The sequence below is a fragment of the Falco peregrinus genome, chromosome 15 (genome assembly GCF_023634155.1).
Source record: "Falco peregrinus isolate bFalPer1 chromosome 15, bFalPer1.pri, whole genome shotgun sequence".
Lineage (NCBI taxonomy): Eukaryota > Metazoa > Chordata > Aves > Falconiformes > Falconidae > Falco > Falco peregrinus.
In genome coordinates this window covers 5,950,622-6,072,517 of record NC_073735.1, presented here as the reverse complement: position 1 = coordinate 6,072,517, position 121,896 = coordinate 5,950,622, and the positions used below count along the sequence as shown (strand labels likewise).

The 121,896-nt window shown below is 55.8% G+C and overlaps 9 protein-coding genes across 18 annotated transcripts; 5 read left to right on the top strand and 4 right to left on the bottom strand.

Moving 5' to 3' along the window:
* Window positions 1-3,802: 3,802 nt before the first annotated feature.
* TMEM218 (transmembrane protein 218) lies at window positions 3,803-6,925 on the top strand. 2 transcript variants are annotated; one of them, XR_008749904.1, is made up of 4 exons: window positions 3,803-3,942; window positions 4,026-4,128; window positions 6,366-6,589; window positions 6,784-6,925. XR_008749904.1 is itself a non-coding variant. In XM_055819387.1 (3 exons), exons 1-3 carry the CDS (start codon window positions 3,833-3,835, stop codon window positions 6,498-6,500), a joined length of 348 nt encoding a protein of 115 aa, XP_055675362.1. In that variant the 5' UTR covers window positions 3,803-3,832; the 3' UTR covers window positions 6,501-6,925. The 2 variants fall into 2 exon arrangements, 1 of the variants encoding a protein (XP_055675362.1); XM_055819387.1 differs by having other exon boundaries at window positions 6,366-6,925.
* Window positions 6,926-12,055: 5,130 nt separating this feature from the next.
* SLC37A2 (solute carrier family 37 member 2) lies at window positions 12,056-22,384 on the bottom strand. 5 transcript variants are annotated; one of them, XM_055819384.1, is made up of 20 exons: window positions 22,267-22,384; window positions 19,762-19,843; window positions 19,579-19,666; window positions 19,161-19,239; window positions 18,839-18,974; window positions 18,327-18,403; window positions 18,065-18,231; window positions 17,602-17,639; window positions 17,182-17,364; window positions 16,919-17,009; window positions 16,778-16,840; window positions 16,184-16,269; window positions 15,242-15,290; window positions 14,862-14,935; window positions 14,302-14,380; window positions 14,088-14,185; window positions 13,676-13,740; window positions 13,362-13,410; window positions 12,800-12,832; window positions 12,056-12,322 (listed from the first exon to the last, which is right to left on the bottom strand). In XM_055819384.1, the coding sequence occupies exons 1-18, from the start codon at window positions 22,323-22,325 to the stop codon at window positions 13,368-13,370; spliced, it is 1,557 nt and encodes a 518-aa protein (XP_055675359.1). In that variant the 5' UTR covers window positions 22,326-22,384; the 3' UTR covers window positions 12,056-12,322; window positions 12,800-12,832; window positions 13,362-13,367. The 5 variants fall into 5 exon arrangements, with proteins under 5 accessions (XP_055675359.1, XP_055675360.1, XP_055675361.1 ...); XM_055819385.1 differs by lacking the exon at window positions 12,800-12,832; XM_055819383.1 differs by lacking the exon at window positions 12,056-12,322 and having other exon boundaries at window positions 12,330-13,281.
* Window positions 22,385-23,821: 1,437 nt separating this feature from the next.
* On the bottom strand, window positions 23,822-39,767 carry CCDC15 (coiled-coil domain containing 15). 3 transcript variants are annotated; one of them, XM_055819389.1, is made up of 11 exons: window positions 39,713-39,767; window positions 38,890-39,084; window positions 36,628-36,777; window positions 35,572-35,754; window positions 34,591-34,695; window positions 30,663-30,827; window positions 29,365-29,485; window positions 27,491-27,596; window positions 25,068-25,247; window positions 24,854-25,002; window positions 23,822-24,229 (listed from the first exon to the last, which is right to left on the bottom strand). In XM_055819389.1, the coding sequence occupies exons 2-11, from the start codon at window positions 39,058-39,060 to the stop codon at window positions 23,886-23,888; spliced, it is 1,674 nt and encodes a 557-aa protein (XP_055675364.1). In that variant the 5' UTR covers window positions 39,061-39,084; window positions 39,713-39,767; the 3' UTR covers window positions 23,822-23,885. The 3 variants fall into 3 exon arrangements, with proteins under 3 accessions (XP_055675364.1, XP_055675365.1, XP_055675366.1); XM_055819390.1 differs by lacking the exon at window positions 39,713-39,767 and adding an exon at window positions 39,635-39,672; XM_055819391.1 differs by having other exon boundaries at window positions 23,933-24,176.
* A 1,375-nt stretch (window positions 39,768-41,142) lies between these two features.
* Window positions 41,143-45,995, top strand: HEPACAM (hepatic and glial cell adhesion molecule). Its single transcript, XM_005242923.3, is given in 8 exon segments — window positions 41,143-41,313; window positions 43,626-43,967; window positions 44,175-44,456; window positions 44,565-44,658; window positions 45,270-45,343; window positions 45,428-45,498; window positions 45,581-45,730; window positions 45,732-45,995. Coding segments are annotated over 8 exon segments (1,236 nt in total). The 5' UTR covers window positions 41,143-41,228; the 3' UTR covers window positions 45,870-45,995.
* A 1,963-nt stretch (window positions 45,996-47,958) lies between these two features.
* On the top strand, window positions 47,959-56,231 carry ROBO4 (roundabout guidance receptor 4). The gene is given in 19 exon segments (XM_055819405.1): window positions 47,959-48,037; window positions 48,166-48,173; window positions 48,175-48,211; window positions 48,327-48,605; window positions 48,683-48,821; window positions 48,896-49,023; window positions 49,781-49,893; window positions 50,008-50,227; window positions 50,323-50,444; window positions 50,809-50,980; window positions 51,061-51,211; window positions 51,298-51,428; window positions 51,983-52,159; window positions 52,242-52,536; window positions 52,630-53,865; window positions 53,980-54,129; window positions 54,210-54,526; window positions 54,644-54,778; window positions 54,873-56,231. Coding segments are annotated over 19 exon segments (4,020 nt in total). The 5' UTR covers window positions 47,959-47,973; the 3' UTR covers window positions 55,019-56,231.
* On the bottom strand, window positions 55,149-68,068 carry ROBO3 (roundabout guidance receptor 3). Its single transcript, XM_055819493.1, is given in 24 exon segments — window positions 55,149-56,499; window positions 56,582-56,689; window positions 56,770-56,896; window positions 57,878-57,932; window positions 58,094-58,422; window positions 58,424-58,800; window positions 58,880-58,983; window positions 59,062-59,188; window positions 59,274-59,459; window positions 59,579-59,750; window positions 59,886-59,998; window positions 60,076-60,295; window positions 60,377-60,491; window positions 60,842-61,018; window positions 61,105-61,439; window positions 61,857-62,068; window positions 62,166-62,337; window positions 62,927-63,051; window positions 63,128-63,264; window positions 63,812-63,950; window positions 64,029-64,149; window positions 64,237-64,394; window positions 65,168-65,494; window positions 67,921-68,068. Coding segments are annotated over 24 exon segments (4,299 nt in total). The 3' UTR covers window positions 55,149-56,284.
* An 8,578-nt stretch (window positions 68,069-76,646) lies between these two features.
* MSANTD2 (Myb/SANT DNA binding domain containing 2) lies at window positions 76,647-100,518 on the top strand. The gene is given in 5 exon segments (XM_055819534.1): window positions 76,647-77,190; window positions 89,732-89,990; window positions 91,818-91,878; window positions 99,007-99,235; window positions 99,237-100,518. Coding segments are annotated over 5 exon segments (1,680 nt in total). The 5' UTR covers window positions 76,647-76,683; the 3' UTR covers window positions 99,861-100,518.
* Window positions 100,519-101,129: 611 nt separating this feature from the next.
* On the top strand, window positions 101,130-112,846 carry ESAM (endothelial cell adhesion molecule). 2 transcript variants are annotated; one of them, XM_055819541.1, is made up of 7 exons: window positions 101,130-101,427; window positions 101,662-101,780; window positions 107,938-108,095; window positions 109,287-109,500; window positions 111,424-111,546; window positions 111,685-111,823; window positions 112,279-112,846. In XM_055819541.1, exons 1-7 carry the CDS (start codon window positions 101,219-101,221, stop codon window positions 112,628-112,630), a joined length of 1,314 nt encoding a protein of 437 aa, XP_055675516.1. In that variant the 5' UTR covers window positions 101,130-101,218; the 3' UTR covers window positions 112,631-112,846. The 2 variants fall into 2 exon arrangements, with proteins under 2 accessions (XP_055675516.1, XP_055675517.1); XM_055819542.1 differs by lacking the exons at window positions 101,130-101,427; window positions 101,662-101,780 and adding an exon at window positions 102,180-102,262.
* An 878-nt stretch (window positions 112,847-113,724) lies between these two features.
* NRGN (neurogranin) lies at window positions 113,725-118,786 on the bottom strand. 2 transcript variants are annotated; one of them, XM_055819547.1, is made up of 3 exons: window positions 118,611-118,786; window positions 116,251-116,460; window positions 113,725-113,920 (listed from the first exon to the last, which is right to left on the bottom strand). In XM_055819547.1, exons 1-2 carry the CDS (start codon window positions 118,623-118,625, stop codon window positions 116,251-116,253), a joined length of 225 nt encoding a protein of 74 aa, XP_055675522.1. In that variant the 5' UTR covers window positions 118,626-118,786; the 3' UTR covers window positions 113,725-113,920. The 2 variants fall into 2 exon arrangements, with proteins under 2 accessions (XP_055675522.1, XP_055675523.1); XM_055819548.1 differs by having other exon boundaries at window positions 116,251-116,457.
* Between the last annotated feature and the right edge of the window lie 3,110 nt (window positions 118,787-121,896).

Here is a 121,896-nt window from a genome sequence, read left to right as displayed (position 1 = left end):
CATCCCCAGCTTAAGCTCCATATCTATCGGGCGTGAAATTAGTTCCAGCAAGCTGCAAATTTGCCGCTAATAAAAATATTTAGCAATTCGCTAGTCTTTAAATCAGGAGCAGAATATTTTCTTGCTTGCATCAACGCCTGTTTCTTTTTAATTCTAATATTTGAGCGTCGGGGAGCTCCAGCCATAAAACTGCAAGTTTTACGACTGCGCGAAGAGTTTTAAATCAATTCCCTCAGCACTTTCAATTCCGTCGCCGAGAGTTTGATCATTTAATATCATTTGATATTAGACCATGTTGGTAATTTTGGCCACTGGGATGAGCCGGGCATGGTGAATTTTCAGTTTTTAACCAAAAAAAGGCTATCTTGACCCAAACCTTCCCCGTTTCCAAGGGCTGTTCCTTGAGTGGCTTCTTACAACAAAAGAGCTTTGATCCATGTGATCCTGCCTTGCAGCCCTTGAAGGAAGGTGACCGCTCTGCCCTCCTGGGCCAAGCATTTAATTAGCCTCGGCACTAATTGCATCTCTCTGCCAAGTCCATTTTGTCCAATTCCAACATCAGGATCTTTTTCATGCCTTTGCCAAGAAACACCGCAGTCCCCTGATCTTTTCCTTAGGAAAAACCACCTGCAGTGACAAAGCATCTTTCAAACTATTCCTTGGCGGAATAGCATCTCACATCCTTTGGAGACCACCTGCATTATCAGTATAATCTATCTAATCTAATCTAATCTAATATAATATAAATAAATAAATATAAATATAATATAAAACCTTTGCATTGGGTTTTGCTGGGCTGCGAGCATCCAACAGACCTTTTAGCACGGCTTGTTGCAATAGGACAAGGGGCAATGGTTTTAAACTGAAAGAGGGTAGATTTAGCCTAGATATAAATAAGAATTTTTTTACAAGAATGGTGAAACACTGGAACATGTTGCCCAGAGATGTGGTAGGACGCCCCATCCCTGGAAACAGCCCAGGTCAGATTGGATGGGGCTCTGAGCAACCTGATCTGCTGAAAGATGTCCCTGCAGGAGGGCTGGACTAGGGGACCTTTAAAGGTCCCTTCCAACCCAAACTATCCTAAGATTCTATAACAGCATCCCGACGACTCTGCTTCTCCTTATTTAAAGCATGGTAATGCTCGAGAGCCTTGCCAGTAAAGGTTTTATGGTACCTAGGTTATTGACATCAAATACATTGGACCTGGAATTAATCCTTACCACATTGTTTGTCACCGGTTTGATGTGTCCTGTCCCCAGCACAAGGGTTTGGATGCAGATGCCACGTGGTGCAAATCAAAATTCTTGGAGAAACCTGGCTCTGCAATACCAGCAGACATCCCCGCACCAGCTGTTATCCTGGAAAAAAACAGCACAAATATTAAGTTTCTTGCAGGGTCATGCAATCATGGCAAACAATGCAAGAATCCTCTGATTTCTACGCCTTTCCTACTTTTTTAAATTCACATTTTATATTCAGCATTGCTTTTTTTTCCCCCCCTTTCTGGTTTTTTTTTTACAGGTGCAATGCAACTCTGACACAAGCAGTAAATGATATCAAATCCTTGGAGGTAAAAGCTGGAAAGCAAACTCATTTTAGGACAGCAATAAATTATTCTTTGGCCATAAAAATCCAATCTTTGCATTCAACTGACCAGCTGCCAGAGCAGTCCCGTAAGGCAAATCCCCACCAAGGCATTCCTGATGCTGGGGGGAGGCTGAGATAAAGAAGAGGTTGTTTAGGACGATGTGTTTTATTGCAGATGAGTTGAAGACATTTCTAAGGAAGGTTGTGCTTGGAAATATCACCCCGATGAGGCTGGTTTTCCCAGGTCCCTTCTCCCAATTCCTTAGCTGCAGATTTACAGTTTACCTCCATTGTGCTCAAAGAAACCCATAGCCCTGCTGCAATACCCTATGTGCCGTATAAATAAATTTTACAGGGATATTTTGGGCTGCTGGGCATCATTTCAACTCCAAATCTTAGCGCTTGAGTTACCATCAGCCCAACTGTGATGGATACAACAGATAGGATTAAAACCAACAAGCAGCATGACTAAAACCTGGCCGCTGGATGTGGTTGTCGGGGCATAGGTCAGATTTATTCTTTGTCCTCTGGCCAAATATCTGGGATGCGTGATGGTCCAGCAGTGGGTTCAATAGCTGGATGATTCAAGCCCTCTGCTGCAACCTCTCAAACTTGCTTAATGTTGTCGTTGCTGGCATCAAGAAACCACCAGGCAGCACTGAGATGAAGGAGATAATAAATAGTGAAAAGACCCGGTCGATAACAGGAGAGGGTTAAAGATGCCACTGTAAAAGCTGCGGATAAAAGGGAGAAGGGGAAATTCACTAAAAGAAAGGCCTCGTTTGCTGGTGAACAAAAATCAGCGCTTTTAGATGGAAAGCCAAAGGGTGGAAGAAGAAGCGCAGAAAGAGAAGGGTCCCTGTGAAAATGAGGCTGTGAAGAAGAAATTTGGGGTTTGATAAATTACTGGGGTCGAAAAATGCAAAGAAGCAGGAAAACAGAGAAAAGCAAAGAGAGAGTCTCAAACAACAGGAGCAAATTTATAATTTCCGATTGCCAACAGGAATAGGAAGCATGGGCAGTAACAGAAGACAAGGGCTGGGAAAATGATGCCTAAGACGGACATTGCCAATGTGGGGTTTGCAGAGGGAAAAAAAACCAACCACCCTCTCTGGTGGGATTAACGGCATGAGACAGTGCGGGAAGGAGTTTGCTGTCAAACATACGTTTTTAATATGTTGGCAGCTGGTTCCTACTAGATGCCAAGTAAAGGCAGGTGTCGGAGACAGTTTGCGCTCTGCTTGCCGAACTGGTTGATGTCACGCTGGCAACTTTGATTTCATCGCAGGAAAAGGCAGGTCGATGCCGCGCAGCATAATTAATCACTAGTTTATTCCTCCCATTGAAAGAAATGACAGAAAGAAAACAGCAGCTAAGTGACATTTTATGCAGTGAAAGTATCATCAGACTTCAAGTCATTGAGAGGAAAAACTGAATATATCAACATTTTTTTTTTTTTTTCAGGTTAACTGGTAGATAAGCCCTGAGTACTGGCATCAAGTCACCCATCAAACCACACTGGCCAGTCTGATGGGCAAGGAAGAGGATTTGAAAATGGGTTTAAAATGGAAGCCCCTCTTGTCTTGGTATTCAAATACGCTCAGTGCATTGACAAACCTGCTCGACTTGGTGTGGCAGCCCCCCGACCCCCACCATGGCTGTCCCACAGCCACGTAAGACCCTGCCATGGCCAGCCGCGTCTGCGTGCCTGTGTTAACCAAAGGGACCTGATGTCGGCCCTAAATATTTTGGGAACATGGGCAGATACCTTTCCAGGGTTTTGGGGGCTCGAGCAAGGTGCTCCCTGCAGCAGGGTGGGCAGGATCTTGCTGGCAGCTAGGGCCGGTGGTACAGCCTATACAACGAGCAACGCTGGGTTAATTAAGCACCGATCCGTTTGCAGCGGGAGCAGGGATAAGGGAAATCCCCGTTGCACCGGGACCACCTGCCAGAACCGGGATGGTGGACTCAGCCACGGGAAGGGCTGCGGCTGGAGGAGCGTTCGTGGAGTTACCGGCCGTCAGGAGGGCCAAGGCCAGGGCCCACGTGTACAGATTCCTGTGGCGCGCCCCTGCCTCTCGCGGCGCGGGAAAAGCCCTGCCGCCGCCCCCGCGCCCTGCCCCCGCCCCCGCGCCCTGCCCCGCAGCCAATGGGAAGCGACGACCGGAGGCGGGCGGCGCTGATTGGCTTGGCCACGGAGGCGCGGCGCGGTTGCTAGGCGGAAGCGGCCGTGGCGGGCGGCATGGCGGGCATGGAGCTGGGCGTTGGGCCGGGGGTGCTGGTGCTGCAGCTGCTCTGGGGGCTGGTGCTGTTGCTCTGCCTGGCGCTTTCCCGGGCGGCCGGGCGGGCCCGGTGAGCAGCGGGAAAGGGGGTGTGGAAGGTGCAGACCAGGCCGGCTTTGGTGCTGAGGCCGCTCCGCTCGCCTCTCCCCGCAGGCTCGCCGTGGTGCTGGTGACGCTTGGAGCCGCCGTTCTCAGCGCCGCGCTACTGCTCTTCCCCCGGGAGGACAAGGGTCCGCCCGCAGCCGTCGCCGATGAGGTGAGCCCACGCCGCGGCTTTGCGTAGCCAAGCGGGCCCGGGGATAGCGGGGCATTACCTCAGGGATGGGCCTTTATGTCAGAGGCGGCCCCCATGGGCGCCCCCAGGCCCTGGGGATGGGCCTTTACCTCAGGGATGCCCCAAGGTCGCCCCCAGGCCCAGGGCATGGCCCTTTACCTCAGGGATGGCCCCCCATGGGCACCTCAAGGCCTTGGGGATGGGCCTTTACCTCAGGGGTGGCCCTAAGGGTGCCCCTGGGCCCTGGGGATGGGTCTTTTCCTCAGGGGTGGCCCCCATGGGCACCCCCAGGCCCAGGGGATGGGCCTTTACCTCAGGGTAGGCCTTGGGGGTGGGCCTTTACCTTAGGGTGGCCCCCAAGGGCACCCCCAAGCCCTGGGGATGGCACTTTACCTCAGGGTGGGCCCTGGGGATGGGTCTTTTCCTCAGGGGTGGCCCCCATGGGCACCCCCAGGCCCAGGGGATGGGCCTTTACCTCAGGGTAGGCCTTGGGGGTGGGCCTTTACCTTAGGGGTGGCCCCCAAGGGCACCCCCAAGCCCTGGGGATGGCACTTTACCTCAGGGTGGGCCCTGGGGATGGGTCTTTTCCTCCGGGTGGGCCCCAGCAGCTGCCCTAGGTCCCAGGGATGGGCCTTTGCCTCGGGGATGGGCCTGTGCTTCCTTTTGAGTCTCCTGCGGCTCCATCTCTGGTGCAGGCTCCTGTTGGTGCAGGCTGTGTCGCTCATGGAACAAGTATCTATTTATCTCTTTAACCAAATCCCTTATTTACATGCTGTTGTACATGACCCGTGGGTTTTAGCTCCCATTCTCCCAGGCCCAGGCCCAAGGGGCTCTGTGCAGGAATCCCACTCCTATTTTTTTCCCTCCCAGCTCAGCCCTGAGCTCCAGCAGCTGCTGCTCCCCCTTTGCCACCCCCTTGCGCAGTTTAGTCCACAGCTCTCCATCTTCCATCGCACCCCGGAGCGTGCCGATAGCCATGTGGCAGGGAGCTTTGATAATTTCCCCTCTAATTCTGCAGCCTTTCGCTTTGCCCCAGCTCTGTTTTCTATTTTGAAGCCTAGTAACTGCTCTTCAGCTCTCTTGTAGGTTACTACCGTGCTCAAGCGTGGAGCCATCTGCATTTTTAGACAGCGCCTTGTCTATGTTGACAGGCACAGGGATCTACCCCAGTTCTGGGTCACATCAGGCTGCCTGAGCTGCCATCTTGAGCTCTCCCACAGCTCGTTGGGCTTTGAATACACAAAGTTTTGTGGCGTTTTAGGTGCCATTTCCTCTGTTCTATTATTAATGCACATTAATTATTGCTTTTCTAGATCTTGATCTGTGTAAATCCTTACTAAAGATACTTGTAAGTTTTTTTCTTTTCTCTGCCTTGCATGGGACCTGCTCGTGTAAAGGTTAGAAGCAAGATGAAGGGCAGCTGAGCGCGTGTTTGTGCCCGGGAGGCCGATGGAATGGGAAAGCGCTTGGTGGGGTTTTTTTTTTTGGATCTTCAATTGGACTGGACCTGCCCTGACTATCAATAATACATGACTTGGGTTTTCTGCACTGAAACTCTGCTAATTGGCTAATTAAAAAGTGAAACGTGCAGAAGGAGCCAACGCTTTGCTCACAAGAGACTCTTTCTGCAGCAACACCAAGGCTGAGCGTGTGCTAATGCAATTTATAAAACTGAGCTGGGGGTGAGCCAGGCTTTGGGGTAGTCTCAGGAGCAGAGGATGATTTCGTAACCAACCTTCTTGCAGCTGGCTTCTCATTGTGTCTTGTCTTGCCACTGTATCCTCTTTTTAAAAATCTTTTTTTTCTTTTTCTCCCCATTTCCCCTCTAAAAGGGAAGAATCGTTTGCAGTTCCTTGCAGCACTGGTAGGTTCGTGACTGGGGAGTGCTGCTGCAGGATCTGACTGACATTTCTTCCCTGTGTTCAGTACTGTGCTGCTCCTTTCCTCCACAGTAGCTTTCCCGCGAGTGACTTTTTTCAGAGAAAAGAGATTCTTTCAATCATTTGTCACACACCCCACTTCCAACAGGGAGCTCCTATGTCAGGAATGAAAAGCAAGTGGAGAAATCTGGGGGAACCCCAAAGCTTTTCCTCCTGGGGTGATCTTCTCTGACAGTACTCTTTTCCAGGACATTGGCATGCTCCTTCCAGGCTCCCGGAGCAGACCAAGGTGGTAACATGTTTTGTGGTCTTTTGGGTTTTTTTTTCCATTCTCTGCAGATCGTGGACACCTTCTTTATTGGCCGCTTCGTCCTCCTGGCCGTGATGAGCCTGGTCCTACTTGGGTGCCTGTTCCTGCTCCTGATTTACCACCTCATGGAGCCAGTGCATGCCAAGCCACTCCACAGCAGCTAGCGACAGCTGGAGACAGCAATCCCTGAAAGAGGAAATCCCAATTTCATGGAAAATAAACCAGGAAGGGAGACCAGGAGACTGTTCTGGAGGTGAATGTATCGTTTTTTCTGAGCTCAGAAAGAACCAGCAAAGCAAGTGAAGTGTGTCACTTGCATCCAGTGCTGTGTGTTTCATCTTGAAAAGCAGAATTTGAACTGAGCATGAGCACTCGCCTGACTCTCCAGGGGGGTTCAAGCCTCTGTAGACTGCAAAGGTGTTTTAACCTCTCTCTTCTCTTTTACAGGAGAGTTGAAATCCATGCACTTTGTACTACACTTCAGTGTAATGAACTGAACCGAGATGGTTTGTTATCGTTATCCACAAGAGATGGTTTGTTACCATGCCTTTTTCACCTTATTTTAATAAAACTCTCTGAGAAACCCTGACTCAGGCTTCATTTATTCTCCAGGAATGTCACCTTTTGCCACCCTTTGGTGCCAGTGTCTCTGAAAACTGCCTTTTTGCTGTGGCAGATGTGGGGTTTTTTTAGGAAATTCAGCCTGTGGTTGTGGATTGTTGGAAACGATCCTTTTGACTGGAAACCCGATGCTTTGGAGTGAGGAAAGAACAACATGCAAAATAATGCCCAAACAGGCAAATTAAAATCTCCCTTCTGCAAGAATGCAGAGGAAAGCCAGGTCTCATCTCTCCCTGCGCTAAACAATCCTGCCAGCCCACAAAAACCCCTCCTGCTTTTCAAAGCTCAAGCGTCTCCAGTGTGTGTTGCCACCTCGAGTTGTCATCCTGGGTGGGGAGTTGAAGGCTTATGGTTTCTGCTACCCTAAAACATTGAAGTGTTGCTCACGCTAGTGCAGATGTTTGGAGTTTGTAATAGACTCCACTACCTTTCCTTTTGTGGGGGAAAAACGCTTTTTATGTTTTCCAGCAGCAGTGACGGGGTCAAATCCCATTTCTCTCCCAATTTTGGCATTGAAACTGGGGGGAACAGCCCTGCTGAAGTGTAGCAGGGAGACTGAGCCAAGCTGTTGGCTGTCAGATACCTCCGTCTCGAGCCTGTGCTGCAAATCAATCTGTTGATAGCAGCTTGTGCTGTACTTAACTAGCAATAATTACTGCTTTGGCTGTCTTAGCCATCCCTCAGTAGAGATGATTTCTTGCGTGAAGTCTCACAAGGCTTTTAGATTTCTTGCAGGAGAAAAGCATTTTGGTGGCCCGGAGTATCGTGTGACTGGTTTTGGAGCAGGGAAGGAGCCGTCACCATCTATGCTGTGCTGGGGAGAGGTTCCCACAGGTGCCTCGCAGTAGCTGGGTGAGGTGAGTTATGCTAGAGCTCGTGTTTTCCAACCCTGGAGGGATGGAGCTGCTCAGCATTTCACGGCTGAGTGGCCAGTGGGTATTGCTGTGAGGATAAAGCCGAGCGCGAGCCAGTGCCGCAGCCCTGAGTTGTGTTTGGAGGCAATATAGCCAAAAACCTGAGGGCAAGAAACACAGCTCTCATAGAGATATTTCCCCCCCACCCCCACCCGTTTTTAGAGATTCTTTTTCTTTTGGCTTTTTTTTTTTTTTTTTTTTTTTCATTTTGAACTGAAGATGGTGAATGGTAAATAAAAGAACCGGCCAGCTTCTCCCAGCCCTGTCCTGACAGTTGTCAGTCACAAAATATTAACATCAGGACATGCAAGATTAATAAGGCAGAGCGAGCGGGCTCGGAGATGACACTTCCCCTGCAGAAAATGCCCCAGGACACAGGAGCCCTAACTCAACCAGCTAAAAATGTGTAAGTACATTTCAAAAAAAGGGCAGAGGAGAGGTGTCTACTTCTGAGCTGGGTAAATGCTCAATCCCTTCCCATCCTGGAGCCTATGTCCAAGGGAGTTGAACTATCGTGTTAAGGAACACGCCGAGCATTTATGCAACACAAGCGCATCGGGTCTCTTGGTGATTTCGAAGTTATGCCTGAAACAAAATTCATATTTAATTCATCATCTTAATAACATTTATGAACACGAAGCTAGTCTCACAGCTCGCTCCGGCTCCATGGCTGCCGTGTCTTTATTCCCCGTGCTTGGTGTGCCGCGGTGGCAAACGGTGCCAGCCGGAGATGGCAGCGCCTTGCCAGGCTTCCAGTCCGACAAATGGGGAAACCGCAGCAAAAGCGGCTGGCGCACTAAAAAAAAAAAAAATCAACCCTAAAAGCAGGAATGTGAAGCTTTTTCCAGTTTCGCACCATAAATACACCCAAGATATTTGCTGTTTCTGTTGGCTTAATCTGGTTGTAACTGAAATGAGTCAAAAGGCTCGTGGTGCCGGGGATGTTTTGGGGAGAGCGGAACGCGATGCTGCAGGAGGAGGCCATTTCAGCGCTCTCCCAGAAACCCTGTTAATTGGGAAAAGAGCCCCCCCCCGGGACACTCTGAGCTCCATCCTCATCCCTCGCCACCCTCGGCAGCGGGGAACGACCGGCTGGATGAACTCAACATGAGCTCTCTCTGTGTATTTATTTATTCTGGGCAATCCTGCTCCTCCCCGTGCAGGGGCTTTCCAGACAGTTCCTGTTTATTTTTGGGAAAGGAAAGACCGCATCAATGAATCGGTATGAGCTGTAGCTGCTTTCCAACCAGCCCCAAATGGAGATTTTTTGCTGCCATCCCCCACCCAAACCTTCAGCTCCTGGAGGATAACCTTTCGCCAGCACATCCACCTCCATCTAGCACCCTGATTATTTTCTTTTGCAATTAATGTGCAGCAGGAGGGCGGGTTTGGCTTAAATCCCAATCTCTCAGTTGCTGGCAAAGGTGTTGGGAGCTCGGGAGGTGTTATAGCCAAGGAGCCCTGCTCCACCCTAGCTTTCTCCCAAAACTGCGAGCAAATGATCCTCCATTTCCTCTTGCAGGGTGGGAGCGCCGGGTGCTCCGTGTCCTGAGGTGCCAGCCCCATGCAGGCGAAAAATCCTGCTAAATCCCAGCGAGAGAAACCTGTCATGCCAGAAGGGATGTTTACACAAGATTCTGCCTGCATCAGGAGGAGGGCGGCCAAGCTGCTTTCAGGTCAGGTGGGAGAACAGCCCTTGTCCCTGCTAAATTCCCTGCCTGGCTCATTAGAAACGTGCAGGGATGCTCCCGCACTGGGATGCTGGTACCCAGCTCGCCAGAGGCTCGAGCGACCTGAGGGCAGCCGGTCCCTCCTGCCCGAGGCTGGGTGGCGAGCAGTGCCGGAGCAGGGATGGAGGGAGTGCAGGCGTCTGCAGGAGAAACTCCTCTCCTTGATTTAAGGTCCTTCAATGACTGCAATTCCTCACGCCTCATGCTGCGTTCTGCCGGCACTTAATTACCCTCACTGGTAAAAGCTGGCCTCTTATTTCCACCTTGACTTTGCTGACTTCAGCTTCCCTGCTGTTGAATCCCACTTTGCCTTTGGCTGCTAATTAAAAAGCCCTTCAGCGTTTGCCGGCTGCTCCTTGCATAGGTAATTACGGACCGTGACCCAGCCACCTCTTCACCTTCCCAGCAGCCCGGTGGACCGATAGCATTCCTCCAAAAAGACATGCGACCCCTCCCCAGGCCAGCTCCTGGCAAAGCTGGGCTGAAACGGTATCGCTGCAGTGGGGGCCGTGGTGTCACCTATAGATCTGTGTTCACCAAACGGCTCCTAATGAGCTCGTTTCAGGCACGACGTGGTTTTTTCCCCATCCGCAGGACAGCAGCGGCCACGCGTTCATGCTCTCCTGTGATGCTGTGGGGCGGGGGCTCGTGGCGGGGGGAAAAGCAGCAGCCCCCGCTCCTGCAGAGGAGGAACGAGACGAGGTGAGTCTTACAGACTTCTACCAAAAAAACTCAGCTCAGTTTAAACAGTCCTTTGGCTGGGGCAAACCCAGGGGATCCCCCCCCCCCCCGCTTTCCTGCCCACCCCTCAGTCTCAAAAATCTCGTGGAGATCTGGGGTTTTCTTTGGCATTTGGCTCTTTTTTTTTTTTTTTTTTTTTTTTTTTAAAGTTTGAAACTGCTGCGGGCTGTCTGCCCTTTCTCCTCGCTCCCAGCAGTGCAGCCAAGGCTGCTCAGACTTTCCAAACACGAGTGGGACACAGCCCAGACCTAAATTTGTCCCGGAAAAACTATGAGCAGCTTCAGCAGGAGGTGGTGGGGGGCGCAAGGAAGAAAAGGGGGAAAAAAAACCACCAAAGAGCCCCCAACCAACTTGCTTGTGCAACACCCCTGTGTGTGTGTCAGGGCTTGTGGGATCTTTTGCTTGGAAATGTGTTCTGCTGGCATCGTGGAGCCTTGTGCTGTCTGTCAGAGGCCCCGTGTGCCAGGAGCCGCGCAGCCTGCGGATGCAACGTCACAGACCCCATCCCGACACCTCTTCCTACGGCTCCATCGCCGTTTGCCCCAGGGAGGGCGTTATTTTCCTGGGAGAAAGGGTAACTGGGGATTTTGCTTTTCTCTGCCTGCCCCATCATTTTCCTGCTTTCTCCCCCAGGGACCTGCAGGCAACTGGCAAGTTTCCAAGCCCCATCGAGCATCCCTCCTGTCAGCGTGGAGGGGACTGAAGGCTGTCATCATCCAGCCACCAGCCACCTCCAACATGCAGCTGCCACTCTCCAGCTTCCCTGTCCCCTTGTCCCGCTCCATCGCCTTCCAGGGAGCTGATCCAACTGGCCAGCAAGTTTTTTTTTTGTTTTTTTTTTTTTTTTCTTTTTTTCCCCTTTGCTGATGAAATCAGCACTTAATAAAACCACATCAGGCCCAGATGTTTTCTCCTCGGGTTAAGATCCAAGGAGGTGAAGTCAATTAGAGTTCAGATTTATACTGGGCATAAACACAGCCCCTGGCCCCTGGTACTGCTCTCCCCGGGGCGGAGAGCCGGAGCCGGCCCGGGTGCAATCCCTGGATGGCGAGCAGGCTGGGAAACACACCCCGCAGCTCGTCAACGCCCCGTGCGCCCCAGCGCCTCGCACATCAAAGTCGGGGCCCCTGCCGTCAGCACACAGCTGGCTGCACAGCTGGCCCCAGCCTTAATCAAGTGATGCTGCCGGGGCCTCCGAGACCCAACTCTTCCCCGGGGAGCCTGCGTGGCTGACAGGCCAGCGGCGCCAGTTGAACCTCCTGGGGGCTCCTAATTACGCGGCATCTAACGAAGACCATCAGCTGGACCCGGAGCGGCCACAGTGTGTGAGCAGCTGGTTGCTGTGGGGGCTGATACACGGCTGCGGGTTCTCCTTTTGCAGCTAAATGGTATGAATTAGGAAATATAATAATTGGGAAGAATGCTGTTTGGGTTTGGTTTTTTGCAGCAGGATGAGACGAGGAGTAAAACCAGCCTAATTTGGGCTCAGTGGAAAGCCTGGGGATGCTCATTACTTAAAAGAATTGGTGCTTTGGTGGTGAGGCAGTGTTTTAAGTGCTTCGGCACCCTCCTCCTGACCAGTATTGTGAAATACCAAGTGCCAGGATGGGGCAGGCTCAGGAGCAAGAGGCTGCCCGTGGACAAAAGCAAGGAGAGGGGTGCGATCACCACCCCTGGCCGAGCCCCACCAGGAAGTGGCATGGAGTAGCAACACCGGTTTTGCATGTTTTTATTAATAAAATGGCCAAGGGCAAAGAATCAGCCCAGAAAACCGGTCAGTGGGGGCCCTTGGACTGCTCCTGGCCGCTGCCTCCCTCCGAAGCAAACCCACGCTGGCAGTGCGAGCCCGCGGGGCCGAGCCTGAGCCGTGCCTTGGCTCTGCCCAGGCGAACCCATTCCCGGCGTGCCCCGGCCCCTCTCCTCCCTCCGGGCCTCTCGGCTCGGGGCGGCTCGCGGGGGGCACCTCAAAACTCCTTAAACCTGCAAAGGAGAGAAGCGAGGGGCTGAGCGCGGCAGGCGGCGGTCAGAGGTGTCAGGGTGGGTGATGGTGCTGCGATGGGTGATGGTGCCGCAGCGCTGCCGGAGCGATGGAAAGGGAAGCGTCTCTGCTGGAAAAGCTCAGCCCCATCTGCACCACAAGCCCAGAGGGGAAGCAGGCGCCAAGAGGAGAACTGGCCACCAGTTTTGGTCTGGTCAAAGCTGAAATATCACCCAAGATACCCCCAGCCTTTGCGCCTCCTCTTTGCAAGCTGCTGAGGAGACAACGCATTCCCAAAGCTCCATTCCCCAAACCAGCTGCTTCCCCAGCACAAAACAGCCAGATTTTTGGTGTATACGGCGGCAGGATGGTGCCAACCCAGCCAGGACAGTCCTTGCCCCAACCAGCCCCGGCACAAGAGAGCGGAGCCCCACAGCCCTCCGCGGGCGGCTGGGGAAGGAGGTTTGGGCTGCACTTACCGCAGCGCAAGGCCCAGACTATTGTTCTTTCACCTGCAAACACAAGACATAAAGGACCAAACGTTCGCGGGAGGTCTGGCACCCCCACCACCGGGACTGCCTGTGGCCCCTCACCCCTCAGCGCTCGCAGGGGAGGGGACTTCGGTGCGATGTGAGTCAGGCCAGTGCTGATTTGGAGATTATTTATACCCTCACTGCAGTGATTTGGCCGTGGATTTGATTAGTGAGCCCAGACTCTGTGTTAATCAAGCTCATTAGCACAGGGGGCAAGTCAGCCTATAAATTTGGCCATTTTAGGTGCATTAATCAATGCCAATCGATTGGGTATCTGGGCTAGCATCTCGTGAGTCAGCTGAAGGCAAGGATGCGCCGCCCACCCGCCCGTCCACACTCTTCCTCGGCCATTGCAATTTCATCCTTTGATTCCCAAGCTTGATCTCAGCCTTTACATTTTCACTGGAGAGGCTGTGTCTAGGCTGAGCCTGCCAAGCGAAACTCGAAATCAGGGCGAATCAGGCTTGCATTTGCATTTAATCCTTGGGGCTCAAGCAGAGATACTCACACTGAGCTACTTCCCATCCAGCACTGACTCTGTGAGCTGCACGCTAGAGCTACAAAGATACAAGGATGGCGTCTTTAGCACCAAGGGAGTTTCTCGAGGCTCAGGTGGCTAAAATGCCCTGGGTGCTGCCCTGGCTCGAGGTGGAAATGTCTCCAGTGAGACGTCAGGCAGCCGGCCTCGCGACGCCTGACGTGATGCCCGTGCAGTGATGCAGCAGTGACAGCAAGGGATAACACATGTCTTTCCAGAGCAGCATCGATGCCGTGTTTTGGCACTGTGGGACCAGAGGCCACCCTGGGATGGTACGTACGTACCCTCTCTTCCTCACCATGTAGCCACACCACCCACGGACTTCTTTGACCACCACACGAGTGAGGAGCTGCAGAGGGAAAGAGGGGGGGGTATCCTTGTGGGGCTGACGGGTCTGCAGCCACCGGAGACTGCAAAGCCATCAGCCCCAGCGTGAGCATTTCCACCACCAGGAGGGAAATTTTAAGGCTTTTGCAAGGGAAGAGCGCGTGAGCTACAACCATGAACAGAGGAGGTCATTGGAAAAAGCCAAATGAATGGAGGCAAAGGTCTGGAGAGCATACGGGGCTTTGCAATATGCCCAGTACCTGGCTGTTCCCAGGGACCATCCCTGCCCTCCAGGGGCGAGCGGGCAGCTAAAAGGGAGCCCTTGAATATCCAGGGGAGCAAAACAAGTCCCAGCGAGGAGCAACCTACCAGGCAAGCCAAGACATCGGCTGCTATAAGCATGTAGAAGACGTTATTCCAGCCCGTGGGAGAGATGATTCCTGCGAGCAGCGGCCCCAGCGCAGCACCTGTGAGGGGACATGAGCCACATTAGGTGATGCCCTGTTTGGGGGGGGGAGAGGGGACCAGGACCCCCCCCAGCACAGGGGGAAATCAGCGCTCTGCATCCCCCAGGCATACATACCTATGGATCCTGTGCCATCAATGATGGCCGTGACAGTGGAAAGGGCTTTGGCATTGCCTTTGAGAGACTCGTGGGTTCCCTGCAGGGATGGAGGAGTAAAATATCAAAAAGAAAAACAACCTCGGGGGCCACAGCTGGCAAGTCCTAGTGTGAGGCCGTTCACACCCCGGGCGGCAATTCCCATGTATCAGACCCAGCTGTGGGCAAAAAGATCCGAACTCGGACGCTGCCCGCAGCCAAACCCCGGTAAAACCTGGATCGCCAACAGCGAGCAGCCATCCCAGGTTTCCCAGCAAATTTTCCCACTCTGTGCTCCGAGGGAGGTGCAGCAGGGCTGAAGTAGAGTCACACAGCCAAGGTAATGGGACAAAAGGCTGTGTTTAAAGGAGGGTGTGAACCGCAGCACGAGGTGTGAGAGCCCTGCCCTTCTCCGCTGGGCTCCAGAGGCATTGGGAAACAGCTAAAATGCAGAAATGGAAGCAAACATCCCTCTGGGAAGAAAGGGAGCCGCTTGTGGGTGTGCAAGAGCGGCGTGCCAGGGTCTGAGGTGTGCCTCTTACCAAATCTGCCGAAACTGCTGTCGTGATGAGAGCATAGGGTCCGTTCACCAGGGCACCGCAGACTATCAGCATCGCTGTGAGGAACATGCCAGCCGCCGAGATACCCAGGAAGAGATTAAATCTTTTAAGTGCAAGGAACAGCAGGACGTTGGGGCCATCATCCCCGGCCCCTGTGTGGCCATTGCTGTTCCACACATCCACCTCCCGTCCATCTCTGTTTTCCCCCAGACATCCCACCCCGCGGGCAGCAAAGACTCATCCAGCGCCACCCTCTCCCAGATCCTGGACCGGGAGCTCAGCTCCAGAGGAGAAATAAAGGCAAGTGAGTCCGCAGCGTGTCCCACCGCCCCTTCAGCGACAGGCGCTGGGGAGCTCCTTACCTATCGACGTGCCGATGCCGTTCTGGCCGATGTGGTTATACAGGAACAGCTGGAAAAGAGACACGAGATTAACCAGTCATGGTTATTCCAGCTGTTTTCCCAAGCGTTTTCCTTGCAGCAGCACCCTGGGGACAGGATGGAGAAGGTGGGGACTTGAATTATCACGGGCGCCAAGCTTGGCAGGCTCCTGCCGCTACGCAGCGTCGGGACAGGAGAGCCCCAGCCGGGATGGGGAGCTGAGCGTGCCCTTGGCTCTGCGTCCCGCCGTCTGCCTGCCAGATGAAATACCTGGCAGCCGGCGAACAGAGGTGCTGCCGCGATTTATGGCCCAGCGAGGCTCACACGCCTCCTCGCCGGCTGAAGGCAGACGGGAACTCGCCTGCCGGCACTGCAGGGGGACGGGGAGGTGACGCAGCCCCTCTGCTTTTCAGCATGCGCCAGCCTCTTCGGAGGGGAGAGGCTCACAAGCCAGCGCCAGCCAGGCTTGGATTACAGCTAATTAGCTGCCTTTTTGTGGCGGCAAAGCCAAACGAGCGCCTTGCAGGTGCTCGGGAAGGACGGCCCAGCCAAGCGCCGGTGGAGCATGAGGCCATCGGCACGGGGGCTTTTGGGATGCAAAGCAAAGGGACCAAGCTGGACCAGCTCAGTGGAACCCCCAAGGCTTTAAGACAGAGCAGGGCTATGGCAGGATGGAGGGGAAAAAAACCATAGTGGGGTTTCTTTTTAGCTGTCAAAGACTCTACAATCCCCTCCCAGCCCCCCGATCTGCACATCCACCCTGGGAACATCTGGGCACGTGGATCGATCCCCCAGCTCTCATCTCGGCCGAGCGCGTGACCAGCTTATCCCGGGTGCTTGGGAAGAAGAAGGCAGCCGTGACTCAAAGGAGCTGGAGGAGAGGAAACCCTCGTGACTGAGGTTTTTCCCTATGTGACAACGCACCATGGGAGCAGCGACGATGAGCATCACGCAGCACGTGGTGGCTCTGCCGCCGGTGTAGTCAGAGATGAGGCCAGCAAAGATCCCCCCTGCAAGAAGAAGTCGCAGGTGTCAGTCACGCCACCATGCAGCAGCAAAGCTTTGCCCTAGCTGAGCCCAAAATCCAATGGGAAGCTGCACCGTGGTGCTCTTTCATCCCCCAACTTTTGAGCAAAATGCCCCCAAGGCTAAATATAATAATATCAGAGTGAAGAGCTTTGATTTATCCCTACCACTTTCTCACTGCAGATGGTTTCCCTACACTTGCATGCAGCTCTGCTCTCCTCCACGCTTGTAAAATGTATTATTAATCTAAGAAAAAGGAGAGCCTGAGCAAGCGAGACCCGAGGAAAGGTGTTGTGATGGTCACGTGGATGGCAAAATAAAAGCAAGGGGGTTTTGCTGCCTACTGAGTGCTATGAATGCCGAGTAAACCTCACCATGGTGCTCCAGGGAAAAGGATTGTGCTACCTACCTGTGGAGGGGATTTTCAGTCAAGGCCAGGATTGTCCCCAAATCAATCCCGATCCACCCCCTCTGCCCAGGTATGTGACAAACCTAAAATGCCCCCAGCGTCGAAGAGGGTGGACAGGTCCCCAGCTTCCTTGGCACCAAAATGAGCTGCGAGGGAGAGAAGAGGGGTGAGGAGATGCTCCCCTGGGCAGGCTTGCTCCTGCCTCACCACCCCCAAAAACTCACCCACGTTCACGATGTAGAGGGGCAGCCAGTACAGGAAGGTGTAGCTCACCAGCTTGGCAAAGAGCAGGCAAAGGGAGAACTCCACCACACCCTGGGAGGAAAGGAGAAGACATCAGAGCCTCCTCCTCCTCCCAGCTTCCTCCAGAGGGTGGGTTTTCCCCCCAGTTTTCTGCCCTGTGGGCACCCCACTGATGGGGTGAGCTGCCCTGGTTTTGCTCTTTCCTCCATCCCCATCACGATGCCAGAGGCATCCTGCGACTCACGGGTATCCGGAGCGCCCCGAGGAAGCTGATGGCTTCGGGCTCCTCAGCTGGCTCCTTGGGGCTGTCGGAGCACTCCGCAGTGCTCTGGCCGGAGATGCTCAGTGGCCCCTCGTTGGACGTGACCGCTTCGGGATCCTTCGCATTGGTGGTCACTCCTCCAGCATCCTCCTCGTTGGAGGCCATCTAAAAGCAAGCCAAGATCAGGAGACGTGGCTCTCATTGCTGGAAGGAGCTGAAACATCCAGTTTGCTGCCAGAATGTGACCCGGGGGATGCTTACACCAGAATAGCAACGAGCATCCTCTGTGACAACTGAACATCGCTCTGATTTCTGATGTTATGACCTGATGCCCTGGTTGTTTCACTGTAAAGAGCGACCACCCCACCCAGGACAAGCTCACTGGAAATCGATTCAACTCACATGATGCAGAGGTGGACTGCAGCCAACGTCCTCGGGATCTGCAGGGAGAAAGGAGATCCCGTGAGAGCCTGGACCAGCCCTGGTCCACCTGCTCTCCCTCCAGCATCTGACACTGCAGAGGAGAAACGTGGGGCTGGGAACCCCCAGAGCTGGGCAGCATCTCCAGGTACTCGCTTCCCAGCAGTGAAAACCCCCAGTAAAATCCCAAAGGGCTTCCCAAATGTTTCTAAGAAAGACAGGCTGAGAGGAGCAACCAGCACAGGGGCTGAGCCTGCCTGGATGACCCCAAAGGATGCTGAGCATCCCCGTGGTGGTCATGGTCCACATCCCTGCTTGCCACAAGCTGGCAGTCAGTATTTGGGGTTGCCAAAGACACTTGGAGACGAGTAAGGTGAAAAATTGTGGCCCTGCTGATATCAGTGTGACACCAGTCACCTGCGGTGCCCCAGATGATGCCACTCACACTCCACCAGGAAGAAGAAGCAGACGATGCCCACGGCGGCGATGATGATGCCGGGCACGATGAAGGACAGGCCCCAGGCAGACGAAACCCAAACGCCAGCGATGAGTGACCCTAAGATGTTGCCGACGGATGTGTGGGAGTTCCAGATGCCCATGATCAAACCTCTCCTGGAGGGGACAGAGCCAGGGTCAGTATCGCCAGGGCGGCTGCCGGGGCTGGCAGGGACCAGGACCGGGGTGGGACATGCCGGAGAAACACTCACTTTCCTTTCCCAAACCAGTTTCCGACGCATGCCACGACGGAGGGCCAGCCCGTCGTCTGCACCAGCCCGTTGCAGACCTGGCAAGAGACAGGCAGCACCACGCGGTGCCGTCGGGCACCTGGCACGGCATGGACTCGATCCACACAGCCCCCCATGCCATTTTGGGCTCAAAAATAGCCACCCCCATCCCAAAACTGTCAAGAAAACACCCAGTTTGGGTTGGTTTTTTTTCCTGCTGGGGCAATCTGGAGCCATTCGGATCCTTCCCGTGGCTAAATTGGGAGCGGCTGGTGTTGCCAAACCACCTGCCCGCCCTGCTTATCGGGACAGGCACACTCGGTGGTTTCGGCACCCACGCCACGTGCAACCAGGTTTTGCAGGGAGTGGAAATGCCTTGCATTCCCCTGCTCGGGAACTGGGCCACTCTTGTCCCCAAAAGCCACCAAAAAACCCCCTGGATGAGGCCATAGTGGTAAAATCCAGAGCCAGAGCATCCTCCAGCGCGGACGCACCTGCACGAGGATGAAGTACCAGAGGACGTGGATGTCCCAGAAGTAGCCGAGACCAAAGAGTGCAGTGAAGAGCCCACTCAGCACCATCCCCCCCGACAGGTAGTAGCGCAGGGGGAGGCGCTCCCCGAAAATGCCACTGGGGAGAGAGGGAAGAGCGCAGCCAGGAGCTGTCACGGGTGATGCCACCAACGTGTGTTACCGCACTGAGCTAGTGCCTGAATCCCAAGTGGATCCCAGTGCCCAGCTCCTTTCCCATTAGCATTCCTGGTAAACTGGTGCATACTGGTGTGTGGAGGGAAAGGGTTGCAAAGGACTTGGGTACCTGATAAACATCCCGATGGCATAGGCCACCAGGAAGGCATTATCCAGCGCCCCAAAAAGCTCCTTGTAGTTGTCCCCATCTGGAAAAGAAATATGGGGGCCACGTCAGCCTGACCCCCGTCTTCGTCCCCTGTCCCCAAAACCCTCCTTCCCGGGGGGCGGCTCTCGGAGCATGGCCGGGTGCCATCGGCATTGGGACCCGCTCCCATCCCAGCCCCGGTTTCACCACCCGCTGCTGCCCTTTGGCCCGGGAGCACCGGGCAGAGGCGTGCCACTTAATTACCTCCGGCTGCCTAACGAGCAGCCGGCCCCCTGCCAAAATCTCTGGCCACGACCTGGCTAAGGGCATGGGGGGGAGCCCATCTCTGCTGCCATGGGGGTCAGTTTTGGGGTGATGGGGGGGGGGGGCTTAGCCTTACCGAAGGGTGCCCAGCTGCACCACGTGGTGCTGTTGGAGTCATTGCGGGGGTTCGGACCCAAGGCTGAGCAATTGGGGTGCAGCTGGCTCTGCGGGGGGAGGGAAGGGGTGAAAGCGGGATGCTCAAGGACCCCCCCGTGTCCTCTCTCCCCGCAGGTGTGGGGGGTGCGAGGCTGGAGCTAACCTTGACGATGCTGATGGGTTTTCGGGAGAGGTGGTAGCTGGTGTAGCAGAGGAAGGTCAGCACCAGCGTCAGTCCCCGATAGCTGCAGGATAAAGCCAGTAGAGAGGTCAGGGGTAGGGGGGCAAGGATGGGGACGGGGTGGGGGGGCCTGTCACCATCCCAGCCAGCAAAGCCCAGCCTGGCAGGGATGTCTCGGCTATCTCCAGCCTCAGCGATAGCTGTGCTCTTCTTTCCCCAACCCCAAAATTCATGCTTCTTGAAGAAAACTATCAGGTAAAGGCGGCGAGAGCCACCGCCGTGCCAGGTTGAAGCCACTCCGGATGCAGATGTGACTTTAGGATGCACACATGCAGCTCCGGTGCCATTTAACCTGTGGGGGGTCTGAGAAACACATGGGAAAAGGGGAAAAATGGGGTCGTTTCTGCTTGTTTCCCCAACAAAATATTCCCTCAGCACCAAACGGGGACTCTGCTGCCGGACCGGTGAGCTGAACCGGCTCAGGCAAGCCTGTAGGGAGGCGACCACGCACATTCCTCGCCAAAAATTGCTAAGGATGTGGCTTAAAAAGATCAGCTGAGCTTTGGGGAGAGTGCTCATCAGCATTTCCCCTTCCCCAAGCAGCTGTCCCAGCAAACCGGGGGGTGAGCAAGCACCTTCCCGGCGTCACAGTGGAAACAGGGCACCAGATCGCAGCTGATTCATCATCATTCCCATTGCTGATTATTAAGACAAACTGGGAAAAAAAAAACAACTGGGGGTGGGTGGGGTGGAAAAGGGTCTGGGCTCAGGGATGGGCATGCTGCTGCCAGGAAAGCTGATGGATAAAGCCTGGAGAATCCAAAATAAGATGCAGCGTCCTCCAGAGCGGGATGAACATCTCCAAGGGGTCTCATCCTGCATTTAGGGAGGGTTTTGCAGAGGGTTTTACGATAGTGCAGTGGATTTGAGTGGTCAGGGGCAGCTGCGGCACCGAGAAGTGTCACGGGTTACTGAAGTTTAGAAGAAAAAAAAAAACCATTGTGGGTTGGTTGGTTTTTTTTCAGTTTTAACCCAGCCTACCCCTCTTCTCCTCTTCACAGTTTCGATTTACTAAACAGCAGCAAGTACAGGCACCCTGCAAATCCAGGGCAGCTTCAAGACTGCACAGCAGCTGAAAAATTGCTGGTTCCCACTCCCAAAAAATAAACAAACCCCACCAAAATCACCGCTGCTGGCTGCAGGGCTGACCAGAGGGGAGCAGAGAGGCCACAGCGAGGAAGGGGAAGAGAAACTCCATGTGCGGTACCCGACTGGGCCGAATGCTTGGGGTTGGTTTTTTTTTTTTTACCCCATGTGTTCTGGCAGGGAAAATTACTGCTGATGGAAAAGCACGGGGGTTGTTTGGCAACAGGCTTTCAAAAAATAAATACATTAAATAAAATCAAACCAGCAGCGAGCTTGTCACCTCGCTGAAAAGGAGGGGAACCAGCGTTATCTCCGTGTTGGCCACATCCCACCGAAATTTGAAGGCAAGGGCCTGGCACATGCGGGAGGTACAGTTTGAGGCTCAGCGCGTGCTGCTGCCCATCTCGGGGTCCCCGCGCATCCCCCTGCCCAGCCCCGCAGTGGCTGCGTGGGGCTCGGTGCCCTCTGGCCCTGCGAGGGGGGCTCCAGCTCCGGGCCATGCCCAGCCCCCAGGATCGCTGCCCGTGCTGCACCGGGTCCCATCTCAGGGAGGACCCAGAGCCCAAGGGGCGATGCTTGTCCCCGGGCGAGTGGCCACTGGTCCAGGGCCAGTCCCCATTCTGGTGCTGGTCCCTGGGCAAGTGACCCCCCGCCCAGTGTTGGTTCCTTGGGGCAAGGGAACCCTGCTCCAGTGCTGGTCCCCACCCCAGTGCCAGTCCCTGGGTCCGGGGCACATCCCAGTGTCAGTCCCGGGGCAAGTGACCCCAGTGCTGAGCCAGTCCCCAGCCCGGTGCCTGTCCCTGGGTCTAGGGCACATCCTGGTGCTGGTCCCCGGGTGAATGACCCCAGTGCAGAGCCGGTCCCCACCCCAGGGCTGGTCCCCATCCCGCTGCTGGTCTAGTCCAGGGCTGGTTCCCGGGCAAGTGACCCCGGCGCACAGCCGGTCCCCATCCCCGTGCCGGTCCCCATCCCCGTGCCGGTCCCCGGGCGACTGACCCCGGGGCAGAGCTTGCCCCCATCCCTGTGCCGGTCCCCTGGTCCAGAGCCAGTTCCTATCCCGGTGCCCGTCCCCATCCCGGTGCCGCTGCCCGCACCCCGGTGCCTGCCCCCCATCGCCGGGTCCCGGTGCCCCCAGCCCGGTGCCTGTCCCCAAGCGCGGTGCCCCGGTACCCCAGGTCCGGTGCCCCGGTGCCCCCAGCCCGGTGCCCGTCCCCAGGCGCGGTGCCCCGGTACCCCAAGTCCGGTGCCCCCAGCCCGGTGCCGGCCCCCTCCCGGTGCCCCGGTACCCCCATCCCAGTGCCTGCCCCCATCCCGGTGCTCCGCCGCCCCCCTCCCGCTCACCGGCTGTCCCGGGGGAGGGCGCGGAGCAGGCGGACGCCGGGGGCGAGCGCTGCCCTCATGACGGGCGGCGGAGCTGCCGCTGCCCCCGCGGCTCCTTTTCACCGCCCCGCGGGGCCGCTGCTCCCCGCCCCGGCCCGGTCCCGCCCCGGCCCGGCCCTGCCCGCCTCCCCCGGCCCCGGGGGGCGACACCGGGGCGGCCCCCAGCCCCCGACCGCGGGGAGCGGCTCCCGATCCGCCTGGAAAGAGGGAAACATGAAGCCTGGGACACACACACACACAGGGGCCGCGGGGCTCTGGGATGTTCCCCAGATGCTGCTTTATCCAGCGGAAAATGCTGGGATTCATTTTTCCACTCACTTCCCCATCACCCCCCAAAAAGGCTGTGGTGCCCCGATTTCAGCTAAGTCCCCGTCCCCCCCTCCCCGACATGCTTTTGGGGTTATTCGTGGGGATTTGGGGAGCCACGCGCTCCTCTCCCGTGGGTTTTGCAGCAGGAGAACCCCCCAGCATCCAGGGATCGCATTTACACCCGGAGCAAGGGACCGACCGTGAGGCCAGGGAGCAGCAGTAGCTTTGTTTAACCATCACTGCTCCAACCTGAGCCCCAAACCAGCCCACGGCCCTTCGGGGGGTGCTCCAGCCCCTCCGGCGAGGTGGGAACAGGGGTCCCCACGCTGCAAGCAAGGGCTTGGGGACCAGCCAAGGGAACACTTGTCCTCAGCTACCCCGGCACAAATCCCTGCCCTGAAATCAGCTTTTAAAAAAATATAACGCAACCCGCAGTTGCAGCTTGAGCCCTTTGCTTCCCCAGCTCCACCACGTGGAAAAAACCTCAGGGGCCAGATCCTGCCCTTTACAAATGCACTCAGCACCCCTTATCAGGTCCGCAGCACCTTCCCCTGACGCAAACGGCAGTTAATAAATAGCACCAGCCACCACGGATAGGTGGGTGAATGATTCTCCAGTGGGAACAGAGGAGCATCCCCCGGCTCAGCACCTCCCCGCTACCTCTGGACCGGGGTCGTGGGTTTGCTTCGCACCCAGCGGGATGGTAACAGGGAAAAAGAAATCACCCGGCACGCTCGGCCACCCATTCTTCCTGCCGCAGTTAATATTGGAGAGGCAGCGGGAAAGGGGCCAGCAAGCAGTAAATATTAATGACAGGTTATGGTGCAACCTCCGTCCAGGAACACACTACCCCACCGCCGTCATTTTTGGTAGAAAATATCCTGCTCCAGCAAGCCCTGCTGAGGGGCTGCAGCAGCACAGCAAGGAGGAATGCTCTCCTGGAGATTAAATAGGGATTATTTTTTTTGTCCCCTTGGAAAAAGCCCTTTCTGGAACAAAATTGAGGCCGTGGGGGCATGGGTGGATGGTACTGGAGCAGAGGTCCTCACCCGGAAAAAAGCAGAGGAGCAATAAACACCTGGCTCTGGACCGTGACCCAAGAGGCAGGAACTGCAGGAGTGGGAAGGAAAAGGAAAAGCAGGAGTGTTTCTAACCATAAGAGATATTGACCCCAGGCGCCTTGTTTCTCATCATTTCACACTCCAAATGAGACAAACAACCCTTGAAAACAGTTTATTCTGCAGCTGAACGCCAAAATGCCAAGTGCCTGCCTATAAACCAGCAATCTGCTCCGGCACCAGCCGGGAGAGGTGCAGCCGGAGCAGAGGGACAGGCAGGAGCAGGCGGCACAGGGCACAGCCCTGCTCTCCACTTGCAGTGGTCACCGAAACACAGGGAGCGGGGGACATGATGGGGACACGACACACGCAGCTGCCCTCGTCACAGGTGCTTCCCCGAGCGAGCGTAGAGGGTGGCCAAGTCTCGGAGCGACAGCCTGGCCGAGGGCCGGCCGGCCGCCGGGTCGCAGGAGGCGATGACGGACTGCAGAGCGCGGCTGTAGGCTGAGGGACGGGACACAGGAGCAGCGTTAGGAGATGAGAGTTTCGCTTACAGCCTGAAACAGGGCTTGGCTTCAGCCTCTCACCATAAAGCAGAGAGAGAAGAACTGGTTTCTAAGATAAATCAACACGGCTCTAGTTTTCCGCATGCTTGTTCGTGTGCTCCCGAGTACAAGCGGTATGCAAGCCGAAGCAGGAAAGACAAGGATTTATTTTTTTTTATAAAGCCCCAATTTCTTTTTTTTTTTTTCCTCTCCCATAGAAGATGACTCCCGGTTACTCAGCCAGGCATTTTTCCAAGCTGTCCTCAAGATCACAGCAGTCTGTCACCCCACAAAGGCAATTTCCACCTTCGTGCATCCTCCCAGCAGAGGATTTGGTGTTTTAAGGCAATCAGGTTTTCTGTGCCCCCCTACCAACACACACACGTACTACAGCAGCGCTATTTAATGCACTCTGGAGGCTGGTGCTCTGCTGGGGATGCCACTGATGGGGAGAGCAACAGTTCAGCTTCAAAATGAGCAGCAAAGCCTCTGACTTGCCCTCTCCGGAGTACGTTCCTAAGAGCATCTCTACACAGCGGCCCAGGACCTTGGAAACATCTAGCCAGGTTTGATTTCTCCCTGTATAATCAGGGATCCAGGTCTAGGCGCTCCCCCTCCCGAAGCAGGAGCTCCTACCTTTGTGGTTTTTGTAGAAGACACAGTTGTTGGCGCAGGTATCCGGGTGGGAGTCCCAGAAATCAGACCCGCAGGAGCACAGCGGCGGCAAGTCAATGTTATATAGTTTTATCTTCTCCCTCATCTGGGCTCTTAGAGCTTCGATGTACCTGCAAGGGATAAAACATTCACCTTTGCCAGTAACACCCGGCTCTGCGCGGGGATCTGGCCATACCTCATGTACTCTTTTTTCCGCTGCTGGTTTTCCTTAAGCTTCTTCAGCCTCCTCTCCTCCAGTTTAAGCTGGGACAGGGTCTCACAGGCTCCCTCTCGGGGGGAGGGTTCGAGCTGCTCAGCCATCTCCTGCATCCTCTTCTCTTCCGCCCGGCGCTGGCGTTCCTTCTTGCTCTTAATCCTGTAGGCACACAGACGCTTAGAGAAGGAGCTTCCCCATCCCAGCCTCCATCCCCCGCCAGCCCCTGGTTGTAGGACTGGAGCAAGGGCATCTCTATGCCGCTGCTGCTGCTTTTGCCCAAACTACCCACGGCAGGCAAAAGTAACTCTGCATTAATTACAGCATTGACTTTTGAACAGCTTTAAACGTAAAATGGTCAAAAGTGCTTTCTGAGCCTCCTGTCTTTCCCCCATACGGAAATACCAGCCTATGAATGCTCTCCTGCCCTTAACCTCCTCCTGCCTGCATGTTTTCTCACCACCACGGACTTCTCCTTCCAGCTCCCTTCCCACAGCACATTCACACGTGCTCCTGTTAAGTGCCACCTGCAGTTCCCCAAAAGAGCTGCTCTTCTGCCCTTCCAAAACCAAGAGCTGCGTCTGGGCTCTTTAATATCTACCAGAAAGGACCAGAAGTTCAGCTTCGCCGTTTTTGATTTCTTCTGATCACGGGGCAGCTTTCATCCTACCATAAGCTGTTCTTGCAGCTTCCAGGATAAGGGAGAAGCCCAGGGCTGTAGAAGAGTGCAGAGTACAGCAGAGAAGCTCCAGGGATCCCACATCTAGTCCAAAATAGGCTTTAAGAGGCATTTTTTAACGAAATCTTCCTCTGTTCCCTCAGTCTCCCTTGCACCTACACGGCACTCCAGCCCTTTCAGTGGAATCTGGGTTGTGTAAGTTGCACCAAACGCAAAGCACATTCCCTTGACAAGCAGCAATTACAAAGCACGGAGACTTTAAACTGAAGCATCTGCCATTTTATTCCCTCTGATGAGTACCAAATGCAATAACATGTTACAGGCTGATCACTGCCAAAAGGCATTTAAAAAAAAATAAAATAAATCAAGGCTGGGTAGAAGCCAGGGGAAGAAAGCATAACCGAACGAGACATTTTGGATGTTACTCCATTTGGGGGGTCAAATCTTTACATCCAGAAGGAAAGTGCTGAAGCCAAGCTTCTCTAGTCAAGTTATAAACTCCAAAATGTTTTTTAAATGAAGTGGTAATAGAGCCTTAACTACAGCACCATAAATCTTCTGCTATAGAAACTAAGGCCAAGGCCAACTTAAGGCTTTACACTAAGTAATTACAAAACCAGCTCTTTTCTGCATACACTCCGAGCAGCTTGCAGCTCCTCTACAACTGGGGGGGGAGGGGGAAATAAGAAGATATCATGCTAACTAGGAAGTCCCTGATGTCTCACCAGCTCTAGCAGGGCAAGAAAAGGTCTCTGAAGCTCCCAAGTGCCAATTTAAACACCAGGAATGCGGCTGGAGGAGCATTTCTTCAGACTGGTCATTTGTCTCTGAAAAGCGATTGTGAAAATCCTGCCCTCGTGCCTGTCCTGCTCCCAACAAGGGCTGCCTGCTGCAGAGCCAGCATTAGAGACCAAGATGGTCAAGGCTACATTATTTTATTTCAGAGCAGCCAGAGGAAAAAAAAAAAAAAAATTAGAGCATCTTTCCTCTTTGGGTGTGAATCTGCAGAGCGCCTCCTTAACAAACCCCTTCCAAGGAAAAAGATGACTAAACCACTAAACCAAGTCCTGGAAATCTTATTTATTACACTATATGTTCATAGCCGTGAGGGTGAAGGTCCGATATTAAAACCCCCCGAGATAAGTCTGTTTAACAACAATGACATGACCTCATCCCGCGGTTTCTATACAGGGACTGCGGCACAGGGTCTGGGGATCGCCTCCCAGGAGTCACGGTTTGCGAGCTGTGACTCTCCCAGTCCGATGTTTCAGCTCCCAACTCCTATCCAAAGCTGCATGGGGCCTCAGAGAGCAGACAGAGAAGGGGCCAAGGACCTCTGAAGGACTCACCACAGCCCAAGGGTCTTGATCAGGAGGCTGGTTGAATGAACCCCACTCCAAGGTCAACAGATTGGGCACGAAAATAAAACCAAGAGGTAAGTCCGGCTTTACAACTGGCATTCCATATCGCAGAACTTCTTTCAACACACTCCCTGATTTTTAAACAGTTGTCAGGTGGCCTTTTTAATCCATTAAACCCATTAAAATGGGGGTTGGGTGGGGTTTTTTTCATACCAAGCTGGACAGTCTTCTCAAAGCATCTGCATTTGGGCTGCAGAAGTGCTTTCCGAAATACCATTGCCTGGTTCACACCAGACCTTTCCAGCCTTCAGAAGGGTCCTGCCTGCGATGAAGGAGGTGATACCAAAAGGTTGGCATGTACTCACCTGGCGATTCTCTTCTGCCTCTCTTTCTGCCTCTGCTGTTCCTTCACTTGCTCTCTCGCTCGATATTCATGAAGAGGCGCCTGTACCTCAGGTACTCGTTCTGACGCTGCAGGGAAGAAGAGGCACCTTTGAGAAGGTCGTCTGGGATCAGCAATCGAGTGGGATCAGCACTCGGCTCGATTTCTGGAGTGCATATCCATCAGAATAGAAACCTTGATTCTTCCCCAAGTGATCCTCAAACATCTCCTAGTGCACATGGCCACTGAACAGAGAAGCTGGAGAGACAGCAGTTAGCTAGGAGAGGAGGACCAAGAGCACCGAAAAGCATTGTAACTGGCATCCCTTGACTGAACCTTCCTGTGGATGGAAGCTCTGCCACCCCGACAAATCCCTAAACTCTCCCCTTCCTGGGGGTAAAGGAGCTGGTTCCCACTTCAACCCACTTCAGAGCACTACAAGCTACAGTCCAAGAATTCTGATCCACCTGGGGGCTGGCGGTCCCTCCGCAGTTCACTGGAAGCCTGTATCTCCAAAAAAAGTAAATGTACAGCACCGAGCTGGACCCACGACATGCAGGACAACCACAGAGGCAGCAAACTCACTGCTGAGACAAACCCAAGAGCCCTGCAGGGTACTGACCACATGAAGAGGTTTGATATCTGGGCTTTGGCTTAACCCCATGGATGCAGCAAGGAGAGGGAAACCTCCTGGCTAAAGCCCACACCAGAAGTCCTCCCACCTGCAGTTGGTACACAGCTAGCTTGAGTTCCGCGATGCCAGAAAGCCTGAGGGGTTTGGGGTTTTTTTCCTCATCAACATCAGAGGTTTTGGGCTGAGTTTGTCCAGCTCACCCAGCAGTGAGATCCCCATATAGCTGGAGATAAAGGAGCATAAGAGACCGCCAGGCTGAAAGTGGAGAAAGCTGGATGGAAAAAACCCCACGTGGAAGACAGTGCTGCAAAACCAGTTATCTCAGGGTGGATCAGAGCCAAGGAGATAAAAGGGGCAGAGGGAACCACTGGGGGAAGGAGCAGCCTGATGAGCCCCAGCTGCTGTCATGCCATCTAGAAACCACAACCCAATTTTGGATCAGCTTGTTGGAAAATGCATGTAAGGAACAACAAAAAAAAAAAAAAGGCAAAAAAAAAAGGCAGTTTGTTCAAAGCCTTTTTGAGTTTTATGCTTGCTGCAAGAAAGGTGACAAGAGGGAAGTGTTCCTCTTCACATCAGAACAAAGCAGCAAAATAAATCACTTCCTTTAGGCATCCAAGACAAACATCACCTTTCCATCACCTAGATTAGCAGGAACCAAAACTCTCCTGGACGCAGGCTGGGAAGGTCTCACTGTTAAATCAGATGCTCAGCCACCAGGCCTGCAGTCTGTGCTTGAATGCTGCCATCCTGATGCCTGTTAGGTGCTGATATGGTAGAAATCTTTATATTCCCAGTCTTATACCCACACCAGATAAAGTGGGTTTTGTTCTTTTTATTTTTTTCCCCCAAGCATTTTTGGCAGCTTCTCGCTCCCCATGCAACTACAGGAAAGCGACACCTTTGTTTTGCCAGGCAGAATGAATGAAGCCTGTTTCTCCCCTCAAACCCTTCAGCGTTATTCGGATCCCACATTTTGCAGGAGGAGCGCCTAACAGTTGCACTTACAGTCACAATGGACCTTAAAAAAAGAACCCGGTAGGGTCTGCCCCACGACCTGAGACACACCACCACCGCTGACGAACTTGCAAACCTAGCAGATGCTCGTACAGCAAGGCTGCCCTCGAGGCTTCTTATCCGAGCTAGCAGCATCCCCCAAGCTCAATACCCTTCAGTCCTGAAATGGAGATGAAACAAAGAGGACTTGGCCCCAGCGGACAAACCTGCTTCTTTGTTTCCTCTTGGTCTACACCAGTCCAGAGTACGAGGGGGAGCTTGGTACTGGGTGTGCAGCCTCTGGGGAGGCTCAGGCGAGCTCGAGTCCTTCACCGATCCATCACAGAACTAGAAGATAATGTAAGAGAGCAGCATCAGCATCTTCACAGTCAAGTGTTTCATCTTCCCTCAGCAAAAACACTCCTCGCTGGAGGAGAGTCCTCTATGTATGACCCCCTACATCCACCTGTGAGCTGCGCTTTTTTCAGGGTGTAGAGTGGCTATAGACAGGAGAGACACAATGCAACATCTCCATGCAGGAGCCTGAGCACCAAAGCTTTGTCAAAACAATTCTAAGAAGGTGCCCTTACAGGAGACTTCTGGTTTAGTTTAAACACGATTCACATCTGCCCTCCCCAGACTTCCATTACAAACTCCATGAAGTGCCAGGAAACCAACAATAATAAAAACAACAACAGCAGCTGGGGAATTCAACAGCCATCTCCCAAAACCTCAGCATCAACCTCAGCATCAATCTCCGCCTTCTTCCCTCCACTCAATATTTGTCAAGCCAGTATTTCTGTTCCTCGGCGAAGGACTGGGCACAGGCTGCTTATAGCCCATCAAGTATTTGCTAACTACTCCAGGTAATCAGGGTGAAACATTTCCACACCTCAGACTATTAACCAAAGTCTGCCTGAAGACAAAAGGGGGAATTGGATAAATACATTAGCTCAGGCCGCGCAAGCAGAGGGATTCACACTGCCTCTCAGGGAAGTGTTTCACCAGCCCGAGGCGCAGGAATTGTCACAGCCAGCTCCTTCCGCCGACGCAAAAGCTTTCCCCCCACCTCTCGCCTGGCTCTTTTGTAAGTGGTTTCCAGCTGATATGATGCCCCATCCACAGCTCTTCCACCCCTGCTGCTGTCTCCAAGCAGGGCAGCTGGACCAGAGGCAGCTGCAGGTCCTGCTGGCCGCAGCCTGGAGTTCAGTGACCATTACGATGCGATTGCACACGCTCAGTTTCAGATTTCTGCTGAGCCCTGGCCAACTGGCATCACGAGGCAGGCACAAGTAAAAAAAACCCTTTTGAAACCACAGCTGTAAGATGAAAGCAGTGAAACAGAAGCTGCCAGTCTCGCTTAGCTTTGCCGCTGCTCTCGAGTCTGTTTTGACGGCAGTAGGCTTAAGAGTTAACCAGGCCTGAGGGAGCAACTGCTCTACTACAACAGCAGGCTGAAATAAATACAAACCCCAACGATTCAAACCTCTTAAGACCAACTGGCCCAGCCCCACTGGAGTCGTACATTTTCAAATTGGATTTTGATGTAGAAGTCATCGTCTTGCTCAGCCTGGTGGGGGGCTGTCCCCTGGTCTTGCAGTTCAGCTGGAAGATCGTGATGTCCCGCCAGAAGCAGTTCCTCACCCTCATCTCCTGCGGGCACCGTGGCTGTCTTGCAAGGCTCCGATTTCTGGAGGAGAAAGAAGGAGATTTAAATAGTGTAAAAAAAAAAAAAAAAAAAAAGGTGTAAATAGGGAATTCAAATGGGGCTGCTTTGGTGCCCAGGGCAAATTCAACACCCTTGCACACGGGTAAGAAGCGGCTTTAACCCGAGGGCGCTTGTTCCTTGTTCTGGAGAGTGAGTTGAGATCTGGCAAGCAGCAGCACGATGTGTTCAAGCATCACCACAGGGCACGAGAGCCAGAAAATCTCCATTTAGCAGGGCAGCTCGTGATTACGTTCTCACCAACTGCAGAAACAGAGGGACAGACGTGCGTGGGGTGGAGGGAAGACAAGGAAAAGACCTCTCCAGGCGCTGTTTCGCAACTGCAAGGCGTTGGGGGATGGTGGGATCTCTGGAGTGACACTCGAGTACGTAGCGTACTCCTTCAGATGGTAAGTGGGCAGGCTCCCCAGTGGCAATTAACAATATTTTGAGAGGCAGCAGATTGTTTCCTACAAACTAAAAAATTAAAATGCCAGAAGCAAGCTTGGAGCCAGGATTTTTTTTTTTTTTTTTCCTGCCTTGCCGTCCCTTCAGCACGCTAGGAAAGGAAAAGCAGGACTGTTGACAAAGGCAGAGGATGGATCAACAGGAGAGCAGGTCACACCAGGGATCCCTTGAGATGGCTCTGCTGCAATACAGGAAGGATCGAGGATAGCCCAGAGTCAGCCTGAACATGAAGTTATCGGATAAGCACAGGAATGACTCTATCAACCCTGTTACAACAAACACAACGCAGAAAAGCTGCTTTGGTGAGGACAAGGGAATAGAGAGGAACAGTTACTGCTTTGTAAGGATGCTCTGAAGCCCTGAAGGTAGAAGGAAGCGAAACTGCGGAAAAAACCCACCACCTTTGGGGAATGATCAGCTAGGGAAAAGAATTTGGGTGCCGTCATGCTGGGGACCTACAGCAGTCTACCAAACCCTAAAGGCAAAGCAACTGAAGACTTGAACAGGATCATCTGAAACACCGGACAGATCATTTCCACGTGATTACCATCTAGGTCTCTCCTTAGCAAAGCAGGGAAGAGACTCTTTGGATGTTTTTGACCTGAAAAAAAATCTCTAGGAGAGAGGAAGAGCAATAATTTTGGGAACATGGACTGTTTTGATGGCAGTGAATGCAACTCTTTAGAGGGAAGAAGATGGAAAAAAAAAAAACACAAAACAAAAACAAACCACAAAACAGGACTGAAGGAGAAGCAACAGTTCCTTTAAAGAGAACAAATGCAAACTACCTGGCTAGAGTGGAAAGACAAGCAGCACAGTACGAGACAGCCCTGGCTAAGCCCCAAGCTCTTCTCAGACCCACGATCCATGCGAGCAGAAGGAAGCAGAGCATGGGTCAGATTACTGAAAGAATCACAGAGACAACACAAGCACGGGGGGGGGGGGGGGGGGGGGGGGGGACACACACAAAAAAACAAGACAAATGCCAGAAAGGCCAAAGCTCTAAGTAAAACAAGAGAGATCAAGATAACAAGTCAGGCTTTAGTAAGAGAGACTAAAGGACTTGCTACTCAAGAAGGACAGCTATCAGAGGACACCAAGAACAAGCGTTTTATGCTGCTGGGCATTGGTGTTCAGCCAAAGGCTTGCTCTGAGCTAGTAACAGCAGCAAGAAAAATCTTGGATTATTACTGGGAAGAAAAAGTCAGCTGAAGTTTTTAAGCAGGCAGGAAAAGGAAATACTAAAGAGATTTTAGCCTCCAGAATTTTACTGCCTGACTTCTGGAAAAACAAGAGGAAACCACCTTGCAAACTGCCTGTAAGCAGCTAGAAAACAAGATAAGCAGCAATCAGCATAAATTTGTCAAGTGCAAGTCGTGGCTAGCTGGTTTGATTTTCTCCTGCAATAGAAGACAGAGGCCTCAGGCAAAGCGCAGCAGACGACATCCCGATTTTAGCTTAGCTTGTGCCATGGCCTCATCCGACACTTGTATAAAGAAATATCTGTTAGATAAAACTACTATACAGGAGGTACAACACTGATTAAAAACATTACCTAGATTCAGTCTCAGGAGTTCATTGCACAAAACCAGAGTAAGAAGTACTCCGCTAATTTCATTATCAGCCTGGACAATGGAAGAAAGCAGCATCTTGATCACATTTAGCCACCCCACCAAGCCATTTGAAGTTGCAGAAGTGCTTGAGTTTGGGTTCAAACCAAAGGAATCAGCTGAAATAGGCAGCACAAGGAAATTCAGGGAGGATGAAAGCAAAGGGCAGGGCAGGGCGCTAGGGCAGCAATTGCCAGGCGGTTAAGTACACAGCATCCTTCTATACCTGAAGAGAAGGGAAGAAGTTGCCATCCTGCCTAGCTGTGAACGTGGCAAACCTTCGTACAGAGAGAAAATTTCTGATTAATATTAGAGCTGCTTTTTTTCCCCCCCCCTTCTACTATCTTGGAGTAATAAAACAGACTAAGGCAATAAATCAATATATTCCTCCCGGAATAAATTGCCAAGGGAAGCTGTTAAATCCTCCTCGCCAGAGATTTGAAGAGAGTGTAGATGAACTGTAGCTGCAGTAAGGTTCAGCTGGGAGGGTGGCCCCGGATCCCTCCCAGCCTTCTTCCTCGCTGCTGTGGATGACTCGCCACGGGACTCCCACGCATCAGGCTTGCTGTCTTCTGTAACCCTCTGGCTTGCACAGGCAGCAGCTGTATTATTCATGTGAGGCTTTAGTGCTGCTAATAGTGAAGTAATGACTCACTCCATCTTGCTGAGCAGTCCGAACGCATTGAGGACTTAAACAGAAGGTTACGTTTGGTGTCGGAAATAGTTAATGAGGTTTTCGAGCCCATAATTACAGTGTTTCTGCAACTCTTGTTCGCAAAGCTGACTTCCTTGAACAGAAATCCAACAGTAAGCAGAGGAAGAGCCAGACCAGCCCTTATATAAAAGTATTTTCTAGATAACAGCCAGCCAAGAACTACTTCAACCTTTGATGAACCCGAGAAAGGGATGGGAATGAAGAATTGCAAGACGGGCAGGAAACTGGCTCCGGAGGAGGCAATAAGACAAAATACCAGGCTGGGTTGCTGCTGGTGTTCTCCAGGGTGGACAAGTACATCAGTTTAAGAAAGGTCTTGGCGTAGAAAGCAAGATAATAGCTGCGACACAAAGCTGCTCTTGAGAACTGGAGTGACAAAAACAGGATGAAATTCAACAGAACAAAAGGTGAGGCACTTGGGCCTGACCTCCTTACACGGCTCCTATGCGCTGCTTCGAGGAAAGCAGATGCATGCCAACAATTCTCTACCAGAAGCCAGCCCTGGGTGAGGAAAACCCTCCAGATCTTTGCCACCCACACAAAACAAGGGACTGATGTAAGGGAAAGAGTTGTTGAGGTTTGTTGAAGAAAAAGGCACCTAAGGGGAGGGCTGATCATCACATTCCTCCTAGATACCCAGATCACAATCTCAGCCTTCAAAAAAATCTTGTTTGAATTCTTGTTTCCTAGTTTCTCTCTCCTTAGTCTTTGCAAACAGAGACATTTTCACCCACTTTATCCTGCTGCCTTCTCTGAAAGGCAGCAAGAACAGAGGGGCAGAACCCCTGGGCCACCAAAATCTGTGGGTGATCAGGTGGGTCACAAAAGCCCAGTTTGTTTCACTCCTGCTGGAGAAACTCACAGAACTATGCTTTGGATTTGCTGATTAGAACCAGATCTTCAACAGTCTGCAAGATCATTCCTTTCACCCTACCCCAGACACCCCACCACTCACCTCTCGCCTCCAGACACCACCGGGGAGTTCGGGAGGACCCGCTCCTTGGGGCATGGTTTTGCAGGATGCCAGCCTGTGTCGGACTTGCTTCACGGTTTTGCTAAGCTGCCGGCAAAGACAAAACAAAAGCAGCAGTCACTAGCTGCTCTCCGTGAGGGCAACACCAAGAAGTTTAGCTGCACAGAAGAGATCTCCTAATGTACCCTGCTTCAACCAAGCTGCTTTATCAAGGGAACGCAACTCAACACACAATTACCTTCACAAAGAGGTATAAGGTAACCTACAACCCAAAGTGCCTTTCAAAGCTGCCCCAACGCACTGAATTCCTGATTCAGTCGAGGTAGAGGGCTTGGGTACAGCTCATCAGTTCCCACAACACTTTGTTGAGATACCAGAAGTCCCAGATTTCCAATCCTCCTGCCTGGTGTCCAGCCAGAAGTGATTCTCCACCCCAAGGGAATTCAGCTGGAATAACTCCAGCTCCTAGGCAGCTGCACGTGCTTTATAAAATGCCAAACGCAGCATAAGCATCACTATTAAAAAAAGCAAAGCTTAAAACAGTCCTTACAGGCAGGTTTTTCCAAGATTTTGCAGTGCCATACTCCCGGTCTGCAGGAGACAAGCCGCAATGAGGTGGCACCACCTAGTGCCACCTCTTCGACACAACGTGCCTGCACAGCAACGAGTCCCTGCACACGGAGGGAAAATTCGCTCTGCCTACAGGCAGCGAGGCAAGTTCAACTGCAGCATCCCCCAAGACAACATCTACTACCCGTTTTGATGCTCTGATGAGTGCTGTGGAGGAGTACAACAATATTCAGTAAACCAGAGTGAAATTGTCAGCAATGTTCACTCAGTATTAAAAAAAATAAAAATATTTAGGGATGCATTGTAAAAGAAAAAATATTGCTTGTCCTCCACTTCAAATCACGAGCATCCAGAATGACAAAGGATGAAAAATGCACGAGGGGACCCACTCACCTTGGCAGCTTGCTGCTGGAAGGGCTCGCTTTGCACCCCTTGCCCCTGCGTTGGCATGGTGGGAGCACCAGGACCGCCGATGGCAGGCGTGGGGTGCCGCCGGAACAGGCACGTGTTCTTCCTGGGGATGGAGCGCAGCGCGGAGTCGGAGTACTGCATGGCAACACACCTCTCCCTCTCCGCCTGCCGGGACACAGACCTCACAGTTAAAAACCACGTGCAAATCTCTACCCATCATCTAGCATGGCACCACCAGTGCCACACAGGAGTCGCCAGTGCAGTTTGGTGGCATTTCTTGGGACAAACTTTTTTGCTCTCTGTGCTGAGAAGGGCACAAAGCCATCAGGCTCTCAGGAGCCAAAGGCATCCACGGGCTTTCAGTTTGGGCAGTGCTAGCAGTTACAGGAGGACATCCCCACTCATGTCTCCCAAGCCCTGGAAACAGCCCAAACACCCCAAGGTGGCCAAAACAGTTGACATTTCAGTGCGTTCCCTTCTTGCTCCACAGTCACCTTCTGGCGAGTCTCCCTGGCAGTTGTTTAAAAGCAGAGAGGTTTATATATATTCACAGGATAATCTAAAACAAGCCCACGGGGGAAACAGGAACGTGGAGGCAGCGTGCAGGTGTTGCTTGTGAACTATCTGACTGCCCTGGAAAAGTGACAGGAGAAATAAGCTGCTTCACTTCAAACAGAAGCAGGAGACTTCCACACCATTCACAGCTCTGGCCTGGCTATTTTTTAACTCCAATTCAGCACAGGGCACCAGGACTCTGTTCTGCTGCTGCCCAAGAGAGCCAGTGACCTTTCTGCAGGGAGGCAAAGGGCTTAAAGCACCTTCGGCATCAGAGCGAGCCAAGGTGTCACACTGACCTCGGCTGAGGGGACACCATTTGCGGCCATGGGGTCTGCCATGACCGTGAGATTCCTCATTTTTTTCTTATTAACACCTTGACTTGAGGTCTAGTGATTTTTTTTTTATTTTCCAATTTATGTTGGTTTCAGAGGAGTTTCTCCTCCAAGTCTCCTGGCAAGGCAGGGACAGAGATCTACTTACCGCTTCGTAGGACTTCTGCAGCTGCTGCTTTCTTCTCATCCTGACCTGCTGGTTCACCCGCTGCTTCACCTCCCCCTGGAAACGTCTCAGGCTGGCTGCCTTCTCCCGTTGCTGCTCCTTCAGCTCCTCCTCTACCTGAAATGCTGAAGCCTGCAAGAGGTGAAAGCAGATTTCCATGATTTTTGCTACATGGCAGCATTATAACAGCTTGTATTCCATCTTCCCTTCCCACACCTGTGTCTACAAGCCAGGCAAAGAGCACCCAGAGCAAACCTAACAATGTTTTGTTTCCAAATCTGTGCAATAACAGCTTGGACGACGTCTACTGAATTACTACAAGCTTGGATTGAATTTGGACGACGTCTACCGAATTACTCCGAGCTCGGATGGAATCTCGCTAGCCAGACACGGAGCGCGCACACCTCTTCCTTTAAGCCTCTGCAACGCACGCAGAAAGAAAAAAGAAGGCAGCCTCATACAGCAACTCCCAGCTCCTGCTCCCGTGAAAGGATGCTCAAATATTCAGTGCCTGGATCCAAAAGGAACAGACCAGCCTCTGATCCCATTAACAGTCTGCAAGGCTGGAGGAATGTCAAAGAAGCTGTTTACAGAGCACAGCATGGGAAGGGCTAACCCTTCCCAAATTATTTTTACCATCTAAAGTAAAAGATTAAAAGCAAAAAATCAGGCGGTTGGGTTTTTTGTGGGGTGTGTGGGGTGTGCTTTTTTTTTTTTTTTTTTAAAAGGTTCCCACTTAAAGCCATGCCGAGCTGTTCTACTGATACTACCACAGTTTAAAGAAAACCGGTATTGCTCTCTGGGCTGTCACTGCAGCACAGCCTAAAGCAAGAAAAATCAAGAGTCTGAAGAGATGGAGGAAAAAGGCGAGTCTGAAAAGCAACTTGGTAAACGCCAGGTTGGATGGTCCCTACATCCCGCTGACTGCCAGAAATGTTACCAGCAGCAAAGCAAGGTCAGCGCAGCCAAAGCAAGCAGGGAGACGGGGAGAGATCTGCCCCGTTAACGGTGACACCAAACAGCACCATTGACAGACATCCACTCCCTGCTGGCAACCTCATTAGTAATTCTGATACAGGAGGCATTAATATCTATATATTTTCTTAGTATGATCTGCTGGCATATAGAAGCATATCAAATAAACTCCGGTAACCCTCCGCACCTTCACCCACACCCAAAGGCACGTGAAAGCCCCCCCACTGGGGGAGGCCCCCGAAGCAGTCAGCAAGAGTTCAGCTCCCTTAGAAGTTTCACAGTGCCGAGATGGAAGTTATGCGGAATATGGCGATCATTCATTTCCATATATTGTCTCAACCTTTCAGGATTTAAATTACAATATAGAAATAAATCATCTCAGAAGGGCAGGAGCTTCTGTAACGTTTAGACATTAATTACAGGGGACTGAACTCATCATCCTATATTTAATGCACTTTTAGTCCTCTTATAATAACCCTCTAAGCAGAAATCCCCGAGATAAGCATCCATAAAGATTTTCTTAAGTGTTTCTAATGGGGTACAGCAGAGATTGGCTCCAGACCCTGAAACATTCAGCTTTTTTTTTTTTTTTTCCTAAATCAGCAACATGGAATAAAAATCTTGGTTGACTGACATCCTTTACGGATGAACAGGAAAGCAAAGAACAGCATTGATACAGCGGGGACGGGTCGGTTGGGTACGGCACGGACACCTCAAATGCAAAGCTACGGTGTGGAGCTCCAAACCTGGCACTGAGAAACCAAGAAGCAGCCAGGAACAGTGAGAAAAACTTACACAGCGGGGCACAAACCCGCTAAATTTCAGCTGTGCTACCTACGCCAGAAGGCAGCTTCTAGTGACATGTTGAAAATCTATAGGTCCAGCTAAAATTTACAAGCGCAGAGCACACATTACAACTAATTAAGCAACAAACAGCAGCTGATTAGAGCACTGGCTGGCTTTCCCACCCAACTGATGTTTACAACCGATGCATTTCTCCCCCTAAAAATGCAGTTTATCTGAGGGGGATCAACTTGGAGAGGTGCTGTGGGCTTGTGTCACTAGGACACCCGGCTATGTGGGGATCAGGGGGACTTCTGACCCTACTAAAAAGAATTCTTTTTAGAAGCAGTGTTCCTAGCACCCTCAAAGGGAGAGAAAGCTCATTTTTGGCTCAGATTGCCCCCATGGGGTTTACTGGCATAACTGGGGGGGCTGGAGACACCCATGAGCCCGGACAGTGCCCAGGACCCCCGCGGCAGCACTCACGAAGGCCAGGCTCTGCTCCGGCTGGGGGGCACTCTCCACCCAGACCCCCACGGGGGCCACACACTGGTTCCTCTCCGCCAGCACCTGCCAGCTCTGCCGTGGGGCTCTCGCCCGACGCCCCCCCAGCTGCTCCCCAGCCCCCCGGGGCCGATCCTTCGGGGGTGGCAACATCCCAGCACCGTGGTGGAGTCAGTCCTGGGGAAGGGGCAGAGGAGGTAAGCATGCCCCCCCAGGCACCCTGCCCTGCACCCATAGCCCCCCACCCTGCCCCAGGCCCCGTTTCCTGCCCTCCCTGCCCACCTCCCCTCAGCCACAGGGCACCCCCCCACTCCACTGCACCCCCTGGTTACCCAACCGCAGGGCAGCCCATGGTAACTCTGCAGCCCCCCCCCCACCACTGACTGGGGGCCCCCAATCCTTCGTGGACAAGTACCCCCAGCATCCCCCACCCCACTGCACCCTTATTTCCCCATCCCTACCAGCACCATAACCCCTCATCCCCCCTGTAACCCCCCTCTTCGGCTCCCCTCACCCCCCAGGCCCCCCCTACGCTCCCAAAGCCCTCCCCAAGGCCTCCCTCACCCCCCAGGCCCCCTCGAGGCCTCCTTCATCCCCCAGGCCCTCCCCGAGGCCTCCCTCACCCCCCAGCCCCCCCCTACACTCCCCTAAGGCTCCCCCCGAGGCCTCCCTCACCCCCCAGGCCTCCCCTGAGGCTCCACTCACCCCTCAGACACCCCCCCCTTACCCCTTGGGCATCCTAGAGCACCCCCTGAGCACCCCCAGCCCCTGAGGCCCCGCCAGCCCTCCCCCGCCTGGCACCCACCAACCGCCACTTCCGCCTCAACCGCCGCTTTGAATCCCCGCGCCACTTCCGCCCGCCCGGCCCCTCCCTGGCCCCACCCCCCCGTGGGCCCGCCTCCTGCTCTAGCCCCGCCCATCGCGCTGGCCCCGGCCTTAGCCCCGCCTTCTTGCCTTGGCCCCGCCCCCGCGCAGCCGCCCGTCCGACCCCCGCCCGCCAGGGTGCCAGAGACCAGGGTTCGCGTCCCGCTGCCGGAGAGTCAAGGAGGGGGGGGGGGGGAGAGTGACAGCCCTGTGTCCCCCTGCAGAGTATCCCTGAAACAACCCCCAGAGCATCCCTGAAGCCCCCCAAAATAGCCTTGTAGAGTCCACCACAGCGTCTCTGACCCCCCCCAAAATAGCCCTATAGTGTCCACCACAGCATCCCTAAACCCCCCTAAAATATCCACCACAGCATCCCTGAACCCCCCAAAATATCCCTATAGCGTCTACCACAGCACCCCTGAACCCCCCCAAAATATCCCTATAGCGTCCACCACAGCACCCCTGAACCCCCTAAAATACCTTCTCATAACATCTGCCCACAGTGTCCCCCCCAAAAGCCCCCCATAGCATCTCTCTCTATCATCACCCCAAAGCATCTCCCCCACCCCCCGTAGCACCCCCTTAATGCCCCCCAAACAGTCCCTCGAAGCTCCTCCGTACAGCCCCCCCCCAAACCTTACAGCAACCCCCCCACTGCCCTCCCAAACACCTCCCCACCGCGCCCCCCCCCATACCGTGTCCCCCCCAAGCCTCCCCCAGAGCATCTCCATCCCGGTGGGGCAGGATACTCGGATCAGCCCCTTTCCAGGTCTGGGGAGCCCCTTGGGGGGTGGGCGATGGCTCACTGGGGTGATGAGCTTGGCAGGTCTCAGAGGGGGGGGGGGTGGGGGTGGGGGGGAAGCGGCTCTGGGCATCCTGCCCTGCATCCCTGCTGCCCTATTCAGCGATGCCCAGGGAACCGGTGCTAATTGGCACCCGAGCTGGAACGAAGCCTGGTTGTGACCGCAGCTTCATTTTAAAGCCTGGGAAGAGAAAAAAAAAAGGGGGGGACATATTGGGGCAGGTATCCAGCTTTGAAAAATCCCCCTGCCCTCAAAAAAAAGAAAAAAAAAAAGAAAAAAACAACTTAAGGGGATGCTTAGAGCCCTAAATCCCATGGGATTGCCCGCAGAGGGGATGGCAAACTTTAGCTGGGCTCAATGGGGAGACAGCCCCGACCTCGAGCATCTCCCCAAGACCAGAAATGGGGGGGGGGGGGTGTGTGTAACGGGAGGAAAATTGCAAATCTGAGTGTTTTTTCCCCAAATAAATGCCAGTTCGAGGCCGCCGGGCAGGCGAAAGCTACCAGGACACAGGGCTCTATTGAGAAAGGAAAGAACAAAAAAAAGAAGGGGAAAAAAAAAAAAAATTAGCCGGGCGAGGTGCCAAGCTGGGAGCTCCGAGGGACGTGCCCGGAGTGGGGAAGCGGAGCGATTCGGGGGGCGAGCCTACCCGAAATGTGGGGAGCGCTGGCCGCCCCGCGGGGTCCCCCCGCTCCCCCCTGCTTGCTGCCGGTGACCTGGCTCCTGGCGCTGCACGCAGGTAGGGCCTTTGCGCGTTTTTCCATGGGTTTTCCCATTTTTCCATGGTTTTTTCGATCTATCCAGATGGAGGATGGCGGGTGGGTGGGCGATGGGGGTGGTGGTACTCGACGAAGGGGGGGGGGTTGGGGGGGGTTGCTGCACCACAGAGCATCCCCTCCACTTGGGAGAGGGAAAAAAGGGGGGAAAATTGGGAATAAAAACTGGGAAAACACTTTTCCGGAGCCAAGCAGGTCCTGCTGGGGGGTGGATCTGGCACCGCCTCCCCCCCCCCAGCATCTCCCCAGCTTTTCATCTTCCCCCAAAACCCCTTTTCCTCCTTTCCCAGCATCCCCAAAATTATTTTCTTACCCATCCTTCAGCTTTCCCCAAAAGGCCATTTTTTCACCCCATTTCTAGGTTTGATCCTCTTCGTCCCATTCTGCTTCAGCCCTGGTCGCCTCCATCATTTATCCCCTAATTACCCACATTTTGGGTCTCGGTGAGCCCCAAACTGCCCCATCACGGATTGGCCAATGCAAAAAAAATCCTCTGCAATATTTTTGCACCATTTTCCCAAAGTTTGGCCCTGAAGCCAGCCCCGGGGAGGCCCCATTTCCCCGGGATGAGCCGAGGATGCAAAGCCAAGCCAGCTGGTTTTGCACGCCACTGGTTTTGATTTATACCCTAAAAAAGCACCAGAGCTGCAGCCACAGCACCCCAAAAGCGCTGCTGTGCTTTTTCCAAAGAAATAGGGAATTATTCCACAAAATACTGAAGGGAATGAGGATTTTTGGAGCATTTTTTTTTCTATTTGTAGCAAAAAAAAGCTGGGAGGTCTCCATCCCTAAACCAGGAATGCTGTAGGAAATGGGAATATTTTCTGACTTCTTAATTAACTCCTGAATTTATTACCCGAAGTGGAACAAAAATGAGCCATTGGGTTAAAAAAGTCAAGAAAAGGTTAAAAAACAACGATATGGGGGTGCATGGACTGCAAGGATGCATTAAACGCCACATCCCTATCCCATGCTGGGGTTTTTCCTATGGGGCTTCCCTGAATTTTTCAGGCTGGGGCATGTTTTCAGGGCTGAGCTCTGCGCTGCCAGGGAGGACGGACGGACGGATGCTGCATACCAATAGGTCCCATGACTTTTCGGGCTTGTTTAAAGCCTTTCTTGCTCCCGCTTTGCCCTCCCCAGCTGGTTTTCCCACTCTCCCCCCGCTTCAATATGGGGTTTGTTCGCTGTCGCATGACGGCATCCGGAGGGGAGTCTGAGGATGGGACCCCCAAGCTGACAAATGGGGAGAAGAGGCTACGATATTTGGGGGACAGAGGCTGTTTTGGGGAGTCCTCCCCCCCCAGATTTTTTTTTTTCCATTTTTTCACTGCCTTTTTTGGCTGAAAACCTGTGATGAAGAGCAATGGACATGCACTGAACCCCGTGATGCAGAGGACGGGGCTTTAACTAAAACGGGGGCTGGGATGCAAAATTCCCCCTGCCTCTGCAATTTTGGGGGCAATGCATGCATCTTTGCAAAGCTTTGCAATGACCCAGGCACAGAAGGGGTCCCACCCCACCATGCAATTTTTGGGGGTGATGCATGCATCTTTGCAGAGTCACACCAGCCTGGCTTGCAGGAGCACTCCTGCCTCCCATTTAGTTTTTTTTGGGGTGATGCGTGCATTTTTGCACAGCATTGCATCAACCTAGCAACAGGAGGTCTCCCACCCCCCACGCATTTTTGGGAGTGATGGCATTTTGGGAGAGTGATGCATTTTTGCAGAGAGTTGGTTGCTTCCACCTGGATGCAGGAGTGCTCCCACCCTTCATGCACCTTTTGGGGGTCATGCATGCATCTTTGCAAAGGGTTGCATTGACCCACCTCCTATGCACAATGCACTTTTTGGGGTGATGCATGCATCTTCCAAAGGTTTGCATCAACCTGGGTGCAGGAGCACTCCCACCCACCCCTGATGCAATTTTCTGGAGAAATGCATTCATTTTTGCAAAGCATTGCATCAACCTGGGTAAAGAATCGCTCCCACCCCTATGCAGTTTTGAGGGCAGTGCCTGCATTTTTGCAAAGTGTTGCATTGACCTGGGGGCAGGAGGCCTCCCACCCCCATGCACTTTTCGGGGCCATACGTGCATCTTTGCAAAGAGTTGTGCAAACAGCCCGCTTGCACCATGGCTGGGCATCCCAGCACTGGTGATGTATTTTGAGGGTGCTCAGCACAGCTCCGGAAGGGGGTTCCCCATTTTTCTCCAGGCTCAGAGGATCAGGAAGCCTGCTTGGACTTGGCACCCCACTTTCTCTCCCCATCCCAAGGTCTGCTTGCAGGGGTGAACATCACCAGCCCCACACCGCTGGTCCGCGGCACGGCGGGCAAAGCAGCGCTGCTGTCGGTGCGCTACGCCAGTGCCAGCGCTGACAAGCCAGTGGTCAAGTGGCAGCTGAAGCGTGACAAACCTGTCACCGTCGTCCAGTCCATCGGCACCGAGATCATCGGCAACCTACGACCCGATTACCGTGACCGCATCCGGGTGCTGGAGAACGGCTCGTTGCTCATCAGTCCCTTGCAGTTGGCTGATGAAGGCGCTTACGAAGTGGAGGTGTCCATCACTGATGACACCTTCACTGGCGAGAAGACCATCAACCTCACTGTGGACAGTAAGTACAAGAAGGATGCCCAGTGGAGACTGGGTTCCCCATGGGTTGTCTTCCCCAACCTCTTTTTGGGAGGCCTTTCTCCAACTGGGAGGTGGTTCTGGGGGTTCAGCCACCTCATACAGCCAAGCTACGCCCCCCCTTCCCATCCCCTGAGCCCATCTGTCCCCCAAGACACAGTGTCACTGTGGTTCCCCTGCTTGCCCACAGTCCCCATCTCCAAGCCACAAGTGCTGGTGGCCTCCTCCACGGTGCTGGAGCTCAGTGAGTTCTTCACCCTCAACTGCTCACACGAGAATGGCACCAAGCCTACCTATACCTGGCTGAAGGATGGGCGGCCGCTGAGCAACGACTCCCGCCTGCTCCTCTCCCCCGACCAGAAGATCCTGACCATCACCCGTGTCCTCATGGCTGATGACGATGTCTACAGCTGCCTAGTGGAGAACCCCATCAGCCATGGCCGCAGCGTCCCCGTGAAGCTCACCGTCTACCGTAAGCCACCTGTTTCCCACTCCCACACCCCCAGGGGCTGGCCAGCCCTTGCAGATGCTCCTAGCTAAAATTCTGGGGGGATTGTGCCCCCTCATTCCTCTCTCCAAGGCCGGAGCTCCCTCTACATCATCCTCTCCACGGGCGGCATCTTCCTCCTCGTCACCCTGGTGACTGTTTGTGCCTGCTGGAAACCCTCCAAGAAGTACGGCTGGGGTAACGCGGGAGCCAAAGGGGGTTTGTCTTATCCTGTCCTGTCTTGCCCCATCCTGTCCCGTCCCATCTCATCTCTTCCCATCTTGTCTCATTGTGTCCCATCACACCCCATCACATCCTGTCCCTGTCTTGATCTATCCCATCCCATCTTATCTTGTCCCATCTTGCCTCATCTCGTTTAGTCTCATCTCATCCCATGCCATCCTGCCTTGACCCATCTGTCCCCTCCCATCCCATCTTGACCCATCTGAAACCAGGACATTGACCCATCCCATCCCATTGCACCCTGTCTTGGTCCAAACCATCCCATCCCATCCCATCCCATCCCATCCCATCCCATCCCATCCCATCCCATCCCATCCCATTGCACCCTGTCTTGACCCATCCATCCCATCCCATCCCATCCCATCCCACCCCATCCCATCCCAACCTGCCTTAGTCCATCCTTCCTGTCCAATCCCATCCCATCTCACCCCATCCCACTGCATCACATCTCTCCCTCATGGCAACACTGGGTCCCCTCCCCAGCCGAGCCGCAGGCAGTCCCCCCGCTGCCCCACCACGGTGCTGGTGCTGCCCCATCCCCTGTCCCTTCCCCAGGGAGAAGCGGCAAGCGGAGACACAACCAGCCTCAGAATATGCAGAGCAGGATGAGGAGCGCCTGAAACATGAGGGTGAGTGCCAGCCCTGCCGTGGCGGTGGCAGGTTGGGCATGCCAGCACTGCCGGCGTGGTAAGCCATGCCTTGCCTCCACGCAGCCGAGGGCATCACGCGGAGCAGTGAGCATGAGCGCAAAAACCCGGTGGCCTTGTACATCCTCAAGGACAAGGTGAGTGGCCAGGAGCGTGCTGGTAGCACGCTGGCTCGGTGCAGCATGCTGCGCATGCTCGGCTACCCTTGGCTTTTGGCAGGACTCGCCGGAGGCGGAGGAGGATTCGCCGCCCGAACCCCGCGGCACGGTTGAACCGAGCTACACCAGTTCACCAGTGCCAGCAGCGGGGCGCTCGCCGGGGCCCGTGGGGCGCTCGACTCGTCGTTACCATCGCTCGCCAGCTCGCTCCCCCCGCCTCGACGCGGACGCACAGGTCACCGCCGGGTTCACCGGCACGCTCCCGCGGCGCCCCACGGCTGCTGCGGACTGCCGGCGTCCACGTCATCCGGGAGCAGGAGGAGGCCAACGCCGTGGAGATCAGCGCCTGAGCAGGGGGGACATGTGCGCTTCGGTGGCGGTGAGCAAGTGGGGACACCAGCACGGCCCCGCTCCCGCCACTGGGCATCGTTCAGCTCGACGTAAAGTCACTAATTTGCTATTGATCCCACCCGGAGCTCCCCTCTTCCGTCCCCCCATCTTCCTGGGGCGCCGCTTTAATGGCTTTCTCGCCGGGACGAGCGTGCAGAAAGCGCACGGGCGTGCTGGGAGCGTGCAGGAGAGAGTGTGCATGCAGTGCATAAGAAGAGCGTGCAAGAGGGTTTGTACAGGGCGTGCAGAGAAAGCATGCACACTGCACAGAGCGAGCATGCAGATGGCGTATGAGAGGACATGTACAGAACATGCAGAGAGAGTGTGCACAGAGGGTGCAGGGTTAGCATGCGGGGAGCGTGCAGAGAGCCTGTGCACGGAGCATGCAAGAGGGCGTGCGCGCAATGTGCAGAGAGAGTGTATGCAGCACGGGCAGGGATGTCATACACAAAGCATGCGGAGAGAGCATGCACAGGGTGTTCAGACAGATCGAGCGTGCAAGAGGACTTGCCCAGAGCATGGGGACAGAGCACGTCTGGAACATGCAGAGAGAGTGCAAGGGAGCATGCACAAGGGTGTGCGGAGAGACCATGCTTGCAGTGCACAAACAGGGCATGCACAGAGCTTGCAGCTAACACTGCATGGATTGTGTGGAAAGCATGCACATGGAGGATGTGGAGTAAGTGTGCATGCATGCAGAGAGCGTGCATGGAACGTGCAGGGCTGTGCCTGGCATTTGCAAGTGCATGTGCCAGCATTGGGAGTGCCGTCCGAGCATGCATGGAGTGTGCAGAGGATCTGTGCAGAGTGTGCACAGGGTATGTGGAGAGAGCAGACTGTGCATGCATTGTTTGCAAAGAACGTGCACAGGCCACGCAGGGAAAGTGAGAGAAGAGCACACGTGAAGCTTGCGAGAGGGCATGCACAGTGCCTGCGCAGAGCACCTGCATGCAGCACTTGCACAAGGCATTCACGGAGCACACAGCGAGCATGCAAAGAGTGTTACGAGTGAGTGCATAGGTGGTGCTTGCAGAAGGCATGCACGGAGCACGCAGAAGGGATATGCACAGAGCGTGTGAGAAGAGCACGCGTGAAGCGTGCGGCTACAGTTGTGCATGAGCGTGCCAGGCGAGCACACACGAGCGCCGTGCCCACCCGCCGCGGCGCACAGACCCAGGCACGCAGCCCCCGGCGCTGCACAGAGCTGGGAGCATGCTAGCACGCAAGCTCGCCCAAGCGCGCACACGTGCCGGTGGCCTCAATGGGGGAGCTGCCCCCTCCCCCCGGCTGCACTGTCCCCTCAACGTGGGCTCGACCCCCTGGCCTGAGCGCTGCCCCTCCGCCGCGCCTGGATTTTCTGTGAAAATCCCCCGTTTTGGGGGCGCGCACCATTGCCTCTCCCCCAGGCCTTCCCGGGAAATAGGTTTAGGATGAAAACCGGAGAGCGGCCGGCCAAACGAGCCAGGCCCCGGGGCACCCGGGGTGGGTGCTGGGGCACCCCGGGGTGCTCAGGGTGCGCTACTAACCAATAAACTAAACGTACTACCCGGCCGGTGACAGCACCCTTGGGTGTCTTTGTGGGACAGGGTGGCCCCTCCCGGGGTAGGGCGACACGAGAGGTGGGTGACAGCTGAGACTGGACAAGCTCAACGCACCTGGCTGGCACCCAAATTTGAGCTCGCAGAGCCTGGGAGACCCTGGGCCGTTCACTCTGGTCCCTACTGATGGTGTTCCCAGCTGAGAGCTTGTGTCTTCTTAATTCATCTTGAATTGAAGATGCTGGGGGCGGGGGCTGGGGGGGAGGAATTTCTTCTGACTAATTAAGCTCATTAACCACTGGCATCCCCAACCCCACTGCCTCCAGGTGCTGCCAGTGCCATCATGCCTGGGCGTTCCCTCCGCCATGGCTTGGCTGAGCTCTTTGCATCCACTCCCCCCCCTCCGGCACTTCCCAGCCCCCGCGTCCGGCTATTGTCCCCCCCATCCGGAGCTGGATCCGGCCCCTGTGCTGGCGGGGAGGGACTGGGATTTCTGGAGGAAGTGGGAAGGCTGGCTGGGGCCGGCATGGCGGGCAGCTGGACACTGGCGCTGGGCTTGGGGCTCTGCCTCGCCGCGCTGCGCCGGGGAGGTGAGTGTGCCCCCCAGGGTGGGTGGGGGGCAACACCCTTAATTCTGCCGACCTCACCCATGGGGGCTGAGACCGTGCCCACTCGGTGCACCCACCAGCACCCCCACCGCCTCCTTGTCACCCCACAGGCTGCCACCCCCCCCGGCGTGGCCACAGCACCCCAAACCACAGCTGGTAAGGACACCCTGTGGGGATGATATGGGTGGGGGGACCCCAAAGAATCCTGTGTATTCCCCCCCCCTGCCATGGTGTGTCCCCCCCCACCCATGGTGTCCCCTCCCCACCACAGTGCTGCGGGACAATTTCCGCCTGCAGCCGGGTGATTTGGTGGCCACAGTGGGCCAATCATTGGAGCTGGATTGTGTCCCCCCGTCGGGGCACCCTGAACCCCACGTCACCTGGAAGAAGGATGGGGTGACCTTGGACTTGGCGGGTGACAGGTATGTGGTCACCAACGGGAAGCTGCGGGTGGCACCGGCGCGACGGAGTGACTCCGGGGTCTACATCTGTGTGGCGTCCAACGCGGCGGGCAAGAGGGAGAGCCGGGGTGCCCATGTCTCCGTCCTGGGTAAGCCAAGGGTCTCCCATGGGTGGTGGACATGTCATGGCCAACCTTGGTGCCACATCCTCGATGTCGCCCTGCAGAGAAGCCAACCATCGTGCGGCACCCGAGCGATGCCATGGCGGTGGCCGGCAGCACCGTGGAGCTGGGCTGCAGTGCCCAAGGTGACCCAGTGCCGCGGGTGCAGTGGCACAAGGAACATGGGGACCTGCCTTGGGGCAGGTAGGTGGTGGCAGGGTGGATGTGTCCCATCCCCAGGGTGGGGATGGGGCTGATGGAGAGCTGGTGACCCACAGGCACGAGGTGGATGTGGAACACACTTTGCGCCTCTACGCCGTGACACCCGCCGATGCCGGCACCTACGTGTGTACAGCACAGAGCCAGCTGGGCACTGCCGCCGCCACCACCCTCCTCCGCGTGGAGGGTCAGTGGTGGGACCTCTGTGACCTCTACCATCATGGGCACCCAGGGCCATCTGGGGGTCCATGCAAGGGCATCCATCTAATGGGGTTCATCCAAGGGGAGTCTGTCCAAGAGGGGTCCATCCAAGGGGAGTCCATCCATGGGGGTTCATCCAAGGGCATCAAGAAGGTCTGTTCAAGGGGGTTCACCAAAAAAGGGTCCATCCAATTGAGTCATCTAACGGGGTCCACTCAAGGAGGGTCCATCAAAGTACTTCTGAAGGGGAGGCCATCTCAGGAGGTCCATCTTAAAGCATCCATCCAAGCATGTCCATGTAAGGGGATCCACCTAAAGGGATGCATCCAGTTGGGGTCCAGCCAAGAGGATCCATTTAAGAAAGTCCATTTAAAGGGGATCCACCCAAGCGGGTTCCTCCAGCAGGATCCATTTAAGGGGGTCTGTCCAGGGTGAGGGGTCCATTAAAGGGGGATTGAAGAAGAAATAAATATCCATGAAAAGGGTGAATCTAAGAGGGATGCATCAGTAGGGGTCTATCATGGGGTCCATCAAAGACAGTCCATCCAAGACAGACCCATCAAAAGGTGTCTGTCCAAAGGGGTTCCATCCATAAGGGGTCCATCCAAGGAGTCCATTTGAGTGGGTCCATCCAGGGAGACATCAGGGTCTCCAGGCATGGGTGTCTGAAGTGAGCGCGTGGGCAGGCACCAGAGGACCCCGCTCCTGCCCGGCACTGCTGTTAGCATCCCTCTGCCCCACAGACCGGCTGCCGACGGGCCGGCGGGAGGCTGCACCGTGGGACCTGCTGGCCGTGCGGCTGCACCTGGACAACGGCACCGCGCTGCTCACCGCCGCTGTCCGGCTCCGCTGGCGGGTTGGTCTGATGCCAGGATGGCCCCACTGAAGGGGTGGGATGGGACACAGCGGTGAGGCTGGAGCCACGTCCCCAGGTCCCACCATGACTCATAATCTTTCCCATCCTCTTCAGATGCTGGTGCCAGCGCCGGTGCCGGTGGGCTACATGGTGCTGTACCGCTGCCTGCTCCCTGCCAGCTCCTCCTGGATCCAACATGACGCAGGCAGGGAGCTCAGCGCCATCATCCCTGCGCTCCGCAGGGGCTACAAGTATGAGTTCAAGGTCCGACCCTACATTGGAGGGACCCAGGGCTTGGACAGCAACAGCAGGCACCTCTGGATACCCGAGGAAGGTGCGTTGGGCATTGGGTGTCTCCAGGGATGTCCAGGTGGAGGATGGGGGGTTGGCTGGGTGTCCCAGGTGTCTCAGCACCCCTGTTTTTGGCAGTGCCAAGCGCGGCACCCCAGCACGTCACCCTGGGCCAGGCTGAGACGGGGAACGGCACCGTGGTTGTGAGCTGGGAGCCGCCTCCTCCTGAGGCCCACAATGGCATCATCCAGGGCTACAAGGTTTGGGGTGACGGGGCGGGGCTGGGGGGCTCTGAGGTCCCATCCCAGGGGTCTGTCTAAGGGGGATCCATCCAAGAAGAGAGTCTGTCAAAGGTGGGGATCTATCCAAGGGTGGCCATCCAAGGGGGGATCCATCCAAGGGGTCAATCCAAGGGGGGATCTCAACAGGGGTTCATCCAAAGGGGCCAGCCAAGGTGGAGGTCGATCCCAGGGCATCCATTCTGGCAGCATTCATGCAAGGGAGCTCATCCAAAGGGGTCCATCAAGGGGATTCATCCAAGAGGATCCATCCAAGAGGGACACATCAATGGGGGCCCATCAAGGGGGTTAATCTAAGGGAGCCCATCCTCTCGGTGCCTGCCAGGTCTGGTCCATGGGTGAGGGCTGGCAACACCCCATGAACAGGACAGTGGACGGAGGCACCCACTACCTGGAAACCCTCCTCCCAAGCCCTGGGGCCGAATTCTGCGTCCAGGTGGCGGCTTTCAACAGCGCGGGACTGGGGGTCCCCAGCAATGCCACCTGCAGCATCCTGGGTAGGGGACGGGGCGTGAGGTGGGGTGCAGGTGGGGGTCAGAGGGATGGCACAGGGGTGACACTGGTGGGACCGTTGCAGGGCTGACAGCGGGGAGCACCAGGGTGGCCCGGGTGATGCGGCAGCCCGTCGTCATCGCAGCTGCCGGCTCATTGCTCTGGTTGGCCTTGCTCGCCCTCCTCCTCCTCCTCTGCCAGCGCCGTGCCAGGCAGGATGCTGCGGCTCGCCGCAGGTGAGTGGCCATGGAGTGGGGAACACGGCGGGGGGTCCCCAGAATGGTGGGGATGGGATGCCCTGACGGGATGCCTCACCCCACAGGCTGGTGGCTGGTGACTCACCGTGGCTCAGTGGTCCCTGGAAACCTGGCTGTGCACCCCAAAACCTCAGCAGCAGCAGCAGCCTCAGCAGCCGGCTCCTGGGCAGCGATGGCAGGGACCCCCACCCCTCCAGTGAGCCCCAGGGCTGGGACCCCCACCCGGTGCCATGGAACCCCCACCCATGCCAATGAGACCCTCACATGATGCTGTGGGACCCCCACCCAGTGCCAAGGGACCGCTGATCCCTCCAGAGAGCCCCAGGGCTGGGACCCCCACCCGGTGCCATGGGACCCCTACCCATCCCAATGAGACTCTCACATGATGCCATGGGACCCTACCCAGTGCCATGGGACCCCCACCCATCCCAATAAGACCTTCACGTGATGCTGTGGGATCCCCACCCAGTGCCATGGGACCCCCACCCATCCCAATGAGACCCACATATGACACCATGGGACCCCCATCCAGTGCGTAAGACCCTCACAGAGTGCTGTGGGATCAGCAAAAGGTACCCCATACTCCCACCCTATGCCTGGGATGCCCTGGTGCCATGGGACCCCCACCCTGGGTGCCCCCCATTGCCTCTTTGCAGGTAGCAGGGACCTGGGGACCGAGAGAAGAATAGAGGGGACAAGGGACACCCAGCTTAGCACCCATGGGTGCCTTGACCTCTCTCACCCTTCCAGCCCTGTCCTTGGAGCCACCAAGCCTCAGCCCTCCCACGCCCCCCACACGCAGCACCCTCCGTGGGGGGCACCCACTGCCCCCTGGGGACACGGGATGCTGTGGTGGGGGGCACCCCGGAGTGTGCACCTCACCCAGCACCCCGAACCCAGCACCCTGGGAGCACATCTGCAAGAGAGGTGGGTACGGGGGAGACATGGGGGGACACAGGGGACACCAGGGAGGTGGCTCATGGTGCTGTGTCCACCCTCCCCTGCGCAGAGCTGCATCAAGTGCACAGCACCCCGCTGCTCACGGGTGGCCCTGGCCACATCCCTGTCACTGGAAGTGGAGGCGAGTGGGGGACGGATTTTGGGCTGGCAGCTGGGTGGCCTCAGCAAAGGGGACATGATGGTGACACTGCCACTGTCATGATGGCTGGAGGGGACCGGCAGCAGCTGCCAGTCTTCAGCTCCCCAAAGCCGCGACGGGGCAGTGCCTCTCTGGCCTCCAGTGTCACCAGATCACCAGCGACACCCCCAAGACCACCCCATGCCTGGCACCCACCAGTGACCCGGTGAGTCTGGGTGTCCCCACTCTGGGGACACGGATGTGTGCCCTGCACCCCAACCCTGTGATGCAAAAGCCACCGTGTCCCTTGCACCTGCAGGTCCCCAGCCACTGTGTGCCCCAGGGACATATCCCCGGTCACCAGGCGCCCCAAGGACATGTTCCCAGTCACTGGGATCCCCAGGGACATGTCTCCAGCCTCTCAGCACCCCAGGGACACATCCCCGGTCACTGAGAGCCCCAGGGATGCGTCACCAGTCACCAGGCATCCCAGGGACATGTCACAGGCCACCAGGCACTCCAAGGACCCATCACCAGCCACCAGGCACCAAAGCGACACAGCCTTGGCCACCAAGCACCCTGAGGACACATCCCTGGTCACCAGCTGCCCCAGGGACATGTCTGTGGTCACCAGGCAATCTAGGGATGCATCACCAGTGACCAAGTGCCAGAGGGACATGTCACCAGCCACCAGGCACCCTGATGACACGTCCCCAGCCAGTGGGAACACCTCTCCAGTCACCAGGCTCCCCAGGGAGAAGTCCCCAGCCACTGGGCACCAGAGGGACAAGTTCCTGGCCACCAGGTACTGCAAGGACGTGTCTCTGGCCACCAGGCACCCCAGGGACCTATCACTGGTGACCAGGCACCCAAGGGACGTGTTCCTGTCCAGCAGGTACCCCGGAGACATGTCACCAGTCACCAGGCATCCCATGGATAAATTTTCAGCCACTGCCCCCCCCAGGGACACATCCCCAGGCACCAGGCACCCTGAGGAGATGTCCCCAGTCCCCGGGCACTGCAGGAACAAGTTCTTGGGCACCAGATACCCCAAGGACATGTCCCCATCCACCAGGTACTCCAGGGACGCATCACCAGTGACCAGGCACCCAAGGGACACATTTCTGGCCACCAGACACCCAAAGGACATGTCACCAGTCACCAGGCATCCCAAGGACACATCCCCCACCACCAGGCACCCAAGGGACACATCTCCTGGCACCAGGAACCCTGAGGAGATGTCTCCAATCCCTGGTCACCGCAAGGACACATTCTTGGGCAGCAGGTACCCCAGGGACATGTCCCTGGTCAGCAGGTACCACAAGGATGTGTCCCAGGCCACCAGGTGCCCCAGGAACCAATCACCAGTGACCAGGCACCCAAGAGATATGTTCCTTATCACCAGGTATCCTGAGGACACATCACCGGACATGAGGCATCCCAAGGACACACCTCCAGCCACCAGGCACCCAAGGGACACATCTCCAGGCACCAGGCACTCTGAAGATATGTCCCCAGTCACTGGTCACCAGAGGGACATGTTCTTGGGCAACAGGTACCTCAAGGACATGCCCCTGGTCACCCAGAAGGACATGTTCCTAGACACCAGGCACCTCAGGGACCCATCACTGGTGACCAGGCACCTAAGGAACATGTTTCTGGCCACCAGGTACCTCAAGGACATGTCCCCAGCCACCAAGCACCCAAGGGACACATCCCCGCTTCCCGGGCGCCTCTCGCCAGCATTCAGTGATGGGGTCCTCACGCAGCAGCGGGTGGCTGAGGATCTGGAGATGGACCAGAACACCACCTGCCCCAGGTATGCCCTGTTCCCCTGGGACACCTCCATGGTGGTAGCATCCCCCGGTGCCAGCAGTGTCCTTGCCGTGTCCCCCACAGCCCCCCAGCACCAACGACATCACGGTCCTTCTCGCCACTGCACACATATGGCTATATCTATGGGCCACCAGCCTCTGAGCTGGGGGAGGAGGAGGAGGAGGAGGAGGAAGAGCAGCCAGCAACACGGGGCTCGCCAGAGGGGTCCTTGCTGAACGGCTGGGGGTCTGTCTCAGAGGACAACTTCGCCAGCGCCCGCTGCAGCTTAGTGAGCTCCTGCGATGGCTCCTTCCTCCTGGACGCCAGCTTCGCCCGGGCGCTGGCTGTGGCCGTTGATGGCCTCTGCTTTGGCCTCGAGGACACCGATGGAGCCTACGGGGGTGAGCGAAGGGTCCCCAGACCCCCCCTCTGACCCCGAGTATCATCACCTCCTTGGGGAAGGTGGCCCCATCATGACACCACAGTGATGCCACCATCTCCTGCCTTCTCCCCAGCAGGTCCCTCACCACCACCATCACCCTTGGAGGGGGTCTTCTCACCTGGGGTCCCCATCCCCCCCTGGGACTGGGGGACAGTGCTAGGGGTCCCACGGAGAGTGAGGACAGAGGCGGCCATGGGCATCCCACAGCATGGTGAGAGGTGCCCTGACACTGGGGTGATGGGCACCGGGGGCGGTGCAGGGTGTCATCTGTTGTGTGGTGCTGAAAAATGTGCTTTTCTTTCCAGGTGGCCACAGGTCTGAGAGTGGCAGCCCCTGGGCCAGGGCAAGTGGCGAGCCAGGGACAGGAGGGACAGAAGCGTGGCGGTCCCCAGGGTGTAGGACACAGCAAAGCCAGAGTCCCCTTGGCTCGGCTAAAATCCAGCTTTATTAAGCGGTTCCCCAAAAAGGGGCTCTTTGCTAGCAAAAGCCACCCACAAAGGGTAGGTGGCACCAAGATGGGCGGGTGTCCCTCCTTCTCCAGCTTCCTTGTCCTCCCCAAGTCTCCCCATCCCTTCCCAGCGTCCTTCTTCCCCAGCATCCTCGTCCCCCCAGCCATCCTTGTCCAACCCAAACACTGTTGTCCATTCCAAGTGTCCCTGTCCTTCCCCAGGGTCATTGTCCCCTTGACCGTCCTCATCCCCGCTGACTGTTCTCATTCCTCCTGACTGTCCTCATCCTTCCTCAGCATCCCTGTCCCACCTCAACCACCCCTGGCCCTCCCAGCTGTCCTCATCCCTCCTAAGCCACCTTGTCCCTCCTGAACAACCTTGTGCCCTTTCCGAGTGTCCTTATTCCTCCTAATCATTCTCATCCCTCCTGAGTATCCTTATCCTTCCTCAACTGTCCTCACCCCCCCAGTCTCCTCGTCCCTCCCTACCATCCTCATCCCCCTGTGACCATCCTCCTCATCCCTCCCTACTGTCCTTGTCCCTCCCAAGTAACCTTGTCTTTCCCAAGTGTCCTCTTCCCTGCAGTGATCCTCAGCCCCTGGGCATCCTCATCCTTCTGCAGTGTCCTCATCCCCCCCAACCTTCCTTGTCCCTCCCCCACATCCTCATCCCTCTGCAGTGTCCTTGTCCCTCCCATGTATGCTTGTCCCCACAAATGTCATCCCTTCCAAGCATCCTCATCCCTCCAGGCCACCCTTGGTCCTCCCCAGTGTCCTTGGCCCTCCCAATTGTCCTTGTCCCAGGGTCCCTGTCCTGCCTAAGCACCCTCCTCATGCCTCCCCAGCATCCTTCCCCCTCCCCAGTGACTGTCCTTGTCCCTCCCCAGCATCCTCATCCCTCCCAAATGTCCTTGTCCCCAGGATCCTTGTCCTTCCCTGAGCATCCTCCTCATCCCTCCCCAGCATCCTCATCTGTCGCGACTGTCCCTGGTCTCCACAAGCATCCTCATCCTCCTTCAAGCATCCTCGTCTCTCCCAATTGTCCTTGTCTCCAGGCTCCTCACCCCTCCTGAGCATCTTTGTCCCCCCCAAGGTGACTGTCCTTGTCCCACCACGAGCATCCTTGTTCCCCCCTCACGCTGCTGCCCACGGGCTGCTGGCTCTGTGCAACCCTATTTGGTGCCACTCAGAAATTAAAAAGCATCCCTCCCATCCCCCCCATGTCCCCATCCCCGTGTCCCCAACCCTGCCACCAGCTCGTCCTCTGCTTTATCGTTTCTCCTGCAACGGGCAGGGAAATGGGGGACCCGGGCGGCGGCGATGGCCGGTCCCTTCACCGCGGTCCCCTGGTGTCCGGCTGCGCCCTGAGCCGTGGCCGCGCGAGCTGGTGGAGCCACGGGACGAGACGCTGCCCGTCGTGGAGCAGCTGCCGGACACCTGCCCGCGGGGCAGGCAGGAGGGTTTGCCATAGGGGACAACCTCGTCTGCAAGGGAGGGGACAAGGCTGGGGTTCAGCAGTGACACCCCCCCAACCCCTCTGGCACGGGGTCAGCAGCTCTGGCTTACCACTGCGGGGTGGGCGATGGGTGACCTTGCGCTCGGCCCCGCTTGGATCCCGCTCTGGTGAGGGGCCGGGGGTCTCACCCGGTGGTGGCAGCGGTGGTGGCGGCAGGTCTGTGGCAGAGAGGAAGGAGAGGGCTAAGTCCACCATGGACACCCCACCCCGGACCCCCACATTTTCCCCCCACACTCACCTCCCAGCTGCTTTTCCCGGCGGTAGCGGCTGCATTTGGGCTTCGGGTGACTTTTTGGGGTCTCCCCACGGGTTTTGCCTGGAGGTGACGGCAGTGTCAGCACCCCCCCAGCTGATGAAGCCCCCACCTACCCAAAATGGCCCCCCAGGGCTCACCTCTGCTGGGGGGGCAGCGGGCTCGGGGCAGGTGGCCCTCGCCAGCATCTGGACTCAGTGGGGGACTGGGTGCCTGCGGAGGGGTGCCGGCACCATGGGGGGGTCTCCTGGCAAAGAGGGGGTGTAGGGTGAAACCAGGCTGGGGGCAGTGTGGTGGGGGACTTGGTGGCCACCACAGTGCCGGCACAACCCCCCAGTGCCGTGCTGTGCTGGAGTGGGGGGTAACCATGTGGTGCTGGCACAGCTGGGTTGCACCTGCACAGCTGGACTTGCACAGGGCAGCTGGATGAGTGCAGTGGCATGGCTGGGTGAGAGTACCACAGCTGGATGGTAGGGCCACAGCTGGATCACAGCTGCATGGCAGGGTTGGCCATGACACGGCTGGCTCACAATGGCACAGCCGGCACACAGCTGGATAACAACTGCTCAACTCGATCACAGCCGCACAGCTGGATCACAGCACAGCTAGGCTGTGACTGCACAGCTGTATTGCAATGGTACAGCTGGCCCCTGACGGCACAGCTGGATTGCAGTGGCATGCCAGCATTGCAGCAGCATAGCTGGATTGCAATAGCACTGCTGGACGGTGGCAGAGCTGAGCCGTGACAGAACAGCTGGATGGCAATGTCCCAGCTAGCTGGTGACAGCACAGCTGCATCACGACGGCACAGCTGGATTGCTATGCCATGACCAGCCCACAGCGTCACAGGTGGATCATGACAGCATGGCCAGAGCAGAGCTGGACCTCAGGGATGGATGGTAACAACATGGATGGACCACGAAGGGACATCTGGAGCATGGTGGGACATCCGGACCCCAGTGGAACATCCAGACCCCAACGGCACGGCTGGACCTGACAGCAGAGTAGGGCTGGATCATGACAGCATGGCTGGATTGTGATGGGACATCCAGACCCCAATGGAACATCTGGACCCAAATGAGACATCTGGAACCCTATAAGACATCTGGACCCCAATGACACAGTCAGACCATGATGGCACGGCCGGACTGGATAGTGACAACACAGTGGGATCACAATGGGGATCCCCAGACCATGGTGGGACATCCAGACCCCAATGGGACATCCAGACCCTGATGGCACAGCCAGACCCTGATGGCACAGCCAGACCCTGATGGCACAGCCGGGCCCAGCAAGGCCCATCTCCTACCGGGGCAGGCGGGGGCTATCAAAGTTGCGGAGGCGGGGGATGTCCTCGGTGGCACAGGGTGATGGTGTCAGGGTGGCGGTGGACCGGCAGCCAGAGGAGGCGGTGGGCGAGGATGCAGCGGTGACACAGGGGACATCCTCACCAAGGTACCACTCCTCCGTCCCCAGCCTGCGGGGTGGGGGCCGTAGGGTGGGTGCTGGGGGCCAGCATGCCCCAGTCCCCCCAGACCCCCACACTCACCCTCTGGCTGCATCTTCCTCTTCCTCCTCCTCTTCCTCCTCATCCTCCTGGGCGCACTGGCTGAGCTCGCTGGCTGAAGGTGGCGGGGGGCAGCAGCTCTGTCCAGCTCACAGCCGGCGGTTTCACCGCTTGCCCCAGCTTCTTCCCTTTGGCCCCTGCAGTGAGGAAGGATGCTGGAGGGGGGGGGGGGGGGGCTGCGGGGAGGGGACCGCACCACTGGCACCCATGTGTGTCCCCTACCCATCCCACCGCCCTACCGTGCTCGGCCCAGCCACGGGGTGCCTGAGGAGCTGGGGCATCCATCAGCTGGGGACCCCCCCCAGGGTAGGGGGTCCCATGCTGTGAGAAGGGACGGGGGAAGGTGCGGAGCTCCTCGCCGCCTGCCTCGATGGTGCTGTAAACCGGACCCTCGCTGGCCCCGGCCCCAAATTGCTCCGTCTGGGTGATGTAACGGGTGATGCCGGCATCTGCAGAGGGTGCCAGTGCCATCAGGGCTGACCGTGACCCCCCCAGTCCAAGCCACCCGTTCCCGTGATGATCCCTCACCATTGTAGTATCTCTCAGTGGTCCCCAAGCCAGTGGTGGCACCGGCTGCCCCGCCACCGCGCCACGCGTCTGCCAGCCACGGGTAACCCCCAGCAGCGGCTGCCCTGCAAGGAGACAGGGTGAGGGGTGCTGCCGGTTGGCCCTGGGGGTCCCGGGGAGTGGTGGGGATACCGGGGGGTTACCTGGGGCTGCCGCGCACTGGAGCTGGGAAAGTGACTGCGGAAAGAGGTGGGGGTGAGGGCGGCGAGGGGCCGTGCCGGGTCCCCGCAGCACCTATAGGCTTACCAGTGGGTGTATAGGCAAAGGATGCTGGAAAGAGAGAGGTGGTGGGTGGCTGGTGGGGTAATGGGTGCCAGGGTGAGGGGGGTCCCAGGGAGAGCACCCCGCGCCATACCGGCAAAGTGGCTGAGCTCTTTCTTCCTGCGGCGGCGGCTGTAGAGCCAAGCGGCAGTGGCAGCGAGGATGACCCAGCAGGCACCGCCGACACCGGCGATGAAGGCCGGCCGCCTGGCCACCTTGGCCAAACGCTCGGCCACGCTGCTCCCGCCCGCCGGCCCCGCATCCTGCTCTGCCGGGGGGGCTGCAAGCAACATGGGGAAGGGGGACACACCGGCAGGGGTGCCGAGGAGCCGTCCCCAGCACTGAGGTGACCCCTGCCACCCCCACCCATGGGTGCAGCAGTGGTGACAAGGGACTCACCGATGTGGATGGGGACAGGGGCACTGCGGGCACCCACACCGGCACCGGTGGCAGCGGCGACTTCGGCATGGTAAGGGACACCGGGGACCAGTCCCTGCAGCACCGTCGCCAGCACGGTCCCCTCCACGCTCTGGTTGATGTGGAAACGGCTTTCGTTGCCCAGGCACCAAATCTGGGGGGGGCGGGGGGGGGGGCGAGGGGGGGGAGAGTGTGGGAAACAATGTGGGACATCCATAGGAACACAATGACATGGTGTCATGGGGGGACAGAGGGGACCCGCCACGTCCCCACCACCACCTGCCATTACCCGGTAATCGCGGATGATGCCGTTCTGCTCAGCTGGTGGCGGTGGCTGCCACGAGATGCGGACACTGGTGCCATTACCAACCACACTGACAGCTCGCGGCGGAGCGCTGGGGGCTGTGGGGAGGGACAGGTGGGATTTCACCTCCAGGGTGTCCCCAGGGACCTCTGCCATCCCCTTCATCCCCACTCACCTGCCTCGGGGGTGCGCAAGGCACGCACGGCACTGTCAGGACCATGGAGGTGATGGAAGTAGGGTCGGACCTTGACCTCGTAGTCCTGGCCCCGGCGCAGGTCAGTGAGCAGGGCCCCCCGGTCCCCTGGTGCCCACACTGCCCGCGCCTCCTCCCAGCGCCCGCCACGCCGCCGGTACAGCACCCGGTAGCCCTGAAGGAAGGGTGCTTGGCGCTCCACCTGGGGACCCAAGGGGAGGGTGGGATGGGGAGGATGCTCGGCACTGGGAGCCCTGTACCGGCAGCGCAGCACAGCACTCACAGTCCAGGAGAGGCGGACGGCACCCGGTGGCAGCACCACAGGTTCCTGGAGGTGCACGGCCACTTGTGCCAGCTCCCGCTGCACCTGCTCGGGGTCCAGCCCTGGCTGCGTGGGGCTGGCGTCTGACAAAAACATGAGAGAGTGGAGGGCCATGGGCACCTCCACTGGTGTCACCAAGTGGGGATGCCATGGTGGTGCTACATTCCCATGGTGGGTCCATGGGAACCTCCACTGGCATCACTGGGCGGGGATACACCCGAAGGTTCTGGGTGTGTGGGCACCTCCATCAGCATCACCAAGCAGGGATGCACCCAAGAGTGGTGGGTGCATGGGCACCTCCATTGGTGTCACCAAGCGGAGATGGTCCCAAGGGTGGTGGGTGCATGGGCACCTCCCATCAACATCACCAAGAGGAGCTGCACCCAAGGGTGATGGGTTCATGGACACCTCCACTGGTGTCACTGCCAGGTCTCACCTTGGGTGCGCACGGGCTCCGAGATGCCGCTGGGGTCGCTGAGCCCGTAGGAGTTGACTGCCCGCACCGAGAAGAGGTAGACAGTGTCAGGGATGAGGCCGGTCACTGTGTGGGTCTCACCCTCCACGTCAGCTGCCACTGTCTGCCATGGGCCACCCACCGCCTGGCTGCCAGGGAACAGGGGTGACCCGTGGCGGGGTGGCACCAGGCCACCACGTCACCCCTGCAGCCAGAGAGGACACCGGTGTGATACCTGAAAGCCTCCACTATGTAGGAGGTGACATCGGTGGCACTGCTGTCCTTGTTCCCTTTCCAGCTCAGGGTGACACTGCTTTTGGTGATGTTGGTGACCACAGGGGTGGAGGGTGGCCCAGGGAGAACACCGGGCTCGGGGGAAGGTGGGGAGAGGTTGGATCCATCGCCTGCAGGGAGGTGCATGGAGATCTGGGGTGGGGTGGTCCGCGATGCCACGTCATCTCCAGCGCAGTGATGTCCCCGTGACCCACCTTGCACCTCCAGGGAGCTGCCCCAGCGTGTCTCGCCCACCGAGCTGGTGGCCACACACTCATAGTGCCCAGAGTCCGTCACCTGCGAGGGGAAGAGCTCCTGCCCCATCACCCTGAGCACCCGTCACCTTGGCACCCGCCACCCTATGCACCCACCACCCTGAAGACCCCCCACCCTGAGCACCCATCTCCTTTGCACCCATTACCCCCAGTACTTACCACCCCGAGCACCCACCTGCCCTGGGCACCCACCACCCTGAGCACCCACCACCCCGAGCACCCACCACCCCGAGCACTCACCACCCTGAGCACCCACCACCCCGAGCACCCACCACCCCGAGCACCCAATTTCCTTTGCACCCATCTGCCCTGGGCACCCACCACCCTGAGCACCCACACACCCCCCTCCCCACCCCAGGAGCCCCTCCCACCCCTGCAGTGCCCCACCATGGGTGGTCCCAGGGTGGGTGCCCTGAGCCCCAGCTCCAGGCCGGCTCACCCGGAGGCCGGTGATTTGCAGGGTGCCATTCTCCAGCAGGCTGGCGCGGGGCTGGGCACCCACCAGGGTGCTCCCGTCCTTCAGCCACCCGACGCTGACCGGGGGGCCACCGCCCCCCACCCAGCAAGGAAGCCACGCCGTGGCCCCCACCGGCAGCACCGTCTGGTTAGCAGGACCCCGGCGGATCACCGGCGGCCGGTGCTCAGCCAGAGCTACCGCAAATGGGGGGAAAACCAGGAATTCCTCAGCGATGGGATGGATGCCACTCATGCACTGAATGCGCCCGTTCTCTGCCGGCATGGGACTTACCCTCTTCCACGTCCAGCCGCGCCTTGGCCAACACGCTGCCGGCCACGCTGATGGCCTGGCACAGGTAGTAGCCGGCATCGGCGGACTGCACGGCGGTGATGGTCATGGCACCGCCGGGGCTGACCAAGAAACGGCCAGCGGGGTGTGGGGGCTGGCCAGGGAACAGCAGGGTCTGCGGGGGAGGGAGGGGCGAGAGGGCTGCTGAGTAGGGGGGGGGCAGGGGATGGGGTGGGAATTGAGATGGGATGGGGATGGGGACTGGGGTGGGATGGGGATGGGAATATGGACACAAGGATGGGATGGGGACAAGGATGGGGATTGGGATGGGGGCGGTGTTGGGAATTGGGACAGGGATGAGACTGGAATGAGGACAGCGATGGGATGGGGACAGGGATGGGAACTGGGACTGGGATGGGATGGACACAAGGATAGGAATTGGGACAGGAATGGGAATGGGATGGAAATCAGAACAGAGATGGGAATGTGATGGGGATAGGGATGGGAATTGGGACAGGAATGGGAATGGGATGGAAACAGGGACAGGAATGGGATGGGAACAGGGATGGGAACTGAGACTGGGATGGGATGCAGGCAAGGATGGGGACTGAAGATAAGGATGGGAATTGGGACAGAGATGGCAGTTGGGACAGGGATGGAATGGGGACAAGGATGGGAACTGGGATGGGATGAGATGAGATGGGAATAAGGATGCGGAAGGAATGGGGATGGGGACAGGGGCAAGGATGAGGACAGGGACAGACCTGGCTACCCTCCTTCTGCCAAAACACGGCGGGCGGCGGGTTGCCCTTGCTCTGGCACTGGAAGGTCACGCTCTGGCCGGGGGCAACAGTCTGGTCACGGGGCCCGGTAACGAGCTGGGGGGGCACTGCCACACCGCAGGGAAAGAGAAGGGCTTGCCTGGCTGCTTTGCCAGCACCCATGGGTGCTCCCTCAGGGACCACCCCCCTTACCGTGCACAGTGAGGGTGCCTGACGCCTCCGACCTGCCCACGCTGTTGTCGGCCACGCAGGTGTAGGTGCCCTCGTCCTCCGCCCGCAGCCGGCTGATCCGCAGGGTGTTGTTGGGCAGCACCTCCCACCTGGGGGGGAACCCCACGAGGCCGCGGCGCCGGCAGGGTGCCGGGGCACCACGAGAGCGCAGGGTGCCACAGGGAGGTGGGATGCGATGGGGATGTGGGATACGTTGGGGGTGGGGGTACGACAGGGGTCTGGGATGCAAGGGAATTGGGGGCTGCAATGGGGATGCAGGATGCAGCGAGGATGCGGGATGCAGTGGGGATGTGGGATGCAGTGGGGGTGGGGGATGCAAGGGAAATGGGGCTGCAATGGGAAGGCAGGATGCAACGAGGATGCGGGGTGCAATGAGGATGTGGGATGCATTGGGAGTGTGGGTACGATGGGGTGTGGGTACAGTGGGGGTCTGGGATGCAAGGGAAATGGGGGCTGCAATGGGGAGGCAGGATGCAACGAGGATGCGAGATGCAGTGGGGATGTGGGATGGAGGATGCAACAGGGATATGGGATGTGATGGGGATGCTTGCAGCCATGGGGATGCGGGATGCGACGAGCACACCAGACCAGCAGGCAGCGACGCCACCCAGCCGCCCCTCAGCCACCAGCGCTTACCTTCCCGGTGGCATCTCGCCCTCCTCCTTGCGCCAGCGAGCCACTGGCCGGGGGTCCCCCACCACCTCGCAGGGAAACTCCACCGTCCCCTCCACCAGCACCGCTTGGTTGAGGGGCCTCTTGCCGAACGCCGGGCGCTCTGTGGAGCAGCCATCAGTCCTGCCGGGATGGCAGCCACCCACAACACCCCAAAAAGGACATCCCTGTCCCCACGCACCGAAGACCACCAGCTCTGCCGGCTCGCTGTCCCTCTCCCCCACCACGTTGGTGGCCACGCAGACGTAGATGCCGGCGTCGCTCTTGCGGGTGCTGGCCAGCATCAGCTTCCCACCGCGGATCTGCCGAGCAGTCCCACTCAACCGGGGTGGGGGGCTCAGACCCCCCAACCCAGATTTTGGGACCACCCCCCCCTATGTATCCCTCACCGTCAGGCGCTCGTCCTTGTCGCTGAGCCGGGCACCATTCTTCTTCCAGGAGACACTGGGTTCAGGGTGGCCACGGGGGGGGACGCACTCCAGGACAGCTGGTTCACCTGCCGCCACCACCACGTCCCCGGGGGGCTGCCGAAAATCATCCCGCAGCACTGCGGGGGGGGGGGGGGGGGGGGCATGATGTCAGCTCTGCCTCAGTTTCCCCACCCCTGCACCCCTTGTGCTGGGGATCCCCCCCCTTTCCCCCCATGGAGATAATAAAGCTTAGCAATGCAGGACCTGGGTCTGACCCCCAAAGCAGGGTGTGACCCCCCCCAAACCTACCCCGTCCCCCCCGAATAACCCCTGGTGACCGAGCTGAGCGCTCATCCCGGTCTAAGCCTGGTCTGGATTTAACTCCGGCATCATCCCGGTCCTGGGTCTGACCCTGAGCTGCGGCTCAGCGGGACACCCGGAGCCATCCAGCAGCCAAAGCTGGGGGGGGGGGGGGGGCTGGGGGGAGCACCAGGGACAGTGTTTTCATTGATTTTGATTTGTTTTGATTAATTTTCAAGTATTTCTGATTAATTTCATTAGTTTTCACTTATTTTCATTTCTTTGCATTGATTTTCAATTATTTTCACTTCTTTGTGCTTCTTTCCTTTTCACTTTCATCTGTTTATACTGATTTTCACTACTTTTCATTTCTTTTCACTTATTTTCAATTATTTTCATTTCTTTTCACACCTTTTCTTCTATTTTCACTTCCTTTCACCTCTTTTCACCCAGCAGCCTGGGGGGTTTGCAGCCCCTCACCCCCACAGCTGCCTACGTGGTAGGCTCAGCGGTGACACCAGACTCCCCCAGCTCCCCCAAATCCCCCCCCCAACCCAAAACGCCCCCCCAACCCCAGCACCTCCCCATTGTCCCCCCTCCAGGGACTCACCGGCCACCTCCAGGGAGGCATTCCTGCTGGTGGCCTCCCCCAGGTAATTCCTGGCCACGCAGACATAGACCCCCTCGTCAGGCTTCCCCCGGCGGCCGTGGAGGATGCGGAGGAAGAAGAGGGACCCCCCCGGCAGGAGGGTGCGGTGAGAGCGGGGGTCCTCCCGGTCCGTCTCCACCCGCTCCCCATCTTTGTACCACTCCACTGCCGGGGATGGGCGCCCCTCAGCTTTGCAGCTCAAGGTGGCCGGTTCCCCCTTGGAGACCAGGAGATCTGTGGGATGCTCCACAATACGGGGTGCTGTGTCCTCCAGCTGAGGGTGGGACCCTGCAGGAAAAGTAAGGGGGGGGGGGGGGTGTCCCCACTAGCCCCCCCTTGCTCCCAGGGAGGTGGGGAGGGGGGCCTTGTGGGGGGTGAGCATCCTCCATCAGCTGGGGTTTTTGGGGCACCATCCCCTGCTTTGCTTGGTGGGCAGGAGGTGGGATGAAGTGTGGCCAGGTCTCAGCTGTGTGCACCCCCCCCAGCGCAGGGTGGGAGCAGGACTGGGTGGGCGTCAGGCCTCAGACACACCAGGGGATGGGGACAGGGGGCCAAAGCAGCTCTGCTCCCAGTAGCGCCGCTTTTCTACCCATTTTCCAACTGGGCATTCCTGGGGAAATGGGACTGGCGCTAAATTCACCCAAAAAGGGGATTTTTCCATCAGCTGCAAGTGACGATTTTCTGTAGCGGTGCTGGTGTTACAGAAAACACTTAATTTTAAGTTTAAAAAAATATGTTGGGTCTGTGGGGTTGTTTCAGGAAAATCCCCACCGTTAAGGCACAGGAATTAATGAATGCTCATTAATGCTGGGATAATTAATACTCATTAATGCTGGGGTCTAACTGGCTGGGTCCGGATGGCATGGCCCACCCGTGTCCCCAGTGCCACCCCCGGCTGGCACTGCAGTTCAGGCTGTGGTCACTGAGTGTCACTGCTGTCCCAGACACCAGCTGCATGCACACGCACATGCAAACGCACACCCAGGCGTGCATGTGCATTCACACGCGTGCAGCTTGCACCCACACGTGTGTGCACGCACATGCACCCACATGCATGAACCAGCATGCTGCCAGGCGGAGGCAGGTGTGTATGCACCAGCACGCATTTGCACATGTGCATGCACTTACACACATGCACATGCAGGTGCACATGTGTATGCATGCATTTGTGCAGGGGCATGCCTGCATGCACATGGACATGCAGATGCATGCACACGTGTGCATTCACACAGGGGTGTGCATGCACGAACCTATGCACACACAGAGGTGCACACACACGTGTATTCCCACAGGGGCACGTATGCACACACAGACATGCACTTGCACACGCATTTGCACATGCACACGGGTGTGCACATCCATGAACATCCACACACGCATTCATGTGGGTTGCACAAGCCTGTGCTCACCCACATCCCTGCATATCCACACATGCACACGCATGCACATGCATGCCCACTGCACACACGTGCCCCCCCATTTGCACATGCACACACGCATGCACACATGCCCTTTGCCTGCTCCTGGCCCAGCTCCTGAGCATCACAGGGTGGCAGGGGGATGGCTGCGACTTGGGGCACCCTGGGCAGGCGGGATGGGTTGCCATGGGGATGGGATGCAGCTGCCATGGGGACGAGGAGGGATGCTGCGGGGTACTGGGTACCCCGTGGGGCAGCAGCGGGATGGGGTGGGCACAGCGGGGGGCAAAGGGGCCGCAGCTGGGCCCAGTGGCTAATTGGGATGACCAGGGGGTCAGACCAGGCCCCCTCCTGTGCCTGGGTGGTTGTGCTGGGGCAGGGGGTCCCAGGGGGGGTTTGGGGGCACCCCCCCTGTCATCGGACACCCTGAGACAGCTGGAGAGGGAAGTTCAGACTAAAAAGAGAGGAAAAGCTCAAAAAGCCTTAAAATTCAGGCAGACACCCCCTCCCTCACCCAGAGTACCCATAGCTGGCCCGGGCTGTCCCCCTCTGCCCTCCCACTCCATCCCAGCTCGGGGATATGGGGATGGTTTGGGGACACCAGGCTGGTTTAGGGACACTGGGGTCCCCCCAGCTCAGGGTCTGGGGGTTGGTTTGGAGCCACAGGGAGTTTGGGGGTAGTCCTGGTTCCGAGTCTGGGAATTGGTGTGGGGACAATCTGGGGACACAGGGTCAGTCCTGGTTCATGGTCTGGGGGCCAGTGTAGGGACACTGGCCAGTTTGGGAACAGGGGTTAGCTCCTGGTTCAGGATCTGGGGACACAGACCTGGCTTGGGGACACCGGGATGGTCCTGGTTTGGGGTCTAGGGGCCGGTTTGGAGACATGGGGTTGTTCCAAATTTGGGGACGGTCCCGGTTTGGGGTCATGGGGACTATCTCGGGACACGGAATCACTCCCGGTTTGCGGTCTGGGAACCCGGCGCTGGTCCCGGTGGGGTCTCAGCTGGGGCTGAGGGACTGCGGCTATTGCCAGCATCACCAGTACACCGGGACCAGGGACACCAGGACAGTGGGACACCGGGATGGTGGGACACCCGGACAACAGCAGCCCGAGACCACGGGATAGCGGGACACGGGAACAGTGGACCCGGGGACGGGACAGAGGGATCCCGGGACAGCGGGGACACAGGGACACGGGGGCCCCGGGACACGGGGATAGCGGGACCACGGGGACAGCGGGATTCCAGGACCCCAGGACAGCGGGACACGGGGACAGCGGGACCCGTGGGCACGTACCGTTGCCGGGGCCGAGGCCGGGGAGGTGCAGCGCGGCGATGCTGCGGTTGATGCCCAGCAGCAGCTGGGAGGAGTTGGAGCCCTCGGCCCCCAGCGAGTCGGCGAACAGGTTCATCTGCAGCAGCGTCTTCAGCAGGTACCGCAGCATCCTGGCTCGGCTCGGCTCGGCTCTGCTGAGCTCGGCTCTGCACAACTTGGCTCGGCTCAGCACGGTCCGACCCAGCGCGGTCCGACCCAGCACGGTCCGACTCAGCGCGGTCCGACCCAGCACGGCTCAGCTCGGCTCGGCTCAGCACGGTCCGACCCAGCACGGTCCGACCCAGCACGGCTCAGCTCGGCTCGGCTCAGCGCGGTCCGACCCAGCACGGCTCAGCTCGGCTCGGCTCAGCACGGTCCGACCCAGCGCGGCTCAGCTCGGCTCGGCTCAGGTCAGTCTGACCCAGCACGGCTCAGCTCGGTCCGACCCAGCGCGGCTCGGTTCGGTCCGGCTCAGCTCGTTCCGACCCAGCGCGGCTCGGTTCGGTCCGGCTCAGCTCGGTCCGACCCAGCGCGGCTCAGCTCGGCTCGGCTCAGGTCAGTCTGACCCAGCACGGCTCAGCTCGGCTCGGCTCAGCTCGGTCCGACCCAGCGCGGCTCGGTTCGGTCCGGCTCAGCTCGGTCCGACCCAGCGCGGCTCAGCTCGTCTCAGCTCGGTCCGGCCCCGCACGGCTCAGTTCGGCTCGGTTTGGTTGGGCTCTGCACGACCCGACCCAGCGCGGCTGAGCTCGGCTGAGCCCGGCTCAGCCCCGCACGGCTCAGCTCGGCTCGGCTCAGCCCGCGGCGCCGCCCCCCGGGTCCGGCGGGGAGCGGGGGCGCGGTCAGCGCCGTGAGAGGGGGTGGGGGGGTCCCTGCCCCCCCCCTTTTGAGAAGGGGGATGGGGGTGAAGGGGGGGGATATGTGATGGGGGCGCCGTGGTAGGGAGCGAAGGGGGGTTGGGGTGACCTTTGCGGGGGGCAGAGGAAAATGGGGTGGGGGGGTCGGGCTGGAGGAGGGAGGAGGAGGAAGAGGGGCAGAGAGGCAGCAGCTGCCCAGCCTCACCCCAGCAACACGGCTCCTCCCGGGGCTGCCCCCCCCCAGCCGCAGTCCCCCCCGCCCCCCCGCCCCCGCAGTGAACCCCAAAAGGCAGTTCACCCCCCCCGGGGAATGTGGTCCCCACCCCGGCACCGGGGGGCCCTGGCAGAGGCAGGTGCCACTTCTGGGGGTGCTGGGACCACCCGTGGCCTTGAACTTGGGGGGGTGGGGGGACATGACGACAAGCAGCAGTGAATGATGCTGCTGAATTCATAATTAGCAATTAGCTACTTAATTAATGCGCTGGGGCTGAGGTGTGAAGCAATGCGCCTCTTCCAGTAAGACCCCCAGCTTGTTACTGGGGGGCTTGTTATGGGGGGGGCTTTGTTACGGTGGCACTAACGATCACCTTGGCGTAGGGCAAAGGTGGGTGTGATGAGGGGGGATGGCAGGGGGAAAGGGGGTGTCAGAAGCAGGGGGACCCCGGGGGGGGGGGGGGGCTGGATTGGGCAGCCTGGGGCGGAGAGAGGAGGTGGGGTAGGGAGGGGAAGGGGCGATGGGGGGGGACCGGGAGGGACATACACATCTGGGGCACGATGGGCAGGGTGAGCAGGAGAAGGTGTCTCACATCTGGATGCGCAGCAGTAGGTGAAGTGGGCCCGTGCGATTTTGCTCATCTGGAGGGGGTACGGACGTGACCCAAAGGGGGTTCACATCTGGAGGGCTCTTGGGGTACAGCTGGGGGAGGAGGGGTGGCTTTTCCATGCACATCTGGGGCACTGAGGGTCTCCGTGATGTTCACATCTGGGAGGGTTGGGTGGTCTGGGGGATGCGTGCGCATTCAGGCAAACAGCTGGAGGGCTCAGGCCACAGCTGGAGGGGTCCCTGGGTCACAGCTGTGCACACATCTGAAGGCACAGGAGTGCCCAAGCACATCTGGCGAGCCGGGTGCTTTGCATTCGTGCACATCTGGAGTCGCAGGTAGGAGATGGGCAAGCACACATCTGGGCACACATCTGGAGAGCTCACATAAGCACGGTCACCTCCACTCAGAGCTGTGCTGGGGCTGCAGACAGGTGCACATCTGGACCTCTGCACACATCTGGGACTGCTCAGCCTCCCCGGCAGTCTCCAGGCTCTCTGTATCCCACCAAATCTGCCCGGTCCCGGCAGTGCCAGCGGCAGCAAAGCTCCGACCTGGGCGTCTTGGGGGCGATGCATTATTCATCCCTCCCTCTCATAGCCAGGCCTGGAGAAAGTAAATAAATATTAATTTAATAGGACCACAAAGCTTTTCCGTTTCTCCTGCTGGGGATGCGGCAGCCCAAGGATTTCCCGATAGGATTAAAACAAAAAAAAAAAAAAAAGAAGAAGGAAAAATAAATTAGCCATAGAAGAGCAGGTTTGTCCAACTATTATCCAAATAATTCTCTGGGATGGGAATTTCAGGTGATGCTGGAATATTAAATGTGGTGGCATTTTGTCCCTCCACGTCTCCTTTTGGGTGTCCCTGAAAAGCTGAGCCATGGGGATGGGACATCTCCGACCCGGGAATCGGGGATGGAAAGGGATGTTAATCCCCGGAGAGCTTTTGGGCCTCATTTCAAGAGAGGAGAGTTTGTAATGGGAATCCCGGAGCTTTTGGGGAACCCCAGGAATGGAAGCACCTCTGTGTTAATCCCACTCCAAGGCCCGAGGCTGCGGCGAGGGTCTCCCGGGGGTGGCACATCGCTGATACCTCCTCCAGAACGGCTTGGGATGGGGAACGGAGACAAAGGAGCAGCCTCATCCCGATGGATAATCCTCCCCCCCCCCATTCATCCCCGTTAATCAGCTGGGCAAACAGCGAGCGCGGGGGGCATTGCCTCCTTGTTAGCAGATTTATTACCGCTACCAAGGCGTTTAATTGCCCTTTTATTCGGCGATTAGCAGCTGTTTGCGCAGGCTTTGCCCAAACCTCTCGCTGCCACAGCCCAAAATCACCTCCCAAAATTTTTTGGAGGGTGGGGGGGAAGCTTCCCCTGGACTTCAATATCCTCGTTATTCCTCCTTATTTTTGCTCCATCGTTATTTATCCTTATCTTTCCCAACCCTCCACAGCATCGCCGGGCAGCATCAGGGTGGGGAAACTGAGGCACAAAGGAGCTGGCAGCAATGACGAGCGACAAGATATTTGTATGGGCAAATGAACGGCTGGGACCCCCCTGTGCCGATGGGGGGGGGGGGTGTAAATCCCTCACAGCTCCGTTATTACCATCCCCCCTGAGAGCCCCCCACCCCGAGCTGGGCAGTTTGCCAGAAAATGCGGCTTTTTGAATATTTATAGAGGTTGTGGCACGGCACATGGGCTGGGGGGGGGACACATACACAGAGAGGGGCTGGGGGGGGGCCAGTCTGGAGAGGAGCAGTGCTGGGGTGCTGGGGGAGGGTGCTTGAGTGGGTTGGGGGGTGACACTGAGGCAATTGGGGGTGATGTTGCGAGGGTTTTGGGGAGCCTACTGGGATGCTGTAGGGGGTGACACTGGGATGCTGTAGGGGATTCTACTGGGATGCTTTAGGGGGTGATGCCAGGACGCGCTAAGGGATGATGGTGGGATGTTTGGGGGGAACATACTGGGATGAATTAGGGGATAATAGTGGGAAGCGCTAAGGAATGATGCTGAGGTGTTTTAGGGGAGCATACAGGAATGATACTGGGATGCTGTGGGGGATGACACTGGGATACTTTAGGGGATGATGGTGGGATGTTTTTGGTGAGCGTACTGGGATGCTTTACAGAACGACACTGGGATGCTTTAGGGGATGATGGTGGGATGCTTTAGGGGGTGCTGCTGCCATGCCCTAAGGAAAGATGCTGGGATGTTTTCAGGGAGCTTACTGGGGTGCTTTAGGAGATGATGGTGGGATGTTTTAAGGAAGGAAGCTGGCATGTTTTAGGGGAGCATATGGGAATGATTTGGAGGATAATGCTGGGATGCTGTAGGGGATGTCACTGAAATGCCTTAGGGGATGATGCTGGCATGCATGGAGGGATGCTGGGAGGTATTGGGGGGTGACAGTGAGATACACTGGGATGTTTTAGGTGAGCGTATTGGGAAACTTCAGATGATGGTGGGATGTTTTAGAGGCTGATGTCTGGATGTGAAAGAGAATGATCCTGGGAAGCTTTAGGGGATGATAGTAGGATCCTTTAGGGTTGCTGTAGCTGATGCCAGGATCTTTTAGGGGATGGTGCAGGGATGCTTTAGGGGAGCCTGTTGGGGTGCTTGAGGGGATGACACTGGGAAGCTTTGGGGGAGCACACTGGGATGCTTTAGGGGAGTGCACTGGGATGCTTTAGGGGATGATGCTGGGATGCTTTAGGGAATGGTGCTGGGATGCGTTAGGGGATGGTGCCAGCATGCGCTAAGGGATGGATAACACTGAGATGGTTTAGGGGAGCACATTGACATGCTTTAGGGGATGATGCTGGGATGCTTTAGGTGAGCAGATTGAGATGCTTTAGGGGATGACCTGGGGATGCTCCGTGGGATGGTGTGGGATGCCTTGGAGGACGGGTGTCAGGCTGTCTTTCCTCCACACCTGGCAGACGCAGGAGGCGGGTGGGTTGAGGTCTCCTTGTGGGGCATCCCAGCCTGCCTCATTACTGCCGTCTTCGGGAAGCCGGAGCCCATGTGTTCTCAAGACAAGCGACTCGGGGTATATTAACATCCCATTTCCACCTCTTTAATATAGAGTTTGTCGAGATCATTTATCAGCCAAGGCTCCCTTCAGGGCCAGGGGAAGCCAGGCAGAGCTCGGCAGCTGGGTCATGGTGAGAGGCGAGGGATGCTCATCCCCGAAGGAAGCTGACTCCGGGTTTAACAGGTAGTGGCTCATGTGCGAATCGCTAGTTTGGGACCAGCACATCATTGGGAAAGGCTCTATCAAAGCTGGGCTTAATTGGGTGGAAGGCTTGTTTGCATGGCCGCTAATGGGGGATCAGAGGGCCGGGGACCCAGCGCTGACGGCCCTACAAAGGCAAGCAATTACTTGCTTGTCTGCATTATGTATTAACCCATCTGGGGCCGGGATATTGGCTTTGAAAGGGAGACAAAGGCGGAGGCGTGGCGCTGGCCCCCACACCGAATTAGCCCGCCTGGGTCCCCTTTGTGCAGCCGGCAGGGCAGCTGGATGTAGGATGCAGCCCCTGAGGATGCTGATGGGTACCAGCACATGGCAGCAGGGCGCTGCCTCGCTCAGCATCCCCGCATCATCCTAAATATTGCATCCAGCATCGTTGCTCGCCTTTCATCGGTCACCACGGTTTCCTGCCTGCGGCCATGTCTCAGGATAATTAGAGCTTTGGCTTTAATTAGCCACCATCACCATTAATAAGTTTATACTTCTTTTTGGCAGCATATTTGGGAGACGGGAGGTTAATTATGAACTGGTCAGAAAATTGCAGTAAACACTAAGCTGTATCTAATGACTTGTCCGCTTGGCTTTTTGGCTAATTGTTAATTATCCTTACTGAATTGGAAGGTTGGCTTGAACGAGGCAGCAGGGGAGCGCCGGGGAGCAGGGGTTGCTTCCCCACCGCTGCCCCAAGCTGCTTGTCCTGCCATTCCCCTGTTCCTGGGGAGCTGAGGATGGCCACAACTCATTGCACAGGTGATTCCCACTGAGAACGACCACAACTCATTGCACGGGTGAGCCCCACTGAGAACAGCTACAACTCGGTGCACGGGTGAGCCCCACTGAGAACAGCCACAGCTCGTTGCTCACGGTGCCCCACTGCAGGGAGGCTGAGAACAGGCACAACTCGCTACAGGAATGAGTCTCTGAGGCATTTAGTGGGTTGGGGGACACCCACGAGCCCCCTGCTGCTGTGTCATTAGCAAGCGGTCAAATGGCCCTAATGGGGACGCGGGGCTGCATCGCAATCAGCTGCTCTAGAGGAATAATGAATTTTTCAATCCCTAATTAACCGTTAACCTCATTTGCATTCCTCCCCCAGCTTACAGCGAGCCCCTCTAATTGGGGCCTGATTAGCTCCTGAGCAGGGGTGTTTCCATACGGCTCAGCACTGGTGGGCTCAGGGATGGGGGGAAGGGGCTGGTGGCCCCCTAGGCTCGGGGACACGCTGGCAGTGGGTGTGTCCCCATGGACAGCTGGCTCTGGGGACACCGGCAGCAGTGGGGACATCCCTTTGGGGACCCTGCTTTGTGGACACATGGCAAGGCTGATGGTGGGTACAGCGCTCTGGGGACACAATGTAGGGCTCGCAGTGGGGACATCCCTTTGGGGACACAGGGGTGGCAGCGGGTGCAGCCCTTTGGGAACACAGTTGCAGTGGGCACATCTTTTTGGGGACACTCCACAGGGGTGGCAGTGGGTACGTCCCTTTGGGGACATGACACATGGGTGGCAGTGGGGATATCCCTTTAGGGACATGGTGGCAATGGGCACATCTCTTTGGGTTTATGGTGGTGGCAGGGACATCCCTTTGGGGACACAGGGGTGGCAGTAGGGACATCTCTTTGGGGACATGGCACAGGGCTGGCAGTGGATACCTCCCTTTGGGGATACAGGGTGGCAGTGGATACATCCCTTTGGGGACATTACACAGGGCTGGCAGTGGGTACAGCCCTTTGGGGACATTCCACAAGGGTGGCAGCAGGTACATCCCTTTGGGGACACTCCACAAGGGTGGCGGTGGGTACATCCCTTTGGGGACACAGGGGTGGCACTGGGGACATCCCTTTGGGGACACGCCACAGGGGTGGCAGTGGGTATAACCCTTTGGGGACACTCCACAAGGGTGGCGGCGGGTACATCCCTTTGGGGACACAGGGGTGGAACTGGGGACATGACACAGGGGTGGCAGTGGGGATATCCCTTTAGGGACATGGTGGCAATGGTGGCGGCGGGTACATCCCTTTGGGGACACAGGGGTGGCACTGGGGACATCCCTTTGGGGACACTCCACAAGGGTGGCGGCGGGTACAACCCTTTGGGGACACTCCACAAGGGTGGCGGCGGGTACATCCCTTTGGGGACACAGGGGTGGCACTGGGGACATCCCTTTGGGGACACTCCACAAGGGTGGCGGCGGGTACATCCCGTTGGGGACACAGGGGTGGCACTGGGGACATCCCTTTGGGGACACGCCACAGGGGTGGCAGTGGGTATAACCCTTTGGGGACACTCCACAAGGGTGGCGGCGGGTACATCCCTTTGGGGACACAGGGGTGGAACTGGGGACATGACACAGGGGTGGCAGTGGGGATATCCCTTTAGGGACATGGTGGCAATGGTGGCGGCGGGTACATCCCTTTGGGGACATGACACAGGGGTGGCACTGGGGACATCCCTTTGGGGACACAGGGCTGGCCACCCCTTTGGGGAGGGTCCCAGGGCTGGCACTGGGGACATCCCCCTGGGGATAGGCAGCCGGCGACAAAGAGCCTGCCGGCCCCTGCCCGGTAAGGCGGGGGTTAATGTCGTCCGCCCCCCCCCCCCCCCCCCCCCCCGCCCCGCCGCAGCCCCGCACCTCCGCCAGCCCCTAATCCCCGTAATTAGAAGGGGATAATTACGGCCCCTGATTGCTCCCGGCCGCTCTCCTGCCAGATGTGCTGCAGCAGGCAGGAGCGGGCAGCCCCCCCTAATCCTGCCCTTTCTCCGCACCCCCCCCCCCCCATTTTGTTTAACCAACATGGCCCTAATTAAAGCGTTTAATTAAGGAGCCCGGACCGCGATGCCAAGCCGGGGGGGCCCCATAGGACCCCCAAACCCATCCCCGCTGCTCGGGGGGGGCGGGGGGGAGCTTGGGGGGATCAGATCTCATCGGCGCTTGTCAGTGTCGGCTTAAAGCAGAGCTGGGGGCGCAGCTGGGGGCCGGGACCCCCCCGCCGAGCTGCCCCGCCCCTCCCGCAGCTGCCCCCCCTCGCGCCGCAGCCCCGGTAACGGGGAGCTCGGCGGGCGGGGGGGGCTCCCTCCGGGCCGGCACCGGGGCTGGGGGGCAGCTGCGGGCGTGCCCCCCCCCGGGCCCCGAGGGCGAGGGGAGCCCTGCTGTTTGGGGGGCTGAGTGCCTGGGGAGGGGCAGCCCTATACGTGAGGGGTGCGCAGGCCCGCATCCGGGGGTGCTCAGCGCCAGGGTTGGGGGATGCTCAGCCCCACATTCGGGGGGTGCTCAGGCCCAGGGCTAGAGGATGCTCAGCCCGACATGTGGGGGATGCTCAGCCCCACATTCGGGGCGTGCTCAGCCCCCAGGCGCATGCGGCCCGGAGGGTTATGAGGGGTTTGGGGCGCCGCTGTCCCTGGTGGGATTCCCTGCCCCTACGGGGTCCGTGGGCTCTAAGCGCGCAGGGCCTATGGGGACTCCTCGGGACGGAGCCCCGGGGCCACGCCCACTCCCGGAACCACGCCCACTCCCCCTTGGCCTCACCCTATGAGCCCCGCCCCGCTCTGGCCACGCCCCCTCCGTCCAAACCACGCCCCTCCCCCATTGGCCACGCCTCTTCCCTCACGACCACACCCCCGGCAGCACGCCCCGCCCCCTGGCCCCGCGGGACACGCCCCCTGGCATCAAGCCACGCCCCTTGTCTCCCTCCCCGCACCGGGCCCCGCCCCCGTTGGCCCCGCCCCGCCCGCCGCGGCGGCCGTGCCGGAAGTCCCGCCCGCCGGGGGAGCCCCGCGTCACTTCCGCCCGCTCGGTCCGGCATCTCCAATATGGCGGCGTCCTGCGGCTCCTCGCAGCTCCCGGCCGCCGAGCCGCCGCTGAAGATCCCCAAGATGGAGGTGCTGTCGCCGGGCTCGCCGGGAGCGCTGAGCGACGGCAACCCCAGCCTCTCCGACCCCTCCACCCCCAGCGGCGCCTCCCCTCTCGGCCCGGGGCCGGGGCCAGCGGCCGGCGGGGCCGGGCTGGGGGGCGGCGGCGGCGGGGCGGGGGGCCGCGGCGGGGCCTCGCCCTCCGTCTCCTTCTCGCCGGGCGGCGCCGCCGCCGCCGCCGCTGCCGCCGCTTGCCGCGGGATGTCCTGGACGCCGGCGGAGACCAACGCGCTGATCGCCGTCTGGGGCAACGAGCGGCTGGTGGAGGCGCGGTACCAGCAGCTGGAGGGCGCCGGCACCGTCTTCGGCAGCAAGGCCCCCGGGCCCGCCATGTACGAGCGCGTCTCCCGCGCCCTGGCCGAGCTGGGCTACGAGCGCACCCCCTCCCAGTGCCGGGAGCGCATCAAGGTACCCCGGCGGGTGGCGGGCGGCTCGTCCCCGGGGCGCGGGGCGGGGGTGGCCCGGGTGGCCATCTCCCGGGGCGTCCTGTGGCCCTGGGGTGGGGGGGGGTGCGGCCCGTCCGTGCGATCACCCCGCGGGGTGTCCCCACGCCAGCCGTCTTCCAGAGCATCCTGTGTCACAGAGCCGCTGTGTCCCCAGGGCTCAGCCCGGGTTTTGGCCCGAGGTGCGGGGGTACCGCGTCCCCTGAGCTCCATCCTTTCCGGATCTTCCCTGAAGCCTCCTTTGGCCGTGGCTGTGGGCGTCCCCTGAGCTCAGCCCTTCCTCTGGCCCTGGGTTTGGGGGCACCGTGTCCCCAGGGCTCAGCCTTTCAGGGTCTCTCCACAGTAGCAGTTTTCCCCAGCATCCTTTGGCCTTGGGTGTGGGGCAGCCCATCTCCTGGGCGCACCCGGTCAGGGTTTCCCCACACAGGCAGTTTTCTGGAGCATCTTTGCCTTGGCTGCGGATGTCCCCTGGGCTCAGCCCAGCCTTTGTGCCCCTGGGTGCAGGGCACCCTACTTCTGGGCTCAGTGCACTGGCTCCCTGCAACACCCAGTTGGTATCTCCTGGCCAGGAGTGGGCTGGGGGCTGCGTCCTGTGGGTTCACCCCTAACACCTGCAGCCTCCAGCAGCATCTTTCAGACCCAAGTGCTGCATTCTTTGGGTTCAGCCACTCAGTTGCTCCTCCATGGATGGGCTGAGGCAGCATCCTTTGGTCCTGAGGGGGGAGGGACACAGCGTCCCAGCCGTCTGTGGACAGCTTGCGTGGACAGCCCCCAGCAGCATCATTTCCCCTGGGTTTTTGGGCACTGCATCCCCTGGGTTGCCTCCTTCAGCCCCGAGTGTGGTGGGCACTGTGGCCTTGGATGGGTTGACTCAGCCCCCTTACATGTCCTCCAGCATCTTCTGCCTGTGAGAGGGTGGCACTTGCTGCTCCCTGAACCCCCACTGCAAAAGGGGGCTCCCAGTTAATCCAGTGATGATGGGTGGCTTGGCCTCTGGTTGCCCTCTTACGCTTGTGGCTCCCTCCATTGCTTTGGAGTTGCTTAACAGGGTACGTCTTCCCCTGGCTTGCACCAGAGCGTGCTGCAGTCTCAGAAACCCCTTTAATAATTGAGCTGCGTTAAACAGCCTGATGGGCTGCGTTTCCTTTGGCGGCAGGTTTTAAAGAGGGATCTTTCCAGTTGCATCGTTCCCTGGGGAAAAGGGAAAGGCTGGGTTTGGTGTCCATCTTGGGAGCAGCCGCTCCACGCATCCTGCTTTTCTGAAGAGGAGATATTTGGAAGGGTCATGGAATGGGGTGGGAATTTCTGTGGGGTTTTCAGTTTCTAAATGTGAATGAAGGTTGGAAGGGCAAGTTAAATGTTCCAAGCTTCCTCCGGCTTTTATTTTCCCCTTTTCCCTGCCCATGCAGCTGCTTAAAATACCGATCAGTTTAAAAAGTAGTATCTTGTTATTGCTAGGGGTCAGTGAGGCTGGCTGTTTCTCTGTTCCTCTTCTCATCCATTAAATACAGCTGAGCCAGCCCAGCCAGGCTGGGATTCTGCAGGTGTATATGCCCGGGCTGTTTTTGATTTGCAAAATACATGAATTAAGGTATTCTGCAGTATCGAGGATGCCCAGGAATAAGTGAGAGACTCGCCCTCTAGTCCCTGTTAATTAGAACAGCCTTCATCTCTTCAAGTAGTTGGTCAAAACAAATGCCCTTCCTATGGAAATTTTAGTTTCTCAGTGTATTTTCCTTGTGTCATCTCATTGACTCCACGTATTTGCTGCTCAGGGATTTATTTCTCCTGAATGCATCCAAATATTTTTGAGAGGAATGTTGTTGCACCGTGAAACCTCTTTGAGCCCCTTGTTTTCTCAGAGGCTTTCAAGGTGCTTGTTGCTTAAATTGGTTCTGTAAAACTTCGGGCTTTGCCGGAGGCTGATGCACGATGGAAAAGTTGCTTGACGTGGTTTGTCTTTGTCCGCAAGACTCTGATGGTTTCGGGTTGTGGTGGGAGTTTGGGCAGCAAATGCAGAGGATCATTACCCCAATTTTGGCTGCAGACTCTGCAACCATCAGTGCTTTGGGGGATGCTGAGCAGGTTGTGAGGAGAGGTCTCGCTACTCAAGCAGCCCAGAGCTAGCTTTTCCAGTTCAGATGGTGCTTTTGGATGGAGCTGGTTGCAGGTTGTGGCTGCTTTGGGGCCAGAGCAAGCGTTGTGGTGGCTGCTGGAAGATCCCGTCCTCCCAGCGGTTTGTGAGCTTGTCGGAGAGGACAATTCCCCCCTTTCCCTTAAGAAGTGATGCTTGAACACATTTTGCCCGTGAAATGTTCAAGCTTGAAAGAACCACACATCACGCACCTGTCAAACAGCGCAGAGGGAATAAAAGACCTCAAGGCTTATATTTATCACCTTGCAACAGCTCTGAGAGCAGACCTGTTAGGTGTTTCTAGATCAACACGCAGTACATCAGGGCGGATTTTTCTTCAGTACTGTAACGTCCAGTTGAAAGGTCTGGCTGGAAGGGAGTTGTCCGCTTTCCATCTGTGTGCTGTCTTGTGCCTGTGGTCACTCACAGGTTGGCCTGTCCTCAGGCCATCTGCCGGGTGAAGAACAGTTTGACATCAGTTGTGTCCGGTGCCCTACACCTACCTGAGCTTTTGCATATCCTGGATTTCCCTCCATGGGGGTCTTCATCTGGAGGAGCAAAAATGTTTGTCATTTTCAAAGCCTTTGGGCTCCCCGTAGGTTTTTTGACTGGAATCGCTGTGAAATGAATGCTCATTGAAAGCTGGGGTTTCTTGTGAGAGCCAAGAGTTGACCTTCGTACGGGGATTGTCAGGATAGTTGCGGTAGCTTCTCCCAACCCTAAGATTCCAATTTTTGTCGGATTCCAGGTGGAATCGGCTGCTTGGCTCTCAAGCTTGGCCAAGAGTGAAAATCGCTTCTGGGTGTGGAGGGTCAATGCCTGAAGTCATCTCTAAGACAGAGTAGGACGACTTGAACGCACTGTTGGAACAAGGAGGTCACAGGTACTCCGTGGTCCTCCACTGTCAGCTGTCTGAGCTGAAAATAGAACCGGGGAGATGGTGATGAAGGAGCATATAGCTGCATCATCCCATTTATTATCCGTAATGTTCCATATTTCCATGATTTTATGGGATACTTAATGCCCACCAAGGGACAGTAGTGTGAAGGTTTTGCTGATGTATTATAAATGTAAATCGTGCTTAAACCGTATTGGATTCAACTTCTTTTATAAATGCGTTTTAGATAAGAACTCGATACTGGCTTTCTTCGGGACACCTGCCTTCCCTGGACTCTGCCAGATCTTGAAGAGCGAGTTAGAAATGAGCTGGAAAGGAAAAAGTCAACTCCGAAGAAGAAAGTTTTCCAGTTGTATCGCATAGATGCATTCTCTCCTAATTCAAACAGGATGCAAAGTAAGGTCCCGGTTCAGATTTTCGTCTGTCTCTTTAACATCTGCATGTGCTTTTCTGCACATAAGCAGTGCTGGCCTGCAAGCTGGGAATGAGACTGCTGTTGGGTTTGAGCCGCTCTGGAAGTGTCTGTTTCAAATTTAGGGATTCACATGTAAGAGTTCCAGCAGCTTTTGCTGGTTTCTTCCTTTGGAAAGAGACCATGACTCTGAGTTGGCTCTGAGGTCAGTGGATTGGTGAGCTCAGTGACTGGGAGCTGCAGGAGGATTGAAACGTCTCGATTTCTGCCTGTTAGGTTCCTGGAAAAGCTGTCTTGTGCTCTGTAGTTTTCCTCATCCTGGCATGTCAAGTTGTATCCTTAATCCTTGCTTGTTTAGCAATGTATTCTGACTGTCCCTTTGATGCAGAGCTCTCGTTAGAGTAATTTACAAAAGCGCACGTGCTTTTCATCCAGCCCTCCTCCTATTTCCCAAGTATGTTCCCGGTGAAGGATTTAGCCTGGTTTGTGTATCCTGAAACTCGTCGCCTCTCTGCAGCAAGTGCGTGGAGAGCCTTTTAAGTTTTAAGGTTTGACCTTAGCGCTGGTGTTTTGAGGCAGGCAACGGAATATTTGGCAAAACCCTTCCCAGACTTGCGCGCTGATTTTTGTGCCCTTCCCCTGGTGGTGGTGGATCAGCCAGGGAGCGGGAGGTTAGCTGTTAACTTGAGCTGCTTTTAACCACAGAAAAATGAGCCGTCGCCTCATGCTGTGAAGTTGCCGTATGAAGGCCAAAAGTCGACATATGCAGTATGTGTTCTTTGAGATCGCTTTCCATCGGGTAATACGCCGGGACATCATCGTTTCATCCTCTTCCAGCCTTCACACGTGGCTGCAGTGGCAGGGGGATACTCTGGGAAAGTGCAGGTGAGCTCAGGTTTTACAGTTGCTGCTGAGAGCGCAGAGCTGTGCGAGTCAAGGGGAATTTTCAGGCAACAAAGTCTTGCTTTATTTTAAAGGAGTGTTCTTGAATTTATGTGCTCCAGTTGTGGGTTTGGTTTTTTTTTTCAATACCGGATCTTAGGCATTTTTTTAAATCCGTGGAAGACTTTCTACTTCTGTTGCATGCATCTTTCTTCCTGGAAGAAAGAAATCAAAGACCCGCTCTCCTGACAGCGCTTTGCTTAGCTGAGCTGCGAGAGTGTTTCAGTGCTAGAGATTCCCTGGCTGCGGTTGGGGCTAGCGAGCCTTTCTCAAGCAGAGATAAATCCCTCCTTAAAAGTTGCCATTCAGTGGCTTCTGCTTTTATTTGGTGAGAGCATCACTGAAATTTGTTTGCTTCTCCCCGGAGTTGATGCCAAGGCATTGATTCAAAGAGAAGCAGCTTCAACATGTAACTCCTGGCTGCAGGAATTCGTGAGTCTCACTGCCGATCTCAAACCTGCTCCCCTGGTGTTGGATTTTCTGTATGTAGTGACCTCCTCCTCGCCCTGGATGAGTGACTGGAGGATTCTGCGGGGTTGTGGTTGTCCGCTAAGCATGTCATTCATTTTTCAAAGGAAAAATAAATACCTTGAAGACACTGCTTAAGCACTCATAGACAATGCGGGCACAAAGGGGAGAAGGGAGTGCCACGAACCCACATGAAATGGGAAGGAGTGAAAAATTACACCTGAGTATCAGCTCTTGGTGTTTTCTTGCTTTAAGCCATATGTAAAGCAATGACAACGGGCTTATTTGTAATGGGGCTGTGGTTTCAGCTGCTCTACAATGTAAACAATCTAATTTTAAAAACAACTTCACTCAAGATTTAAGGAAGGAAAAGCTGCGCTAACTAGACTGTGTCAGAAGTGATGCTTGCTGTAATCTAGTTTGACCTCCTGTGTGATATGGGAGATGGGATTTCACCCAGAATTTCATCATTGGGTCCAATGGTGTTGAGCAGAGTGGCTCTCTTTTAATTGGAAGACCTCAAATGATGGAGCATCAGTACATTTCGTAGCCAACTGCCCACCTTCAAAACAGCTTTGCTTCCTATTTATTTTTAATGCCTTTTGTCTTTGTCTTGTGTTTGTTATCTCAGGCTCAGGTCCTTGTCCCGGTAGCTCCACCGGCTGCAGTGTGTGCAGGCAGCGTTCGGGTTACCTCCAGATCTTTCTTTGGCTTAAATAGATTCAGATGTGCTGGGTTTTCCAGGCTGGGTGTTTCTTGCCATTTCTTGAATCCTCTCCAGCAGCCCAGCTTCTCACTGGAGGATATCACGGGCCCCGGTAGTTTGGAGCAACTTTCTGTTGACATGTATAAGCTGGAAAAACTAAACTTTTCAGTAACAAAGAACAGATTTATTTGTTTTACTCCTTCTTGGACGTACTGTGGGGCTGCAGCAGAGGAGCATCTCTGGGAGGTGAGCATCATGTGGAGCAAACCCTCTTGCAGAGCAGCTGTATCCACTCTCTTCAGCCGGGGTATTTGCGGAGCAGTGTTGTGCTGGTAGGAACCTGGCTCACGTTGCACATGCAGGATTAGTGTCTTCACTGTCCAGCAGCTTCTCCAGCCACGCTGTGCGTCTCTGATGTTCTCGTCTGGTCATTCTGGTGTACCTGGGTCGGCCAGCGCTCATTGCATGGGTGCAAAATGATTCCCAGAGGGAGCTGGGAGCGAGCTGGCAGGATATGTCATTGAGGCAGAAAGGATTGATGGCCAGGATCTCATTGCAGAAGGACAAACTTGTTAAACTTGAACATTAAATCTCAGTTTGGGAGATTTATGAACATTAAATCTTTGTGTGGGAGCACACAATTTTTCCCTGTCATGCTCTTTGACTTGGGAAGGTGTTAAAAATCCTCCTCCCGATTTTTATCACTTGCCCTTAGCCCAGCACATGCAGGCAGGCAGAAATTTTGGACATCCCATCAGCATCAGTTATTGCAGAGGCTGTTTTGACATCAGGGAAGAGTGCCAACAGCAACAGTGCAGGAGGTGTTGGATGGTTGATCATGGACTTTAATTATTTCAGAAGTGACTGGATGCACCTGAAATGCTCACCGGAATGAAGCTGGTGTGAAAGCACACAGCTTTGAGCACCAGTGCAGAGGCAGATTCACTTTTATGACTCTCCCTGGTTATGGTCCTTGCTGTTAGGTGTATAAATTTGAGGGCCGAGTAGGTGATGCTCTCCGAACTGTTGTGGTCTCATTAGTCATCAACCCTCAACCACTGGTCCTGGTGAAAATTGGAGTTAAAGCTACGTTTGGTATTTCACTTCCAGCTTTTCCTGTGGATTTAGGTATTGCTTTCCACTGGTGACATTTTCTCAACACTGCTGAAGGCAAATGGCATGGACCTTCCTCTAGAGACCCTCGGCCCCAGGATTGGCAGTGACACGCTACTAGGATGCTGTTGTCTGTAAAGTTTTTAGCTTTCTGAACTGCATGAGAAGCTTGCCCCGTGGTGCCACCCACACTGATGCTTCATGTCACTCGGCTGAAGCTTGTTCTGGAGAGGAGCGTTTTCCCTCCCACTTGTGGGAAGGTTTGTGCTGCTTTTCATCTTCTGGAGGGGCTTCTGGCCTTGCTCCACTTGTTCATGTGAGAGTGAGAACCAGCAGGAATTTGAGTCTGTGTGGTCTCTTGTGGCTTGCTGATAGCAGAGATGTGACCTCTTGAGGACATCTCGGACCTCTTTGGTCTACACTGCTGCAGTTCGTGTGTTCCTTGAAAGGAAGGTTTTGTGGGTGGCATAAAGATGTCTGTCCTGATCGCAGTGGAGGTGTGAAACTTCAAGTTTGATTTTAGGAATTGGGTGTTTCTGAAAGCAAGACAATCTACTGAAGTGCGGCTTTCGTTGCTCTAAAGTGAGTAGCAACGGGTTAGAGCAGGTCATGCCAGGAGTGGGCTGAACCTTACTCATGCATCTCTGGAAGCCAGGCTCCGCCTGTGGGATGCATCCATCCCATGGAGACTCTTCACAGAGCCAAAAGTTGTTGGCTGTGGTGGGTGTGGGCATGGCAGAAGGTTTTCCTGGCCTGCCTTCTCAAGCTCTAACTAGTTACTCTTCCTCCAGTGCTGTCTTAAACCAGGAGCTCAGTACGTCGACAGATGGAGGTGCCCAGGTGTGGAGGTACCTTTCCACAGGCAATACTGGAGAGTTTCTTCTCTCTGTCTAGCCTGATTAACATCAAATCCCTGAGAAGGGTATGAATAATTTTATTCTCAGCTCTCTAATAGCAGCAACTCACAGGGCATCTTTGCAGGTGACTATTTTGAGATGTGAGGTGCAGTCTGCCCCTGCTGTGGGGAAGTTCATTGTCTCTCAGCACCACGTATCGCTGCGTGACTTCCTCACCTGGCTGGCCCACAGCTCGTTGTACCCTGGCTTCGTTCTCTCTTGGTCACTGGCAAAGTCCTGCCGCATCTATGTTTACCTCTGCAATTGGCTGTAGTGTTTCTGTAAATCATTCCTGTCCGGGCAAGAGCTTATTTTTTTAATACGTTTAATTGTGATTTAGAAATCGGCAGCGGTAGAAAATCTGCTGTGTGTTTTTTTGTTGGGTTCTAGCTCTTGCTAACTAACCTAACTTGAAAACACATGGCTTACCTGCCTTGACTGACATCCCTCATCTGTGTCTTCTGCGGTGACTTTGCTGCTTCATGTCATTGTCCAGAGAGATCTCTGATTCCTATCTCGATCAGATGATCAACTTGTCTGTGTTCCCCCTCACCGCCTTTCTCCTCTCGGGACATTCTCATCGCTTTCCTTGTTCCATACCAGAGACCTCTGGGCCAGAGCCAAATCCTGCAGGAAGTCCTGTGGGTTTGGGGCACATCAGGATACAATTGAGGCTTTGCTCTTCAGTGCAAGGCGTGATTTATTTTGACTGCTGGTGTGTCCCTGAGTGCTGTGATCTGGCAGATGTGCAGCCACCTGTGGGGCTGGAGCCTTTGCAGAAAGGTCCAGCAGCTCCTGCAGTGCACACCTGCAAAGTCTGAGGGGGGGTGGGGGTGGGTTTGTACAGGGCTGCTTGTATTTTGCAGAGGAGTATTACAACTTGGTGTCTTGTGTTGGAGACACATTGAAATCCTCAGCTACCTTTCCGCAGTGATATATGGCTCTCTTGAGAGTTTAAGGTGCTCTTTCTTCTTTTATTCTGAACAGACCACAGAAATATCCTGTGTAGGTCTCATGTTCTCCTTGCACACGCCTTTTAACCTGAAAGTTTGTGAGCTAGCGGATTGAGCAGAGCTGTCCAGCTGCTGTAGCCCTGTTCTCTTGTACTCCCACCATCTAACCTGGGAATGAAGACGGCAAGACCTTCCGCTGTGCCGGTTGGCCCTCCATGCCCTACAGCCACTCCAGGTTTCAGAAGCCATTTCTTTTGCCTTGCTATAGTTTCATCTCGTGTTGCTTGTGAGTATCCTGGCACGATGAGGGAGGAAGCTATTTGATACTGCTGTTCTTCATTTGGGGACGTAAAGCCAAGAACTTCTCTCTCCCATTAAGTAAAAGAGCATCTTCAGAGCTGAGTGTTGTGCTAAGTGGTGCTCTGTGCCATTGGGACCCCTTCTAGGGCAACTGCTATCATTTAATTGACTTAAATAGATTAAAGTGGACACACCTGTAGGCCACCCAGCTGCTCTGCAGAGCTTGTAGCATCTCCCTGAGTAAGAGCACATCTCGGATCAGGGATCTGGAGTTTCTTGTGTTGGACCATCTCTGGGGTTATATAGAAAAAGCTTGCTGTGGTGTGGTTCTCCCTCATCTTATTTTTTGCTGGGAGGAGAACTTTGTCTACAGGCTTCCTCCAAGTCGTTTCCTAAGGCTTTTCTGACCAGTGTTTCTGATTGTCGTGCTGTAGTTCCTGCAGAGTGATCAGTTCTCCTGTGGCTTCACTTGTAGAGAAGATGAGGGCTCGTAAGTTAGAAACGGTGAGGAAGAACCACGTTGAGCTTTTGACTGTCTCCTCCTTCGGATTTCATAATTCCAAATTAAGCGGGATAATCTGTCTTCGTATTGCAGGCAGTGCTGCAGAACAATAAGCAAAAGCCTCGGTCTCTTCCAGTCTGTGCAGTCACTGGGCAGTTATCAGGTCTGTTTTCAGTTACTTGTCCTAAATTTACTGGTTTCTTGTCTGTATGTATCAATATATGTATGTGCACTTTAGGAACCACGGAGCAGGAGTTGAGCTGGACACCGGGAGGAATAGAGGAGGTGCGTAAGAAAAACCTAAATCTTAAATCTTGGCAGTCAGAATAACCTGCTGGGAGAAAGGTGTCTGAACCATTGAGTGCTATAAAATGTCCAGGGGAGGTTTGCCGAAGTCAGAGCAGTTATTTAGGTCTTACCAAGGTCTCTGAAGAAAACCATCATGGGAGGTGCAAACGACCGCAGAAGAAGAACCATCGATCTGGTCCGCCTCACCCCCTGCCACATAGAAGCGTGTGGGCATCCATGAAATGGACCTGACCCGTGTTATGCAGAGGTGAACATCACTTAGAGAAGCGTTGGGGGCTGCCTGTTGGAGAAACTGGAGAGTGCCTCCAAGAAGAAAGAGCTAGTGGGGAATCTCTGTTCTCCAGGAAGCAAGACCAAGGAGCCACCAGCTGCTTGGCCACAGGCCTTGTGGTGCTTTTGAAAGCACCAAATGTGAGATTACCTCACTCAAGTCTTAGGTTATCTGCCGCCAGAAGTGGAGGTAAAAGATAGCTCACGCAGTCAGGTCCAGAAGCATCTAGGCAGGAACCTCAAAAGTACTCTTGATTTGCAAGACTAATGAGCAGTGAGAGTATTGTTCATTTATTTTTGCCCCCTTTCTGCATTGCTCCCTTTAATTCTTGTCCTAGTCTCCATCGACTTGATGCCAAGTTATTTTCATGGTAAAATAAGCCAGTTTGCAGCCTGAATGAAATAATTAATTGCTACTAGACTGCAACCTGGCGTGAGATACTCTAGCTCCATCGGTAGAGAGAGATGTTTGAAGCACACGCTTAAAACGAAGCAAGTGACTGTGGATGTTGAGGGTTCCCGAGAGGGCTTGGGCAAGAGTTTTGATGGTTTTTGGTTAACTGCACTGGAGACGGTTTGCTTAGCTTAAAGGCTGCTAATAATAATTCAGCTAGAGGCTCTAAATCTGCGGTTAACTCCGACGGATAAGCTGAGGCAGATGTAAGAACTGGGGTTTGGGAAATATATTTCAAGAAAATCTGACCTGGGTGGATTAGAGAAAGAGTTTGGGAGCGAAACAAGAGCTCGCCTGTATCGCTCGGTGAGATTTGAGCTGAAAGGAGAGAAATGGGAGTGAAAAACCCAATTTTTAACAACCAAATTTATCTGTACCCCAAGTGCTAGGACACCTAGTTTGCATCCGGTGAATATTGACAGGTTTCTTGGCTGGGTCTTTGGTTTCAGGTTGACATAGGCGGTTGTTTTCTACCCTGCTTGCAGACAGAAACTGAAAATGTGCTGGTGCCCATCCAAAGAGGATCTGCCTGTTTATCCCGAGAGGTAGCGAAGGCAGAACTGGGAAAGGTTCCACCTTAAACCACTGAATAACTCTGCTTGTTGCTCCCTGTGTATTTATATGGGTTTTTTTTTATTTTGTGTTCTTTCTGTGTGTGTCTTTTTTTGTGTGTGTGTGTTTGTTTTTGAAACAGCAGGGTAAAACTGACTTGCTGCTTAGCAGTTTTGCTTCTGCCCCCAGGGCTCTGAATATGACGAGGAAACTGGTTAGAAATGTATTCCTTTCCCGCTGATGCTGTTAAACCAGTATATGAGGAGCATTAGGTAGGTTTGAGCTTGCTGGAGATGTAAAAGTTGCTTTTTGGGGGGAAAAAACAAGCGGTTTTTGCAATTGTATGTGTTTGAAAGTCCGTTACAGTCCTTCTCCAGAAAGCAAGGTGACAGGACTAGCTCTTCCCAAATTAATGCCTCTCTTGAAGTACAGAGGCGGCTTTGTCATTCAAGCTAGAACCTGAACAATCTAATAGATTTAATATGAAAAAAAATATTTTCTAGCGCTCTACCAATCTGAAAACCATCAAAGTCCATCAAACCTGGGGCGCATCATTATTTTTCAAAAGTAGAGCAGCGCTAAAATGAAAACCACGTTGAGGGATGCGCATAAAGATGTATTTTTATTTTTTTACCCCCAAATAGTTGTGTGTTCCTCCGGATTCAGGGGAAAACGGATGGAGATTGTAGGCTTCTATGGCTTTGCCTTGCGATTGTGCAGCGTCAGCCATCGGTGCGGGGTGTTAAAGGGATCCCCAAAAGTAGATGAGGCTTTTGCATCTTGTCTGTGTGGGAGGTTTCGGCCTCAGCGCTGTTTTTAAAGGTTTATTAGACAGAGCCGTCTTAGCATTGTTTCTTAATGCTTGATATCGAAGTCTGGGAATTTGGAGCATTATTGATTTGACCTCTTTTAAATTTCAGCAGCTTCACAAGAGGCAGAGTGAGTTAGTAAGGAATGCAAAATATGTAAGTAATATATATTTTCCTAGCTAAATAGTTTAGGCATATACATTTTGCACCTTTGTGTCTTCTTACCAGAGTGAGGAAGGTTGGACCGTCTTTGCTTTGGGGGACTCTTCTTTCTCTTTTCTTTTCTCTCCCCTCCCTGCTTCACCTTCTCCAAGCTGTGGGCACAACACCAGCTCTGCTTTTCTCCTCCTCGTAGTAGGTGTGCATTTTCTTGGCTGGTTGGTATCTCTGACTGGGGGTTTCTTGGTATTTTTGTTATATAATTTTTTTTTTTTTTTTTCCCCTTTGTTACATAGCAGATCTGGGGATTTTTTTGACGTGGGGAAGAGAATAAATCGCCCAAGTTAAATCTGACGAACCTGTAGCTGCTACACAACTTTGTCCTGTGTCGTAGATGTTAACGCTAAATTGCTGCAGTGGCAATGTCAGATACGTACAATGCTTCCTGGTGGGTGTAGATTAATTCGGGAGCATTGCATTTAGCTCGTGAGCCTGAGACAAATACTCATCAGCACAAGTAAAAAACCCAAACCCTAAACTCTGCCTAGCAGCTGTGTAACTGTCTGCAAGTGAATGTATGTCCTTCCAACCGGTTGCCCCCTGATTAACGTGCTTTTTTTCTGTCTTAGACCCTTCGCAGGTGCTACAGCCGCGTGAAGGAGCATGGTGTTGGGAAGAGGAAAAGCAGCTACACGTTTGAACAGCTGGAGCAGGTGTTTGGGCAGGGAGGATGGGACTCCCAGCCCTGCCAGCCTGTCCTCATCAACAGCAGCGGCTTGTACCAGGAGCTGGAGTCGGACGGCAGCACGATGGAGGAGTATTCCCAGGAGGACTGGGGAAACCACAGTCAGGATCTTCATTGCTACCAGACCGGTGAACAGGAATTGGGTAAGAAATCCCACCTTGGAGGATCTTCATCCTCTGATTTTACCTGTGCTCTGTGCTCATACCTATCTGGTGTGTGCATATCTCAGTACCAGCTTCCACATTTTGGACATGATGTGCTCGAGACGCTGGGATGTCCTTGGGGAGAAAAGGGAAGGAAATTCCCCAGATCGTCATCAAAAGCAAACCGTGGTTCCTGAAGTATTTTATCATCAGGACTTGAGTTTAAGGAGCCTAACAGGAGGAAATAAGGGCTGTGTGGCCAGAAACGGTGGAGGGAGGAGGTGATGCATTCCCTGTCTCTCCTTCCCCTCAGTTTTACTTCCCCTCGCAGGATTAGGGAGACACTTTCCCTTTCAGTGCTGCCATGCTTTGGAGGTCCTTGGGTGCCAGTTGAACCTGGACGTTACTGTTCAAACCCCGTTGGCTTTAATTATGAACAGAACTTCAAACTGCTGCTATTAATACCAATGACTATAAAAAAAGAATGTTACTCCTTCTTCACTTATACTCTGTATACATGTTTTCCACATGTAAATATGCTTATATCCAGATGTGTGGCCTTTTTAAATAAAAAAAAAAAAAAAGGCAAGCTCAAGCTCCAGAATTGAAACCTAAACTGAACTCTTCCGCATGCTTTTCTTGCCTGAATTACTGGTGTCTCTGCAGAAAGATCAATATATTAATTAATTTGGAGACTTGGTTGTTGCTTGTGGCTTACTGAACTGTGTCACATGGAGCAAGGTACCACATTTTGCTTGAAAACGCACACTGATCTGAGCAGTTCTGTGGAGAAGTGGGTTTCTTTAAGCATATTTATCTCTCTTGAGCCACTGATCCTAAGGGTGCGTGTTCCTCCATCGTCTGAGCAAGGGGGTTGTTTTCACAGCATCAAATTTAAGTCGGTCAAATTCAACGGACACCCAAGCGAAGCAGTAGTTAGGAGGTGAATTGGATAAAAAGGCTCATGGTACGATGATGGGTTTTTTTTCCGTTGTGGTTTGTAGGATGAAACAGGGAGAGGAGATGCAGTCATGTATCTGTACTCACCTGTGTTCGGGGGACCGGTGAATTGGGATGCTTTGAAAGAGGCTTAAATCACAGTTTAACGTTAAAATTTGTGAGTTGGTTGTTAACTGCATTCCAGTTCCCGCCGACTCCTTCCCCAGGGGATTTAGAAGTCAGAAATATATGGGAGAGAAACAGTGGGGAGAAGAGTGTGTTCCAAAATGTATGTAAACGATGGGTAATTCAATCTAGTTCGACTCGTTCTAGTGAGTCAAACTGTGGTTTCCCGGTTTGTCACCATTTTCCTTCAGTCAAATCGGAGGCATTTGCGTGCACTTGGGCTGACAATATTCGTAATGTTCAGAGAAGTTATGAGAAAAGCACTTAGCACACAGCATCTAAATGGAATACAGATGCATTTGTTCGGGTCCTTGCTCTTCAAACGCACCATTGAAAGCAGACCAGCCTTTTTTCTTTCTTTTTCCCCTTTTTTTTTTTTTTTTAAACAATGTAGTTTGCAATTAAAATGATTTGTGATTTAATAGCAGGAATTGTAGTCTTGTACTTGAAAGGTTTTGCACTTGCAGAGATAGATGCAGATCTTAACTGACCATGTCACTTCCAAGGAGAAAAAAAAAAACACCCCAACACTGTTCAATTATGCAGGATTTAGGAACTGGGGCTGTCTCGTGCAGAACTCTAGCCTAGCTTAGGAAGTAACTCTGATTTATTTTTTTTATTTAATTTTGGCCTTTAAGAAAAAAAAAATGCCCCGGGAACGTTATTTAAAATATAATAATGTGTTGGAATTTTACCTTTCAGATGAAATGCCTACCACAAAAAGAACTTTAAAGATAAAACAGGAATCTTCAGAAGATGCACAGTAAGTAATTTATGAATGTTTTACCCTGAAAAGTATTTCCCTGGGGATGCTGTGCAGGAGGGGAGGATATTTGAGACTTCTGATTATAATTATAAATACATTGTGCAAGACTATTCATACAGTTGAATCTGCTTTATGCATTATTCCAGTTACCTCAGAACATCTGAAAAGCTTCACAACTCTGTTTCTTCTTGGCTTCGTCATTCAGCAAATGAAACAAGAACTTACTACATGAATGCAAGGACTTAAAATGTGGATAAAATACGTATCAGATTCATCAGGGCTGTGTTTGAGCAGGCTGTGGGTATCGTGACACGAGGCCAAACTCTTGGATTTATTTGTAATCCTGGTTTTGATTGGGTTTTGGTGGGGTTTTTTCCCATTTGCCTGAAGTTTGCTCCTTTGGATGTAAGGAAAAAGGAGAATACAGGAGGAAAGAAAGAGTGAGAAGAGGGACGCATCAACCCAGTAGTGGTGTGTACTGTTGGCTTGGTGTGAGTAATGCTTGCAGGAAAAGTTCATGCATCTCTCCCCCTTGGTGGGAAGGCATGCCAAAGCTTGTTATTTTTTATTATTATTATTTTTATAACTTTCCAGAGCTGACTTGTAACCTTTTGGATCAGTTTAATCAGACATATACTGGAGCATTTCAAATGCTTTGAGCATGCGAACGTCCCTTGCCTCGCCAACAATAACACAGAGCATTGCAAAAAATGAAAGGAATTGTGCCGTGTTTACTCGGACCAGGGTCTGCTTGCTTCTGACCTTTAGGGGGGTTTAAAACGTGCAGGGTGGTTGCAGATCTCTCTGCAGAGGGAGTGACCCGTCACAAATTGGCTCGCAGACCCCTCTGGGTGGGTTCCACACGCGAGATCCCCGACAGGCATTTGTAGAGTCATCCAAAATCAATCTGGTGTTTCCTTCGCTGGAAGAGGAGCTCCTGTAGGGTAGGAAGCCATCAGCGTGGTATACATTAATGTAGTGTCCCTGGTTAGTAATGCAACAGAGGCTTTTTACTGTAACTAAATAAAAAAAAATATCCTCCAAAACAACAACAAAAAAAAAAGCAGCAGCGGTTTTCATTGTAATGGCCTCACTGCATCAAACTCCTTGCTTCAGATGGATTTTCACAGTACCTGCAGGTGACTCTTTTGCTAACGTGGAGCAAATTCGGTTTAGCAAGTCAGGGATGACATGGAGAAAAATTAATTTTTTTCACGATAAATGTTACTATTACCTCTTTGAACGGTTTCTTAGGACTGTTCTGGGATAATTCTACCTTTCAAGGTGTGCTTTAGGGAGCTGCATAGAAAATAATCCTGAATTTTCTGGGGTGGAGGCTTGAACTGCCTGAATCTTCTCTTCAGGTTTTGATGTGCAGATGGACGGCTGGATTAGATTTGGTAGATTAGACCTTCCAGAGTTTTCTGGTCTTCCCCCCTGCCCTCCCCAAGCTCCCTGTAAAGTGCACAGAAGTCTCTGAACTGTCGGATATTTTGTGAAGCGTGCGGGTGATAAGCACATCTTACGTGCTCAGTGGAAGCACAAAGCATCTTCCAACACAGAGTTTTGCAGAAAACTGCTTTTTCCCCCTGCTTTATGAGAGCAAGGAACTTTTAAACTCTGACTTAGTAGATTAAAAGCAGTCAGGGGAAGCATGGCTGATGTGAAGATAAGCTGAGTATTCATTTATTATCTTCAAAAAGTAAAATTGCGCCCATTCTTAAAAGCCACAGACGATAAATAGATGCCAAACTTTTTCACCTCTTTGGCCAGCGTTCTGAAATACATATAACTTATTTCAAAGAAGGTAGGGGGCTTCGGTTCATCTGCATTCTTGGTCAAGTGCAGATTCTTGGGAGAAATAATCTCAATAAAATTGGGGGGAGCGGCAGCGCTTTCAAATTCTTTGCTGAACCTTGTGATGTGATTATTGACACAGAGAAATTGCAAAGTGACCATGCTGGACTATAAGCACATGTATTGCTAAAATCTTGCTTTTGCTTCCTTCTGTCCCTCCCCTGGGTTTTCTCGAAGGGCTTTTTTGGAGCTAAGCAGCTTGCAGAAAACCACGGGAGCAGATGTGCACCATGACATTATTTTTCTAGCAGAGAAGGGTGGGAGAGTGCCACTGAGATGCTCGCTATGGGAAATTTATCCCTGAGCCCTTTGGGTGCTGGAATTTGTTCTGGCCCTTCTTTTCCCAATAAAACACACACCTGTGAGGCTTCTGTCGCTGTCAACTGGCCACAAACCTGCAGAGACAGAGGGAACTCGCTTTGCTGCTGCTGCCTGCGAGGGTTCGGCTGTTCTTGCCGGTGCCGGGACCTGATCACGCACCAGCAAACCTAACGCGTTGCGTCTCCAAGCAAGCTGCACGGCACGTTAGCACGGGCAGCGCTGCCTCCCTTAGCTTCAGGTAGTAAATAACTGGCCTCCAAGGTGTGTAAGAATTTCCTGGGCCGCCTAATTTTCAGCGGTGTAAGAAGCGAAGAGCAATAGGTAAGCTGCATCCAGGTCCTGTGCTCCATCAACTGGATGCTCCTTCCCCACGTCGGCTCGGCTGTTGCATCCCCTTGGCACGCTGCTGCCTCCAAATAAACTGTTTTGAAAAAGTGAAACGCTACTTAAGACTCTGTTCTGCTATTTTCAATTTATTTGAGGAGCGGTTTGATTCACTTGCGGGCTTTGTGAAGATGAACTAGAAAAAGCTCGGGGAGCTGGGTCCTTCACTGAAACCAGCTGTTTCAGCCTCTTTGAAGTCTGCTTTTGTTTGGAAACAGCCTTAGAACAAATTTGCACCACGTCTTGTCTCGCGTGTTTCCTCATTTGAATTGCAAAAGCTTCCGAGGAGAAAGAAATGCAGATGGCCAGTCTCCAGCAGGGAGGTAGTGGTGTGACGATAGGGTGAAATCAAGCTCTAGGGCACCTTCTGCAGATGAAAAATGAGATTGTCCTGTGACACAGGGTAAAAACCCTCTGCTAGCTGAGATTTTTTTTTTTCTGTTGAAAAATAAATAATGGTAACAGTTTGACTCTTTGCTGCTTGTAATACCTCTGCTCGGCTGAGTTGTGGAGATGCTGGATAAAGCCTGGGAAAGCAAAGCTCAGCAGGATGCCCCGAGCCATCAAGTCCTGGTGGAAGCAGGAAGAGGAGATGCTAAAACCAAAAAGCAGAGCTTTTTAAAATTCTGGTTTTCCTATTGCTTCCTCTGGGCTCGAAGTGATGGATTCCCCCTGTGGAAAGCCCTTCTCTCCCATACGTGAGGTGCTGCTGGAGATCATCTCTAGCAAAATTATTCCTCTTCCCAGCAGGAGCAGTTTGAGTGACTAATTTTTTTTCACCAGAGCTTCAGCTCTATTTTGTGCCGCACTAAACTTAGCGACAGTATTTATAGTGTAATTAATAAAGGTGGGGGCTTTTTTCTTCCTTTTTTTTTTTCTCTCTCTCTCTCTCGGTTCTTAGCTCTGTTGAATGAAAATCTACCCACGCTGCTTTCTCCTGTCTCTGGGTTTGGATGGGGCTGATTTCTTTAAATTGACTTCAGCTGTCTGTCTCGAGTCGGCTGAGTGTGTAACAGCAGGGGAACGCGGCTGCGTGCCACCAAACAGCCCGATGCTCCGCCAGCGCTGGCCGTGTCCATCGTCCCCCGTCCCCCCCCAAAGGTGGCCTTGCACATCTGTTACGCTCCAAGAGATGGAGAAATTTGGCAGAAAGTAAACCCCCTTGCTTTCCAACTCTCCTCACCGGAACGGGAGATTGGGTGCAGCAAGGTTTAAATTCTGAGTGATATCCAATTTGCCACTACTAGTCCTGTCATGTTTAATGTGTAAATTAAACCATCACTGTTCTGGATGCACTAAGAGTGGTCTGCACCTTCAGTCCTGTCATACTCCAGGGTTTGGTCGTGTTCAGTGAGAAACTGTGACAAGTGGCTACTTAAACGTTGCGGTTTTATTTGTGCAACAGATATAACGGGGTTTTTTGGATTGCCGGTGATTTCTGCCTGCAAGAAAGCGCGTGCAAATATGATGTTATTAAGTATAAAATGCATGAAAAGGTTATAAATAACACAGCCTGGCTATAAATGTTAGGGAGTACTCTCTAGAGAGATTTTTTTTTTAAGATTCCTGAGAAAAGTGCTCAGTGTCAATCTCACCCAAGGGGGGGAGAAGCAAGGCTCAGCCCGTCGGCCGATCCCGGTAGGCTGAGATGGAATTTCCCTTGACTTGCCCACGGTGATATCTTCTCCTCCAAAAATTCCCCATTTCCCTGGCTATTTTATATCCTTTCTACCTTCGAGGTGGAGTTTGAGCGACTGTAGTCCTACGTACCTTTTACCACGATCGGTGTACGTTTCTCTCGCTTCACGTAAAGGTATAGTTGACAAGAAATGGAGGACGCAGACTCAGAGAGGAGCGGTCGCTTCTTGGAGGCGGGTAGCCTTCGGGGTGGAGGTGCGTTTTGGTATTAAAATGATACTAAAATGGGCAAAGTTCACAAGAGGATAGCACTTCGGCAAGGTCTCAAGAAACCGTTGGCTCAGGGGACCAGATGGGCTGGTTATCAGTGCTAGAGGACCATTTTTTCCCATTTATCACCACGGAGGCTCCGCTCCGCTCCACCCTCTGTGGGGTGTTGCAGGGAGTTGCCGTCCCAGTGGATTCCTCATAGTCGGCTACAGCCGTGTCCCATCCTCGGAGCTCTTCGATTTTATACTTTTCCTTAATGGGTGAACAATGCTACGTTTTTCATATAAACCTTTGGTTTCAGATGCAAACCTTAATTTTACTAATAAACCCACAACATCCAAAAGCCTAAAAAAAAAAAAAAGACATTTTCCAAACGTAGCCGTGCCGTGCTGCTCGGCATCTGAAGAAGCTGTAGAGAAGCTTTGAAACAGTTCGGGAGTGCCGCGGTGCTTGTATGTAAACAGAAATGGATTTGGGGTGAATTTGGGTTTCTCTTGTATGGTGTTCCTCTCCTTGCTGCTAGACGGGGGGAAGTGGAAATGACTCCTCAGAAGTATCTTAAAATAAGGGGCAGGAGTTTGTTGACAGTGCAACAGGCGTTTCTAAACCCCCCTGGTTCAAACTCAGCTCCGCTTGCCAGGCAGGTCCCCTCCTTGGTGCTCTGGAAACTCGTTTAGGCTCCGATCTCCGATGGTGGCGGAGGTGTGCTTGCCAAAACGCCTCTGAAGGTCTATCCGGGAATCTTCTGGCATGGATACTGCTGCTAAATAGTTAGGATAGACGGCACGTGGATGGATGTGGTCCCTCCTGTCGCTCCGAGGAGTGAGCGATCCCAGCCTGGACTGCTCGGACCCACTCCGGGGAGCTTGGAGGTTGGCAGCGCTGGTGTGCTCCAGCCGTTGTGCACGGAACTGCTCGACACGAAGCTCCGCAGTGCTGAGCCTGGTGCCCGCGCTCTGCCCCGTGGGTACCGGATCACCTAAAGGACAACCAGCGCTTGGAGAACCTTCCCACAATCACCTGCGTTGTGTTCACACCTATAAGAGCGGGTGCTGCGAGGTTGGACCTCTCCAGCACCTCAGCCGGGGTCTGCAGCTCCCAACCCTTGTTCTATTTTTTGAAACTCTATGTTGATTTGATGGAAGAATCTCCAAGTAGAGATTTACTGGGCAGAAATGCAGCTGCCAGAGTGTCAGTCCCAGGGGTTTCCTTGTGCCGTTTGAGGGAGGTCATATCTGCTCTTGCTTAAAGCCTTCCGTGTCCCTCACCAGTCTCGTGCTGGACTCCACTGGGAAGCTGCTGGGAAAGGCTGATCTCCGGCCCGTCAGCAACTGCGGCAAAGGAACCGGCGAGAGGAGGGAGGTTTGAAAAGAAGAAAACTGGTGTCACGTGGAACTGAAGATGTTCTCCTGGTGGGATGGGGGGAGAGAAAGGGTCCTCGTGGGGGGAGGAAAGGTCCTTGTGGGCACGTGGGGACCCCTGTGTGATTGCAGTTCGGCTTTACAGGTGCGGCACAGCAGCTACAGGCGAGGGCTTGCACGGAGCAAACTTAAATCCCGTTTGTTGGACCGAGAGAGATTTCTCTATTACCAAGCGAGTCGCATTATCTTCCTACAGCTTTGATTATAGGACAATAACTCCTAAAATTAGTAGTTCTCCTCACTAGCTAATTACGCCCTAACTGCCTCATTCATCCTAGAGGAAGCCGTTCCAGCTTGCTTCAGGCGCACGCGAACGCGTTCTCCCGATGGCTTAGCAAAGCGTAAATCCATCCGTGGAAACTTGCTTGGATGCCGGCGTCGTTACTGGAAGCGAAAAGAAACTTTTGGAAACACGGGGATTTCTTTATTGGCTCTCCAGAGGGATTTCTGCCGTCCGTCCCGCAGCGGGTGGCCGCATCGGTTGTGTCACCTTCACCGGCATCTTCTGCCCTGCGGGGTCGGTCCCTTGAGCCGTGTTTGGGATGCAGCTCCGGGACCGAGCCTTTCGGAGGGGCTTGGCGCACCGCTTTGTGGTTTTTACAATTCCAGCCTCATTCGCTGGACTTAATTTGGGGGTAAATTTGAAATGGAAGCTTTTTGAGTGGCAGCTGCAAGTTAGGGCTGCAGCTCCGGTGGTCTGTGACGGACCGCGGGCTGTCATTATTTTTTACAGTTATTCTCCCAGAAACTGAGTTTGTTCAGTGGTGCCGGGCACGTGTTTGCTTGCGGTTGCTTCGGACCAACGCAGGTGGGAGAAGGACGTTTCCACGCTGTGTCTTTTTTGGGGGTTGGGAAGAGCAGAAATCGTTCTTGGAAGCTGGACTTGGGGGTTTATCGGCGATCGTTTGCTTTCCCGGGTTCTCTCCCGCAGAACTTTTGGCATGCAATTCCATTTCCAGCAGAGATCGGAGTTTGCTTCCGATACTGGAAGGGGGTTGGGTTGGGTTTTTCTGTGATTTTGCTGAGATTAATTAAAAAGCAACCATCGGGGCGGGGTTATAAACCAGAAAGTCACATAGCAGTATAGGAGGTATATAGTAATAAAATACCTATGGCTTAAAAAGCAGCTGAGGAAGCTGAAAGGGATTAATATTTTCTGCAGGTTGCCAGGATGGTTTCACAGCGCCAGTTTACTGATGCCTTTATGCTTCTGTCTGTGTTTTTTAATTTCCAGGAAGCGTGACGTCATGCAGAATATTATGCAAATCTTGGAGTCGGTCCAGTTGAAGTGGGAGCTGTTTCAGAGCTGGACGGACTTCTCCCGGCTACATCTTTCTAACAAACTGGCCATTTTCGGCATCGGTTACAACACCCGCTGGAAGGAGGATATTCGTTACCACTACGCGGAGATCAGCTCGCAGGTACCCCTCGGCAAGCGGCTCCGGGAATATTTCAACTCGGAAAAAACCGGAGGGTCGGGTTATCATGACCAGAGTGCAGAAAATGAACTGGAAAAACGTTTATTACAAATTCCTGGAGATCACCATCAGCGAAGCCCGATGCCTGGAGCTGCACATGGAGATCGACTGGATACCTATTGCTCACTCCAAACCCACCGGAGGAAACGTCGTCCAGTATTTATTGCCGGGAGGGATCCCCAAAAGCCCCGGCTTGTACGCCATCGGTTATGAAGAGTGCCACGAGAAGCCCCTCTCCCCGCTAGCCGAGCACAGGGGGACCGATCCTGGCAATGAGACTCAAGGGGAGCTGGAGGTCCCTTCGCCGCAAGCCTCCCTCCGGGTGGACATGGAATCCGCCCGGATTATCTACTGTTACCTCGGCATCGCCGAGGTCCGGACTCTCCAGCAGTGCCTGTTTTTACACTTTCAGGCAAACACCAAAACCTTCAGCAAAGATTGGGTCGGGATCAACGCCTTTTTATCTCAGAACTGCATCGTTGAGCCCGGCGTGTCGCCCAAATCCATCTACATCAAATTTGTGGAAGTGGAGAGGGATTTTCTTTCCGCCGGCTCTTTGGTAGAGTGCCTGGAAAAAGCCATCGGATACCCCTTAAAATTTAACAACTGAGTCTCGTCCTTCATAAGGATCAGGGCTTTCTGCCCCTTTTTTCCATCTCGCTACCAGACGCTTTCGGATCCTGTCCGTTCACAGCCGGGCAAGTCAGACTTTTCCGCCTGGAAACGAGTTTTGGGGTGATAAGAGGCTTGTGGGCGCTTCCCACGAGCTCATCGCCAGCAGGCGAGCGCGTCCTGGCTCTCCCGCCAGCCGGACCGGCCGGTTTTCCCACCGGAGCGGCGCAGTGAGGAGAAGCCCCCGGCCCATGAAATGACTGTAGGTACATTCCACATTGGACAAGCGCGTACACGTGGCGTTTTCATACGAAAAGCTGGTTTTTTTGGTTTTTCTTTATTCCACGGTGTCTCATTTTTACGCATCCGTCTCTCTAAGTGTTATTATGGATCTGAATAAATAAGCAATAGATAACGGCAAGTTAAACCTTGAATCACGTTAAAGGAGACTGTTTTTCAAAGCCACCCTTAGATACTATTGTATATAATTTAGAACTTCACTTTTTTCACCCATCAAGTGTTCTCCTCTCTCCAAACAGTGTTGCCTGCAAAAAGACTTTGGTTTCTGTGATGTATTCCACTTTACTAGTAGTGTTGCCATATCTGCTTTTATTTTATTTTATTTTTTAACATTAAAATAATTCCTGGCCTTTTTATTTTTCTTTTTTTTTTTTTTTTTGTTTGTTGTGGGGGTTTTTTTTGGGGGGGGTGGGGGGGGTTGGGGGTTTTTTGGTTGGGTTTTTTTTTTGGGTTTTTTTTTTTTTTTTAATTCTAGTTAGCCTCTTTGTGAGAATAACCTGGCAGCTGGGAAACATTTTTTTTTTTTTTTTTTCCTGTCAAACCATGCTTATGGATACAATCAAAGCTGTGAGAATGGGGAAGTGGGATTTGGGGATGGGGAGGGACATGGGGACGGGGGGGGGACACGGGGACGGGGAGGACGCATTTAATGCCTTTTTCAGACGTGTTACTATATAAGCCCCATTATCTTGCTGGCTGGCGCTGGCGGTTTCGGTTGTTTTTTATTTTCTAAAGCTCATCGATCGGTGAAGTTGTGACATACGATGAATGTGTCGGTCCTAATAAAATCAAACAAACACGTACGGGCGTCGGCAAATGTCTTTCTCCTCCTCGAGGGGGGAATTCTGGCGGGATGCGAAGGTCTTCTCCTGGGTTATTTCCACCAGGGCTTTGTTCCAGGGGTCGTTATTATGTGAGATGTTTAATTTTTATTTTTATTTTTCTTTGGGGGGGGGGGGGAGTGCCGCTGGAGCTGGTTTCCTTCCCCGTGGAGATGCCTAAAATGTTTGAAAACGTGAGGACCGCTGCCCGGCTGGCGTTTGGCGTCATCTTCGGATGCAGTTGAGCCCTGAGATGGCGGAGAGAGGAAGAGGAGAAGGAAGAGGAGGAGGAGGAGGAGGAGGAGGAGGAGGAGGAGGAGGAGGAGGATGGGGTCGATCCCTCACTCCCGGTGCCCGAAATAGGGTGAACGTCCCCAAAAGAGGGCGAGTTGCCCCCAGGAGCCTCTGCCAGGAGCGAGAGCGAAGCGTCAGGTGGACCAGGAGGTGAGGTGGTAGGCAGGAGGTGCTGGCAGGGGGAAGGTGGGATCCCGGTGGGATCTGGCCAGGTTGATCCCCCTAAAGCTTCCTCGCTCCCCGAGGCGGGATCCTGCAATCCCGGCGGCCGGGCTGGATTTAGAGGGGGAGACGAGGGCGAGAAGGGATTAATTCCAACCCCCCCCCCCCGCCCCTCCTCCTCCTCCTCCTCCTCCTCCACCGTCTAATCTCTCCTGCTTTGAGGTCTGACCCCGGTTGGATCGAGGACCGGGATAACCTGGGCCGAGCCGGGCAGGATTCGTCCCGAGGCTCCGTGAAACCAGGGAGCTGGAGCCGGAGAATCCCAAATCTCCTTTTTTGGGGTATTTTTTGATTTGCTTTTAAGGATGAATGTGTTTATCTGAAGGTCCCTGGGGGTGTTGGCAGGAGGAGGGTGAAGGATGGAGCCGGGGAGGGTTTAGGGGTCCCTGTGCCCCCCCCAGTGGGTGACATTGGGGTGCCACATTGTGCCCTTAATATCATAATTAATAATAACCCAAATAATTAATGATTACCACCGATTTGTCGGTGCAGGGCTGGTTTTCATGCCTGGGGCTGGGGGCTGCTTTGGACCCCGGTGTGGGGGGGGGGAGGGCAGTGCCTGGGGCTGGGATACCCCCCCCTGGGGTGGGAAGAGGCCCCGCCCCTTCCCCATGCCCCTCCCCCTCGGAGGCTCCGCCCCCACCTGCGGGCGGCTCCCCCCCCCCCTCCCCCCCCCCGGGTCCCGGCCCCCCCCCTCTGGCACCTGCGGGTCCGGCCATGGGCGCGCTGCCGCGGGCTGCGCTGGCGCTGGCTGCGCTGCTGGGTGAGCCCCGCCGCACCGGGGGGACCGGGGGGACCGGGGGGGGTGCGGGGGGGGGGGGGCGAGCTGGGGGGGACCGGGCAGGATGTGCAGGAGCCAGAGAAGCAGCGGGCAGGACCCGGGGTACCGGGGATGGCACCGGGCAGGACCCGGGGTACCGGGGGGGTACCGGGGGAGGGCACCGGGCAGGACCCGCGGTACCGGGGATGGCACCGAGCAGGACATGGGGTGCCGGGGGGGTACCGGGGGGTACCGGGGGCGGGCACCGTGCAGGACCCGCGGTACCCGGGGGGTGCCGGGGGGTATCGAGGAGGGCACCGGGCAGGACCCGGGGTACGGGTTGGTACCGGGGGAGGGCACCGGGCAGGACCCAGGGTACCGGGGGGGTACCGGGGGGGTACCGAGGAGGGCACCGGGCAGGACCCAAGGTACCGGGGGGGGCACCGAGGAGGACCCGGGATACCGGGTGGGTACCGCGCAGGACCCAGGGGTACTGGGGGGGTACTGGGGAGGACCCGGTGTACCGGGGGGGGGGGGGGGCACCGGGGAGGACCCGGAATACTGGGGGGGGGGGGCACCGGGCGGGACATGGGGTACTGGGGTGGTACTGGTGGGGCACCAGGTAGGACCCGGGATACTGGGGGGCGCACCAGGCAGGACCCAGGGGTACTGGGAGAGCACCGGACAGGACCCATGGGTTCTGGGGGGGCACCGGGCAGGACATGGGGGTACCGGGATGCACCAGGCAGGGTGTGGAGGAGCTGGGGGGCACCGGGCAGGACGCGGGGGTACTGGGGGCTCACTGAGCAGGGTGCGGAGCAGTGGGGGGGCATCCAGCCAGATGCATGGGAGCCCAGGGACCCCCCCTGGGGAGCTTTCATGGGGCACCGGGTGGGACACAGGGGTACCGGGGGACTCATGGCACTCCCCAGCCCCTCTCCGTGCTCTCGATCCCCCCACCCCAACAGGAAAGTGGGTGCTGGGGGGGGTGTGTGTGTGGCGATCCACCCCCATCCCCTCTTTGGGGTGCCCCAAGAGGAAGAAATCAGGGTCCCCCGGGAAAAGCCACTTTGTTCCTTGGAGCTGCTGAATGGCACCTTCCAGCACCCCCAAACCAAAAGCCACCCCATGGCGGGGGGACCCCGATGTGCCAGAGCCAGTAATTCACCTCCCTGCATGGCGTCGGGCAGGAAAAAATCAAATTTTTTTCCTCTTTCCCATAAAAACCTGCCCCTTCCCTTGTTGACTGGTGCTTTACGGCCACCCCAGTGGGTTTTGGGGTGACGGGTCTCAACCTCCCTCTGTCTCTGGCATTTTCCCCTCCTTCCTCCCCTAATCTCTAGCCCTATTTGAGTTTTTTTGGAAACGCCATGGTTGCTCCAAAGGCAAACATCCCTTGGCGTTCCCAGCGGAGGAGAGGCCTTTGGGGAAAGGAAATGGCCCCAAAAACAATGGCAGTGGCGTTTCCTCCCTGGCGGGATGCTGGGTGGGGGTCCCTGCACCCGGAGCCACTGATTTTCCCTCCTGGAAGGTTTTTTTTTCCTTGATAAAAGTTAATTGAAGGGCGTTGAGATGAGGCGTGGTGGTCACTTCATCCTTAAATCCCACCGGGATGCTCCTTTGCTGCAGCCCGACAGCGTTAATTTGCATGGGGTCCTCATGGATCCCCCCAGAAAAGTCATGCCGAGCCCTGGGGGGTGATGCTGTAGAGCCCAAGAGCACAAAACCGCAGCAAAAAGATGCTTTGAAGCCCCAAACGGGTGTTATTCCTTGGAAATTCGCTTTCAAACAGCCCGTCCCCACCCTGCAGGCTCCGTACGGGATCGTGATGGGGATAAGCGGAATGAGGGGTGATGCTCAGCATCCTTGTCCCCATCCCATCCCCATTCCCATCCCATCGCCGCCTCCGTCTCCCGCATCAGGAATTAAAGCGCGTTTCCATCTGTAGCAAAGTCACGTAGTATTATTATTATTATTTTATTTAATTCTTTTTCCCCAAATTTGGTCTCTCTGGAGGATACGGCGCTTTCTGCCCCTCACCCCCGCCCAGGGTCATGAGAAAAGCCACCGTGGATTTTCCCAACGGACGCTGCTCCGCAGCCCGGCATCTCCTATCTGCCCGTTTATAAATAGTTGGAGTTAAGGGGAGAAAAAAAAAAAAATCCCCCAAAAATAATAATAAAAAAAAGCTGGGTGGCTGCGTCGCATCGCTGAGATGCTCCTTGACCTTTTTCCAAGGGTTATTTTTTTTTTTTAAGGACTCATTTTTCCGGCCAGATTCCCGCTGTGTGTTTTAAATCCCAAACTTGGTCTCTCAGGATTTAATTTGGGTCTGGGTTTCACATGACTCCGGCGCCTTAATCCTATCGAATGGGGTCATCAAACCCCAACCGCCTCCAGGCATTAATTCCCCATACGGTTAATAGCTTATAGGGTCGGGGGGGGGGGGGGTTGGGGGGGGGGGGAATGCTGATTTGGGGAGGGGGGGATAATTTGGGGGGAGGTCCAGGCTGCACCTTGAGCTGGGAAGCAGCTTTTTTGGGGTGAAACGATGCGATTTTGGATGAGGATGGGGTGTTTAATATAGGTGTGGGGATGAATCCCGAGGTTGCTGCAGGTGCGCAAGGATTTAAAGGTATTTTTTTCCTAGGGAAAAAATTCAAAGGTGCATTTAAAGATTTATTTTTTTTTTCCGCGGGGGGGGGAAAAATGTAAAAGTATTTCGAAAGGTAAATGTAAAGGGTTTTTTTTTCCATATGGAAAAAAATCCAAGCAGATGGCCTGGAGCAGAGGGAAAACTCCTGGGCAGGTGCTTAGCTCAGGGCAGCTGGATAAAAATCCAGATTTTTCAGCCCAAAGAGCAGCCGGGCGGTCCCAGGGTTCCCCCCCACCCCCGCTGATATGCCTATGAGCACTGGGAGCAGCTTAATTTTTTCGATCTGGTTAAAGCATTAGAGGATTTGAAGCGGCGAGGTGGCTAAAGCTGGAGCTGATGCCAAAGGGTTCGGTCCCCTGCCTGCAGCTCGAGCACCAGCTCTCCCAACCCTTTTTTAGGGTCAGATTTGTCCCAGATGAGAAATTTGGGGTGAATTCTGCAAGAAAAAGGGGATTTTGGGGACCGAGCAGCCTCCAGATTTGGATCCATCCACCTCTCCCTGTTGTGCTGGAGGGGGGGATGATGGAGCTGCAATCTCCTGCCACCGCGGTTTCAGGATGACAGAGCAAAGCTGCAACCACAGAGCGCTATTAACATCGTCATCATTAGGTTTCAGAGTTAACACACCCTGGTGAGGGCACGGGGGGCCTGGCCCGCAGCCGGCACCGGCAGGTTTGCTGCAGTTGCAGTACATGGGGCTGTTTGGATGCCTTGGGGTACGACAGGCGGTGCCGGAGCATCTTTTCATCTTCCAGAGCCTGGATTTCCCCAGGGACCCGCAGCGCCTGTTGGCCCATCACCTTTTTTGTGCCCAAAAAATGTTGCTGATGGAGGAGCGGGGCTGGAAAACCGGGATTTTCCCAACTGTTGGGGAGGCAGAGAGGTTTAGGAGTTGTGGTGTCATTTAATGATGCCATTAGCATCATTAATGAGCCATAATAATAATAACAATAATATAATTAATATAACTATCATTTTCATTGTTATAAAATATAATTATATTCATAATTATTATATAATGTACATGACATTATCTCTTTTATTATAGAAAATACAATATAATTATTATATACATCATATTTTCTTCTAGATTATCTAAATTTAATACAATTATATGTACAGTGATGGAGAAGCTGGGCTGAAAAAACCTGGATTTTCCCAGCTGTTGGGGATGCACAGAAGTTTAGGAGCTCTGGTGTCATTTAATGATGCCATCTGCATCATTAATGAACTATATTATTATTATTATTAGCATTAACATTAACATCATTATTATTAGAATTAACATCGGTTTTATCACTACTATCATTCCTATGAGTGTTATGGTAACTAATAGCACTATCACATCCCCACTATTATCACTGTTCTTATAAAAACATATGCTTATTTGTGATTATTATACTATATATGTATATTTATGATTATAGAATGCATATTATCTCTTATCTATTTTACTATATAAATTACAACAGAATTATTAGATATCATATATTTTCTTCTATACTAAATTTAATACAACTATCTTGATCGTGACATAGATTTCCAAGACAATTAACGTTCTTTTTCCATACTGTTGATTTTATTCCATGCCATAGCTGTCTATAATTAATAATAATAATAGCAGCAATTATTTTGCCCACGCTAGGGTGGCACGCAGGCTCCCCCCTGCCACCTCCCTCGCCCGGCAGCCGTTTTTCTTCCCCCTCGCCAGGACTTAAGGGTTTATGTTCTTAGCCTGGGTGAGCTATTTTTAAGCATCCTCACCAGACTGGGGCTGATTTCTCCCGGTTTTTCACCAGAGAAGGGAAATTTGATTTTTTTTATTTTTTTTTTTTAAATTCCTGGGAAGACTTATCGGCCGAAGCAGAGTTTCCTGCCTGGAGCTGGAAGGCTCCGTCCGGAAACTGTGCCGATGCCTTGTCGGGAGGGGGATGAACGGATGCAGGGAGGAGGCTAAAAATACCCCCTGGGGCCTTGTTTTCCTCTTCCCACCCTGGAAATATCAAATTAAAACCCTTGAGTCTGTAGAGAAGAAGGTGAGGCTGTTGGAGCCTCCCTAAATCCTTCAAAACCAGGTTTTTTTTCCCCAAATTCCAGGTGGCAGCAAAGATTTGGGATGATGGGGTAGCATCATCCTTCCCACCCTGCATCCCAACCCAGAGCATCCCTGGGGCGCTGGCAGGACTGGGGCCAGCTGGGGACATGGATCGATGGGCGGGATGCAGGGATGGAGCTGCCGGGATGCAGGTCCTCGGTGGCATTCCCCCGGGAAAAAAAAAACCAAACAAACCCCAGCGCAAACCCGACCTCGCCTGAGCCGATTAATTTTCCGGCTGAGCCTTACAGGCAAAGCCGGGGAGTAATCTTCCCCTGGGAGCTGGAGCATCCTTCTCCGGTCCGTGGTACCCACCGGTATCCCATTGCCTCCTCCCAGTGGCGTTTGGGGGGGATGCTGGGACACAGGGAGTGTAAGGATGGGGTATTTGGGATGGGATAGGAGTTGGGATGGGGTGAGATGGGGGTTCAGGGGAGGCCACCTGTGAATAATCCCAGTTTAGCACCAGCAGCAGAAAGGGGGGGTGCTGGATGACAGGAAGGCCTTGTGGGGTGCATGTGGGCGCCTCCCCTCAAAATAAATCCCATGGGATGGAGGATCTGGTGCAACATCGGGGTGGTCAGGGGTACCCCAGTGCTGTGCTAAAGGGGGGTGTCCGGCTGCGGGAGCCCCCTGGGGAGAGGCAGCGGTCCCCCAGGAGTTGGGGGGGTTTCCCCACCCCAGGCAGGGGGTAAAAGGGGGATGGGAGGGAGCGGCATTGTCCTGCATCCTCCAGAGCGGCCGGAAAGCCCTTCCCATGGCAGGGAAGGAGGAAGAACGTTCTGCTGGCCCAGCTCCCGGCAATAACTTGGGATTGTTGGGTTTCCCTTGGGAATGGGGAGGATTTGCAACAATTGGTGGGGTTTTGTGGGAAAATGGCATGGGGTTGAGTCACGTCCCGTTTCTTCTCTCTCCGGCTGTGGGCAGGTGTCTCCTCGGCTGTGCTGGAGGTGCACGTGGGGACAAGCTTGGTCTTCTCGGTGGAGGGGCAGCAAGCGGTGCTGCCCGCCTGGTACACCAGCCACTCCCAGAAGAAGCCCTACATCACCTGGCTGCTGAACAAGGAAGATGCTGGCCCCTTCCAGGTGAGAAGTGGGGAGGGGATGTGGGGGGAGAGGGAGGGGACAAGCCAGGCAGTGCGCATGGTGGGGAGGTGCCCGCGATGGGGAGATGCTTGTGGTGCCTATGATGAGGAGAGGTCCACCATGGGAAGGTGCCCATGGTACTTGTGATGGGGAGATGGCTATGATGGGGCCATGCCAGTAGCGCCTGCAATGGGGAGGTGCCTGTGGTGCCTGTGGTGGGGGGAAAGCTCATGGTGCCCATGATGGAGTGGCGCCCATGATGGCGAGATGCTCATGGTACCCGTGATGGAGTGGTGCCCATGGTGCCCATGATGGGGAGATGCTCGTGGTGCCCACCAGGGAGTGGTGCCCATGATGGGGAGGTGCCCATGATGGGGAGCTGCTCATGGTGCCCACCATGCAGAGGTGCCCACTACATGGAGGTGCCCACGGTGCCCATGACAGGCAAGCTCATGGTGCCTGCAATGGAGAGGCGCCCTTGATGGGGAGATGCTCATGGTGATGTTGACGTGTAGATGCCCACGATGAGGTCATGTCTGTGGTGCCTGCAATGGGGAGATGCTTGTGGTGCCCACAGTGGGGAGGTAGCCAAGATGGGGAGATGCCCTTGGTAGGAAGATGCTCATGGTGCCCACACTGGGGAGGTGCCCACAGTGGGGGGATGATTGTGGTGCCCATGATGCAGAGGTGCCTGCAACGGGGGGAAGCTCGTGATGATGGGTCGGTGCCCACGATGGGAGCATGTCCGTGGTGCTTGCAACAGGGAGATACCCATGAAGGGAAGATGCCCAGGACTGGGGGATGCTCATGGTGCCCATGATGCAGAGATGCCCACAGTGGGGGCATGATCATAGTGCCTGTGCTGGGGAGGTGCTCATGGTACCTGTGATGGGGAGATGCCCGTGATGGGAGGATGCGTGTGGTGCCCGTGATGGGAGGATGAGCGTGGTGCCCATGATGGGGAGATGCTCATGACAGGGCAGCTGCCATGGTGCCCATGGCAGGGGGGTACTTGTGCTGCCCACGGTGGGGAGATGCCCACGGTTCCCATGCCACGGATGCTCAGGACACCTGAGGATGCGGGGAGCTCCTGCAGCAACGGCTACTCCACAAAATTTAGGATTTGTCAGAGGGGTTCCTCTCCTGCAACACCATCCAGATGTGACCAAGCAGGTGTTTTCCCCCATGCAGATCCTGACCTACCTGGACGGGGTGGCAAAGGTGGAGGAGACAGAGCTGAAGCCCCGCGTGGGGTTCCTGTACCCCATCCTCACCCACAACATCTCGGTGTTCATCAACGCCACCCGGGAGCGTGACTCGGGCCAGTACATGTGCACCGTCAACGTGGTGGATGACGACACCAGCACAGGCAAGAACATCGGTGTCATCAACCTCACCGTCCTGGGTAAGGCTCCGCTGGTCACCCCCGGCTCCTTTGGACAATCCCCCTCCCCCACCCCCCACCCCCGGTGTCTCTGGGGATTAATGTGGGTGCCTGCAGTGCCACCAGCCACCCCCAGCTGCCAGCTGCACGGCAGCCCCACCGTGGGAGCCAACGTGACGCTGAGCTGTGCCTCCGAGAAGGGGAAGCCCTCGCCCGGGTACCAGTGGCAGCGCACGGCCCCCACCCTGCAGGTCTTCTTCCCCCCCTGCCCAGGGTAAGGTGGCACAGCGGGGGGCTGGCGGGGCGGGGGGCGGGGGGGTTGGAAAATCCTGGGAAGCTTCAGCTGGGGGATGCTTTCAGCTTTGTCCCCCTAACCCTGCCCCAGGGGAGTGTCCCCCTAACCCTGCCCCAGGAGAGTGTCCCCCTAACCCTGCCCCAGGGCACTGTCCCCCTAACCCTGCCCCAGGGCAATGTCCCCCTAACCCTGCCCCAGGGGAGTGTCCCCCTAACCCTGCCCCAGGGCAATGTCCCCCTAACCCTGCCCCAGGGGAGTGTCCCCCTAACCCTGCCCCAGGGCAATGTCCCCCTAACCCTGCCCCAGGGGAGTGTCCCCCTAACCCTGCCCCAGGGCACTGTCCCCCTAACCCTGCCCCAGGAGAGTGTCCCCCTAACCCTGCCCCAGGGCAATGTCCCCCTAACCCTGCCCCAGGGGAGTGTCCCCCTAACCCTGCCCCAGGGCAATGTCCCCCTAACCCTGCCCCAGGGCAATGTCCCCCTAACCCTGCCCCAGGGGAGTGTCCCCCTAACCCTGCCCCAGGGCAATGTCCCCCTAACCCTGCCCCAGGAGAGTGTCCCCCTAACCCTGCCCCAGGGCACTGTCCCCCTAACCCTGCCCCAGGGGAGTGTCCCCCTAACCCTGCCCCAGGGGAGTGTCCCCCTAACCCTGCCCCAGGGCAATGTCCCCCTAACCCTGCCCCAGGGCAATGTCCCCCTAACCCTGCCCCAGGGGGAGTGTCCCCCTAACCCTGCCCCAGGGCAATGTCCCCCTAACCCTGCCCCAGGGCAATGTCCCCCTAACCCTGCCCCAGGGGAGTGTCCCCCTAACCCTGCCCCAGGGCACTGTCCCCCCTAACCCTGCCCCAGGGGAGTGTCCCCCTAACCCTGCCCCAGGGCACTGTCCCCCTAACCCTGCCCCAGGGGAGTGTCCCCCTAACCCTGCCCCAGGGCAATGTCCCCCTAACCCTGCCCCAGGGGAGTGTCCCCCTAACCCTGCCCCAGGGCAATGTCCCCCTAACCCTGCCCCAGGGGAGTGTCCCCCTAACCCTGCCCCAGGAGAGTGTCCCCCTAACCCTGCCCCAGGGCAATGTCCCCCTAACCCTGCCCCAGGGGAGTGTCCCCCTAACCCTGCCCCAGGGCAATGTCCCCCTAACCCTGCCCCAGGGGAGTGTCCCCCTAACCCTGCCCCAGGGGAGTGTCCCCCTAACCCTGCCCCAGGGCAATGTCCCCCTAACCCTGCCCCAGGAGAGTGTCCCCCTAACCCTGCCCCAGGGGAGTGTCCCCCTAACCCTGCCCCAGGAGAGTGTCCCCCTAACCCTGCCCCAGGGCACTGTCCCCCTAACCCTGCCCCAGGGCACTGTCCCCCTAACCCTGCCCCAGGGGAGTGTCCCCCTAACCCTGCCCCAGGGCAGTGTCCCCTTAACCCTGCCCCAGGGCACTGTCCCCCCTAACCCTGCCCCAGGAGAGTGTCCCCCTAACCCTGCCCCAGGGCAATGTCCCCCTAACCCTGCCCCAGGAGAGTGTCCCCCTAACCCTGCCCCAGGGGAGTGTCCCCCTAACCCTGCCCCAGGGCAATGTCCCCCTAACCCTGCCCGCTCCCTGCCCAAGGAGGTTTTGGGGGGCACAGGCCAGTGGTCCCAGGGCAGCACCTGAATTTCTCGCCCGCAGACCGGGCCAGGGGCACCCTCAAGCTGACCAACCTCTCCCTGGACATGTCGGGTCTCTACGTCTGCGTGGCTGAGAACCAAGCGGGTTCAGCCGAGTGCAGCATCCTCCTGGAGGTGCACTCAAGTGAGTACTGAGTACGTGTCCACAGGGCTGGGGAGGGTGGGAGCACGGTCCCCACGAGGTCCCTGTGGGGTCCACATGGAAATAAGGAGGGAGGCGACCTCCCCCCGTCCCCGCCACCTCCCTGCCTCTCTCCGGCAGCTAGCACCAAAGCAGTCATCGCCGGCGCCGTGCTGGGCTCCCTGGGTGCCCTTGCCACTGTCATCTTCTTCGCCCAGCGAGTCGTGGGCTACCGGAGGAAGAAACGTGACTGCCAGGAGGAGGCAGCCAACGAGATCAAGTGAGGCGCCCCTCCTGCGGAGGCGGTTCAAGTTGTCATCGCTAGCTTTCAGGGTTAATGAGGGAGGAGGAGGTTTCCATCTCTGGCCAGTCATCATTAGGTTTCAGAGTTAACGAGGGGTGGGGAGGAAGGTTTCCATCTCTGGCCAGTCATCATTAGGTTTCAGAGTTAACGGGAGTGGGGAGGAGGTTTCCATTTCTGGCCAGTCATTGCTAGTTTTCAGAGCTAATGGGGGAGGAGGTTTCCATCTCCAGCCAGCCGTCATTAGGTTTCAGAATTAACAAGGGCATTTTCCGCTTCTGTTTCCCCCCCCTTTCCCTCTTGCTCCCCTCTTTTGGGGTCCAGGAGCTGTGGCACAATCTTGGGGGCCCCATTGCTTTGGTGGGGGGCTGCTGGGGAGGGGAATATTGGGCTTGCTCAGCGCTGATCTCTCCGACGTTGTCCCCTCTCGGCAGGGAAGACGCCGTGGCCCCCAAAACCCCCACGTGGGCGAGGAGCCCGGCTTCAGACACCATCTCCAAAACCAGCACCTTGTCCTCCATCGCCGGCACCCGGGAGAGACCCTACGGTGCCAAACCCCCCTCCGACACCGCCTCCATCCTCACCACCACCGGCAGCTACCGGGGACCCCCACCCCGGGGAGGGGGACGCGTCCCCAGCCTCTCCCCCCCCACCATTAACGGGGTCCCCCAGCGCCGCCAGGATCCGGCCGCCCCCCCGGGGTCGTTGCCCCCCTCCAGCTTGGCACGGGCAGGCGCCATCCCCGTCATGGTGCCGGCACAGAGCCGAGCCGGCTCCTTGGTGTGAGCCCCCCCACCCCCAAAAGAAAGGGGTGCTCGTATGCAGAACGCAGACACCCCCCCATTTTCTGGGGTGTTTTTTTTTCCCCTTTTTGGGTTGGTTTTTTCCTTTTTAAAAGACGCCTCAAGCAGCTGGACTCGTCGTGGGGTTGTTTAATGGATGCGGGAGGCTCCTCGGGTTTGGGGGGGCCGAGTCTCCCCGTAAATATAACACCCCAAAATAGCCCTGGCCCCGCCTGGAGGGGGGGATCCTCTTTTTTTTTTTTTATATATATATATATATATATATATATATATCAGTTGAAATGGGGGATTTTTTCATAAAAGAGCATTAGAAGCAGGGGGGGCAAACGAGGGGTCGGGGGTGGGGGTGGGGCACGCACTTTTTTTAGGGGTTTTCTGATTAAAAGTGGCCGCGCTGTTCGGCGCCTTCGTTTTGGGTGAGTTTGTGGGGATTCAGGGAGTTGGGGGCCCCATGTCCCTCCGGGTGATGTCATAGCGGCTGTGTGATGTCACAGCGCACCGGCCGGGGTCCTCAGGGTAGCCTCTGTGGCATGTGTGTGTTGTCACACCCCAAGGCCCATCGCTGGTCCGTCACCGTGATGTCACACCCTGTGTCAGGCAGGATGATGTCACAACGAGTGTGTGACATCACAGCACCCAGCTCATGCCGGTGTGACCCCCCGCTGGCTGCCGCATCCATCGGCGATGTCGTGTGCGCCTGTGTGATGTCACACCCGCCATCACACAGCCAGGGGTGACATGACACATGCCTATGTGATGTCACACCAGCTGTCACACGTCCAGCAGTGACGTCACACCACCCAGCTCATGGCTGCAAAGCGTGACATGAGCTGTCTCCCACCCAGGAGCGGCATCATGCCATACCACGCACGCTTGCGTGACGTCACGCCAGCCATCGCACACCCTGCAGTGATGTCACACGTGCCTGGATGGTGTCACACCAGCCACCACACGCCTGCCAGTGACGTCACACATGCATGTATGGCATCACCCGCCCCGTGACCATCCCACCTTCGCGCCGCTGTGACCTCACCACTCTGCCGGGTGACATCGAAGGGCACCAAGGACAGGCAGGGCCTCTGGCAGGGATGTTTATTGGGGTGGGGGGGGGCTGGGGCAGGGGGGCAGCGGCCGGGGGCAGGGGCAGAGCCTGGCTGTGGGGGGACCCCGGGGGGTGCATGCGGGGGGGTGGCGGGGCGAAGCGGGGGCTCCTGGGCCTCTGTGGTCAGCGGGGGCTCGGCGGTGAGGGGGTCCGGGGAGCGCCTGGTGGCCCCTGCAAGCAAGGAGAGAGCAGTCAGCCCTGCCTGCACCCTGCTCCTGCACCCTGCTCCTGCACCCTGCACCCTGCGCCCTGCTTGCACCCTGCTCCTGCACCCTGCTCCTGCACCCTGCGCCCTGCCTGCACCCTGCTCCTGCACCCTGCACCCTGCTCCTGCACCCTGCGCCCTGCCTGCACCCTGCTCCTGCACCCTGCACCCTGCTCCTGCACCCTGCGCCCTGCCTGCACCCTGCTCCTGCACCCTGCACCCTGCTCCTGCACCCTGCGCCCTGCCTGCACCCTGTTCCTGCACCCTGCTCCTGCACCCTGCGCCCTGCCCGCACCCTGCTGCTGCACCCTGCGCCCTGCCTGCACCCTGCTCCTGCACCCTGCTCCTGCACCCTGCTCCTGCACCCTGCACCCTGCTGCTGCACCCTGCGCCCTGCCTGCACCCTGCTCCTGCACCCTGCGCCCTGCCTGCACCCTGCCCACACCCTGCTGCTGCACCCTGCTCCTGCACCCTGTGTCCTGCCTGCACCCTGTCCCTGCACCCTGCCTGCACCCTGCTCCTGCACCCTGTGTCCTGCCTGCACCCTGCTCCTGCACCCTGCTGCTGCACCCTGCACCCTGCTCCTGCACCCTGCTCCTGCACCCTGCTCCTGCACCCTGCTCTTGCACCCTGCGCCCTGCCCGCACCCTGCTCCTGCACCCTGCGCCCTGCCCACACCCTGCTGCTGCACCCTGCGCCCTGCCTGCACCCTGCTCCTGCACCCTGTGCCCTGCCTGCACCCTGCCCACACCCTGCTGCTGCACCCTGCTCCTGCACCCTGTGTCCTGCCTGCACCCTGTCCCTGCACCCTGCCTGCACCCTGCTCCTGCACCCTGTGTCCTGCCTGCACCCTGCCTGCACCCTGCCCCTCCACCCTGCCCCTACCCTGCCCGTGCCCTGTTCTTGCACCTTGCTGCTGCATCCTGCACCCTCTCCGCGCCCCGTCCCCTCCCTGCCAGCACCCCTGCCTGCACCCTGCCCACGCCCTGCTCCTGCAGCTCTCATCCTCTCCATGCCCTGCCCACACCCTGCCTGCACCCTGCCCATGCCCTACTTGCAGCCCGCCCACACCCTGCCTGTGCCCTGCTCCTGCACCCGTGTCCTGCTGCCTGCAACCTGCCCTCGCCCAGCCCCATCCCAGCAGCAGGGGTGGGGGGACACCCAGCCTGGGCCCCCCAGGCCAGAGGACCCCGGTGGGAGGGGGTGAACCCAGCTCACCCGATGCAAGCCTGCCCAGCCCACCTAACGAGGCAGCCCTAACAAACCCCATGGCCCTAATAAGCTTCACAGCCCCTACACTTGGCAGTTGCTTCCCTGTTGCATCCCCATGGCATCCTCCCTGCAGTCCCACTGACTCCCGACTGCATCCTCGCTGAATCCCCACTGCAGCCCCACTGACTGCCCGTTGCTTTCCCATTGCCTTTCCAGTGCAGCCCCACAGCACCCTCGCTGAATCCCCACTGCATCCCGATTGCATCCCCACTGCATACTCAGTCCGTGCTCATCGCATCCTCACTGAATCCCTGTTGCATCCTCAGCTCATTCCCACTGCATTCTCACTGCATCCTCACTGCATACCCAGTTCATCCCGCTTGCATCCCCACTGCATCCCCACTGCATCCCCACTGCATCTTTAGTTTGGTCCCCACTGCATCCCCAGTTCTTTCCTACTGCATTCCCACTGCATCCTTTAGTGCATCCCCACTGAACTCTCACTGTACCCCCATTGCATCCTTACCGCATCCCTGCTTCATCCCCGTTGAATCCCCACTGCACCCCAGTTCCATCCCATCTGCATCCCCACCAGCCCCGACACACACACACGTGGCCAAGCCGGCAGCAAGACCTCCCCACCACTAATCCCAAACCAGCCTTCGGCGCAGCCGGGGCCGTTCTCTGCTCGCCACGCCGGCACGGCACAGGGCATGGCACAACCACCCCCCCAGGCCCCAATGCCACGCGGCCTCGGCATCGTGGGCGCTTTTTAAATTTACCTTTTCCTGCCAGGAGACTGTGACATAGGCTTTTAAAAATAGCATGTGCTGAGGCGAGGCGTTTGGGGTGGTGTTGCTAAGGGAGAAATTCAATTCAAATCTAGGGCTTCGCCTTCCCATGCTAACTACTACGGCGCGCTCCCAAAATTAGGGCAGGCAGGGGCTGCCTGCCTGCATGCTTTCACCTCCTGGGAAGAAAAATCCCTTCTCCGTCCCGAATCGGCATGGGGAAGGATGCTTGGAGCAGCATCCTTGTAAAAATGACCTGATTTTGGAGGGAAAAAGGGAGATTCGGGGCGTACCTAGTCGCCGTTGCGGAGGTCGCCGCCGCGGGTGCTGTTGGCGCACTCGGCGTCCTTGGTTTTCCGATCGATCTCACCCCCTTTGATCTTCTTGCGGGTCATATGGCCGCGGAAACTAGCCTGGATCTTGGCGGCCGCCGCGTTGGCGTCAGGATCATCCAAAGGGATGTCCAGGATGTCCTCGTCCAGCTTTGTGCAGGCTCCCTCCTGCTGGCGCCAACAGGAGGGTTATGGCCGGTGGCACGCCAGAAAGGGCATCCCTCCCCAATTAAATCCATTAAATAAGGTCCTAAATTAGCCCCTGTGCTAAAAGTTAGGTTTCTTGGCTAAAAATCAGGGTCCTTTGTTAAAAATCAGGGTCCTTTGCTAAAAATCAGGGTGCCTTGCGGGTGTCTCAGGGGATGGGCAACCAAAGGTGCGGCAGGGGGAGATGCTTCGCCCCCTGCTCATCCCTAAATCTATCCCCTGGACCACCTGGCTGCAGGAAGCCGGACCCCACCAGCCCCGCTGGGGCTGGATCCGGCTTCCTCGAGGGGTGTGATACAGGGAGAGGAACATCCATGGGAGCAGAGGGTGGGTTTGAGGGAGGGGATTTTTGGCACAGGGGGGGTCACACTGCACAAGCCAAGCTGGCTCTGCCTCAGTTTCCCCTTCCCTCACAGCCTGTTGCATCTTCCCGCATACCTCCTCAGGGCTTTGGCTGAAAACACCAGGAAATTAGGGAAGGGAGTGATGCCGGAGGGGAGGAAAAGCCTCCCCAGGGATAAATCACCACAGCCCACTCCCCTGCTGCCACATCCCACCGGAGCGGTTGGACCCAGCGCCGAGGTCAAGGAGGGAAAAATCCCACGGGAAAAATAAACGAGACAGGAGCAAGCTGGTGCTGGACACTCTGGTGCCAGCAGCGGCGGGGGTGCATCCTTCTCATCACCCCAGGAGGGCTTTAAAGGACTTAAAAAGAGTTTTGGGTTTTTTTGGAAGCTGCAGATTTGAGGAGGATGCTCTTCCCCTCGGAGCTTGCCGCGGCTCCGTAAAGTTGCTCGGGTTGTTTTACTGTCGTGAAAGGTGAGGGGAGCAAAAGAGCGGCGGCGGCTTAAGTGACGGGTCCGAGGGGGAAATGATATGTCCAGGGTGGAAATGTTATAGCCAGGGCTGGAAATCCTATATCCATGGGAGAAATCCTATATCCAGGGGGAAGAAATCCTATATCCAGGGGGAAGGAATCCTATATTCAGGGGAGAAATCCTATATGGGGGAGCAGGGACCTATATCCAGGAGAGAAATCCTATATCCAGGGGGAGAAATACTATATCCAGGAAAGAAATCCTATATTCAGGAGAGAAAACCTATACCCAGGGGGAGAAAGCCTATATCCAGGAAAGAAATCCTATATGCAGGGGAGAAATCCTATATGGGGGGACGATGACAGACACCTATATCCAGAGGAGAAATCCTATATCCAGGGGGAGAAATCCTACATGCAGAGGGTAAAAACCTGTATCCAGGGAAAAATCCTAAATTTAGAGGGAGAAATCCTATATATGGCGGGGAATATCCTATATCCAGGGGGGATAAATCCTATACCCAGGGTGGGCTTTGCCTCTCTGGAGGTGCCCAGGAGGGGAGATGGGAGCTACTGTCTGCTGGCGGCTAAGCAGGAGGGGGAAAAAAGGGGAAAAAAGGGGGAAAAGGGGGAAAAAAAGAGGGAGGGGAGGGAGAAAGGGAGGAAAAACGTTGTGCTTTCCCGCTGGATCAGCTCCCTGAGCCGACTGGCGGTTGGGTGGCAAGGGGTGCTCACCCTCAGGTGGGGACGGAGGGGTACAGCCCCCTTGCTTGCCCCAATTTATCCCTTTATTCATCAAGCCACCCCTGATCCTGCCTGGAGAGTAATTGGAATTGGGGGGGGGCGGGGAGCAGGGGGTGAAGTGAGAAAAAGCTGAATAAAAGCAGAACCCCTCATCCTGGCAGCTGGATTTGGGGATGGGGGGACTTTCCTGACCGGGATATGGGATGCTGCCCATGGTGCAGGCTGGCTGCTGGCCCCAGCGGGATGGATCCTGAACTGGTGTGAAATGGGAGGGGGGGGGGGGCTCTGGGGTGGGGGTATGGGCCTGGGGGGCTGCAGCAGCACCGGGTGAGGGGGGGATGGACGCAGAGTTGGTTGAGCTGTTGGGTGCAGCACCCATCCGCAGCATCACCCCCCTGCAAATACCCCCCCACCTACATCACCACCCCAAATCCCCTCCACCGCCCCCGTACCCCGCTCCAGGAGGAGGTTGGGGGGGGGGGGGGGGGCAATAACAATATTAATCAATTAAATGCAGAAAGGTGAGATGCTGGGGGGAAAGGGGGAAACCTACGTTGCAGCAGTCCATGGCGGAGGACGGGTGGGCGGCCAGCGATGGGCGAGGGGCTCCGGCAGGGTCTCGCTTCCCCGGCAGCTCTCCCGGCGCAGGTGGCAAGTTGAGCGGAGCCGCTTGCCTACGTAATGTGCTTTCCTCCGGGCGAGCCTATCAGCCCTACACCCCTGCCAGGCTTTTAGTTGGGGGGGTGTTTCTTTTTTTTTTTTTTTTTTTTTCCCTTTCTCCTCTTTTTTTTTTTTTTTTTTTTTTTTTTTAACCTCCTCCAATTTTATTTCGCAGCCTCCAACTCCCTCCTAATGCTTAAAGGAGCCGGCAGCTCGCGTCGGAGTTTTGTGTAATATAAAATTACACGCAGAGGATGCGATCAAATATTTAACGGCGCTTTCGGGTTTCGCCCTCGGTGTGGCGGGTTTAATAGGGCCGTGCTGAAATTTGCAGCGACTTTTTGGGGGACGGAGAGGGGTGAAGCTGCGACAAAAGGGGGGTGATGGGTTATTTGTCTGGGGGGGGTGTTGCTTGGCCCGCAGTGATGCTGGAGGAGGGTTTTGCCCCCTGGGTTTGTTTGCACGGGACACGGGGGTAAAACCTTCATGACCTACTTCGGTCTTGGTCCTGAGGAGTGTGAGGATGAGGATGGTAAGGACAAGGATGGCGAGGATGAGGATGACAAGGAAGGGTGGGCATGGCGGGACACTACATCCCACCGAGCATCTGCTGAAGGCCCGGGGTGATGTGCCCAGACGTGGACTCTACGCAGAGGAGGGGGCTCTATTTTTGAGGTTTGGGGATCCCTCCCCTGCTCACAGGAGCATCCCACCCCCCAAATGTGGGGGGGTTTCCAGTCAGACCTGCAGACCCAGCCATTTTTCCAGCCCTCAGTGCTATCTGCGGACCCTGCTTTTGCCTTCAGACCACGCCAAGGTGCCAGGGCTGATGGGGTGAGATGGGGGGACCCCAGGAAAGAGGAGAGATGCCCAGGGCAATGTGGGGGGCTGCAGCTCGCAGCCCCCCCATCGCCTGCCTCACTCGCCTCTAATCCGGGTTTGGGAGTTGCTAAGCAACTGCATAAGTCGCCCGTGGGCTCTGTGCGCTGATGCTGGCTCCGGCTGGCCCCCAAAACACGGCGCGGCCCCCCAAGCCGGGCAGCGGCACCCCCCGGTCCACCAGCGCATTCGGGCCTCCCCAGCTCTCCCCAGCTGGGCTTGCTCACAGGGATGTGCCCTGCCTGGGGGCCTGGGGGCACCAACCTTCCTCTTTGCCATCACCAGCATCATCGTCATCACTCACTGTCACCGTTAGCATCCCTGTCCCATTGCTGTCACCATCCCTGGCACTGTCACTGTCCCCGCTGCCACCACCAGCCTTGTCCCCATCCTTGTCCCCATACCCTCTGCCACCATCCCCATCCCCATCCCCACCACTGTTCCTGTCCCCATCCTCATCATCATCCCTGACGCAGTCCCCAGCCCCATTCCTGTCCCCATCCCCAACTTCAACCCCATCATCCCTGTCCTCATCCTGTCCCCATGCCACCCCCAACTTCAAAAACCCCCATTTTTGCCCCTGTCCCCATCCCCATCATCACCCTCGTCCTTGTCCCCATCCCTGTCCTGTCACCGTCCCCATCACTACCTCATCCCTGTCTCCATCCCCATCCTGTCCCCATCCCTATCATCACCCTCGTCCCTGTCCCCATCCCTTCACCATCCCTATTCCCATCCCCATTTCCATCTCTGTCCCCAAGGTCACTCCAGCCAGGGTGCAGGTGGTGGCACTCCCTACCCCCCCCCCACCCTCATGGCACCCAGCCCACCCTGCTCCCTGTCCCACACCCCGCCCCAGGCAAAAGGAGGGTGCAGCCCACACCGGCTCTTGGGGGTCAGCCACCCCCCCCAGCAGCACCCAGGCACCCCAGCCCGCACCCCAGGAGACGGGTGCTCCTGGAGCATCCCTCCATTCCCCCGCCAGCCATCCACACCCGGCTCTCCCTGCCAGAGCTGCTTTTCCACGGCCACCTCCTCTCACCAGCACAGCGGGGTGGGGGGGGAATAGCTCTGCTCCAGAAAACCCCATTCCAGCTTCCAGGCGAAGCTTTGGCAGCTCCGCTGGGATTTTTAGATGGGAAAATGATCCCTTTCCCTTTTTCTTCTTACATCCTCCAGATCCATTGCTGCCTGCTCTGGCAAAGGAAGACAGGGTGTTTTGGGGGGAGTCGAGTGGAAAGGGTTTTTGGGGTGACTCCTGCATCAAGGATTTGAGAAAATTAGCCCCAAAATTAGGACGCAAAATGCCAGGGGGGGATCATCCCAGTACCAGTAACCCCCCCAAAATGCACAAAACCAGTGGGTTCTGGAGCATTTTGAATGCAAGAGTGGATGGCACCCCATTTTTTCCAGTGGCACACAGCTCCCCTGTCCCCAAAATCCATCCTGGCCGTGGCCCCCCGGTCCTGGCAGAGCCGCCAAGCGCCGGCGTCTCCCGCAGGCTGCGGCTGCGGAGGAGGGACACGAAATGCCAGAACATTTCTAATCATTAACGGCAGGTTTTGAGCCCGTTCCAGGCTCTGCATTTCTCCTTCCCGGGCCCCTTCATCCAAGAAAACAACCCACCTCAGGGTGCAACACAGCAGGGGGGAAGGAATATTGGGGGGATGCTTTCCCAGGTGCTCCAGCATCTCCAAATTCTGATTCCTGATAAAATAACTCAAATTTTGGAAGAAGGGGATAGGCACCACGGCTGGCAAGACCCACTGGAAACATCTCGCCGTCGTGGTTTGAGATGGTGGCACTGAGGTGTTAAAAAAAAACCTTAAAAAAAAAAAAACAAAAACAAAAAAACCCCGAAACCAACCAAACAAACAAAAAGGGGGGAATTTGATGCTGGAAAGGTGCCCTGGGCAGGCAGCGATGCTGGCTGCCGAAACAGAGAGCCGGCAGCTGGCGAGGCTGTGCCGGGGAAGGGGGGGTCAAGGCGTAGCCGCTTGGCACCAGCCCTGGCACAGGGTCCCCGCCAGCTTTTTTTCCCCATCCCTCCTTCCTGTTTTTCCCAGGGGAGCCGCTGCCGTGCCCTGTGCAGTGGGCGAGGGCCGCACGCTGCATATGGCCGGCTCCTGCCAGAGAAAACAGGAAAGGGGGGGGGGGGGCAAAACTGGGGTAGGCATGGGTGGGGGGGTTCAGTCCCCCCCAAAAAAGAGCAGCCAGCTTCGACGCAAACCCCGTCACCGTGTTTTTTCAGTGCCAGCTGGGAGTTTTAAACCACTCCGGATGGGAAAACATGAATTTCA

Bases quoted from the DNA above. Each gene is read 5' to 3' on its own strand.
- TMEM218 (XM_055819387.1), top strand. From the start codon at position 3,833: ATGGCGGGCATGGAGCTGGGCGTTGGGCCGGGGGTGCTGGTGCTGCAG. The intron at 3,943-4,025 runs GTGAGCAGCGGG...CTCTCCCCGCAG, and splicing joins CGGGCGGCCGGGCGGGCCCG to GCTCGCCGTGGTGCTGGTGA. The intron at 4,129-6,365 runs GTGAGCCCACGC...CATTCTCTGCAG, and splicing joins CCGCAGCCGTCGCCGATGAG to ATCGTGGACACCTTCTTTAT.
- SLC37A2 (XM_055819382.1), bottom strand. From the start codon at position 22,325: ATGAGGGCAGCGCTCGCCCCCGGCGTCCGCCTGCTCCGCGCCCTCCCC. The intron at 18,232-18,326 runs GTGAGTGTTTCT...TGTCCCCTCCAG, and splicing joins AACTGGTTTGGGAAAGGAAA to GAGAGGTTTGATCATGGGCA. The intron at 14,936-15,241 runs GTAAGGAGCTCC...TGTTCCTCACAG, and splicing joins CGGCATCGGCACGTCGATAG to CGATGCTGATAGTCTGCGGT.
- CCDC15 (XM_055819389.1), bottom strand. From the start codon at position 39,060: ATGTTGCCACCCCCGAAGGATCGGCCCCGGGGGGCTGGGGAGCAGCTG. The intron at 36,778-38,889 runs GTGAGTGCTGCC...CACCTCTTGCAG, and splicing joins CGGAGCAGAGCCTGGCCTTC to GCTTCAGCATTTCAGGTAGA. The intron at 25,003-25,067 runs GTATGGCCAGAT...TATCCCTTGCAG, and splicing joins CGGAAAAAAGAGTACATGAG to GTACATCGAAGCTCTAAGAG.
- ESAM (XM_055819541.1), top strand. From the start codon at position 101,219: ATGCAGTTGAGCCCTGAGATGGCGGAGAGAGGAAGAGGAGAAGGAAGA. The intron at 101,781-107,937 runs GTATTTTTTGAT...GGCTGTGGGCAG, and splicing joins CCCAAATCTCCTTTTTTGGG to GTGTCTCCTCGGCTGTGCTG. The intron at 111,824-112,278 runs GTGAGGCGCCCC...CCCTCTCGGCAG, and splicing joins GAGGCAGCCAACGAGATCAA to GGAAGACGCCGTGGCCCCCA.